Source organism: Phyllobates terribilis, unplaced genomic scaffold (genome assembly GCF_046119375.1).
Source record: "Phyllobates terribilis strain yellow unplaced genomic scaffold, ASM4611937v1 Scaffold_1__5_contigs__length_1240528914, whole genome shotgun sequence".
NCBI classification, from domain to species: domain Eukaryota; kingdom Metazoa; phylum Chordata; class Amphibia; order Anura; family Dendrobatidae; genus Phyllobates; species Phyllobates terribilis.
Window position 1 is genome coordinate 1,094,382,633 of NW_027362761.1, and position 144,179 is coordinate 1,094,526,811.

A 144,179-nucleotide genomic window follows, 5' to 3' on the forward strand; every position below is an offset into this window, starting at 1 on the left:
TGCGGTGATTGGTGAGGAACCAATATAGGGATGGTAGGGGTACACAGGGTGATTGTAGATCAGCCTAGGAGGTCTCCACTTCCCCCTTTCCCTAGTGTCTGGACACCCTTCCCCTCATCCCTTCGTGTCGCACTTTGTCTTTCCTACATTGTGCGTGACATCTGGCCCTCGAACTAAAAAAGGTTGTGCAATCCTGCTCTATAGGAAAGAGCTTATGAGTGCTGCACTCCTTTCCTAAGAGCCTGTCTACCGCTGATAGAAGTGCAGAGGTAGCTGGTATCTTAGGCAATGAGCAGTAAACCATAAAATTAAAAATCGTTCCATTCTTGAGAACAGAGAGAGTTTTTAAAAAATACATTGCAAAAGTTGTACTTATGTTTTTACAAGCACATTGAAATTTAAGAAGATGAAACAACGCCTTTAAGTATTACGGCAGGCTGATTGTCTCACGCTTTTTTTAATTGAGAAGCTGCACGTTACCCTAAGATCTATATGTACAAGCGTCAACTGAAGTAACATAAAGCAAGGTATTGTACTTGAAATTCTGGACTCATGAATCCATGATGATCTAGATGTGGATATCAATACCTGTTTTGCCTCTTGTTTTAAAAGTCACTGTAACAAGCAGAAATCACAAACACTTAATGTTTTCTGTTTTAAAATGCAAAGAAGTAGATTTTTTTTCCCTGCTGAGATGACTCACAAATCTGCTCCCCACAGGTGTAGACCTTTTGCCTGAGTCCTTCATTGTGCGTGGGGCTCTGTTTTCAGTAGATAAGGTAAGACGATCTGAAAGCGAAGGAGATCCCAAAAGCAGAAGGGAGAATATACCATTTTGTAAGGTGTTAATTTAATATAAACATTTGGGAGGATGTGATGCTTTCATACCTAATTTCTGGTTAATCTTCCATTGTGACTCATATGTTCTAGACGTCAGTAATTCCCCAAAGTTGAAACCGAAGGAGCAATATCGAGTAATAGAGAAAACCAGCATGTTATTTCTGTAGAGTACAGTGCCGACTCTAAGCACGTCCTTTACCAAGAGTTGTTCATGTTTCTTTCCTAATAAGCCAGCCTTCTGAGCTGTTCTACAGAGATATCACTGTAATCTATTTATTACAGATAATTGGATAGTTTGTTCATTTTTTTGTTTTTTTTATAGTGCAATTGCTTTCTGTGTTTCTTTTTTAGGATTATGTCTGAACTGTATCACTCCTGTGCTCGTGCCATCATTCTTGGCACAATATGGCTATAAGTGCATGCTGCGTCTGAGCATTTAGCTTGAAGCATACAGTTGAAACCAGAAGTTTACATACACTAAATAAAAAGATACGTATGCATGTTTTTCTCAATATCTGACATGAAATCAGAATAAACCTTTCCTGTTTTAGGTCAATTAGGATTACCATAATTTTTAATATTTGCCAAATGCCAGAATAATGATAGAGAGAGAGAATGTTTTAAGGCATGTTATTACTTACTGCAAAGTCAAAAGTTTACATACACTAAGATTACTATTTCTTTAAACAATTCTGGACTGCCCATATGATGATGCCATGTGTTTGGAAGCTTCTGATAGGTTTTTTTGGCAACATCTGAATTAATTAGAGACACACCTGTGGATGTATTTTAATGCACACCTGAAACACACTGCTTCTTTGTGTATCATCATGGGAAAGTCTAAAGAAAGTCAGCCAAGATTTCAGGAAGTGAATTGTGGACTTGCATTAGTCTGGTTCATCCTTGGGTACAATTTCAAGATACCTGAAGGTGCCTTGTTCATCTATACAAACAATTATATGCAAGTACAAACAAGGTGGGAATGTGCAGCCATCATACCGCTCAGGAAGGAGATAGGTTTTGTGTCCCAGAGGTGAACTTGCTTTGGTCTGACATGTGCATATCAACCCAAGGACAAAAGCAAAAGACCTTGTGAAGATGATAGCAGAAGCTGGTAAGTTTGTGTCAACATCCACAGTGAAACGAGTACTTTATCAACATGGGCTGAAAGGCCACTCTGGCAGGAAGAAACTATTACTCCAAAAGAAACATAAAAAAGCCAGATTAACAAAGATCTTAATTTTGGAGACATGTCCTGTGGTCTGGTGAAATTAAAATTGAACTTTTTGGGCATGATGACCATCGTTACGTTTGGAGGAAAAAGGGAGAAGCTTGGAAGCCTAAGAACACCATCCCAACTGTGAAACACTGGGGTGGCAGTGTGGCACCCCAGGGGTCTGGTTGCCACAGTGATAGAAATATTACTTCTGAGAGCAAGTGGAAGGTTTCCTGGTCAGGAGCCCTTAAACATGCAACATCTCCTGCCCAGTCCTGGGAGGGGAGGAATCTGCCCTTATAAACTGGGTCTGGGGCGGGGTTAGAGGAGAACAAGCTGACACAGGGAAAGTAACAGCAAGGAGCTCTGTAGGAGCAGGAGCTGAAGACCAGGGGCTGGAGCTGAGCAGAGCTCGCCCTGGCAGAAGAATCTAAGTACCAGACACCGGAGTCTGAGGCTGTAAGGATCTCTAAATCCAACAGCAGAACCCAGCCGGCAGGGGATTCCAGGTCCTCTGGCCATAGAAGCCCGGAGGCTCAGTCACAAGCAAGGGACCAGCACCGCCATCGAGTAGCGGAGGCTAACAGAAGGCCCCAAGTCACCAGCCATACGGGTGAGCACTACACGGTACACTCAGGGATGTGGGCTACTATCACCCGCTTATAGCAAGGTAGCCAGGAAGAGTGCAGACAGACGGGGAGGCCTACAACTCCACCTGGCCACGGGAGCTCCCGCTTGCTCACAGACTGACCAGGCCTCTTTTGCTAGCCAGTACTCCCGGGAGGGTCTGCCTTATTATCATCAGTAAAGACCCTGAACTGCACTGCAAAGACTCTGAGTCGTTCCTGTTGCACTCGTGCACCATCACTCCCATCATCCACACTCATTGCCCTGAGGCTATACTCCTCCCATGGGGAGTCATCCCATTCTCTGCTGCGCATACAACACCAGCCACAGCGGTCTGCCTCGCAGCGGCGGTACACCCTGACCGCAATCTACGGGTGGCGTAGTCGGACAATTAACCTAAAACCTTACAAATAGACTGCCACTGGTTTGACCACCCTGAGCCACGGGACCGGGTCGCCGCCACGGTGACTACAACCCCCAGCGTCCCACGAAAGGCCCACTGCAAAACTTGATGCCCTGGAGCAGAGATGGATGGCCCGCCTGTCCAACTATGAATTCACCATCAAATACCGGGTGGGACGCTCAAACGCCAACGCGGATGCCCTGTCCAGAATGCCAAACTTACCGGACGTAGGGGAAGATCCAGAAGAACTGGAAGAAGTCGAACTCCCTGCGTTCCACCGTCATGGGATTACCCTGTATTCCCACCGTGTAAGGGACAGGCGCTCTGCTACGTTCAATTCCTTACCCCACTACAGCTGGGCGGAGACACAAGACAGTGATCCCGCAGTCCGTCTGGTGAAGGAAATGCTGACACAGGCTGATGCCCGTCTTGACCCAGACGCTCCGAAGGAGACCAAGCAACTGTGGAAGGAGAAAAGTAAACTGTTTCTTTACAAGGAGAAGCTGTGCCGGAGAATGGTCAACTCTCGAACACATGAGCTGACCTGGCAGGTAGTGGTCCCAAGACGAGACGCGGCTATGGTTCTGGAGGCATACCACGACGGAGCAGGACACTTCGGATGGAAGAAGCTGGAGTTCCTGTTGCGGGGACGGTTCTACTGGGTAGGCATGAGAGGAGCCATCGAGAGGTGGTGCAGAGACTGTGGCCCGTGCAGCCTAAGAAGAAGAGACCGTACCAGCCAGAAGACTCCCCTGCAGCCCATCATCACCAGGCAGCCACTGGAACTGGTAGCCCTGGACCATGTGAAACTGGCTCCAAGCAAATCTGGGTACGTCTACGCCCTCACCATCGTAGATCACTACTCCCGGTTCCTGGTGGTGGTCCCTGTCAAGGACTTAACGGCTCAAACAGCAGCTAGGGCCTTCCAGCAGCACTTCTGCCATCCACACGGGTATCCGGAGCAAGTGTTGACTGACCAAGGGCCAGCCTTCGAAGCGGAGGTCTTCCAAGAATTCTGCAATCTGTATGGCTGCAGGAAGATAAGAACAACGCCCTATCACCCTCAGACCAACGGACTATGTGAGAAAATGAACCAGGTGGTGATAGACTTGCTAAAAACATTTCCCCTGGAAGAACGCAGTCTGTGGCCTGAAAAACTGCCTGATCTGGTGGACTTGTATAATCACATCCCCGTAGGTTCCACCAACTGTACCCCGGCTTACCTAATGAGAGCAAGACCTGGTAAGCTGCCTATTGACCTGGATATGGGAGTCCTGACACCTGAGGACACCTCGCCAGAGGCAGACTGGGATACAGAACGGCAGCAGCAGTATCGGAAAAAACAGGAGAGCGTCGAGGGAAGTCTGTCTCAAGCAAGAGAAAGGCAAGAGAAGACTTATAACCAGCATGCTCCCGCTGTTCCCCTGGTACCTGGAGAGCAGGTCTTGAAGAGAAAGAGGCGGCTCCACAAGTTGGACGACCAGTGGGAGAAGGACCCGTACACAGTACTGCCTTCAAGTCATGATAATCCAAAAGTCTGTGTAATCAGTAAGGATGGAGGAGAGACCACAGCCATTTTCTCCAGAGACCACCTGAAAAAGTGTCCCGAGCAGCTGCAAAGCGCTGACGAAGATCAAGAGAATCCTCAACCCGCAGAGGAAAGGGAAGAAATGATCAGTACAGTACTCGGAGACTTTCCCCAGTCCTGGACACAAATCAACAACGCTATCGTGGTACCCGTCCTCACCTTTCTCCAGCCAGCCCCTCAAGGGCCTACAGAAGAACAGCCGGAAGAGCAGCCGGCCCAAGAGGCAGAAGAATCCATACCAGCAGCCCAGGAGAATCAACCCTCTGCTAGTAGTGAGCCTGCCGTGCCCCTAGTAAGCCAAAGAGTACGCAGAAAGCTGCCAGGCCTACCCGCAACACCTCCTACACCCTGTAGTGCAGAACCAGATAGTGGGTTACGTAGGTCCACCAGGAGCACTAGAGGACAGATGCCCGCTCGCTGGAGAATTTAAACTGTAATGTGAATTTGCCTGTAAACTGCAAATGTTGAAAATGGTTTATGCTTGCTGCCTGTTTATTAATTATGTTTCTCTAGTTACCCTTCAGGTTTATTTGGACTGACAGGTTATGGACGCTGAATAACCGGAACTACATTGTAGATAGTTACACTTGGTGCTTCTTGCAAAAACGGCCACGGAAGAAAAACCTGTCTGGCGTGGCCCGTGTGGTCCAAAGTAGTTAGCTTCGCCTTGCAGCCACGCCCAGGGACAACGTTTGGGGTTTGCTTTGGACAGGTCCCCTACTCTGATCTAAAAACTTCACCTTGGGTGATATGGACACCCGGTTACGGAAATGCCGTGACCTTAAAGACAAAATGTACTTTTTCCTGTTGTTGTTTATACCCTGTTATATTATGTTTTAAAAATGTGTTTAGTCCCGGAGTACTAAAATTTACTAGGGGGGAATGTGGCACCCCAGGGGTCTGGTTGCCACAGTGATAGAAATATTACGTCTGAGAGCAAGTGGAAGGTTTCCTGGTCAGGAGCCCTTAAACATGCAACACCTCCTGCCCAGTCCTGGGAGGGGAGGAATCTGCCCTTATAAACTGGGTCTGGGGCGGGGTTAGAGGAGAACAAGCTGACACAGGGAAAGTAACAGCAAGAAGCTCTGTAGGAGCAGGAGCTGAAGACCAGGGGCTGGAGCTGAGCAGAGCTTGCCCTGGCAGAAGAATCTAAGTACCGGACACCGGAGTCTGAGGCTGTAAGGATCTCTAAATCCAACAGCAGAACCCAGCCGGCAGGGGATTCCAGGTCCTCTGGCCATAGAAGCCCGGAGGCTCAGTCACAAGCAAGGGACCAGCACCGCCATCGAGGAGCGGAGACTAACAGAAGGCCCCAATTCACCAGTCATACGGGTGAGCACTACACGGTACACTCAGGGACGTGGGCTACTATCACCCGCTTATAGCAAGGTAGCCAGGAAGAGTGCAGACAGACGGGGAGGCCTACAACTCCACCTGGCCACAGGAGCTCCCGCTTGCTCACAGACTGACCAGGCCTCTTATGCTAGCCAGTACTCCCGGGAGGGTCTGCCTTATTATCATCAGTAAAGACCCTGAACTGCACTGCAAAGACTCTGAGTCGTTCCTGTTGCGCTCGTGCACCATCACTCCCATCATCCACACTCATTGCCCTGAGGCTATACTCCTCCCATGGGGAGTCATAGCATTCTCTGCTGCACATACAACACCAGCCTCAGCGGTCTGCCCCGCAGCGGCGGTACACCCTGACCGCAATCCACGGGTGGCGTAGTCGGACAATTAGCCTAAAACCTTACAAATAGACTGCCACTGGTTTGACCACCCTGAGCCACGGGACCGGGTCGCCGCCACGGTGACTACAACCCCCAGCGTCCCACGAAAGGCCCAGCTCTGGGTTCCCCACACGGCCCAGGGGGCGCGTCAGCAGCATCATGTTGTGGAGTTGTTTTGCTGCAGGAGGGACTGGTGCACTTCACAAAATAGATGGCATCATGATAAAAGAAGATTATGTGGCAATACTGAAGCAACATCTCAAGACATCACCTAGGAAGTTAAAGCTTGGTGGGAAATGGGTCTTTCAAATGGACAATGACCCGAAGCATACTGCGAAAATGGTAACAAAGTGGCTTAAGGATAACAAAGTCAATGTTTTGGAGTGGCCATCACAAAGCCCTGATCTCAATCCTATTGAAAATTTATGGGCAAAGCTGAAAAGGCAGGTGCGAACAAGGTGACCTACAAACCTGGATCAGTTACACCAGTTTTGTCAGGAGGAATGGGCCCAAATTCCGATCAACTATTGTGAGAAGCTTGTGGAAGAATATCCCAAACGTTTGACCCAAGTCATTCACTTTAAGGGCAATGGTACCAAATACTAATGAAATGTATGTAAACTTTTGACTTTGCAGTAAGTAATAAAAATGCCTTAAAATATTCTCTCTCTCTCATTATTCTGGCATTTGGCAAATATTTAAAAATTATGGTAATCCTAATTGACCTAAAAGGGGAAAGGTTTATTCTGATTTCATATCAGATATTGAGAAAAACATGCATATGTGTCTGTTTATATAGTGTATGTAAACTTCTGGTTTCATCTGGTTTTTCATATATTATTGTTGGTTTATCCATCCAGCCACTGGGCATCACCATCCACCAGAACTGCCAACCATAACCTTTCTACTTGTTGTTTTAAGGGCCAAACTACTAGTATATTGGCTCCTCTATGTACCTGATGACTCCTTCTCAAGATCTTGTGCCCCCAACTATTAGGCCATCTTTTCTAGACACCATCTGTTCTTGCTCTCTAGTCAATAGTTCACACTTCAAATTTTCTGTAAGTATTTTCACTTCAAATTGGAGCCAGTCCATCAGTCACATTGGAAAATATCCATATGACTCAGTGCTTAATTAGTTTTTTAGAAAATTTCTTTAAAGGGATTATCCACTACTCTTGCAGCCCCTTCTCAATTATTATATTCCCCTGTATAAAATAAAAACAGCCTATACTCACCTCCCCTCCGAGGCTGGTGCCATTCTGATGGCACTGGGTCTCCCAGGGCTTGCGTGACGTTCTTATGCCACATGAGCTCTGCAGACAATCAGTGGATGCTTCATTGTCACTTCCTTCCTCTGTAACTGACATTCAGAGGTGGTCAGAGAGCAGCAGCATGTTCTCACTTCTCCCAGATGTCCGTTTCGTCTCAAGGAAGTTAGAGCTAAGAGGCTGCTGATTGGCTGCAGGTCCCAAGTGGAAAACAACGTTATGTGATCCCTGGAATAGGCGACCCGTGAAGATGAGAATATGCTGTTTTTATTTTATACAGGAGAATAAAGCAACTGAGAAAGGGTTGCCTTATTAGTGGACAACCCCTTTAACTAAATGAAACAAAATACCAATGTCACTTAAAAAGAAAAACACACAATTACCCAATTTCAGATAGCATTTATCAGAAGATAAAGTGTTAATATGTGCCAAGTGTACATTTTAAAATTAGCAGCAAAAAGGCAGCAAATATACTTTGCTAGGATTTCAGTAATGTAAGAAAGTGAATTCCTGCCAAAGAATCGTTTTATCAGCAAGTTAAAAGGTTTCTCTAGCTTTTCTAAGGCCACTCCTTGAATGGATATTCCCAATGGGGGAAATCTAACCACGGGGTTGTGATATTACATCTAAATACAAGCATAATTATCAAGTAATACACGCAAGCAATTACTATCAATGGGAGGAAACAACGACCAGCCACAAAAAGGTCACAAACTATAATTTACAGGAAACCAAGTAGACATTAACCATTTATAAGCTGTGTATGCTTTTCTCTTCACTGTTAGGCTTTTATTGTCACAAATATGTTGTTTATAATTTGAATGCGTTCTTATGGCCTTGGGTCTTTGTAGATGTTTTAGACATACATTGTACACATAGAAGAAAAGATAGGTATAAAATATACAGTAAATATATACTTAGTACTGTGCAAAGGCAAAAGTTTAGGCAGGTGTGGAAAAAATTGTGCAAAGATCTGTGCTTATGTTTGGAGCAGCTTCCATTTCGAGTGCCTTTGAAAACTCTGTGCAAGTATACCTAGAAAAATTTGCTCTGCTTTTGTGGCAAAGGGTGGTCACTAGTGATGAGCGAGTATGTTCTGTTAACCCTTTCGGTAAGCATGCTCGGGTGCTCACCGAGTATCTTCAGCGTGCTCGGGTGTTATGTTTTAGTCACTCCGTACTCATGATTTGCAACTGTGAGGAATGCCTAAGAAACATGCATTCCTCACATGTATTACAGCTGTCAAACTGTCGCAAATCATGAGCACGGAGTGACTTCAACATAACACCCGAGCATGCTGAAGATACTCGGAAAACACCCAAGCATGCTCGTAAATCTCTAGTAACGAGCATATCCGCTCATCACTAGTGGTCACCCCAAATATTGATCTGATTTAGATTTTTCTTTTGTTCATTCACTTTGTATTTTGTTAATTGATAAAAATAAACTATTAACACTTCTATTTTTGAAAGCATTCTTACTTTGCACATTTTTCAAAATAAGATTTTTTATGCCCTTAAATCAGAGAGATATGTCACACAAAATAGTTAATAAGTTGACATTTTCATTGGTACCATTTTCAGGCAAATTACATTTTTTGATTGCTTTCTATTCCGATTTTTGGGAGGCAGAATAAACAAAAACCAACAATTCAGGAATTATTTTTTTCTTTTTATGCCTTTCTGCGTGTGGTAAAATTGATAAGGCAGCTTTATTCTTCAGGTCAGTACATTTACAGCGATACCACATTTATATCTTTTTTTATGTTTTGGTGCTTCTACACAATAAAAACTATTTTATACAAAAAATATTTTTTTTGTATCGCTTTCTTCTGAGAGCTATAACTTTTTTTATTTTTTGGCTGATGGCGCTGTTATGGTGGCTTATTTTTTGCGGGACAAGATGACATTTTCAGTGGTACAATTTTAATTTACATTGGTCTTTTTTATCGCATTTTAATCCATTTTATGTTTGGCGCCATGATGATAAAGTATCGTTTTTTTCTTCGTTTTTTTTTTTTTTTTTTTTACTGTGTTCACTAAAGGGGTTAATTAGTGGGACAGTTTTATAGGTCAGGTCGTTGTGGAAGCGGCGATACCAAATATGTGGACTTTTATTGCTTTTTTTCATAATAATATTTATTTATGGGTACAGTATATATATATTTTTTTTATATTTTTTCATTTTTTTTAAAATATTTTTACAATTTATTTTTTTTCCAATTTTCTCCACTGTTTTTTACTTTTACACTTGGTCCCACTGATTGCTTGTATAGCATAGAGATGCAGCAGTAGCCTTGTGCTATGCAGGCTGTCAGCCCCTGCAGGCACAAGTTAGATAGATCATGCACTGAGCCCCATCTACCTAACTTGCTGATGCCTGGTGACCCGGATGTCGTCATGATGACATCAGATCACCATGGCAACGATCGGGACCCAGCGTAAACAGCTCGGGACCCCCGATACAAGTTAAGAGGGGCTCTCTTACCGCTGCCTGGCCCAGAAATGCTGCGATCGACTTTGATCGCAGTATTTGTGGGGTTAATGTGCTGGGAGCGGTGCGGGACCACTTCTGGCACTTCTGTTTAACCAATGTGATTTCCTATATCCCTACTCCTAACACCGTATTTCCTCTCTTTTAGTAGTGCAACTCAATGAATAAGGCCTGGATAAGGCCGAAACGTCTGTCGCCAATCACTGTCGCAAATCACGTTTGATCGGTTTGATATTATGCCAAATGTTAATAAATGAACACTGCATCAGAATTCATGAGTGTGTGATGATATAATTTAACATAGTACCGGTTGTCATCTGTGAGAATCTGCTGACACCCGGCGGCGATCGCCCCGCACAGCTTCTGTGCAGGCGTGATCGAATTGTGCATAATAATACGTATCTGGTCCAATAGGCCCAGAGCACAGGGACGTACTATTACTGACAATGTCAGAAAGGGGTTAATATGTAAATCAGCTGTTAAGATTTATGGGGCAAACACTGATTTCCCTGAGAATCTGCCTCCAGAGCTTATTGTAAATGAAAACAGGCGTTACCAGTGTGAGACATGTAATGTCTGACAGTCCACTCTCCTGATCTACATATCTCACGCTGGTAACACCCTCTATCTTTTAAAATAAGCTCCAGAGGCAGATTGTCAGGGAGATCAGTGTCTGCCCGATAGATCTTAACAACTGATTTACATATAACAATAATATAGATTTCTCTGGACTAAGACATCGGATTGCTGATATCAAGGTCACATTTAATTCAGCTTTCTATGACCTACATGCGAATATAGATGTCTTAGGAGGGTTGATCCTACTGATAAATCCCCTTTAAATGTGTTTGTATACGTATAATACATTTTAATGTATTGAAAGTGATTGTATATCAAAGGTTAGATTTCTATTACTCTTAAAAGTTAATTTACAAGTTTTCTCCAAAAACAAGATGGACTTTTACTGCGTGATACTGTAGAAATATTACATTCTCTATGCAAAATACAAGTGAGAATTTACCTAACAGTCTCGCTGTTGTTCTCAGCAATTCTTTCTGTTTCTGTGGTTGTGTAGGTCTTTGTTATGGAAAGGCATAAGTTAATATATAAAGTATCCCACCTACCTGGAATTTTATATATCACCTCCAAATAAGGGAAACCCTCCTCCACATGAGTCAAAAGAGCAATGCTACAGATTCATATTGTGCCAAAACAAATGAGAAAGCAATATGTCTCTGTACATCTAGACGTTCACAGTGTGAGGTGTATTGTGCATTGCAAACAAATATACAGTGTCCCCCTAATATACTGAATATCCATTGTACCACTGTACAACAAGCCAGCTCCGTGCTTGTGCCGCACCTGTTAGAAAATGCAATGAAAAGCTACAGGGTATGTATCAATAATTCATTGAAGAGCACCTTAATGTAAATGTCTACATTGCACATTTTATCTAATGAAACAGAATCCAATCAAAATGAACCAAATCATTGTCATCCACCATTGTTAAAGGGGATATCCATAAATATATATGTGGGGGAGTGGTTAGATCTAAGTATACGGAGAGTTAATTGAAGGGGGGGGTTGCAACCATTTCTTGACTGGTCTTAAACGGAAAAAGCAAGTTGGATATTAATGAGATTGAGCCATCAGAACATGACCTATTGCTTAAAGCGAACCTGTCAGCAGGATTGTGCTAAGTAAACTACAGGTAGTGTCAGGTTGGGTCCGTTACATTTATTAAAATGATACCTGGGCTGATGAAATCCGTCCTGTGGTTCTTGTTTAATCTTTGATTGCAGTTTGGAGATAATGATATGCTCGTTCTCCGGGGCGGCCTGTTGTTGGGGCTTTTGTTGGTGTTCTGTTCTCATATTCATCATTGTGGCTTAAATGACAAGTCACTGAACCTTCAGTGACCTGCCTTCTATTTTAAATACTGCTCTTGCGCAGTTTATATTGTTGGCTTTGAAAAAAAAAACTGTAGCAAAATGGCGCCAGCGCCCATGCATTGTTTGCCGACAGATGCTACTGCGCAGCCATTTTGCTGAAGCCAATGCCTTGACGTTTATTGATGTTTTTATTGATTATTGGACCATCCCCAACCTACAAATATCAGTCTGCAGCCGCCCCAGAAGTGGCGCATCATAATTGATGGGCCAATTCTGGCTCTTAGCCTCAGCTCTTCCCGATTGCCCTTGTGTGGTGGAAATCAGGGTAATTGTTTTTGGGGTTAATAATGGACAGGTGTCAGTCAGACACCCCCATTACTAACCCAGTAGTAAAAATAAATAAACACACACACAGAAAAGAAGAAAATTTGAATAAAGACTCCCCTACACGAACCCTCATTCAGCTATTTATTATAAAATGATCCCACAAAGTAATCCACCTTCATCTTCTTTGTCTCTGGCGCGTGTGGATAGCAGTACAGCTACCACTATGCACAGGCACCGGCTGACAACTACTCTCATCAGCGTCACCTGCACTCGCTGCTATCAGCGAGAGCAGGAGATGCTGATGACAGTAGTATTCATCAGTGGACACCTGACCAGCGGTAACCTTGTCACCGCCGGTCATAGCCGCTGGCTCACACACGGTCCTCTACGTGACAACATGGGAACCACAATACCCAGCGGCTGTCACCGGCGATGACTCAGTAAGGTTACCGCCGGTCAGAGCCTCTGTTTTCCACACTAACACACAGTGGACAGCATGGGAATCGCTGGATATTCGGGCCCCCCATTGAATTATATGGGGTTTGGGATCAAGTTCGGGTACCTTTCTGGTACCCGAACTTTTTTAAAATTTCGTCCGAACCCGAAGAACACGAACATCGTTGGTCCATACATCCCTACATGAGAACCAAAATTGTTGAAAAATATCAACAATCTCAAGGTTACAAGTCCATCTTCAGAGATCTTGATGTTCCTTTGTCCGCAGTACGCAACATAATCAGGAAGTTTTTAACCCATGGCACTGTAGCTAATCTCTCTGGATATGGACAGCAGAGAAAAATTGTTGAAAGGTTGCAACGCAGTATAGTCCAGATGGTGGATAAACAGCCCCAATCAAGTTCCTAAGAAATTCAAGCTGTCCTGCAGGCTCGGGGTACATTAGTGTACATTTGAATGAAATGAAACGCTATTGCAGGAGCCCCAGGAGGATCCCACTGCTGACACAGAGACATAAAAAAGCTAGACTGCAGTTTGCCAAAATGTACAGGAGTAAGCCAAAATCCTTCTGGGAAAGCGTTTTGTGGACAGATGATGCCAAGATAGAGCTTTTTGGTAAAGCACATCATTATACTGTTTACCGAAAATGGAATGATGCCTACAAAGAAAAGAACACAGTACCTATAGTCAAATATGGTGGAGGTTCAAAGATGTTTTGGGGTTGTTTTGCTGCCTCATCATAACATCTAAAGATTAACAACAGATTTTGAGTCGCAATTAGTGTTGAGCCACCCCCGTAGTGTTCGAGTTCGGTTCGGTTCGTCGAACACCCGTGTGTTCGCCGAACTGTTCGTCGAACTGTTCGTCGAACACCGTTAAAACCAATGGCAGGCAAACAAAAACACATAGAAACACATAGAAAACACCTTCAAAGGTGTCCAAAAGCTGACAAACTGCTCAGAAGACACAACTAACACATGGAAAAGTGACAAGTACATATAGTCATGCGAAAATAAAAGAGGTGGAGGAGTAAAAGGAGGGGGAGACACAGATATAGGCATGTCATGCCCTTCTAAAATCCAAAAAGTGAGAAGCCGACACGGCCAGTCCGCTCCTGCCCGTGCCACCTCCGTGTCGCCGGGTTTGTGCCAGAGCCGCGGTGAACCCTGATGGCCAGCCCCCCTCTCCCAATACTGGTGCCTGTCCGCTGGTGGGTCGAGCGAGCCCCCCTGTGGTGGAGGCAGCTCTAAGCTTTTTAATTTAAATTGTCTCTCTAATTTGAATGAATACACTTTAAATCCATTTACAAGGATCTATTGGAGGGCAAGTCTCATGCCAGCAGCCGCGTAATTCCAGCTCCAGTAGCGTCCACTAAAGCTGCTGCAGTTAAAAAGCTTTTATAAGGATCGAGCTCGGCTGTCCACCGCAAGGCATCCTACTGCCAGTCCCAGCCCCTATGCCTTGGGGTGCCTCCTGATGCTCTTCACTGAGTATCCCATGGTCCCGAAGCATTTCCTTTGAAAAAATTAAGTGTCTAAACTACAGGTGGTGTAGCTTGCTTAACAGCCGGGATAATCCGCTGACTAGCAGACACTGCTACTAGGCACAAAGTATTTCCTGGGCTAGATGCAGTTAAAAATTTGTAATTAGATACTCTCGTTGGATGCTGAGAAAGCATTCCATAGAGTCTCCTGGCACGCCATATATGATTCTCTTAAAAAGCTTGGGGTAGGGGTCTAGGGGACCCTTTTATAGCCAAAATCACGGCCCTGTATCGCAATACGTCACCTAGGCTGAAGATAAATGGAACTGTAGCACCCTGAGGGCTCGATTGCTACAGACGTATTGCACCTCACCCAGAGGTGTGATATCTCACTCTCAGGTAAGGATGGAGTGTGGATCAGGACCCGACACCTGCATGCATTACACCACAGTGCCGTGGGGCAGGGCGACCAATATGCCCCTGAGATGGGCACGACAGTCCCTGTCCCTGGCTGGAGTGGGGGGAGGGAACACTGAGGAAGGGGAACCCTGTAGTGCAGGAGCAGGGAGGAAGCAGTTCCTGGGTGCATTGAGAAGGGAGTATAAAAGGTGGGCACCATTTTAGTTCAGTGCAGAGAAGTCTGAGCAGAAGTGGCAAGGAGCAGGGGCTCTGCATGAGCTCTGCTCCGGAGGCGGGCCTAGTAACAGAGGCCCAGGCCTGGAAGAGGGAGAAGGAAGGAAGAGGAGCGGAGAAGGCTCCAGGAACGAGGAATGAAGGGATCCCAGGGGTGCGGACGGGCGAGTCGCCACCGCACGCCCGAATCCACCTGCGTGGAGGGGTCAGGCCAAAGGGGGAGACCGGTCCCCGAACTAGTGGAGGCAGGAAACGACCCTCAGCTAGAAACCGGAGGCTCTGACATTTTATGTGGCGCAGCCCCTCGCTACACCCGCTAGGAAGGCACCACATAGGGTCAGGGAAACTGGCGCCAAGTTTACCAAGAGGAGGCCCGAGGCAGCCGGACAGAAGTGTTAGTAAGAAAGGCCAGACAAAGGACACACAAAGGGGGTCCTGTGAAGTGCTCCAAAGTTATCTGGGAGTTGTCTGAGCCCCTCACCTGGTGAGCACAGTACGACGTGGGCAGCCGTTACCTGCAGACGTGGTCTGGATAATAAGAACTGTGAGTAAAGGCCCTGGACTGCATCACTGACTCCGTGTCGTTACTGCTGCTGCCCTGCACCATCACCCCCATCCTCCGCATACACTGCCCTGAGGCTATACTCCTCCCGTGGGGAGTTATGCTACGCTCTGCTGCACCCACAACACCAGCCTCAGCGGTCTGCCCTGTAGCGGCGGTTCACTCTGACCGCAATCCACGGGTGGCGTAGTCGGACATTTAAACATCAAAACCACATAAATAGTTCCGCCACTGGTTTGACCGCCCTGAGCCACGGAACCGGGTCGCCGCCACGAAGACTACAACCACCAGCATCCACCAAAAAGGGTCCGGCTCCGGGTGTCCCAAGGCCCAGGGGGTGCGTCAGAACATTTTCATCACCTTTCACAATCACCAATGGGACAAGGCAGGGATGTCCTCTGTCACCTCTCTTATACATCCTAGTGACGGAGCACCTGCTCTCATCAATTCGCCATAACCCCAATATTAGGTGGATTGAGGTGGGAGGCACCGAGTACAAGTGCTCTCTATTTGCTGATGATGTCCTAGTATATATCACTCAATCACATATATCCATCCATGCTGTTATGGCTGAAATAGATCACTTTGTTACATGGTAAAATTTTAAAATCAATGCAGCGAAGTCTGAGGCCCTCGATGTCTCCCTCCCCAAATCCATATAGGATTCCATCCAGTCCAACTTTCCCTTTGCCTGGCCCTCACAGGGTATCAAATACTTAGGAATTCCTATTCATAGAGACCTCTCCCATCTATGTTATCTTAATTTTGGGCCCTTTATTGAACAATTCCATACAGACCATGGTTGGCAAGTTAGAACTGTAAGATTCACTACGTGAACCGCTGGTGTTTTGTGGAAAAGCACATGTACACCGCGTTCCAAATTATTATGCAAAAAGTGTTTAGGAGTGATAAGGGAAGAATTTGTTTGTTTGTCAGTTAAACTCATTGATGGTGATGTGTGTCAGGGCTCTTTATATCACTGTAAGCAATTGCAGACACCTGTGCTAATTAGTTTGGCAGGTGTGTCCAATGAAAGGCAAGACTACTTAAGAAGGCTCTCTCACATTATTAAGCAGCCTACATTTTCTGCCAAAATGGGAAAGAAAAAGGATGTGTCGGCTGCTGAGAAGCAACAAATTGTGGACTGTTTAGGTCAAGGCATGACTACAATCAACATTGTGCGATGATCAGGATGAAGTGTCTTGGCAATCAAGAAGTATGTAGCTGATTCACAGTACACACGTGTGCGTGCTGATAAGGGCAAATTGAGGACTCTTTCCTACAGGCAATTACGTCAGGTTGAAAGAGCAGCGGCAAAAAAGCCTTGTCATAGCAGCAGACAAGTTTTTGAAGCTGCTTGTGCCTCCAACGTCCCCCGAACAACAAGATGCAGGGTCCTTCAGAGGTTTGCAGCTGTGCATACGCCATCCTGTCGACCTCCTCTATCCACTTCACACAAGCAGAAACGGCTCCAGTGGGCCAAACATTACATGAAGACTGATTTCAAAACTGTTTTGTTCACGGATGAGTGCCGTGCAGCGCTCGATGGTCCAGATGGATGGAGTGGAGGATGGCTGGTTGATGGACACCCCACGCAAACACGGCTACAGCGCCAACAAGGAGGAGGTGGAGTAATGTTTTGGGCTGGAATCATGGGGAGAGAGATTGTCGGCCCCTTTAGGATCCCTGAAGACGCTAAAGATGAACTCCATAATGTATGTGGATTTTCTCAAACAGCACTGCCTGCCATGGTTCAAGAAGAAGAACCGTGTATTTCACAGCAAGATCATTTTTCTGCATGATAATGCACCATCTCATGCTGCACATAAAACATCTGCATCTCTGGCTGATATGGGCATAAAAGGTGACAAACTTATGGTGTGACCCCCATGCTCCCCTGACCTCTACCCCATTCAGAACCTTTGGAGCATCATTAAAAGGAGTGTCTATGATGGCGGGAGGCAGTTCACATCTAAGCAACAGCTCTGGGAGGGTATTCTGTCCTCATGCAAAACAATTGAAGCAGAAACCATCCAAAACCTGACAAATTCAATGGACGAGAGAGTTCAGAAGCTCCTTTCGAACAAGGGGTCCTATGTGAAAATGTAACATCACCTAGAATAAAGTTTTGAGTTGAAAACTGTTTGATTTCAGTTTCTAACAACCTGCTAATGCTTATAATTTCAAAAATGACCATTTTTTTGGTCTTTATTAAAATGAAAAGGTTGATCGAAAAGTTTGGGGGATCTAAGAGTGTGGCAACCCAGTAGTCATGATTACTTCGAATTCTGACAATATGAGGGTCATGCTGCAGGTAGTGCAGCAAGAAGGCACTTATGTGTCTTGCGCATCTCGGAGCCCCAAAATTATTTTCCGGGCTAGATGCAGCTAAAAATTATTTTTAATTTTAAATCTGGTGGAGCTTATTATAGATGGCCTAATAGGATCAGTGCTGCACACTGCTACAAAGCCCAAATTATTTTCCAGTCAAGATACAGATAAACATGATTAGTAATTTGAAAGCTTAAAACGTTTGGTAGGGTGATTTTAACCAATCATCAAGCTTTTACTCTCCCCAGGATGACACAGGGGTAGAAAAGTCGTTTCGGATCCATGATTTGTTCATCTTTATGAACGTGAGTCTGTCTACATTATCAGTGGAGAGCCGCGTGCGCTTATCTGTCAGCACACCACCAGCAGCGCTGAACACACGTTCAGACAGAACGCTGGCTGCGGGGCATGACAAGATCTCCAAGGCGTAAGTGGCTAGCTCCGGCCATTTATCCAGATTGGAAGCCCAAAAAGAGCAAGGGTCCAGTGACACAGTCATGGCTTCAATGTTTACTTGGAGATACTCCTGTACCATCGTCTCTAGGCGTTGACTATGTGTCAGACTTCTTGTCTCCTGTGGCCTTGCAAAGGATGGGCTAAAAAAGTGGTGAAATGATTCCACAAAATTGATGTTACCAGCAGATACTGTGGTTCTGTTACGGTTTGAGTGCTGAACACTTGACGGTCCCACGGTTGGCAAGTTGGAACTGTGAGATTCACTACGTGCACCACTGGTATTTTGTGGAAAAGCACATGTAAGATTCTGCAACAGTCTCTGCTGATACTCCTGCATGCGTGCATCCCTTTCTATGGCAGGAATAATTTCTGCAAATTTACTTTTGTACCGGGGATCTAACAGTGTGGCAACCCAGTAGTCAGGATTATTTCTAATTCTCACAATTCGAGGGTCATGTTGCAGGTAGTGCAGCAAGAAGGCACTCATGTGTGTTGCGCATCCAGGAGCACCAAGTCCCTGTTGTGTTGGTGGCGAGGTAACAATCATGCTTCCTTCCTCTGTCCTCTCCCCCCAACCTCGCACAACAGAAATGTGATCAAGGTCTCCCTCATCTGATGAGTCTTCCATCAGTTCGTCCTCCACTTCTTCCTGGGCTCCTGCACCTTCCTCACTAGTTTGGCTGCTACCATGCGCCCTGGTAAAACCATCTCCCCCACCCTCACATGCCTGCCGCCTTGGTGCTGCTGACCTTCTGGACCTTGCAGATGTTAGCCCTTCCGCATACAACTCCTCCTCCTCTACTTCCTCCACCTCCTCTTGTGCCACCACCTGACTCCGAATTCTGTTTAACATGTGCTCCAGCATGTAAATCACCGGAATATTCATGCTGATAATGGCATCGTCAGCACTAAACATCTTCGTCGCCATTTCAAAACTGTGCAGAAGGGTGCATAGGTCCCTGATCTGAGACCACTCCTCCAGCGTGATTTGCCCCACCTCTGAATCTCGTTGGCCCAGGCTATACGTCAGAACGTATTGCACCAGGGCTTGTCGGTGCTGCCACAGTCGCTGCAACATGTGCAGAGTTGAATTCCACCGGGTAGGCACATCGCATTTTAGCCGGTGAAGTGGCAGGCCCAACGACTTCTGTAGAGATGTAAGTCGCTGAGCTGCGGGATGCGAACGGCGGAAGTGAGCACACAGCGACCGTGCCCTCTGCAGAAGGCCATCTAGTCTGGGATAGTGGGCTAAAAATTGCTGGACAACCAGGTTCAACACGTGAGCCATACAAGGCACGTGTGTGACATTGCCCCAGCGAAGGGCCGCACCCAGGTTTGCAGCATTGTCGCACACGGCCTTCCCTGGTTTCAGGTCCAGTGGAGACAACCATTCATGAAATTGGTTCTCCAGAGCTGACCACAACTCCTCAGCTGTGTGACTCACATTTCCCAGACATTTCAATGTAAAAACCGCCTGATGACGTTGAGCCCTACTGCCAGCATAGTAAGAAGGTGTGCAGGATCCCTTCTGCGCAGTTAGAAAGCTTGTGGCATGACCAGACAGGCTTTGGGTGCAGGTGGAAGACCGAGAGGAGGTTGAGGAGGCAGAAGCAGTGGAGGAACTTTGACATAAAGAGGATTGACGCACAACTCGTGGGGACGGCAAGACTTGGACAGCAGCCCCTTGTCCTGCTGTCACCATAGTTACCCAGTGCCCAGTCAGCGACATGTAACGCCCCTGTCCATGCCTACTCGTCCAAGTGTCTGTGGTGAAATGCACCCTGTCACACACAGAGTTTCTCAAAGAAGCGGTGATGTTGTGTGCGACATGCTGGTGGAGCGCAGGCACACCTTTCTTTGAGAAGTAGTGCCGACTGGGCATCTGGTACTGGGGCACTGCGACGGACATAAGGTCTCGAAAATCCTCTGTGTCCACCAGGCGGAAAGGCAGCATTTCTGTAGCCAAGAGCTTGCAGATGGTGAAATTCAACCTCTTAGCTTTCTCATGGCTAGGAGGAAATGGTCTTTTACTTGTCCACATCTGAGGGACCGAGGGCTGGCTATTGTGCTTAGACGGGGTTGATAAGGGTGTCCCCGGCAAACTGCCGGTCTGTGAGGAAGATGCAGGCGGACATGTTAGGTTGCCTTCATCCAAAGGTGGTGCTATCAATGTCGGACAGCGCTCAACACCAGCTGGTGTTACCACCTCCAAAGAAAATGATGACCTGCCAATCACGCTGGCTGTTGCGGGTAAAGAGGTGGCAGGTCTGCGCCCCAAAACAGGTGTGACTGCTGTCCCCCCAGTCACAGAGGATGAAGAGGCCGCGGATGCACAAGATATGGCAGACGGTGGTTGGCCCGGCCGGCTAGGCCGCATTGTAGCACACTGAGCTTCCCACTGCAACTTATGCTTCATGTCCATGTGCCGGTTCATGCATGAAGTACTCAAACTATGTATTTTTTGGCCTCTACTTAGCTTTTGCTGACAAATGTTACAGATAGCACGAGTTGGGTCATCTTTATCGATCTGAAAAAATGCCCAGGCTATGCAAGGCTTAGCACCCATGCGACCTGAAGAGCCACCACGACTTGTGGTGAGAGGCAGAGTTGTGTTTGAGGATGCAGTTGTTGACGTGCTTCCAGTACTACGTCTCTGTCCAGGAAGGCGCAACCTGACCTCGTCGTCACTAGCATCTTCCTCCACCTCCTCTGCTGACCTCATCTCTTGGCTGACTGTGGGTTGACAGTAAGTGGGATCTCCGACCTCATCATCATCACCCTGTGCGTTATCACACCCGTCGTCCTCAGAGCCAACCTGTTCCTGCCCTGACAAAAAACTAAAGTTGTCGCTCCAATCAGGTATTTGAGTCTTATCATCGTCTTCCTCATTGTCTCCACCAACAGGAGTTACAGTTTGGGAATGAGGGTCTACATTATGGTCAGAACCTTCTGCGTCTGGTCCTGGATCCGACTCATAAAGATTCTGGGCATCAGTGCAGATCATTTCCTCGTCTGGATTCACAGAAGCGCTGGAGTCGACCTCTGATTCCCAGGCTATAGTATGAGTAAACAGCTCTGCAGACTCAACCATCTGTTCTACCTCATACTCAGACGGGCAGCTGGAGATTTGGGAGCTGTGAGGAAGCAAGTGCGATTTGGGTGACACCTTTGAGGACTGGAGTATTTGTGATGTTGAAGTTGATGTGGAGGAGAGCCCACTTAAAGGAGCACTTGATATCCGTTGAAGCACCTGCTGTTTTTGTGCCTCATCTGGAATTTGTAGCGATTGGCGTGGCCGTAAGAAAGGGATCTTATCACATTGTCCGCTAAAAGAAGTAGACATTTTAGTTTGGCTGGAAGATGGTCTTTCTTCTGCAGATGTTACTGTTGCTTTAACACCTACCCCACGGACACAACCTTTTTTCCCCTTCCCAACACGCCTATTCCCCTTTCCACCAGCAGCAGGCCTTTTTCCACTCATTTTGGTGGTTAACTAATTCACAACTCTGGAGTTGTTTGCACAAAAAAACAATGGATGGTAACCGAGCAGAGCTGAGTGGCCAAACTGTGGTATTAGGCCAAAACTATTGGCTGGGTTAGATGCAGAAAAAAAGTATTTTGAATTTGCAACCTGATGGAGGTCAGTATAGATGGACTAATAGAGAAAGTCCGACACACTACTAGAAGGCCAAATATTTTTTCAGAGGTAGATGCAGAAAAAAATATATTCAGTTTGCAACCTGATGGAGGTCAGTATAGATGGATTAATAGAACAAGACCCACAAACAGCTAGAAGCCCAATATTTTTTCAGAGGTAGATGCAGAAAAAAATATATTCAGTTTGCAACCTGATGGAGGTCAGTATAGATGGATTAATAGAACAAGACCCACACACAGCTAGAAGCCCAATATTTTTTCAGAGGTAGATGCAGAAAAAAATATATTCAGTTTGCAACCTGATGGAGGTCAGTATAGATGGACTAATAGAACAAGTCCCACACACTGCTAGAAGCCCAAATATTTTTTCAGAGGTACTGTAGATGCAGATAAAAATTATTTTTAATTTGCAACCTGATGGAGGTCAGTATAGATGAACTAATAGAGAAAGTCCGACACACTACTAGAAGGCCAAATATTTTTTCAGAGCTAGATGCAGAAAAAAATTATATTCAGTTTGCAACCTGATGGAGGTCAGTATAGATGGACTAATAGAGAAAGTCCGACACACTACTAGAAGGCCAAATATTTTTTCAGAGGTAGATGCAGAAAAAATTATATTCAGTTTGCAACCTGATGGAGGTCAGTATAGATGGATTAATAGAACAAGACCCACAAACAGCTAGAAGCCCAATATTTTTTCAGAGGTAGATGCAGAAAAAAATATATTCAGTTTGCAACCTGATGGAGGTCAGTATAGATGGACTAATAGAGAAAGTCCGACACACTACTAGAAGGCCAAATATTTTTTCAGAGGTAGATGCAGAAAAAAATATATTCAGTTTGCAACCTGATGGAGGTCAGTATAGATGGATTAATAGAACAAGACCCACAAACAGCTAGAAGCCCAATATTTTTTCAGAGGTAGATGCAGAAAAAAATATATTCAGTTTGCAACCTGATGGAGGTCAGTATAGATGGATTAATAGAACAAGACCCACACACAGCTAGAAGCCCAATATTTTTTCAGAGGTAGATGCAGAAAAAAATATATTCAGTTTGCAACCTGATGGAGGTCAGTATAGATGGACTAATAGAACAAGTCCCACACACTGCTAGAAGCCCAAATATTTTTTCAGAGGTACTGTAGATGCAGATAAAAATTATTTTTAATTTGCAACCTGATGGAGGTCAGTATAGATGGACTAATAGAGAAAGTCCGACACACTACTAGAAGGCCAAATATTTTTTCAGAGCTAGATGCAGAAAAAAATTATATTCAGTTTGCAACCTGATGGAGGTCAGTATAGATGGACTAATAGAGAAAGTCCGACACACTACTAGAAGGCCAAATATTTTTTCAGAGGTAGATGCAGAAAAAAATATATTCAGTTTGCAACCTGATGGAGGTCAGTATAGATGGACTAATAGAACAAGTCCCACACACTGCTAGAAGCCCAAATATTTTTTCAGAGGTACTGTAGATGCAGATAAAAATTAGTTTTAATTTGCAACCTGATGGAGGTCAGTATAGATGGACTAATAGAGAAAGTCCGACACACTACTAGAAGGCCAAATATTTTTTCAGAGCTAGATGCAGAAAAAAATTATATTCAGTTTGCAACCTGATGGAGGTCAGTATAGATGGACTAATAGAGAAAGTCCGACACACTACTAGAAGGCCAAATATTTTTTCAGAGGTAGATGCAGAAAAAAATATATTCAGTTTGCAACCTGATGGAGGTCAGTATAGATGGATTAATAGAACAAGACCCACACACAGCTAGAAGCCCAATATTTTTTCAGAGGTAGATGCAGAAAAAAATATATTCAGTTTGCAACCTGATGGAGGTCAGTATACATGGACTAATAGAGAAAGTCCGACACACTACTAGAAGGCCAAATATTTTTTCAGAGGTAGATGCAGAAAAAAATATATTCAGTTTGCAACCTGATGGAGGTCAGTATAGATGGATTAATAGAACAAGACCCACACACAGCTAGAAGCCCAATATTTTTTCAGAGGTAGATGCAGAAAAAAATATATTCAGTTTGCAACCTGATGGAGGTCAGTATAGATGGACTAATAGAACAAGTCCCACACACTGCTAGAAGCCCAAATATTTTTTCAGAGGTACTGTAGATGCAGATAAAAATTAGTTTTAATTTGCAACCTGATGGAGGTCAGTATAGATGGACTAATAGAGAAAGTCCGACACACTACTAGAAGGCCAAATATTTTTTCAGAGCTAGATGCAGAAAATAATTATATTCAGTTTGCAACCTGATGGAGGTCAGTATAGATGGACTAATAGAGAAAGTCCGACACACTACTAGAAGGCCAAATATTTTTTCAGAGGTAGATGCAGAAAAAAATATATTCAGTTTGCAACCTGATGGAGGTCAGTATAGATGGACTAATACAACAAGTCCCGCACACAGCTAGAAGCCCAAATATTTTTTCAGAGGTACTGTAGATGCAGATAAAAATTATTTTTAATTTGCAACCTGATGGAGGTCAGTATAGATGGACTAATAGAGAAAGTCCGACACACTACTAGAAGGCCAAATATTTTTTGAGAGCTAGATGCAGAAAAAATTATATTCAGTTTGCAACCTGATGGAGGTCAGTATAGATGGATTAATAGAACAAGACCCACACACAGCTAGAAGCCCAATATTTTTTCAGAGGTAGATGCAGAAAAAAATATATTCAGTTTGCAACCTGATGGAGGTCAGTATAGATGGACTAATAGAACAAGTCCCACACACTGCTAGAAGCCCAAATATTTTTTCAGAGGTACTGTAGATGCAGATAAAAATTAGTTTTAATTTGCAACCTGATGGAGGTCAGTATAGATGGACTAATAGAGAAAGTCCGACACACTACTAGAAGGCCAAATATTTTTTCAGAGCTAGATGCAGAAAAAAATTATATTCAGTTTGCAACCTGATGGAGGTCAGTATAGATGGACTAATAGAGAAAGTCCGACACACTACTAGAAGGCCAAATATTTTTTCAGAGGTAGATGCAGAAAAAAATATATTCAGTTTGCAACCTGATGGAGGTCAGTATAGATGGACTAATACAACAAGTCCCGCACACAGCTAGAAGCCCAAATATTTTTTCAGAGGTACTGTAGATGCAGATAAAAATTATTTTTAATTTGCAACCTGATGGAGGTCAGTATAGATGGACTAATAGAGAAAGTCCGACACACTACTAGAAGGCCAAATATTTTTTGAGAGCTAGATGCAGAAAAAAATTATATTCAGTTTGCAACCTGATGGAGGTCAGTATAGATGGATTAATAGAACAAGACCCACACACAGCTATAAGCCCAATATTTTTTCAGAGGTAGATGCAGAAAAAAATATATTCAGTTTGCAACCTGATGGAGGTCAGTATAGATGGACTAATAGAACAAGTCCCACACACTGCTAGAAGCCCAAATATTTTTTCAGAGGTACTGTAGATGCAGATAAAAATTAGTTTTAATTTGCAACCTGATGGAGGTCAGTATAGATGGACTAATAGAATGATGCTATGCCCAAAAGATTTTACTTCACTAGGTGCATTAAAAAAATTGGTATTCTATACACAGGTGGTATATCTTGCAACACAGATAGGCTACTCCACTGACTAACACACTCTGCAATAGGCCAAAAAGGATTAGCTTTGCTAGATTCAGCCAAATGCTGTGAAAAAAACTTGCACAGCACTGGCACAGACCTGCCTGGCAAAAACTGATAGGAACTCATGTAACCTAGTCCTGAAAAGGACTCCAATTACAATTAGTCTTTACTCCCACAACCTATCTATTTAAGAGCACAGACCTCCCTGATAAAAGTCGTAGGAAATGCTGTAACCTAGTCCTTAAAAGGACTGCAATCACAACTATTCCCTACTCCCAAGCTATCTGTATATTTGTGCGAAAATTGGCTTGAAATTAACAAGGTATAGCGCACACAGCAACAGCGGTGCCGTCTAACACGCAGCTGCAGCAGTGAGAAAATGGTGGCGACGTGGAAAATGGCTTGGTCTTATAGGGCAAGGGCATGTGACATACACTGCCAATGACACATGCCCTTGCTTGTGTGAAAAAAAGCACTTCGCTCCGTGTGTGCGCTGCTGATAGGCTGACAGATTGAACCTCCCCACTGTAAATGCGGGAAAGAGAAAAAAAAATGGAGATCTTCATTGTTCCTGCAGAGATCCATCCCCTGCCCCTCCCCCCACCCCGCTGTACACTCAAACTGCGTATTAACATTAATTTTCATCATTACTGAGAAAAAATCCAGTTATGATTTTGGTGCACGAACAGTTATCGAACATAACCTCGAACAGCCGAATTTTTCTCAAATTGTTCGCGTTCGCCGAACGGCTCGAACACCGCCCAAAACAGCTCGAATTTGAGATTGGCGAACAGTTCGAGTAGAACAACGCTCATCTCTAGTCGCAATGTAGTGCCCAGTGACAGAAAGCTGGGTTTATGTCATAGGTCAAGGACAATGATCCCAAACATACTTCAAGAAACACCCAGAAATGGATGGAAACAAAGCACTTCAGAGTTCTGAAGTGGCCAGCAATGAGTCCGGATCTAAATTCCATTGAACACCTGTGGAAAGATCTTAAAATTGCTGTTGGGAGAAGGCACCTTTCAAATATTAAGTTGGGGGGCCGAACAATTTTGTCCTGCCCATTTGTGGGGTTTTGTGTGAAATTATGTCCAATTTGCATTTTTTCTCTGTATTTCTTGTGTTGTTGTTGTTCCAATACAAACAAAGGAATTAAATGTGTATAACAAAACATGTGTACTCATAGGCAGATTATAATGAGGGCAATCTGGGCTACCACCCAGGGCCCTAGGCTCCGGGGGGCCCATCGCAAGATTGCCCTCATTATAATCTTTTGTGGACTGCCATCTGCGGCTCACTCACACATCCCTGCAAGCTGTCTAGAGAGGGCGTGATGTCACCGGAAGGGGCGGGGCCTCCTTCAGGCTGATGACGACCTGATACAGGAAGCAGTATGGAGGAGCTGGAGCTGGGGCTGCTGGAGTGGAGAGGATTGAGAAGAGGAGAGGACGGAGCTCTACACCATGGAGCCGTGTGAAGTTGGCAGCGAGGACACAGGACTCAGTGTGAGTGCTCTGAGGATGGATTTATATATAATGTGGGGGCTCTGAGGATGTATTTTGGGGGAAAAGAAGTATGGATGATGGTACTATATGGGGGCTGCATGTTGGAGGATGTACAGGGAAATGGTCGCCGCAACATGTATGGGGTTGCTTATTGGGGGGCTTTCACAGGAAAAGGGTTTATGTTACTTGAGTAGGGCTGCATGGGGAAGGTGATAATAATGAGGGGCATTGTGGAGAAGGGGGATGATGATGATGAGGGTCATTGTAGAGAAGGGGAGGATGATGATAAGGTGCATTGTAGAGAAGGGGGATGATGATGATGAGGGGCATTGTGGAGAAGGGGGATGATGATGATGAGGGGAATTGTGGAGAAGGGGGATGATGATTATGAGAAGCATTGTGGAGAAGCGGGATAAAGATGATGAGGGCCATTGTGGAGAAGGAGGATGAAGATGATGAGAGGCATTGTGGAGAAGGAGGATGAAAATGATGAGGGGCATTGTGGAGAAGGGTGATGATGATGATGAGGGGCATTGTGGAGAAGGGGGATGATGATAATGAGGAGGGGCATTGTGGAGAAGGGGATAATGATGATGATGAGGGGCTGTGTGGAGAAGGGGGATGATGATGATGATGTTGGGCTGTGTGGAGAAGGGGGATGATGATGATGATGATGATGATGATGAAGGGCTGTGTAGAGAAGAGGGAATGATTATGAAGGGCTGAGTAGAGAAGGGGGAATTATGATGAAGGGCTGTGTAGAAAAGGGGGAATGATGATGATGAAGGGCTGTGTAGAGATGGAGGAATGATGATGAGGAGCTGTGTAGAGAAGGGGGGATGATGAGAGGTAGTGTGGTGAAAGGGGGATGAAGATGATGAGTGGCTGTGTGTAGAAGGGGGATGCTAATGAACAGCTGTGTGGAGAAGAGGGGATGATGATGAGGTGCTGTGTGGAAAAGAGGGGATGATGATGAGGGGCTGTGTGGAGAAGAGGGGATGATGATAAGGGGCTGTGTGGAGAATAGGGATGTGGAGGAGGAGTGATGTGGGGCTGTGCGGGGAAGGGGGGTAGATGCTGGATGGCTGCAAGGGGAAATGGGTAATGTCACTCTCTTGAGGCTGCATGCAAGGTGGCTGCATGGGGCTGCGGGATGTGTGGTGAAGGGAGTGATGCTACTCACATGAGGCTGTATAGGGAAGGGGGTAATGTCACTCATGTAGGGCTGCATGCTGAGTACCTGTGCAGAGAAGGGGATGATGTTACTCACGTGGGGATGCATGCTGGGGGGCTGTGCAGGGAGCTATGTAGGGCTTATACTGTATATAGGTAGTTATGTGAGTTCTCATACTGTATCTAGGTAGCTATGTGGGGGCTCATACTGTATGTTGGGGGCTGTGTGGGGACTCATACTATATGTATGGGGCTGTGTGGGGGCTCATATTGTATGTAGGGGCTATGTGGGGGCATATTGCCTGGGCCTGTGAGCTGTTATCCTCATTGCAGTATGGCTTATGGTCTCCTTTTCTTGTCCTGATTGAAGGAATTCCCTCATGAACCCCTGAATGACCAAAAGCGGGAGGAAAAGAGCGTGTCGGAAGAAGATGCCATTAAAGTAAGTACACAAGTGTTCAGGCCATATAGGATATATATATGTATATATATATATATATATATATATATATATATATATATATAGATATAGATATATATCTATATTATATACTGTATATATAGATAGATAGATATATTAGTCCATGTCATATATATAGAGAGAGAGAGAGAGAGAGAGAGAGAGATTTATATATATATATATATATATATATATATATATATATATATATATATATATATATTAGTCCATGTCTGTAGAAGCTTGACTGTGAGATATGTGGATTATTTGTGATTTAATTGCATAGCCATTTAACTGGCCATTTATGATCTGAAGGGTTACTAGTATCTATATTTTATAAATGTTCATTAAAGGGAATCTGTCTGCACTTTGGAGTTATCAGACCTCTACTATGGGCCATACAGGGTATAGAAAAGTAAATCTATACATACCTGTATGGCCCATAGAAGAGGTTTGCAGGAAAAGCGCATTAATCAATTCTATTTTGTACAGGCTTGGCATCCGGGGGACGCCAAGCAATCCCCGCCTATGTGCTTATTATTCCCCCAAATCCCCGCCTATATGCTTAATTATCATATCCCCCCTCCCCTGCACGTCACAGGGCCCTGCTTACTGACTTCCCGGGCATGTTCAAAGCGCCGCTCACATAGATCTCACATAGAGCGCGCTTTGCTTCATTCTGGCCCCGTCTGTCTGTACTCTGCGCTGCAGGTTTCTACTGTGCAGGCGCCGTGAAGTGACAGTGACTCTCCGACACATGCGCAATAGAACCCATACCGCGTAAATTTAGGGTGCCAACCTCCGCTGTCAGGAAGGACATTGTAAAGGGCAAAACTAGTCCCCAACTCCCCTCATTTCTGCTCTTTTTCATATCACTGTTTTTCTGTGCGGTGTGTGTGTATTTATATCTTTATGTATTGGGGTTTTTAAACTAACTAAAAAGAGAATTTTTCAAGGTTTTTTTGTTATGGTTTACATGTATAAGGGCCCCATAGGTTGATCGTTTTGGTTGTTGATTGAGGGGGCTATGTGGGGGATCATATTGTATATAGGGAGATGTCAGCATACTTAATTCTGCTCAATTTTAAGTCATACAATTATTAATAATAATTATTTTTTATACTATGGTAATATTGAGCAGAATTAATTTCAGCCTATTGGTTCGGCCTCCACAACAGTCACGGTCTCTCACTCCTGCTCTATTATGTATAGCGCTGTTATGTATGGCACTGTACATAAGGGAAAAATTTGTGCAGCGCGCTGAGCTATCTGTCATTTTTCACGTATGGATGTGCACCAAAGCATCTGTGTGTTACTGACATGACCTATCACATGATCTATCAAACAGGATCATGTGACATGTCACATGATACATCCGGTACTTTGGGGGGCCCACGCCTTCTAAACTGCCCGGGGTCCTGGCTACTCTTAATCCGCCCCTGTGTGTAATTGCAATAATTTTCTGGGAGAAATACTTCTAGAACAATTTCGGCCATGACTGTGTGTGTTCTATCAATGTTTTTCATGGGTAGAACTTGTACCATTTATAGTATATGTTGCTGCTCACATGTCCATGTTTTTTTTCACACTGAGTGGTCTGCAAAAATAAACAGAAATATGTTCATTTATGATCCGTGATATGTGAACATTGATGAAAATCTGATACAAAACCCTTTTTTGCTTCTGAGAAAAATAACTGACATCTTAATAGCTCATTCAGACATCAGTTTTTCACGTGCGAGTTATATCCTTGGTTTTCACAGATACAACTTGTACCCATTATAGTCTATGAGACTGTTCACATGTCCTTGATTTTTTTGCAAACCTAGTGGTTCATAAGAAATCATGGTGACATGTCCAATTTTGACCCAAGTTTTGGTTCAATGTCGCCATTACAAGTCTATGGGTCCAAGAAAATATTAGACAGCATTTGGATACAATCCATATGTTGTTCATTTTTCATGGACTGTTGATAGGAGAAACTGCCAACATTTTTTTTTCATGCAAGAAAAAATTATGAAACTCTGAAATTGACACACTGTTTAAACACAGACAATAAACTGATCAAAAACACTGATGAAACTCAGACTTTTTTTCTGTTCAAGAAAAATATTAACCTCCCTCTGATGATAATGAGTCTACTGAAAACACTTCCTGAAAAGGCAAGGTTTATTCGTTTAAAAAAGTCTAATCAGCTACTGTGAAAATTGTAGGATGATTAATTTTGTTTTTTTTAATAAAGTGAAAAAATAAACACTGACAACATTTAAAAAATAAAAATAAATGTAACACAGAAACCTAATTTAAACAAGTAATTTTTGATGATACACAGCCTTTAACCCCTTCCTGACATGGCTACTTTCTGTTTTTGTGTTTTTGTTTTTTCCTCTCCTTCTTCCAAGAGCCATACCTTTTTTATTTTTCCATCCACATAGCCGTATGAGAGCATGTGTTTTGCAGGACGATTTGCACTTTTGAGAGGCACCATTCATTTTATCATGTGATGTAGTGGAAAGTGGGAAAAAAAGTGCAGCAAATATGGTTAAAAATGCACAATTCCACAATGTTTTGGAGTTTTTTTATTTACAGTGTTCAATATACAGTACAGACCAAAAGTTTGGACACACCTTCTCATTTAAAAATTTTTCTGTATTTTCATGACTATGAAAATTGTACATTCAGACTGAAGGCATCAAAACTATGAATTAACACATGTGGAATTATATACTTAACAAAAAAGTGTGAAACAACTGAAAATATGTCTTATATTCTAGGTTCTTCAAAGTAGCCACCTTTTGCTTTCATGACTGCTTTGCACACTCTTGGCATTCTCTTGATGAGCTTCAAGAGGTAGTCACCGGAAATGGTTTTCACTTCACAGGTGTGCCCTGTCAGGTTTAATAAGTGGGATTTCTTGCCTTATAAATGGCGTTGGGACCATCAGTTGTGTTGTGCAGAAGTCTGTTGGATACACAGCTGATAGTCCTACTGAATAGACTGTTAGAATTTGTATTATGGCAAGAAAAAAGCAGCTAAGTAAAGAAAAACGAATGGCCATCATTACTTTAAGAAATGAAGGTCAGTCAGTGCGAAAAATTGGGAAAATACAGAAAAATCTTTAAATGAGAAGGTGTGTCCAAACTTTTGGTCTGTACTGTACGGTAAAGATTATTCTCTAGGTCAATATGAATATGGCGATACCAAACATGCATAGTTTTGAGGGTTTTTAGTAGTGAACAAAAAAATTCTGAAATCTGTAAAAAAAATTAATTTAGCTTATGTTGCCATTTTCCAAGTTCTGTAACTTTTTCAACTTTCGGTCAATGTAGCTGTGTGTGGCTTATTTTTTGTGCCCTGAGACATAGTTTTTATTGATACCATTTTGGGACATACACGTTGTTTTAATCGCCTCTTATTCCATTTTTTGCAGTGTTGCAGTGGCCAAGAAAACGTAATTCTGGCATTAGATTCTTTTTCGCATTACGTTGTTTACCGGTCGGGTTAATTCATTTTAAATTTTGTCAGATCGGACAAAGATTGGTAACATCATTTAACAGGTTAACAGCCAAGAACAGACCAGAGGCTGTTAGAGGCAGATGATGGCGAAATGTCACAGTCATCATCTGCCTGGAAAGATTGCAAACCTACATCAAAGTCAAGGAGCCGGCATATGACGTAACTGTATGTCATGTGTCGGTAAGGGGTTAAATATGATGGGTGTTTTCCTCATAAATGTCTACCTCTTCATTGAAATAACCATGCATGGTCAGCCAAGTCGAGTTAAGGTTCTTTTACAAATAGTGATAATCAGTCAAACAAGTGTTTGCATGATTGTTGTTCCCAAACATTGGCCAATGTATACAAAGCAGCTCCAATAAAAGACCTTTAATACGTCAAGGGTTAACCCATTAGGGAAGCATCCCATTTTCATTTTTGAGATTTGTTTTTTTTCTTCCTTTCTTTCAAGAGCCAGAACTTATTTTGTTTGTTTTTTAATTGACTTAGCAACATAAGTGCTTTTTATTGTGTTATGAGTTGTAGTTTTCAATTCCAGCATCCATTTTACATTATAATGTACAGAAAAACAGGGAGAAATAAACCTACAGTGAAATAGTATAAAATAAAAAAGAACACAATTACGCCATTATTTTTTGAATTTAGTTTTTATTACATTCATTGTGCGATAAAAATTACGTCACAATTAGTGCTGAGCGCAAGTGCTCGTTACTTGAGTTTGCCTAGGGTGCTCGGGTATGGACATCGTGGGTGCTCAAGTGACATGTTCGAGTCCCCACAGCTGTCAGATGCCACAAAACATAAAGGAATGCCTATGTTTGTCACGCGATGTTCGGTGCATATCCGAGAACCCTCTGCAAACTCGAGTAACGAGCACTTGCGTTCATCACTAGTCACGACATGATTTTCCAGATCAGTGTAATTACAAACTTGTATTTTTTTTTACTATTTTACTGGCCTAAAAAATTCTGAACTTATTTGTAATTTTCGAAGTCAAATATTTTTATTTTTCGTCTTCATTTTTTGTCTTTCCAACATTTAGGCTAAGTGCCCACGATGCAGAAATGCAGCAGATTTTTTCCGCATCTCCCTGACAGGAAAAATGCATGCGGATTTTACATGCGCTTTTCCTGCCAGGTAGAAGCGTTTGTCAAGCGTTTTTGCATGTGACGCGCCCCCTGGGCCAGTGCTGTTAGGGATACCCGGAGCCGGATCAGATGGGGGTTGTAGTCTCCGAGTGGCTGTGACCCGGTCCGTGCCCAGGGTGTCAAACTCAGTGTGTGGCAGTCCTTATAGATGTTACTAGATGTTCTTTTGTGTCGACTACGCCACCCGTTGATTTGCGGTCAATACGGCCGCCGCTGCAGCAGGGTCCACTGAGGCTGATGATGTGAGTGCAGCTTAGGTAGTATAACCCCCAACGGGAGGGGTATAGCCTCAGGGGGTCAGTTGCAGAGGATGGGGGTTGTGGTGGTGCAGCGAGGATGGAAATGAGACTCAGAGTCGGGCTGTGCAGTTCAGGGTTTGTTTACTTACTGCAGTTGTTCTGGTCACTCCGGCCTTAAGTGACCACCCGAGCCGTGCTGCGTCCACCAGGTCCTGGACTCGGCCAACCCCCAGGTGATTCTGGAGCGTGGTCCTGAGCTCCCTTTCTGTCCTGTCCTCTTCTCTGGCCTTCCCCACCAGGGATCCACCTATGTCCGGCTCCCTCGGGCCTCTTGGTGGTAAACCCTTGTCTCTGGGTTCCCTGACCCTATTCCTGGTCTGCCTTCCGGGTGGATTTAGTGGGTGATCGTGGCAGATCCTGCCCACGACCTCCGGTTTCTGGCTAAGGTGTGCTGTAGCCTCTGCCAGCTTGGGATCCGGTACCCTGTTGCCAACTCTTCACCCTCTGGTCTAATTTGGGCTCTTGGAGTTCCTTCTGTCTCCCCCTCTGGATCTTTCTTTCTCCTCTCTCTCTCTCTTGGCCTTGGAGCTGCTCTTCTCCTCTGCTCTAACAGACTGACCTCACTCTGCAAAAGACCCTGTCCTAAGATGGTGCCCACCTTATATACTCCCTCTATGTGTGAGCTCAGGTGACCAGCACCCAATGAGCTCCTAGCACTACCCAGACTGCTCCCCCTATCTGCCCCTACACTACTGGGATGTTCCACCCCCCTCCCACTCCAGCCAGGAACAGACACTGTCGTACCTGCACATTTCTCTAGTGGGAGTACCGTCGGTCTGTTCCTCGGAAATGGGATGTGTGTAGTGCATGCAGCCTACTGAGCTCAGTTCCACACTCCATCCTTACCCGGGAGTGGAATACCACACCTCTGGGTTGAGGTGCAATACCCCTGTAGCAGCCGAATCCTCAGGGTGCTACATTCCCCCCTGGTAAATCACAGCACGTCCTCGGGCTGTAAGATATAAACATCCACAAACATACATTTTTTTTTCATAAAACATAAACATATAAAACATCATATATTATCAGCATAAACTTTTCATATAAAACTTATCATAAATAACACTCTTGTTCCTCCGGCCACGGTGCAACTTGTGACCGGGTAAAGTGCGACAGTCTCTTGAAGAAACACGGTTTCCTATAAAACCGATAGGGGGCGCTTTAGGAAGCGCAACTATATACAAGGGGATATGGCCGCTCTCAGTCCTCGGCCAGGTATTAGGAACTAGGGACACACGGGCATCAGTTCAATTGGCTGGTCCCAACGGGGACTATATTTTAACTAGAACAGTTCTTATACCCTGACGGGCAACTTTATACAGTCTCTCTCTACCGTACTTCAACGACGGCGTCCTCCTGCTCTTTCTTGTTGGTTGGTTTCAGTTTCAGACCCGTCCGGGTCCTCTTGCTCCTCCTCACACCGCAGCTCCTCCTCCGTCAGGCGATGCACATGGAGGGCGTAGGGTCCTTTGGCACACTTGTGCCGGGTGAAGGTGACCTCGTCCCCTAAATACAGGTCACGACCTCTGTGTCCCTCCGGTAGGTGGGACTCAACGTCTCTCCTGGTCACGAAGACGTCGCCTGGGGTGCGGTGATCCCTGATGAAACCCCACCCATGCTGCAGATTGAACTTTATCACAGTCCCGATGGTACGGGGACCATGCGCTGCACGGGGGTTTCTCCTGGTCCGGCTCTTCTGCTCCGCGCTCCTTATTTGGGCTTGTTGTTCCCGGACCCGCCTCTCTCTCCGCTCCCTCTCAAAGACCTCGAGCTGCTGGCGGCAGCACTCTGCACGCTCCGCTGCGGCTGCCCGAGTCTCCTGAGTGAACCCCATGAGGTCTTCTCCGGTGGGATCCCACTCAAACTGGGTCTCTTCTAGCGGGGGCGAGATCCTCTTCATGGGCTTTGGAGCCGGGATCAGGGGTTCGCACATGGCCCTTGCTTTTTGCAGCTCCAGCTGGATGTATTCCTGGGGCCATACGAAGGGCTGCCCATCCGGGCACGTATGCTGGGCGAACAGGTCCTCACCCAGGTGCGGTACTTTAGGTGTTATGGGCGCCGTGGTGGTAGCGGCGCCCGGGTTAACCAGGCCTTGCGACCAGGCCTGGGGCACCTTGAAAGTAAAGGGCACCGTAAGAACGGCGGCGCCCTGTGTTACTTGGCCCTGCGACCAGGCCGGGGGCTCCGCGGAGGTAGGGGGCGCTGTTGGTATTGCGTTGCCCGGGGGTACTAGGCCTTGCGACCAGGCCGATGGTACTTCCTGCTTGGCCACGCTCGGGGTCGAGGCGTGTGACGTCACAGGGGTCGCGGCTTCCGTTTGAGGCCTAGTCTGCGGCGGTGACGTTGCAGCGACGGGCACGGCAGGGGGTACTTCGGGCTCTGCGACGGGGAGCTGGGGCAGGCACGCGATTTCCCGGCTCGGGGTAGTGACGTCCCCTTTACCTGCCTCCGTCTGTTCGGCTCCCTTCTCGGCGCCGTCTCCTGCCTTCATTCCTCCTGCGCCATCCTCAGAGGCGGTCTGTCTCCTCGTCTCGGGCGGCGTGCTCCGCTGACGGGTTCCGGTCTGCTGGGCCATCTCTCGGCTCCACTCCGCCAACGTCTCTCGCTGTACCCGGGCCATCCTCCGTGCGAGGCTCTCCAGCGCGGTCTGTGCACACTCCCGGTCTCGGGGGAGCTGTGTTAGGATCTCCAGCAGGCCTTCTGGAGTGGCGACCTGCAACAGGCTCCTGACCACTGGGTCGGTGCTGCCTGGAGTGGCGGCCCGCATCAGGCTCCTGACCACTGGGTCGGTGCTGCCTGGCTCTCCCTCCATCTCCGGGTGTGCTTTCTCTGGACTCTCTTCCAGACGTCTTGTCTCCGGGTGCGCTCTCTCCAGACTGCTCCAGGCGACACCCATCTTTGTTCTCTTCTTCTGTCTCCGCCCACATCGAGGGTGGTCCCGGGGCGACTTCAGTTCCAGGGGCAGTTCTCTCACGCTGATGGACACTTCCAGCATCACAGTCTCTGTTGGTGGGCGCGGTTTCCGCTTTTGGCGCCATTCTTCGACCTGGCCCACGATGGGAGGTGGCCTCTTGCCACCCTCTGGCACGCCCATAATGGCGTCCGCTCTTCCAAGGCGGGAAATCTTTGGAAATGGCGGGAATCGTCTCCCAGTGGCGGGAAACTCCATGGATGGCGGGAAAAAGCTGCAAATGGCGGACAACCGGCGGGAAACGACCTGTGATGGGGTCCGATGGCGGGGACCCTCCGGAACCGGCAGGAGACTTCTTTTTGAGGTAACGGTGTACTTTTCTTCAGGCACGCAGTACCCGGTTGTTGCGGGCACGTTATCCTGCCGACTACGCCAAAGTTGACGCGCCCCCTGGGCCAGTGCTGTTAGGGATACCCGGAGCCGGATCAGATGGGGGTTGTAGTCTCCGAGTGGCTGTGACCCGGTCCGTGCCCAGGGTGTCAAACTCAGTGTGTGGCAGTCCTTATAGATGTTACTAGATGTTCTTTTGTGTCGACTACGCCACCCGTTGATTTGCGGTCAATACGGCCGCCGCTGCAGCAGGGTCCACTGAGGCTGATGATGTGAGTGCAGCTTAGGTAGTATAACCCCCAACGGGAGGGGTATAGCCTCAGGGGGTCAGTTGCAGAGGATGGGGGTTGTGGTGGTGCAGCGAGGATGGAAATGAGACTCAGAGTCGGGCTGTGCAGTTCAGGGTTTGTTTACTTACTGCAGTTGTTCTGGTCACTCCGGCCTTAAGTGACCACCCGAGCCGTGCTGCGTCCACCAGGTCCTGGACTCGGCCAACCCCCAGGTGATTCTGGAGCGTGGTCCTGAGCTCCCTTTCTGTCCTGTCCTCTTCTCTGGCCTTCCCCACCAGGGATCCACCTATGTCCGGCTCCCTCGGGCCTCTTGGTGGTAAACCCTTGTCTCTGGGTTCCCTGACCCTATTCCTGGTCTGCCTTCCGGGTGGATTTAGTGGGTGATCGTGGCAGATCCTGCCCACGACCTCCGGTTTCTGGCTAAGGTGTGCTGTAGCCTCTGCCAGCTTGGGATCCGGTACCCTGTTGCCAACTCTTCACCCTCTGGTCTAATTTGGGCTCTTGGAGTTCCTTCTGTCTCCCCCTCTGGATCTTTCTTTCTCCTCTCTCTCTCTCTTGGCCTTGGAGCTGCTCTTCTCCTCTGCTCTAACAGACTGACCTCACTCTGCAAAAGACCCTGTCCTAAGATGGTGCCCACCTTATATACTCCCTCTATGTGTGAGCTCAGGTGACCAGCACCCAATGAGCTCCTAGCACTACCCAGACTGCTCCCCCTATCTGCCCCTACACTACTGGGATGTTCCACCCCCCTCCCACTCCAGCCAGGAACAGACACTGTCGTACCTGCACATTTCTCTAGTGGGAGTACCGTCGGTCTGTTCCTCGGAAATGGGATGTGTGTAGTGCATGCAGCCTACTGAGCTCAGTTCCACACTCCATCCTTACCCGGGAGTGGAATACCACACCTCTGGGTTGAGGTGCAATACCCCTGTAGCAGCCGAATCCTCAGGGTGCTACACATGCATTTCTGCATGCGGGTTATCAAGCGCTTTTCCAAGTGATTTTGGCATCACTTGGAAAAGTGCTTGACAACTTGGTCACACTATATAAATCCATGCAACCGGCATGAATTTATATAGTGTGGCCAAGTTAATAGTTAAAAAAAGAATAAAAATGGTAAAAAATAAAAAATAAAGATTATACTTACCTTCTGATGGCCCCCGGTCTTTTCTCCGCTGCGTCCGGTCTCTTGTACGGCTCGCGATGGTCTAAAAGGACCTTCTATTACGTCATTTAATCATGTGACAGATCACGCAACCACCAACGTCAGCGGTCGCGTGACCAATCATATGACTAAATGACGTCATGAAAGGTCCTTTCATACCACCGCGAGCCGTACAAGAGACCGGACGCAGTGGAGAAAAGACCGGGTGCCATCAGAAGGTAAGTATAATCTTTATTTTTTATTTTAAATTCTTTTTTTAACAGCTACTATGGCTACCTGGGTCTGGATGAGAGTCTGCTCTTCTCCAGACCCGGGTACCATCCGCACATTGAATCGCTTCATATCCGCATGTGTACATGTAGTGATGCAGATATTAAGCGATTCAATGCAAATCAATGGCAGCAATTACGCTGCGTGTCCGCAAAATTAATGGACATGCTGCGTATTTTTCCGCAATGATAATCCGCAGCGGAAATTTCCACAGCATGTGCACAGCACATGCAGATTATCATTGGGGACCATGGGGCACGTATTACCCAGCGTTTTTTAAGCGTTTCCTCTGCGGAAATTCCGCGGCAAAAACACTTGAAAAACGCATAGTGGGCATGCAGCCTGACCTTATGACTTAAAATAATTTTTTACTTTGCTAAAATTGGGCGTTTACGGTTGCAGCAACACTGAATATGTTTATTTTTTCCTACTTTTAAATTTCTTTATCCTTCAATTGGCCAAAAAGGAAAGTGATGTTTTTTTTGGTGCCAATAGGGGACTTGAGGTTATGATCATTTGATCGCTTATGGTTTATTCTGTAATATTTTATTATTTGCAGTACAGAGTGAAAATCATGGTCTCCTATGAAGATCAGTCGCTGCTTTAGGTGCAGGTGCTGGCTCTATGTCACAGCCATCACCTCTCCTGTTTGGAGCAGACTCAGCTCCTGAGCCTGCTCCATGCACCCACTCCCTCTCCATGAACATAATAGTACATCATGGAGCGGGAAAGGTCTAAACAAGTGCCGATCAAGTTGTTCTTTCAAGTACTTGGCTTTTATTTGGTTTTAGTGTGAAGTTATAATATTCCTGGGATATACTTTTTAATTATTTCACTACACTATTCACTACACATTCCAATATCAATCAGGACACAGATATTTCACACCAACTGTGACTCACAAGTGCAAAATAAACCTTATATAATAGCACACATGAGTAGTGGGAGGCCATGCTGGGGATTACCTTACATGAGAATTGTGATAAAAGTCTGATTTAGTCATCAGTCAGCAGATCAGTGATACTCGGGCATTTTACAAGAATTTCCTCTTGATAATGATGCAATGATTTTTCTTTTAATTTGTGTACTAATTTCCTTCATTTCTTTATAAACTGTTCATATATTTTGCAAATGCTTTACTTTTCCATTTTTAGATATTTACTTGAATTTTTTTAAAATGACCTACAGGATCTTTAGGAAATTAGTGGGTGGCAGTCCGTCACTTGCAATACAAGGTTAGTTGACAGTCTTACTACCTTGGTTGTATGTTCGTTACAAGCCTTGGACATGGGAATATACAATCTGAAAGGGATCAGAAGAATAAAAGAAAACAACAAACATGAGAATTGATTAAAGAAAGAGTAGAAAGGAAGAGGAAGAAGCAGAGCAGCTGCAAAGAGGAACGGCTGTAACATTGTAGAGACTGGAGTGTGAGAAAGCTTTGTTACATGAAGAAGTACACGAGTCGGCAAAAGTTTCTTGAAGTGGTTTATATCTTTTTATCTCCATTTGATACCATTACTGTAAACAAGATATTGTTTTTTATCCTAAATAACAAATTTGTAGCTGCAAAAAAAAGTGTTTTATCTTGTGTAGCAGAGTTTTAGTTAGGTTAATTCGGTTATTTGGGGTGTTTTTTTGTGTTTTTGATAGCTTTTTATTACATGCTTTTATGGTGTTTTTTCAGCTGTGGTTTTTGTCTCTTTTTGACATGTAATTTTTATATAAAACTTCTTCATTTTCGATAATTCATATTACTTAGCTTTGAAAAAACTTTATTAAGAAAGCCATGTGGGGATTATATGCATTTTTTTACCTAGCAGATTTTCTTCATGTCATTCATGAGGAAAAATCAACAAATAAAATGCATATTTACTGCAAGAGAAATTAACACACTGCGGATTTAAAAAAAGCCCTGCAAGTCAGGTTACGCTGCGTAAAAAAAAAAAAATCCCATACACTTTGCTGGAACTGTAAGACTCTGCGTTTTTTTGAGCAGCGAAAATATGTAGTGTCAGAAATGCTTTTCTTGGGAAACAAGTTTTAAACACCACTGCCAGACACTTATTTCCAAGGGGCAGGAGATTGGGATACATTTGATGATTCTTTTTGTGAACTGATGAGACAAAAGTTGAACTTTTTGGAAGGTGTATGTCCCATTATATCTGGCGTAGAAGTAACACAGCTTTTCAGAAAAAGGAACATCATACCAACAGTAAAATATGGTGGTGGTAGTGTGATGGTCTGGGGCTGTTTTGCTGCTTCAGGACCTGGAAGACTTGCTGTGGTAAATTGAACCATGAATTCTGCTGTCTACCAAAAGATCCTGAAGGAGAATGTCTGGCCATCTGTTTGTGACCTCAAGCCGAAGCACACTTTGGTTATGCAGCAGGACAATGATCCAAAACACACCAGAAAGTCCACCTCTAAATGACTTAAGAAAAAAAAAATTAAGACTTTGTGAGGTGGCCTAATCAAAAGGCCCCGTCACACTTAGCGACGCTGCAACGATCCCGACAACGATATGACCTGTCAGGGATCGTTGCTGCGTCGCTATGTGGTCGCTGGTGAGCTGTCAAACAGGCAGACTCACCAACGATCAGGGGAGCAACGACATCGTGGAAAGAATCTTTCCACGATGTCCTGCTCCTGGCTACCAGCCTGCTGCTGAAGCAGGAGCAGGCTGGTAACTATGGTAAACATCGGGTTACTAGGGGCACACGCGCACTTAGTAACTCATTGTTTATCATGGTTACCACTCTTCTACAGTGAGCGGGAGGTTACCGCTCACTTTAGCAGGCTGGTAACCATGGTAAACATCGGGTTACTAGGGGCACACGCGCACCAAGTACCCCATTGTTTATCATGGTTACCACTCTGCTACAGTGAGCGGGAGGTTACCGCTCACTTTAGCAGGCTCGTAACCATGATAAACAACGGGTTACTAGGTGCGCGTGTGCCCCTAGTAACCTGATGTTTATCATGGTTACCAGCCTGATCGCTGCTCCCGCTGGTCACACACAGCGATGTGTGCTGACCAGCGAGAGGGCAACAACCAAAAAATGGTCCAGGACACTTTGCAGCGATCAGCGACCTCACAGCAGGGGCCTGATCGCTGCAAAGTGTCACACATAGCGACATCGCTGGTGAGGTCGCTGTTGCGTCACCAAAACCGTGACACAGCAGCGATCTCGCTATGTGAGACCGGGGCTAAAGTCCTGAGCTTAATCAGATTGAGATACTGTGGCATGACCTTAAAAATGCAGTTCATGTTCGGAAACCCTCCAATGTAGCTGAATTACAACAATTTTGCAAAGATGAGTGCGCCAAAATTCCTCCAGAGTGTTGTAAAAGACTCATTCTCAGTTATCGCAAATGCTTGATTGCAGTTGTTGCTGCTAAGGGTGGCCCAACCAGTTATCAGGTTTAGGGGCAATTACTTTTTCACACAGGGCCCTGTAAGTTTGGATTTATTTTTCCTTTAATAATAAAGACCTTCATTTAAAAACTGCATTTTGTGTTTACTTGTGTTATCTTCGTCTAATTTAAATTTGTTTTGTGATCTGAAACATTTAAGTGTGACAAACATGCAAAAGAGTAAAAAATCAGGAAGGGGGCAAACACTTTTTCACACCACTGTAAACTGTGCAAAGTGCTAGTTAATAGGGATCAGTATTAGAAAACCTCTAAGATATTATAATTTTGAGCCCTGAGTGATACAGACTATAGTTACATTCGTATACATTTGTAAAAAAATAATTATATGGTGCATGTATGTATTACCTTGTAGTGTCCGACGCTCGTTTCGCCGTTGTTTCTTCCAGGGGCAACCTTATCCGGATTTAGGCAACATATTTTATATGGTTCATATACTTTCAGACATATTTGATAGATAATTAGAAAATCTGCAAATCACTTTATTTAATAACTAGTCCACTGCCTTTAATCCCTCTCTAGCAGGACAGAAACCAAGACAGATTCAAATGAGCTGCATACAGGCATCACAGAGTTGGGCATTTAATTTAGCCACTCACCAAATACTCAACATGTGCACGTGGCCTAAGGGAAATTTTCCCTTTCTCGTTCCCTTCCCCCTCAAGAATGGAGGAAGCTCATAACTAAAAGATCACTTTTGCACTAGCAGCCAAACGGCAAAATATTTTTCATGCCATTTGCACTAATAGTACAGCAGTACTGCCCCTTTAACAGGCCTTCATAACAGACCTGCTTCAACAGTCAGGCTATGTTCACACAGAGATTTTTGAGGCGTTAAAAAACAATTTTTCAAATGGAAACAGCTCCAGGAAACACTTCTTGCTTGGGCAGTTTTGGAAGAGGTTTTTTTTCCCCCTTGGGCTATGTGCACACGACGTCTTTAAAACACAGCACAGCCATAAGGCTTTACATGGCGAAGCCATTTCAGGAAGGAGCCAGCAAACTTTTGCCTGAAACTTCGCTGGCTGTTTTGCTGCCATCTTTGCAGCAGCTCAGTTGCCAGCAGATTTTTCTTTTTAATTTTTCTATCATTTTTGACTATGAATAGAACAGTGAATAGACTGTAAGCTTGCGAGCAGGGCCCTCACTCCTTTCGATATGAGAGATGCATATTCTGTATTGTCTGTATAAGTCCCCCTTAAAATTTGTAAAGTGCTGCGGAATATGTTGGTGCTATAAAAATAAAAATTATTATTATTATTATAATATACTACTTCATTTAATCACTTCAGGGTCTCCAAGCCATTAAGGGGTTAAAAGAAGAAACAAAATGACCTGGCAAAATGACTTTCCACACCAGAGCGATTGCAGCGATACCAAATTGAATGAGTTTTTTAATTATTTTAGTGGTAAAAAAAAATGGGAAAAAAAATTTTTGAAAAAAATATATTCATTTTTTTTATATCTATTTTAAATAGGGAAAAGTGAGATGATTTGAACTTCTATGGGTTTTTTTTACATTATCTACTGTATCTGTAAGTTCCCTTAGGGGACTTGAAGCTGCGATCATCTGTTCCCTTGTGCTATATACATGTATAGTAATACCTCAGTATTGCTGTATATAGCAAGAAACATGGCACCACCACAGGGTTGTGTTTCAGTGGAGCACCGTGATGACGGGCGTAGAGATCTTCAACAGATCCCGCACTGTCGCAGGGCAGCCAATGGGCACATAGAATAATGCGCCCCCATGCCGTCATGCTGTTAATGCAGCTGTCACAGTTGGAGTGGCATTTAACAGGTTAACAATTCTGAGCGGAGCTCTGATCTACCCGCGGCTGTTAGATGCAGGTTCTGGCTGTTCGTCACAGTCATTATCTGCCAGGTATTGGGCGAGCTGACCCCGTGAACCATACACCCACCCCCAACTTGCGTCATACATATCCGGCAAATGATGGTAAGGGGTCAGTGATAGCTATGATGTTTTGATCACTTCCTATTATATTTTTTTGCTGTCAAAAACTGCAGTACTGCAGTTTAGATTTTCTTTTTCACTTTATGGCATTTACCAATCAGGTGAATTCATTTTATATTTTGATGGATTGGGCTTTTACAGACACAATGATACCACATACTGTATATGTAATTTTTTTTTATTTCTTATTTTAATGGGCTAAATGGGGATTTACATTTGTATATTTTTATTGTTTTCATATTTTTAAAAGCATTTCTTTTGAGTGTATTTGAATCCCCTTGGGTGTATTGCAGTATATACAGTAGCAAAAATCACGTTCTCCTATGAACACTAGCCATAGGATGACCTTCATTGGAGTATGGCAGGCACGGAGTCTTCAGCAGGTGTTGCCGATGGGCTCGTGGAATGGCTTGGGGCTGTGGGCAGAGCTCAGCCGCACTTGCTGCTGTTAGAGGCGGATGTTGGCTGAATAACAGTCAGCTCTTGAGCCCACATTAAAGACAGGGACCTGACACTGGACATACTGAAGTGTTTTTCCAACATAAGCATAAAATTGGCCTATAAGTAAGAGATTGAGTATATGATAAATATTGAAGAGGCTGCAGTGCTCCAATGTGCACCACAACCCCCTTAAACAGCTGATCAGTGGGGGTGCAGAGAATCAGAACCACACATCTGATAATGATGATCAATCCTAAGAGTGGACCATGAGCATTCTGATCCCGGAAACCTCTAACCATCGGCACTGCAGCAGCCCCTGAAGCCTTGACTGGAGGACAGCGTGACATCTCCGAACTTATTGAAAATGTAGTGGTCAGTACAGTAGATTGTGAGACCTCAGAACCACATTAAGAGCTTAAGGCCACGTTCAGTATTTGATCAGTATTTGTAAGTCAGAAGTGGGTGATAAATGCAGAAGTGGTGACTAGTGTTGAGCGAGTATGTTCTGTTAACCCTTTCGCCGAGTATGCTCGGGCGAGCACCGAGTATTTACAGCTGCTCGGTGATATGGTTAAATCGCTCCCATGTGCATGATTTGCGACTGTTTGACAGCTTTATTACATGTGAGGAATGTCTATTTCTTACACATTCCTCACCTGTATTAAAGTAGGCAAACAGTTGCAAATCATGCACACGGGAGCGATTCAAACATATCACCGAGCAGCTGTAACTACTCGGTGCTCGCCCAAGCATACTCGGCGTAAGGGTTAACAGAACATACTCGCTCTTCACTAGGGGTGACGACGTGTTTCTATTCTACTTTTCCTCTGATTGTTCCACTCCTGGTTTTGGCTTACAAATACTGATGTAAAATACTGACCAAATACTGAACATGTGCACGTGGCCTTATTCTGTATAATTGAATGTGTTTGGCAAAAGTGATACCAAAGTTTTATGGATCAGATGATCCATTAATTGACAGAAACTTAGTGGAGAGACACAAAGCAATTTGGTAACGGAGTTTCATAAAGATGTTGGTTATGTCTCTGACAACCGCAGGCCCCACTTCCTTCCCCATCATTTCAAGAGTGCTCAGTCCCACTACAGGAACAAGTGTGATCTACTTCTTATAATGAGTTATTGAGTTAAGAATTCTGTTTAATACACAGATACAGAATATATCAGGGTGAAACAATGCCTAAATCATGGAACTTTCTAACTTGGAAAATGAAGAATTATTTGACCTCGACTGGGCAATATTTTGTTTTTTACATTTTAGTTTTTTTTCCTCCCCTTCTTCTAAGAGTCATAACTTTTTATTTGTTGATTTACCTTTTTTTGTTGGGTGGAATAAAAAAACAAACAAACAGCAATTCTGCTGTAGTTTTTGGGGTTTTCTTTTAACGATGTTCACTCTGTAGTAAAAATGACCTGGTAACTTTGTTCTATGAGTCCCTAAGGTTATTGTGATACCAAAATTATATAGATTGTTTCTTTTTACTATTTGAAAGAGAACATGTCAGCTGGTCAAAAGTGGCCCAGTTTTGCTCTTATTTTATTTCCGCTGCTCCCCTGAGTATTAATTTTGCATTTCTCGTTTGTTTCTTTTTTTTTTTTTTTTTAATCTGCTAGAAATGAGGGCCTTTTTATTGTTTTTACCAAGGATAATAATGCAAAACAGCATAAAGACACAAATCCTGAAAGCCACACCCCCTTGGTAACAATTATGAAAAATAGCAGCAATAAAATGGCCCATATTAATGGAACCATATGGATTTTTTTTATGTCATACTCAGGGGAGCAGCAGGAATAAAACCGGAGCAAAAACTGACGACTTTTGACCTGGTGATAGGTATTTAAAAATAAAAAAAAAACTTGAGAGTCATATTTTTTCTATATTTTGGTCAATAAAGTTGTATGAGGACTTGTTTTTTTTTTGCAAGGCAAGCTGTACTTTTTATCAGCACCAATTTTGGGCCCATAAGGCTTTTTGAACTCTTTTTATTATTTATATTATTTTTTGCAGTAGCTCTGCCGTTTTGATTTTTTTTTTCTTTTCAGTTTGGTATTCAAAGCATGGGATAATCATTTTATGGTTTAATATTGCAGATAATTAGGCATTCAGGAATACCTGATATCTTATTTGTTTTATTTTTTTTTTAGCTTTCTAACCATTTGAATTATGGTATTATTTTTACTCTTATTATTTTTTGCATTTTTTCTTAATCCCATAGATTGGAACCATGTGTGTGTGTGTATATATATATGTATATGTTTATGTATATATATATATATATATATATATATATATATATATATATATATATATATACATACACACATATGTATGTCAATATATATATATATATATATATATATACACACATATGTATGTCAATATATATATATATATATATATATATATATATATATACACACATATGTATGTCAATATATATATATATATATATATATATATATATATATATATATATATATATATACGTGTATATATATACATATATATACACATACATTACTCACAAAAAAGGTAGAACAGCACCATTTAATTGCTCACAACGGGTTCCAAGCCTTCAGCCAAATGTTCAACTTGTTCCATATATAGATTCAAAAACGAAGACAGCATACCAACAAGAAAAGATTTTTTTGAAGGAAAAAATGGACTTTATTCAGCCCCAATGGCAACGTTTCGGGTCACAGAACCTTTCTCAAGAGTGTTTATCTAGCTCTTTTTATGCAGCTGTAAATGAAAAATCAAACTATTCCAGTTCTTTTAGGGATTTTTAAGGATTTTTTACATCACACGAGAAAACATTTACTTTTGCTTAATGGGCTATTGATGTCCAATGTATGCATCTAATATTGTAATTCAGCCAAAAACAAGCTTTGTAAGAAAAAACCCACACGTGGTGACCTTTTTGCATAACCTATCTTTCTACAAACTTTTGGTAATACTGACACAAAATTGCCATATATTCCCCATGTATTACATGCTGATTTTTCTGCCTATTGTCTGTTGGATGAAGGAGTGAAATCTACGTGGAAATCAATATAATATAATCTATAATATAACCAGGGATGTGTCCTTCTGTCCGAAGCCTCAACAGACTGAGCCTGCGCAATGTGCCTGCGCAGTCTGGCCCCAGCCAGAAAAACACACCCACATCCCAGACAGGGATGAGGAGTGTGGCGCCAGAGATCGCGGTATGCGTAGGCACTGAACACATACTGCGATATTCGGAGCCATAAGCACATAACTGCCGGGGAGGAGTGTGGTGCATTTTTCGGGCCAGAGGCCGGGGGAGGAGTGTGGCGTCGGAATCCACGCCTGCGCATAGCGCATTATTTCACGCCATTTTAGTGAAGTGTGTCTTCACAAAATTGCGCCCGACATCGCGGTAGGTGTATACTTGTACTCCTGCGCCATTTTTTTGAAGACACTCAGCACATTTGTCTTCAATAAAATGGCGCCGTATATCACGCTATGCAGGCACTGATTCCGGCACTATTTTAGTAAAATAACCCAGGCGACATGTTGCAGGGGAGCAATGAAAAAGTGAGTAGGAGTGTTTTTTTTAAATTAATTTATGGATGGGGAAGCATATACCTGGATGGGGAGCATATACCAGGATGGGGGCACAAATACCAGGATGTGGAGCATATACCAGGATGGGGGCGCAAATACCTGGATGGGGCAGCATATACCAGGTTGGGAGACCAGGATGGGGGAGCATATAACAGGATGGGGGACCATATACCAGGATGGGGACCAGGATGAGAGAGCATATACCAGTATGGAGGACCAGGATGGGAGATAATATACCAGGATGGGGGACCAGGATGGGAGATAATATATCAGGATGGGGGACCAGGATAGGGAAGCATATACCAGGATGGGGGACCAGAATTGGGGAGCATATACCAGGATGGGGGAGCATATACCAGGGTGGGGGACCAGAATGGGGGCCCAAATACCAGGATGGGAGACCAGGATGGGTGAGCATATACCAAGATGTGGGACCAGAATGAGGGAGCATATACCAGGATGGGGGACCAGGATGGGGAAGCAAATACCAGGATAGGGGAGCATATACCAGGATGGGGGAGCATGGACCAGAATGAGGGAGTATGGACCAGCATGGGGTAGCATATACCAGGATGGGGGACCAGGATGGGGGGAGCATGGAAAAGGATGAGGGGAGCATGGTCCAGGATTGGGGAGCATAAACCAGAATAAGGGACCATATACCAATAAAAATGCTCGCCACTTGGACATAGAACGGGTTCAGTAGCTAGTTCTTGTGAAAATGAAAAAAAATTGGGGCTAAAACAACATTTTTGTGGGAAATTTTTTTTTTTTTTCATTTTTATAGATCCACGTTATAAAATTCTGTACAGCACCTATGGGTTCAAAGTGTTCACCACACATCTAAATAAATTCCTTGAGGGGGCTAGTTTCCAAAATGGGGTAATTTGTGAGGGTTTTCCACTGTTTAGGCACATCAGGGGCTCTCCAAACGCGATATGACACCTGCAGACCATTCTATCAAAGTCTGCATTCCAAAATGTCACTCCTTCCTTTCGGAGCCCTGCCGTGTGCCAAAACAATAGTTTTCCCCAACATATGGGTATCTGCATGCTCAGGAGAAATTGCATAACAAATGTTGGGGTCTATTTTCTCCTGTTATTCCTTTGAAAATAAAAAATTTGGGGCTAAAAACATTTTGGTGTGAAAAATGGGATTTTTTAATTTTCATGGTTCCACGTTCTAAACTTTTGTGAAGCACTTGGGGGTTCAAAGTGCTCACTGCTAGGGTTGAGCGAATTTGTTTGGCATTTCAAATTCGTGTTTGGGGTTCCAGCTTGGTCGCGCCCAAAAATATAACATCTGCATGACAGCGTGGCAAATCAGGGATGTTCGTGGGCGGAGCCGATTTTTTGGCGTGAACAAGCTGGAACCTCGAACACGAACACGAATTTGAAATGCTGAACAAATTCGCTCAACACTACTCACTACACATCTAGATAAGTTCCCTGAGGGGTCTAGTTTCCATAATGGTGTCAGTTGTGGGGGGTTTCCACTGTTTAGGCACATCAGGGGCTCTCCAAACGCAACATGGCGTCCCCTTATTACTCCAGAAAATTTTACATTCAAAAAATCAAATGGCGCTCCTTCCCTTTCGAGCCATGCCGTGCGCCAAAACAGTGGTTTTCCCCCACATTTAAGTCTAAATTAAAAATTTGGTGAAAAAAAGTTAAATGTTTATTGTTTTCTTCCACATTCCAAAAATTCCTGTAAAGCACCTGAAGGGTTAATAAACTTCTTGAATGTGGTTTTGAGCATCTTGAGGGGCACAGTTTTTCAAAATGGTGTCACTTTGGGTAATTTCTGTCATAAAGGCCCCTCAAAGTCACTTCAAATGTGATGTGGTCCCTAAAAAAATGGTTTTGTAAATTTTGTTGGAAAAATTAGAAATTGCTAGTCAACTTTTAACCCTTGTAACTTCCTACCAAAAAAAAAATGTTGGTTCCAAAATTGTGCTAATGTAAAGTAGACATGTGGGAAATGTTATTTATGAACTATTTTGTGTGATATATCTTTCTGATTTAAGGACATGAAAATTCAAAGTTTGAAAATTGCGACATTTTCAAAATTTTCCCCAAATTTCCGCTTTTTTCACAAATGAATGTCAGTCATAGCAAATAAATTTTACCACTATCATGAAGTACAATATGCCATGAAAAAAAACAATCTCAGAATCAGGGGGATCCGTTGAAGCACTCCAGAGTTATTACCTCATAAAGTGACAGTGGTCCGAATTGTAAAAATTGGCCTGGTCATTAACGTGCAAAAAGCCTTTGGGGAAAAAAGGGGTTAAAAGGCTGAATTTTAGTTAAACACTCTGATTTCAGTGACATGACACTTACTGTATATTATGATGTAGTTTATTTTAAATCACAAGGATGTGATATATACTTTTATTAATCTGGATCACGTGTTAACTCTATGCAGGGAAAGTAAGAAGGGTCTATACAGTCAGCTGTCAGATATGGAAGGAGTCTTGGCATAACAGTTTACTGTCATCACCAAGGTGGACACATTGAAATAAAAGAAGAATATTATATCTTTATATGATAGAAGCACAGTAAATTAGATGTTATTAGATGTTATGAATACCATGGATGGCAAGAAGAACAAACATATCAATTTTGGAACAAATCAAGCTGGACATGTCACTCACACCAAGGATCACCAAGCTATGACTTGCCTACTTTGGACACATCATACGAAGAAAGCAATCACTGGAGAATGACATCATGGTCAGAAGAATAGAAGGAACAAGGCGAAGAGGAAGACCAGCAACCCGATGGCTTGATACAATCAAAATAACCGCGTAGAAGACCCTGGTGACCTATCTTGGCATGCAAAAGATCAACCTTTTTAAAGAGTGTTCATCCATCAAGTTGCCATGGCTCGAGATTGAGCTGAAGGGCGTTAGATAATAAAATAATTGACACTATTTTTGGACTTTTGCTATGAAATTGATTGTTTAATTCTTCATTTACGTAAAGCAGTCACGCTTTGTATCAAAAGTGCACAGCTATGTCAACAATAAATATATTTTATGAAATTAATCAGATTTAAGAATGGACCTTCACATTTAATTTCAGACTGAATATAAAAATAGTGATTTATGAGATGTCTGGGTATTGGTCTGGGCAGGTAGAAGTTGAGCACCAGATGCTTTTGTGGCACTGATTCATTCTAGCAAGAACGTAAAAACAGCACATCAATGCAGATCACATAGTTTTCATGTGGTTCCTTTGCCTGAACTACTTAGAACTGATCTCTCCTACTTCCTGCAGCGAGGGGCTCGTGTGTGACATTAGCTCACTTTTCTATATTACATTGTTGAGCTAACATTGCTTCTAAAAGTTAAATAAATATGTAAGTTGTGTTTTGCAGACCAAAAAAAAAACAGTTTCTTCAAACTTCGTCATGATACTGGCTTCGCCCAGTCTCCATATTGCAAGAAAAATGCATTAATATAACTAAACAGAAAAAAAGTTAACCTAAAGGGACATCATAAATTTAGCTAAAATTTGCTAAAAATGCCTCTGACTCGAGAACATTGAAATGCAGTGCAAATCAAGTATTTTTTCATTGTCACTGATGAGTAGACGTATCACAGAAGAAGACTCAGTTCAAATAATTTTGCACTCATTGACAGAGAAACGCTTCCGTCTCGCTCTTTTCTTGGCTTGGTTGATTGCAGTCCTTACGGCACATTCAAATACCTGCTGGACTCCCCGATTATGCAGAGCTGAACACTCCAAGTATCCTTTGGCTCGGACATCTTGTGCCAGCTGTTTACCATCTGCAGCGCTGATGCATGGCACCCGTGACTGGTTCTGCTCTCTCTGATCAGTCTGTGTGGCGATAACAAGCATCGGCACATGAGGCAGATTGTGTTTGACCTCAGTAATCCACTTATTTCTGACACTTAGGAATGAAGCATGATTGGATACGGAGAAGCAGAGTAAGACTATGTCCGCATGCTGGAATGAAATGGGTCGGATACTCTTAAATGCATCATTGCCCGCAGTGTCCCAAAGTCCGAGGCTTATCTGGACCCCATCCATGAAGACATCGACTCCAGTATTTTCATAGACTGTTGGTTTATAGGTGTCTGGAAAAGTCTCAGATGTGAAACGGACAAGAAGGGAAGTCTTCCCAACAGCAGCATCCCCAACCAAGACACATTTAATGGCGTTCATCTTCCTGTAATGTTGAGAGTTATGTGCAGCCGGCTAATAAGAGATGAGCCTCTCCTGGATTTCCATCAATTTATAGAAATTCAGCTTTTTTGATAAGTAGCCTCTTAGATATTCCTATATGAAGACATTGCCACTTCTTCTATTCCTTCACAGTGCAGTCTCAGGGTGAGTTCTCTGTGGGAGAAAGAAAAAAAAACGATCCTTTAATATGATTTTATCTTGCTAATTATGTAAACCATATTCCATATGAGGAGTCTGTCAGCAAAAAATGACTGTGCAAACCAAGCACAGGCGCTCATTGCTCCCTTTGGCGTGGCAGAGAAGTTTAGTGCACTTTTCCATCTACATGTTCTCCATCAATCTCTGCCCTCCTCTGACTAATGTGAACTCAGAGCAGTCAATCAAGGAAGAGGAGGGATACATGAAAATAAGTAGATGGAAAGATGCACTAAACTGCTCAGCCATGCCAAGGGTACTTATTTTGTACAGTCATTTTGCCCTGACAGACATCCTTTAACATTAAAATCCTTATGAACTGCAAATAAACTGAAGTTAATATGGTTATGAATCCAAGGAGTCTCCACAATCAAGTATGTGCACCCCTTTCCAGACTAACTGATCATGAATTCAGACACACTTAATCAAGCATTTGTACAATAAATTGGTGGCAAAAAATACTCAAAAGGAGGGAAAAGTCAATACTCAAAAGGAGGGAAGAGTCAATACTCAAAAGGAGGGAAGAGTCAATACTCAAAAGGAGGGAAGAGTCAAAAATCACATATTTCAATATGACTTTATAAAATAAAATAAAAAACAAATTTTTACTGGCTTGTATAAAATAACATTACAAAAGATATAAAAGTGCAATCAGTGAATATATATTCTAAAAATTGCTATAAAAACTATTACAATGTTCCAGTTGCTGTAAATTTGTTGAATTTACATTTAAGGTCAGAGTATTTAAGCAATTAACAACCTAAACACAGAGAAAAAAACTGATTTAGAAACATGCAGCCACATCATTCCAGAACAAAATATATAAAATGTACACATATACTCCAAAAGCCACGCATTCATTTTCGGGTACACGTATGATTGACTTCTGAGAGGCAAGACAATGTCCGCATCCTGTAATGAATTGTGATGGATACTTTTGAATGGATCATTACCTGCAGTGTCCCAAACACAGAGGCTTATTTGAACCAAGATTGTCATTGGACTATTTATATAAATAATGAAGATGTACACAAATATATATATATATATACTGTATATATATATATTTACTTTTGGGCTACAAGGTGTTTTTAGCCCAGAAGAAGACATGTTTGTCTGTTTAGTTGTAGGCTTGTAGCCCAAAAGTGGCATGTTAGGCAGAGTAGTTACCCATCAGAGGGAGGTCACCTTGCCGCGGTTGATGGGCACACATGAATTGGCCAATTTATGCGCTAAAAACCTTCGTTTTTTGTAAGTACTTGTTGCTGAGCAAAAACTGTTTAGATCCAATATTTTTGTTGTTAAGACGTATCTTGGCCATATGGAGTGCTGCTGCATTATTCTGTTTATATTTTATAGTTACAGCAGTTGGCACCAGTTCACACTAGGAGGTGCTGGTCAGGTTTTTCTGGTATATATATATATATATATATATATAGATATATATATATATATATATATATAAAAATATACACACTTCAGTAAACACATATAATATATATATCTTTATTTATATAGTTCATTGCGCCCTGCTTCAGTTGATAATATAATTTGTATAATAAGTACCGGTGTATTGTTTAGTGATCTAGTGATCTCAGTACTTAGCACCGCAGACATGATGGTGTAGCTTTAGTGTCTATTATATTTCAAATGCTTGATCACTAGGAATACTACAAAACATTTTTTTTCACAATTTTAAGATTTTGATATAATGTAGATATCAAAATATTTCAGACTTAAAAATGTAAAAAAGAGGCCAAAAATGTGCAAATTGGAAATCACAAAAATTCCAGTATCACACACTGTAAATATTTGCTGGTTATAGACACAGTACAATAAAAATTAGGAATAATTTGTATGTGAATATATCTATTAAAACAACCACATAAAACACTGACTATACCAGCAGAAAACAACATCTCTCTTTATGGCTTTCCTCTGCAAAGTGTATTTATGAATAATTATTATGAGAAATCATATATTTGGATACAAATAATATTAAATGTCTTCATTTATAAAAATCCCAATTTCAATAGCGCCATAATACATACATAAAAATGATATGAACCAGCAGTGTCATATGCTCATGCATGTGTATGTATTTATACAATAGCATAAAGTATCAGTTGAAAAATAAATATCACAAATATTTACTTAAAGATAAAGCACAAAAGATAACGACATAATCAACATCTATGTGAAGTCTAAATGGAACACTCTGCATTATGATAATAATACACCTCTACTTGAAGAACGAGATCTATATATAGAAATATATAATCATCATCAATACGACAGGCTAATATTGCTGGTATGTATATATATACATATATATATGCACACACTCAAAGGTATTATGGATGTATTTTGTGAAAGTTTCACACTTTGCAATCACAGAAGCATGTAAGCCTTTTGGAATATATTAATAATTATATACGAAGAAGTGGATTTTATAGTATGTAAGAATTTTTTACTTACACATAGAAAAATCTTAAAGGTTGACAGTCCCCAGTGGTTGATACCTTATAATGGCTAACTGAATTGATGGTGGTAAGGAATAGCAAGCTTTCGAGACTACTTAAGGTAGGCAGCGCTGTAGTGTGGGGTTCTCTAGTTGTATGTGGTTAGTTATGTAAGTCCCACACACTAAACTTGTCTTAGCCAGAATGTTCCCTTTCCTCTCTGAGTAATGTAACATCTCTGCAGATACTATAAGACAAGACTCTCCAGAACATTATAATAACTGAAACAATCCTGCATAAGGAGACCTGATATGGATAGATAGATGATAGATGGATAGATAGATATGATTTAATGATAATACATACTACTGTAACTATATCCATATTTTAGCATCGGCATTAAGATGCAATTCCTAGATTTGTTCAAAACTTACAGACTCCCAGGAATATATGATGTTGTAAGTTCAGGTTATGAACAGCCTAGAAATTGAGGCTGCAAGAAAAACAAATGCTAAAATGTAGCCACGTTGTAGGCATATCAATTAGCCTACAATGTCTATTAACTTAGGCAAAAATGTTACGGACACAAACATACTGCATATTCTGCCATTTTTCATTGCAAGATCCCACATAATTTTATTCCATGCACAATTCATCTGATTTCACATTTTAATATCTTGGTATATTTTTGTGAACTTTGTTTGTAAAATAATTGTTTCAGTTTGTAGCTACTAATAAACTGTAGCAATTAATTTTACATGTGAAGGTACCAAACCAAATAACACTGATGTAACCAATAGCAGCCAGTCACATTACCTGCCATACAAACAGAGATGTGATTCTACTCATATCCATCAATAACACCCAGATGATTTTACCCACTCTTGAATCCCGAGAATTAGAACAAGATCAAAGATGACTTTTGTTTTAATTTGTCATTCTCTATAAACTATTTACTGTTAATACTGTAGAATTGTCTTTTGTATTGATTGATAATGTATCTATGGCTAGTCATTAAAGTACAAAAAAGTAATCCAGTAATGTCGCTAATTGTTTGTGGCAAACAGTGGAAATAATAATATAATCAATTGTAACAAAATATGTTCCACTGGGAAGAAAAAGTTTTGTACGTTATTCACAAGTTAGTATTCTAAATATTGTATCATAGTGAAATAATTCTATAGATATATAAACATATGTGTGTGTAGTATCTATTTATCTATATATCTATAGTACGTGTCTGTAATATTTATCTATATCTATTTGCAATATCTATCTATGTAAGCTACGTATCTACAGTATCTATTTGTATCTATCCAAAAAATGGAGGCAGCATACCAATTTAGCAATAAAAAAATATTTAATGGCCCACAATGCAACTCTTTGGTCGATATAAGGATCTTTCTCAAGCTTGAGAAAGGTCATCATATGGACAGAAATGTCGCCACTGTGGGCAATTAAATATTTTTCTATTTGATACATTGGTATGCTGCCTCCATTTTTTTGATATATTGGAGGAATGGTCTTACCTGGGAAGCTTTGAACCCTATTATTATTTTGTTGCTGGTGCTGAACCTGTATTTTTAATTTACCATCTATCTATCTATAAGTTAAAAAAAGGCAGGCAGCATTCCAAAAAATTGTGAAAAAAGTGGACTTTATTTGCCCATATGGTATGGAAACATTTCGGTTGTGACCAACCTTTCTCGAGCCACAACCGAAACGTTGCCACACCATATGGGCTAATAAAGTTCGCTTTTTACACAATTTTTTGGAGTGCTGCCTGCCTTTTTTTATTTATAGTACAAACAGATATTTGTTTGCGGGGCCTTGCACCCACAGCTGTTACATACGGTGCTGTTCCAATTTCTCGCTATCTATCTTTTTTCTAGCAGGTGAATACATTTCCACATGTTATATCATAGTGAGTTCTTGGAAGTGAACTGCTGTGTGTTTAATAATGAAACATTTTAGGTTTTCAGATTAAGGGTAACCCAGTTATTTTAGTATATCCATAAGGAAGGGTTCAGACGACCGTGTTTTCTGTCCGTGTACTCAACGGACAGCACACTTATCCAATAATAGCCAGTGTGCCTTGACATTCCAATGATTTTTCCAACAAACCGATGGCTTGTAAAAAAAATTGCAGCATGCGCAAGTGTGAACTGATTTATGGACCAGTCTAGTATATATCAATAACAGACGGCTATGCGGATGAGCACCCGGAGCCTGTTATGTCCTCAATTTGCGAATGTGATTGGTTCTAGTTTAAGTATAAATGTCTGAATCCAGTAAGGGACTTGTGCATTTAGATTTTGAGTAAGGGAAAAGGTTAATTCATAAATTAAATTAATTCATGGCTTTCACCCCCAACCTAAAGGTGGGTTGACATGAACCAATTTGTAGCATTAAACCACCATTGACAGGTAAACATTTATCAATCAGCAGTCGCTTAATAGCCTGTTTACACCTAAAAACTGCAGTTAATGATGTGCACTGAGCGATCTGTAATAAATCATTTCCTGCCCATACGCTGCCATTGTTCTCGGCAGTGCGACTCCTGTTTTTACAGGACAATGCACTGCCGAGGATTATGATCTTTTGCGCAGCACAAAAGATCATTTTACCTGATAAATAAGCGTTTTGCTCGTTTGTCGGGTGATCGTCAGCCTGTTTAGACTGCACGATTATCGGGAAACGAGCGCTTCTAGTAGCGCTGATGCACAATAATCTTTCAGTGTATGGCATTTTTATTGTACTTTTAAATCAATTTCAACAAGTTTAAAGTACATAAAAAAGGAAATAAATTGAAAACCTATTGAGTTTTTGCAGCGATATGCATTTTTGTGAAACAATTTTTGCAGGTGAAACACATTCCAGAAATGGAAAAACTGGATAAGCCATGCCACTAAAATCCACATTGCAAATTATAGAAAATGGCATTTACTTTTTTAAAATGTGTTTTATTTCATTAAAGAGCACACAAAAATAGATTGTGATAAAAACCTACTATGAACACCCAGCCTAACGATTTCTGAAAGGGAAATTTTGCAGTATTTTGCAGTAAACACCGTAGAGCGCATGCAGCTATACAGAACAAGTACATATCTTCTAATTGCATCATAAACACTGCGGACCCCACAAACCCAGTCGTTCCTAAAGTAAATGTTCATCTCAGGGCAAGCCCCCCGGATGGCCATCCTATCCTCTGGTGGTCCAGCCCTATTCCCTCATCAGTAACAAACCAATGTAATTCTGAATGACTGGTGTTTTCTCTGCTGCATATGTGTATTCAAACATTACATTTTCGTAAAAAGTAGGGAGCATATGTCTTTACAAATTATGTTAATTATTATGTGAACTCTCCTGGACTGTACAACGCTGTAGCTTTAATAAAGCTTTCAAGCCCGAAATAACTTTCTCGGCCATCTTTTGCCAGAATTTCCGCATGATCACAACCTTCACATTTACAATTATATGGCTAAACAAATGATCTAGTCATGACATCAGATTGCCAGACACAGAGATTGTGCGTGCTGTTCTTGTGTCTGTGGTAACAAAGTCATCTTCAAAAGCCCTCACTTACCCGGGGCCCCATGATCTTGTGGGTTCTATCGATCTTCCGTCTGCCTTTGAGCGCTTGCACACAGTGGTGTCATGAACCTCCTGGTTATCTTTTTAGATTAGTCCTCAAGTAGCATTTATATAGAGGGCGGGGAGGATTGTGGCCCCTCACCATGTGGTACAGAGCTTGTCATGATTGGATTGAGAAGCCTTAACTGAGCGTCACACTACAATACCAGTAAGAAGGGGTTGTCCGGATTAATAATCCATTAACATTCTGTTTGGTAATTTCGAGTTAGCAAATGGAAGTCCCTTATTTAAGACCTTAATCTTGTAGCTCTCAATATGGAGGACATTATAGGTATATTAACAGCAAAATTATTGAGCACCATGTAATGCTTACTTTCCCCTAAGGTAAAACTAGCTGCCTGGTTGCCTAATATATTACAGCTGATGGCTTGCAGACACAGCAGCAGGACAACTTTATTTTTAAGAAGGAAAAAAAAAAAAAACATTTATGGTAGTGTTTTTTTTTTTTTTTTTTATGTTTCTATATGGGACATTTTTTTCTGCTTCAGTTGTCCAATTTGGAGCTGATGGTTGTTATGGCGACCGAAAGCCTAATAATGGCCCCAATTCGACCACAGATCAAAAAGTAATATATCACGCCAGAAGCACAATGTATTAGGCTGCCTGATAGTATCAGGGCTCGTTCACATGACCGTATATTGGGTCCGAGTGCTGATCATGAAAAAAAACAGACAGTACTCGGACCAATGTTATTCAATGGGGCAGTGCAGATGACTTATTTTTTTCACGGACAGAATTAGCGTGTGAAAAAAATCGCAGCATGCACTAGTTTCTTCCGTAAATCGGATGAGACTCACCCATTCAAGTATATGGGTGCGTGAAAAAAAATTGGATGCCATATGGAGTCATAATATAGCATTTGATTTTTACAGATACATTGCAATTCTGTAACATGGGAAACTGTAAATGATCTTGTAAATTATTAATAGCTGCTGAGCAAAAAAAAACTATTGTACACAGACTACACACAAGTGAGAAAAAAATCATCCCACTTTTCTGGATAAAACTCTGACTGATTTTTATACACTTGTGTGAAATTACCCTAACTGTTTACTATAAGATCAAAGATTTCATTTTTTTTTTTTAAATACCTTTGTGGGACTAATAAAAATTGTTAAAAATTAAACAGAAATAAATAAAAAATATTTGATGAATGAAAAACTAATGTAAAAGAAGGAAACATTGGGTACCGGGCTCACGTGTCATAACAACTGCACGGGAGTCCTGGGAGAGCAAGTGCCTACACCGCTGTTATATCGCCGACACAGGAGGTGAGTAGAAGTGTATTTATTTGATCAGGGCCAAACATGGGGAATGAGAAGGGGCTGTTCTAGTAGTGGACAACCTCTTAAGGCCAAATTAGACCTGGTCCTTAGTGAGTTCAGCAATAAGATGAAACTGAAAAAAACCTGGCCATTGTGAAAACATGCAAAACAAAGACAGTAGGATACGATATAAATGTGGTCACTCTCTTGTGCTGTCAATCAATAGAAGAAAAAAAGTCGCAGATGAATAGAAAAAAAAAGTCAACTCTACTTTTTACCAATCTGCCTTACTTTTTGCTATTGTCAATTACATTTAAGTATTTTGGATGTTTGGACAAGAACAATGTGTTAATGAAAGTATTGGTGGATTTTAGAGAACTCTTATCTCAAAACAGGAGAGTGTTTCCAATGTCAGTAAGTGACCTAGACATTGAGTGAAGGGGGCTGGCTGACTGCAAATTGCACACCATTCCAGTAATGTGCCCCCCAGGAAACACAGTCCAGTATCGAGCGCAGGTTGAAAGAAGGCAGGCACTTGCGGTACAGTGGCTACAAGCAAATCAGGGGATCTGGGCTAAAACAACTATATGAATAAGCTATAATACTTAATATTTACAGCTGTCTTAATGCTATATTTATCCACTGGAAAACCCCTGTAATTACTGAAACTAGTTTACAATAAATAACAATGAAAAAAATAACATAATGGAGAAGTGAAACTTTTCTATTTTTGTTTCAGCTTTGCAAACAAATTAGTTAATTTTAGGGCCCCTAAATCTTACAAAAGCATGGCGTATAAAAACTGTCCATAGACAGGAAGATGATAAAACACTGCACCCTGTATACCTAAAAGAGAATTCATGTCAGTGTGGACAGCCTGTCTCTTGGAGATATCGGGGTAAACTTGGATAGAAGAGATTGGATCTAAAGCACCACTCCAGCGGATTTTTTTTATTTAAGCGCTGAAATGGTGCCACTAATGTAAGTTCCCTGACCCTAGTATTATAGATACCAGCCGCTGTCTTCAGCTCTTCCCGGCGCCGCTGCAGTTCCAATCTCCATCTTGTGACAGCAACTTCTGCCTGACCAAAAGTCAGAGGTAATGGTCACTAGCTCTCAGTATAAGTCTATGAAAGCCTAGTTCTGGACTCGTTCTCTCTCTCATAGACTTACATTGAGTAGTGACCTCCTGCTCGCCCAGAAAACCTTGGAGTGATTCGGCAGATCACAACCTGCAGAAGACAACTGGAGCGGTGCCTGGAAGAACTGGAGATGGCGGCTGGTGAGTATATTACTAGGGTCAGGGAACTTACATTAGCAGCACCACTCCAGCAGTAAAACAAAAAAAAAAACACCAGAGTGGTGCTCTATGCATATCAAATAATACTTCATTTCCCAGAGACGTCTAGTAGCGGCTCTTCTACTCCTCCATTGAAACAATGGCTTTAATTCATCTAAACCGGCAATGCTTCTATGCACATTATCCCACATCTTACTCCAGACTGGAGTGCAATAAGGTATGCCAGAGCTTGTGATAAATTAGCTGACTGACATAGCCATACCCCATGCCATCTCTGTCTCTCCCCAGTCCTGCCCATTTTGACATAGTTGGCAAAAACTGGTGTGAAAATGCCAACCTCGCATTGTGCAAAAATTTTGCAACTTTTTAAAGTGTTTTATGCCAAAGTTTTGGCATAAACATTTTGATGAATCTGGGCCAATATGTCAAGCTGGCCAAGTCTAATAGGCATATTAATTAGAGAATAAAAAAAAAAAGCTTTTGGCCAAAAGATCGTTCAGATAACTTTCTTAGTCTATGGTTGTTGCACACATTTTCCACTATCAGAGCTGCTGCTGCTGCTGGATATATCCTAAACAAACTCAGAAGAAAGTTGTTGACAAGAGAAACCCTTCTACTGTTATTATGGCCATAAACGTTATATTGGCTAAGAAAATCTATACTAGGGCGGGTTTACACTAGCCGACTCACGACATTAAATGACCGTTGATAGGTTATATCTTTAATAGCTTGTTTAAACAGACCGACCACACTTCTGATGTGCACAGAGCTTAAATAGAGAAGAGGTCATGCATGTGCACTACTGCTCCATTCATGGTCTATGAATGATGGAGCACTGCACTGATTGCCAATATCTTTGAGGGTCCCCAGCTGTGGATGAGATGAAAGTGTTGTTCATGATTCAACCCTTTAAGAAAAGACTGAAAAGCTAATGATGTTCTGAATTCTTTGGGTTCCTCCCATGGCTTCCGAATCTACAGTATTGCAGTAATAGAAAAGAATATCACAACTGCAGTGCCGATCTATATAAAGAATAGGCTATACATATGGGCATGTGCAGGCTCAGACTGCCCACAGGGAAACAGGTGAATCCTCCGGTGGGTCCCTGTGCAGGAGTGGGCTCTCCACCACCCTGTATGGGCAGTAGTTGGCACAATACACTTAATTAATTCACTATGCACAAAGGCCACATCTCATCATTTATTTAACAAACTGCCAAGTTTATTATTATAGAAAAATTTGTGAATGATGGAAAGTAATATTTGCTTGTAACTGAACAATGGACCCCTAGAGTCTATGTTACTGGTGGACCCTTGGCACCCCAGTGCGACACTGAGCACCTGCATTAAAAATGTCAAATACTCAATTGGTCAATAATAAATGGCACCATTGACCAAAATTTAAAATACAAGTGCAATATATATATATCACAAATAGAGTACAGCAAAACAGATTTGCATGACCCTCGTCCAGCAGCCACATTGGTAGTCCATGGCCACCAGACCAAAGCCTTGCGAACCTCCTGTTACTTGCCTGCATTCGTGGCTCCTCTTTTGATTAGGAGGCCCAGCGCAACGCTATCATTGCAGTGCAATGCCCACATGGGGTTGGTACTATAATCAGAAGAGGCATTGGAGATGCCAAATGGTAGGAGGACTACTAACTTGGCCACTGGACCAGGAACCTTTTTTAACTCAATTTACAATCATAAATGTTACAAATAATACTAGGTAATTGTTTTTACTCAAAAATATTAACGTTTTCTTCTATGATATAAAAAATAGACAAGGAAATGTAAATGCAAAAAAAAAACAGGAAAGTTTAATCTAACTGAGAAACCATCTGCACAGTCCTTCCTCAGTGACTTAAAAAGTACCATGCAAATGATTGTTTATTTTTGTACTTTCCAAGTTAATACTTCTACTACAAACACCACAGTCATTAATTAAACTGAAAGAAGTGCTAAAGGCTAAACTCAAGATCTTCCTGAAATCATCTGAAATAAATCTACATTACGAGTGTGCACGGTTACCATCTGTTCCCGCACCTGCACAGTTGCAGCTCTTTATATATAATCAGGGAAAGTTTACTTTGGCATTAAAAAGACAGTTATTTTCAGTAAACACAAAGCCCAGATGCTTGTCATGACATATCAGGAGTTTGCATACAGAAAAGGTAACAGTTAAGAAAATATGGATGCCACATGGAAAATCAAATTCAGCAAACTGACGAAAAACGGTCTACTTGTCATCGTTTGCAAAAAAAAAAGGAATGCTTGAATGAAGCCTTTACTTGCAGAACCATATGAGTAGAAAGCCGCCATATTTTTATAATCTTGCACATTCCCTTTAAGAAGTTCAAACATCAAAGCTATTGGCGTAAATATAGAAATTAAAGGAAATGTGCATGATTACTTTCAGAACCGCAATTGTAAACTTCATTTTTCATTTCAATGCTGTAATGCTATACACAGCAAGAAAGATAGACGAAACAGAAAAGCTCCAAGAAAAGGACTTTTAATGTTTTAGGATGGTTGATTTCTTCATGGCGATGAACAAAGCCACATTTTACAAGGTTTATTTATACTAAAAGTCACATGCCAAATATTGCACATAAAATTCAGGAATATACGGTATACATATACAGTGTGTGTATATATATATATATATATATATATATATATATATATATATATATATATATGTACATAAACAGAGTATAATAATAAACTACAATATAAACAAAATATTTCCTTGTTTAAACTGAAAACAAGAATCGAAATTTCCACACAAGGAACTCAACAGATCTTCATTAACATGAAAGGTAAATATTCTGTAAGCGATAGGCTCTCTAGTCTCTTGTCTCTACCCTATATGGAAATTGTGACTCAATCTGAAGTTCAGACAAGAAAACACTGCGCCTCTGCCATTTATAACCAGGATTATTATATGTTAACCCCTTTACCCACGAGGGTGGTTAATGACCGGGCCAATTTTTACAATTCTGACCAGTGTCACTTTATGAGGATAACTCTGGAACGCTTCAACGGATCCCACTGATTCTGAGATTGTTTTTTCGTGTATTGTACTTCATGATAGTGGTAAAATTTCTTCAATATGACCTGCATTTATTTGTGAAAAAAATGGAAATTTGGCGAAAATTTCACAATTTTCAAACTTTGAATTTTCACGCCCTTAAATCAGAGAGATATGTCACACAAAATAGTTAATAAATAACATTTCCTACATGTCTACTTTACATCAGCACAATTTTGGAACCCAAATTTTTTCTTTTAGGAAGTTATAAGGATTAAAAGTTGACCAGCGATTTCTCATTTTTCCAACAAAATTTACAAAACCACTTTTTTAGGGACCACATCGCATTTGAAATGACTTTGACCCTTTATAACAGAAAATACCCCAAAGTGAAACCATTCTAAAAACTGCACCCCTCAAGGTGCTCAAAACCACATTCAAGAAGTTTATTAACCCTTCAGGTGCTTCACATGAATTTTTGGAATGTGGAAGAAAAAAATGAACATTTAACTTTTTTCACAAAATGTTATTTAGACCCCAATTTTTTTTATTTTCGCAAGGGTAACAGGAAAAAATGGACCCCAAAATTTGTTGTGCAATTTCTCCTGAGCATGCCGATACCCAATATGTGGGGGAAAACCACTGTTTGGGCGCACGGCAGGGTTCGGAAGGGAAGGAGTGCTATTTGACTTTTTGAATGTAAAATTTGCTTGAATAATTAGGGGACATCATGTTGCATTTGTAGAGCCCCTGATGTGCCTAAACAGTGGAAACCTCCCACAAGTGACACCATTTTGGAAACTAGATCCCTCATGGAACTTATCTAGATGTGTGGTGAGCACCTTGAACCGCCAGGTGCTTCACAGAAGTTTATAACATTGAGCCGTAAAAATAAAATGTTCACATTTTTCCCATAAAAATGTTTTTCAGCCTCCAACTTTGCATTTTCATAAGGGTAACAGGAGAAATTGCACCATACCATTTGTTGTGCATTTTCGTCTGAGTAAGCTGATACCCCATATGTGGGAGAAAACCACTGTTTGGGCGCACGGCAGGGTTCGGAAGGGAAGGAGCGCCATTTGATGTTTTGAATGTAAAATTTGCTTGAATAATTAGCGGGCGCCATGTTGCGTTTGGAGAGCCCCTGATGTGCCTAAACAGTGGAAGCCCCCTACAAGTGACACCATTTTGGAAACAATACCCCTCAGGGAACTTATCTAGATGTGTGGTGAACACCCTGAACCCCCAGGTACTTCACAAAAGTTTATAACATGGAGCCGTAAAATTAAAAAAATCAAACTTTTTCCACAAAAATGATGTTTTAGCCCCAATTTTTTTATTTTCACAATGGTAAGAGGAGAAAATGGACACCAAAAACTTTTGTGCAATTTCTCCTGAGTACGCTGATATCCCATATGTGATGAAAATACACTGATTGAGCGCACGGCAGGGTTCAGAAGGGAAGGAGCACTGTGTGACTTTTTGAACGAAAACTTGGCTGAAATTGAGAGTGGACGCCATGTCACATTTGGAGAGCCCCTGATGCGCCTAAATAGTGGAAACCCCCCACTAGTGACCCCACTTTAGAAACTAGACCCCTCAAAGATTTTATCAAGGGGTATAGTGAACATTTTGAACCCAGAGGTACGACACAGAAATTGATAACATTAGGTCATCATATTAAATAAGTTGTCATTAGTCTTGAGCGCAAGTGCTCGCTACTTGAGTTTTCATCGGGTACTTGGGCATGCACCATGCATCGCAGGTGCTCGAGTGACATGCTCAAGTCCCTGCCCCGCATGTTTCATGGTTGTTAGACACCCAAAAAAAACATGCGGGGATCGCTAGTGCTTGGCAAGCAATCCATGCAACTTTTTTTGGCCACGAAGCATATGGGGCGGAGACTCGAGCACAGTGTCGGACTGGGGTGTCTGGGGCCCCCAGGAGGAACTGATCCTTGGGGCCCACCCTACAGCTATATGCAAATACCTGATAGCCGTTATCCCTGTTATAGTGGAGCGTCGACTGTAAGACACAGGCAGCTCCTGCACATCTACTGTGCACATAATATAACTGGGATGTACAATTACGGTAGTGTGCATTAAAGGGTTCTTTGGTTAAAACAAGTTATCACCGATCCATGGGCTCCACAGTATAGGTGATCACTTATTGATCGTTTTGGTCCGAATATTGGAAAACGTACCTATCGGAAGAATGGGAAAGTTTTATCCCTGTGAGGACACTTATCTCCATTTTAAAATGCAGCGGCAGGTGGGACGTCTGATCGCAGCCTCATTCATTCTCTTTGGGGCTTGCAGAAAAAAACAAGAACCGCCACTGAGGGAATGAATGGATCAGTGGCCAAGTCGCACATGAGCTCCAGTCTAATGGGGATAAAAAACTCCACAATCTACCAATCGGTGCAGGTCCCAGCATTCAGACCCACACTAATCAATAACTTATCACTTATCCTGTGGAGAGGTGATTACTTGTTTTCCCCGGAGAACCCCTGTAAGTGCATCTTGTTTCAAGTATTTAATCACTAATGGAAATAAAGAATCTTCTCCTAATTAATATCAGAGCAAATGCCCGCCATACACAACACAGTCCACTATACCAACACCAATAGTACCACATGCAAGGGAGAAATACTGCCACACCATGACTGGACTACATATTACCACCACATAGTGACCGAATAATACTACATATAAGGGAGAAATACCACCACACCATGACCAGACAACATATTACCACCACATAGTGACTGAATAATACCACATACAAGGGAGAAATACCACCACACCATGACCAGACCAGATATTAACAGCATATAGCATCCAAATAATTTCCCATCATTGCTCTCCCCCATCTTCTCCATTATTGTCTTATCTCCCCCCACCTCCTCCATCACCATTGCCATATCTCCCCCCACCTCCTCCATCACCATTGCCATATTTCCCCCCACCTCCTCTATCACCATTGTCATATCTCCCCCCACGTCCTCCATCACCATTGCTCTCCCTCATCTCCCCCCACCTCCTCCATCACCATTGCTCTCTCTCTTCTCCCCCCACCTCCTCCATCACCATTGCTCTCCCTCTTCTCCCCTCACCTCCTCCATCACCATTGCTCTCCCTCTTCTCCCCCCAACTCCTCCATCACCATTGCTCTCCCTCTTCTCCCCTCACCTCCTCCATCACCATTGCTGTCTCTCTTCTCCCCCCACCTCCTCCATCACCATTGTTCTCCCTCTTCTCCCCCCACCTCCTCCATCACCATTGCTCTCCCTCTTCTCCCCCCACCTCCTCCAGCACCATTGCTCTCCCTCTTCTCCCTCCACCTCCTCCAGCACCATTGCTCTCCCTCTTCTCCCTCCACCTCCTCCAGCACCATTGCTCTTCCTCTTCTCCCCCCCACCTCCTCGAGCACCATCGCTCTAGTTAAAAAAAAAAAGAAAAAACACTTACCCTCTCTGCTCATTCCCCCACAGCATCGTCCTCTGCTTCCTGCACGGCATCTTCCTCCATGACACAGGCACGTGCTGCATGATGATGACTCGCCCCCTGGGCCTAGTGTGGACGTGTGTGGGCTACCCGGAGCCGGGTCTCTGGGGGTTGTAGAATCCGTGGCGGTGACCCGGTCCCGTGGCTCAGGGTGGTCAGGCCGATGGCGGTATTTTGTGGGGGTTTTAGGTTAATTGTCCGACTACGCCACCCGTGGATTGCGGTCAGCGCGGACCGCCGCTGCAAGGCAGACCGCTGGGGCTGATGGTGTGTGCAGCTGAGGTAGTGTGACTCCCCACGGGAAGAGTGCAGCCCCAGGGCAGTGTAGCTGATGGTGGGAGTGATTGTGCGAGCGTCCCAGCACTAGTAGTGCTGGCGTGGCGATGAAGCACAGAGACGTGGGGTTGCAGTTCAAATTCTTTACTCACAGTTCTTTATATACTTAGTCATTCCGCCGGCAATGACTGCCCAAGCCGTGCTGCGTCCACCAGATGCAGGGCTCGGTCAACCCCCAGGCAATTCCAGAGTGTGACACAGGACTCCCTTCTATTCCTTTCTCTGGCCGTGCCCCACCAGTGACACTACGTCTGTCCAGCTCCCGCGGGCCTTCTCTTGGGAGGGCTTCGTGCTCACCTCCCTGACTCTATGTGGTGTGCCTTTCTAGTAGGTGTAGTGAGGGGTCGCACCAAGATGTGATCACGACCGCCGGTCCCTGGCTGAGGATTAGTCGCCTCCACCTACTTGGGATCCGGTACCCTGTTCTGCCAACCCGTCACCCGCAATCTCCTGGGCCTTTGGGGTTCCTTCTGCCCTCGTGTGTCTGGGCCTCTCTGGGTGTTCTTTTCCTTTCTTCCTTTCCTTTCTGTTCCTTTCTGTATCTGTCCTCTCTGCTGGTTCTGGCCTCCACTCCAGACCTGCCTCGTGGAGCTGGGCCCAGACTGAGCCACAACTCCCTGTCAGCCCTCTCTGGCTGAACTCCTTCTCTCTCTCCAACTCTCTGCACTCAGAACTAAGATGGTGCCCACCTTATATACCTCCCTCTAGTGTATGAGCCCAGGTGACTTGCAACCAATGGGCTCCTACCTATGCCCAGAGACCGTCACCTCCTGCTCCTACATCACTGTGTTTTCCTCCCCCCTCCCCACTCCAGCCAGGGACAGATTCTGTCGTGCCTGCATTACTGTCTTAATGGGAGCACCGTTGAGCTGTCCCCCGGAAATGGGGTGTGTGTGATGCATGCAGCTAAACGAGCCCTGGTCCACACTCCATCATTACCCGGGAGTGGAATATCACACCTCTGGCAGAGGTGCAATACCCCTGTAGCGGCCAAACCCTCGGGGCGCTACAATGACATCATCAAGCTGACACCCAGCGGCAATCACCCCGCACCGCTGGTGTGCGGGCGCGATCGTAGCGTGTGTAATAGTACGTAGCTGGTCCATAAGGCCCAGGGCGCAACTACGTACTATTACTGACCACGTCGTAAAGGGGTTAATTACAAGGACTACTGTATGACATATTTTTATATCCAGATCTCCTACATGTTTTATAACCACAATTATTACATGTTTTATAAAGTGAACTACAACTGCAATTTCCAAAAAGTTAGGGAAAAATGTAAAGAAAACTACAATGAAATGATTTGTAAATATCTTACAGCCATATTATATTCACAACAGAACACAGATCAGAGGTTGAATGTTAGACATTTTCCATTGCATTTGAAAAAAATAACTAGAGGTGAGCGGACCCGTGGATGTTCAGATTCGTTGGGTTCGAGCGAACTTTAGCCCAAAGTTCAGTTCAGGTACCAGAACTCTACCTGAACTTGAACCCAAACCCCATAGAAGTCAATGTGGACCCAAACTTTGGTGCTGAAAAATGGTTGAAGAAAGAGCTAGGGGCTGCAAAAGTCTCTCATCTCAAAAATGTTGGAACAGGGTTAGCAAAAGGATGGAAAAGTAAATGGTACTAATGAAAAATAGCTGTTGGGTCAAGTTTCAATTAACATGATTGTGTATTAAAAGAGCATGTTAGAGAGGCAGAGTCTCTCTGAAGTAAAGATGGTCAGTTTCATCAATCTGTGAACACTTGCATCTAAAAATTGTGAAACAATTTCAGACAAAATGCTCCTCAACATAAAATTGCAAAGACATTGAATATCCCACAAATCTACAGTACATAATATTATCAAAAGATTCAGAGATTCTGGAGAAATCCATGTGCACAAAGAACAAGACTGACGGTCAAAATTGGATGCTCGTTATCTACGGGCCCTCAGATGGCACTGCATTAAAAACAGACGTGATTCAGTCATGTAAATTGCTGCATAGGCTCAGGAATACTTCCAGAAATCATTGTCTATTATCACAGTTTGCTGTACAGTCCACAAATCCAAGTTAAAGCTCTTTCATGCAAAGAAGAAGCCATATACAGTATCAACCCAATCCAAAAACGCTGCCTTCTTCTCTGGGCCAAAGTTTATTTATAATGGACTGAAGCAAAAAGGTAAACTGGTCTGTGATGAGATTAATCAAAATATGAAATTCTTTATAGAAACCAAGGATGCTGTATCCTGCAGACTCAAGAGGAGAGGGACCATCCAGCTTGTTTCCACAAAGAAGACCCTGGACTGTTGAGCAGCGAGAATCCTAAATCAGTCAAAAAATGGGACAACATTCCTCTCCCAAAACTCCAACATTTGTCTCCTCTTCACTTCTCAGATGTTTACAGTCTGTTGTAAAAAGTAGAGGGGATGCTATACAATGGTAGACATGGCCCTGTCCCAACTTTTTTTAGCTCATTTTTTTCAAAGTAAATGTGTTTACCATTCTCCTTCTGATCTGTGTTCTATGTTCTGCTATTGATTTCTTTACATTTTATACAACATCCCAACTTTTTTGGAATTGCGGTTTTATGACATGTTCTATAACCAGGATTCTTACATGTTTCAATGCAAGGACCCTGACAAAGCTGTTTCACAGTGATATGCGTGGGGTTTCTGGCAGCTAGCCGACCTTATAGAGCCACTACGCCCCCACAATCCCTGTTTATCTCATGTGAGATATATGCTATTGTTTTGTATCCTTTATGATGACAATTAGCTATATTATGTTTTAAAGATATTTATTGCTAATTGTTGTCACGATTCCACCTCTCAGTATGTCTGGGATGCAGTTATTAATGGCTCAGCAGTCCAATCTGGTACAGGGGCGTGCTGAAGCAGTCAGTACTTTGACAGCTCAGTGTCCAGTCTAGTGACTGGGCGTGCTGTGCAGTCAGTGTCTTGATTGACATCTTGGCTGTTCAATCTGAGACTGGGAGGTGCTGGTCTGTCTCCAGGTGTTCATTATCCCAGGTGATTGCCCGACTACACTACTTAGCTGGGCTGTTAGTCCCAGACCTCTGCCAGACGTAGCTTCAGTTAAGTGTGGTTGGTTTTCTCTGTGCCTAGTGTTTTGCTTGATGACCTTTTGTTGCCTGACCTTGGACCTTTGTGTTGACCATCCGTCTGTTTAACCCCTTTGTTTTGATCCGCTATCCTCCTGTTATTTTGACCTCGGACCGTTACCCGACTACACCTTTGTCTTTTACCTCTATTTATGATGTACCCTCCTGGCTTTTGACCTTGGACTGTTATGATCTGCAACAAGTACTAAGGAAAGATTGGGGAAAGCTGTCCCTACAGTAAGACTAAGCTGAATCCCTACGATGTAGCGGGCTGCCTGTTCCTAGTGAACAGACCCGCCTTAGTCCTCGGCTAGTCTGAATGAAGACCTATAGAATTAAGGGAGGGGTCCCTAACAGAACTAAGGACTGGGGGAAAAAAATAGGACACCTCCTAAACAGAAGTTTTTGCAGAAGACAAAAAGACAAACTGCCAAAAAGTACTAGAGGTCCCAGAGGACCATGCGAACTTAACAGAGAAAGGCACAGAAGCACCAGGCTATAGAAACAGTCAAACACTGAAGTCCAGCACAGCCAGAAGGGCGGAGCTGGAATATAAAGGCAGATGGTCAAGTGATCGCAAACCACAAGACAGAAAAAACAAACAGGAGGGTTCTAACAGTACCCCCTCTTTTATGAGGATCCTCTGGATCTTCCAGGCCCAGGCCTAACAGGAAACCTCCTGTGGAAAGCTTTAACAAGCCTAGGAGCAGAGACATCATCCGTCCTTACCCAGGAGTTGTCTTCAGGACCGAAACCCTGCCAGGAGGCAAGATACTGTAATCTCCCTCTATGCCATCTAGAATTCAAGATACGAGAAATTTCATATTCGCTGTCTTCCACCAGAGGAGGAACTGTGACAGTGGCATCTCTATCAGATACGTCAGCCTTTTTCAACAAAGAAACATGAAACACAGGATTAATCTTCCAGGAAGTAGGGACATCCAACCTAACAGCAGACGGGTTAACAACCTGAAGCACTTTAAATGGACCCACAAACTTAGGACCCAGTTTTTTAGAGGGAATCCTCAACCGCAGGTTCTTCTAGGACAACCAAACCATGTCACCCACAGAAAACAAAACCTCTTTACGTTTTCTGTCAAAATACTTCTTTGACTTCTTTTTAGCCTCTTGAAGGTTACAACGTACATTAGTCCAAACTCTCTCCAAATCACCGGAAAAATTCTCCTCCTCCGGCACCGCCGACCCCAATTTGGAGAATGAACCAAAAGACGAATGTCTCCCAGTACAACAAAAAAAAAGGAGAACACCCAGCAGAGGTGGATGTATGATTGTTAAGAGCAAATTCTGCGAGAGGCAGAAACTCAGACACACCTCTTGATTGTCCGCCACAAAACAACGCAAAAACTGTTCAACATCCTGGTTCTTTCTTTCAGTCTGTCCATTAGACTCTGGATGATATCCAGACGAAAATGACAAATGGACTCCCAACCTGTCACAAAAAGTATGCCAAAAGCGAGCCACAAACTGAGGTCCTCTATCAGAAACAATATCCGTGGGAACGCCATGGAGCTTGACAATCTCCTTAACAAACGCCTTAGCGAGTGTCTTGGCGCAGGGCAACTTAATGAATGGAACCAAATGACACATCTTACTAAAACGGTCCATGACCACCCAGATGACAGTAAAACCCTCGGACACAGGAAGATCAGTAATAAAATCCATAGTGACATGCATCCAAGGCGCACTAGGAACCTCCAGAGGGCAAAGCAACCCTGCAGCAGGAGTATGTGAAGCCTTTGACCTAGCACACACAAAACACTGACGCACCCACTTGATGACTTCCTTCTGCCATCCAGGCCACCAAAAACTGCGACTGATAAGTCTCTTACTCTCCGAAATTCCTGGATGTCCTGCCAACCGAGACTCATGACACTCCACAAACAAATCTCTCCTAAAGGCTCTAGGCACGAACAACCTCCCATGGGGAGTGTTAGATGGAGCATCATCTTGAGCTTTCAGAATCCTATTCTCCAAAACGGAGTCCAAAGCCGCCACCACAACTCCTTTCTGTAAAATACTCTCCTCCTCCTCGGCACCGACCGTAGGAGAGAAGCTGCGAGATAAAGCATCGGCTTTAACATTCTTAGTACCAGGGATATAGGTAACAGAAAAATGAAACCGAGAAAAAAAAAGTGCCCACCTAGCTTGACGGGCATTCAGGCGCTTGGCAGCATCCAGATAGATCAATTTCTTATGATCTGTGAAAATCTGAATAGGAAATCTAGCGCCTTCCAAAAAATGACACCAATGTTCAAACGCAAGTTTAATAGCCAGCAACTCCCAATTTCCAACATCATAATTCAGTTCGGTTTCCGAAATTTTTTTCTAAAAGAAGGCACAAGGATATACTCCACCCTCGTTCTCCTGAGACAAAACTGCTCCGACCCCCACCGATGAAGCATCGACCTCAAACAAAAAAGGCTTGGTCTCATCAGGCTGCATAAGGATAGGGGCAGAACTGAACCTCTCTTTGAGATACTCAAACGCTTCAATGGCCTCAGTAGTCCACTGGGCCGTATTCGCACCTTTCCTGGTGAGATCGGTTAGAGGTTTAACAATTACAGAAAAATTCTTAATGAATTTCCTGTAATAATTGGCAAAACCCAAAAATCTCTGTATAGATTTCAAACCAATAGGCCTAGGCCATTCCTGCACAGCCTGAACCTTCACAGGGTCCATCTCAAAGCCCTCGCTGGAGACAATGTAGCCCAAAAAACTAATTTTCTGCACAACGAACTCACATTTCTCCAGCTTAGCAAAGAGTGAATTATCACTCAATAACTGCAAAACTTCACGTACACTCTGCCAATGAGACTCTAGATCTAGTGAATAAATCAAAATGTCATCCAAATACACAACCACATTCTTACCAATCAAAGGCCTCAGGATGTCATTAATAAGGTTCTGAAAAAAATGCAGGTGCATTGGTAAGACCAAAAGGCATCAACAGATTCTCAAAATGACCTACCGGAGTGTTAAAAGCAGTTTTCCATTCATCACCCTCCTTCACATGCATAGGCGGATTATAATGAGGGCAATCCGAACCTCCAGGGGGCCCAGGGCTCCGGGTGTCTATGGCCAGATTGCCCTCATTATATGTGCGGCGCCGCGGCACATACTGGCAGACAGTGGCGGGGGGGCCCCCGGACCGCTCCCCCAGCAGCAGCGCACGGCGTTTCTGCATCTCTCTGGCAGAAAAAACGCATGCGGATTGTACATGCAGATTGTACATGCGTTTTTCCTGCCAGGGACTTGCGGATGTGAAGCTTTCTTCACATGCATTTCTGTATGCGGGTTGACAAGCGCTTTCCAAAAGATTTTAGCATCACTTGGAAAGTGCTTGACAACTTGGTCACACTATATAAATCCATGCAACCGGCATGGATTTATATAGTGTGACCGTAAAAGAATGGTAAAAAATAAATATATAATTACCTTCTGATGGCCTGCCGACGTCAGCGGTCGCGTGACCAGTCACATGACTAAATGACGTCACGGCAGGTCCTTTTCAGACCATCGCGCGCTGCCGGCAAGCCAGGACGCATCGGATAAAGACACCGGGGGCCATCAGAAGGTAAGTATAATATTTATTTTTTATTTATTTTATTTTTTTACAGGTTCTATGGTACCCGAGTCCGGAGGAGTCTCCTCTTCTCCAAACCTGGGTACCATCCGCACATTGAAACACATGGATTCTGCATGTACAGATGCAGTGATGCGGAATCCATGCATTCCAATGCAAGTCAATGGTGGCGAAAGCGCCGCGCTTCCGCAAAATAATTGGTAGTGCTGCGGATTTTTCCGCAATGATAATCCGCAGCGGAAATTTCCGCAGCATGTGTACAGCACATGCGGATTATCACTGGGGAACATGGCAGACATTCTACCAAGCGTTTTTTAAGCGTTTCTGCAGCGGAATTGCCGCTGCAGAAACGCTTAAAAAATGCATAGTGGTCACACAACCGAAAAAAAATATATTATAATTAATATTGTGCCAAATTAATTTCATGTGAACTATCACATGATCTATCACAGGGGATCATGTAACATGTCACGTGATACATCAGGTGTGTGTGTGGGGGGGGGCCCGCGCCTTCTAAACTGCCAAGGGCCCTTGCTACTCTTAATCCACCCCTGTTCACACGTAACAAATTGTATGCCCCCCGGAGATCAATTTTGGAGAACCACTTGGCTCCCACTAACTGGTTAACAAGTCAGGAATTAACGGCAATGGGTAGGAATTGCGTACGGCAATCTTATTAATTTCACAAAAATCCAGACATGGACGTAAACTGCCGTCCTTTTTTTAACAAAGAAGAATCCAACTGCCACAAACGACTAAGAAGGTCTAATGTGACCAGCAGCCAGGCAAGTCTCTATGTACTCCTCCAAGGCCTTTTTTTCTGGGATAGTCAGATTAAACAAGCGACTTTTGGGAAGAGTAGCACCCGGAACAAACTCAATGGCGCAATCATAATTCCTATGAGGAGGTAAAACTTGCGACTCCTCCTCTGTAAAAACCCTCCAAAAATCTTGAATAGGTACCGGTAATTCCCCTTTTTCCACAGCCGCAATGCGACCATTACAACATTTATCATAGCACTTCGGACTCCAAGACTTAATCACATTAGTAGACCAGTCCAATAAAGGATTGTGCAGTCTTAACCAAGGCAATCCTAGAACAACTGGAGAGGGCAAATTATCCAAAACAACCAAGTCCAAAATTTCTTGGTGAACTCCATTGATAGTGAGGGGAAATGCAGCAGTCTTGTGAGTAATACATTTCAAAGGAGTGTTATCAATTGCAACCACAGAAATAGGTGATGACAAAGGTTTGGATTTCAATTTAAGGTTTTCCAAAAACCCTTTGTCAATCACATTAAGTGTTGAACCACAATCCACAAATACCTGAAATCTCCCTGCAGAGTAGTACTCCCAGAAAGAAATACTCCTGCAGAGCGTAAACAAGCTATACGGGCGTAACTGACCTTTATTTTTTCTTTACTTAAACAACGCTCACAATACTTAATCAAATGGTCAGCTTTACCACAATAAAGAAACAATCCCTTGGCGAACCTCCAGTCTCTTTCCTGAGAGCGGAGTGACATCCCCCCAACCTCCATCGGTTCCCCGCCGTCAGAGCAGATTTTCTGGGGACTAGGACCTGATATTACAGGAGTCTTTACCTCATTGAGCCTGCACCTCAGTCTCCTGTCTATACGAACATCTAACTGCATAGCATCCTACAGAGTCTCAGGTGCAGGGAATGCAATTAGCAAATCCTTAACCCTTTCACTCAGACCAGCAAGAAATAAACATCTCAGCGCCGGATCATTCCACTTAACTTCTGAAGCCCATCTCCTGAAGTGTGTGCAATAATTTTCAACATCATCTGACCCCTGATTCAAATGTCTAAGTTCTGATTCAGCAGATGAGATTCGATCAGGATCGTCATATAATAGCCCCATAGCAGAAAAAAATTCTTCAACAGACCTTAAACACGGATCATTAGGCTGGAGAGAAAAGGCCCACCCCTGTGGTTCATTGCGCAAAAGTGACATAATAAAACCAATGCGCTGTGATTCATTCCCGGAGGATCTTGGTCTCAAACGAAAATATAGCAAACAAGCATTTTTAAAGGAAAAAGAATCTTGCTGTTTACCATAAAAAACATCAGGCAGTCCTACCTTGGGTTCCATAAAATGCGCTCCACGACAGCTACTCACGTGTTGCTGAAGCTCTGCCACCTCCAAAGACAATCCCTGCAGGCGTTGAGCCAAATCCTGGACGGAAATCATACTGATCCCCGAATTTCTTTCCTTTTAGTTTTTTGGGCTGGACTTACTGTTATGATCTGCAACAAGTACTAAGGAAAGATAGGGGAAAGCTGTCCCTACAGTAAGACTAAGTTGAATCCCTACGATGTAGCAGGCTGCCTGTTCCTAGTGAACAGACCCGCCTTAGTCCTCGGCTAGTCTGAACGAAGACCTATAGAATTAAGGGAGGGGTCCCTAAAAGAACTAAGGACTGGGAAAAAAAATGTGACACCTCCTAAACAGAAGTTGTTGCAGAACACAAAAAGACAAACTGACAAAAAGTACTAGGGGTCCCAGAGGACCAAGCGAACTTGACAGAGAAAGGCACAGATGCACCAGGCTAGAGAAACAGTCAAACACTGAAGTCCAGCACAGCCAGAAGGGCGGAGCTGGAATATAAAGGCAGATGGTCACATGACCGCAAACCACAAGATAGAAAAAAACAAACAGGAGGGTTCTAACATGGACTCCTTGACTATCCCGCCTCAAGCCTTGTCCGTGAGACGTTACTCAGTGTCACAATTATGGACAGATTGCTTTGTTTGTAGAAAAATAGTTGTGTGGTCCAATGCTCGGTTTTAAGGTTGTCTGAGCTAGCTAAAAGCGTCTATATAAATTATTTGGGGCTTTTTGGATTTTATGTTTTTAAATGTTTCTTTGCGTTTTGGTAGTGCTTACATAATGAAGTACATTTAACATATTTTTTTCTTGAATGTGTACAATCTTTGTAATGTCTTTGATTTGTTTCTTAAAACCAGGACTATCTCACATGTTTTATAGTCAAGACTGTTACATATTCTATAACAGAACTATTAAGTTTTATAACAAAAAGATTTGCATAGTTTATGGCTAGGACTATTACATATTTTATATCAAAGACTGATACAGGTTTTAAAATATGAACTATCATATGTTTTATAACCGGAATTATTAGATGCTTTATAACTTATAATATTATGTTTTCTATTCAGGACTATAAAATAAATGTGCCTGTCTACTTGAAAATAAAATTAAAGGGGTTGTCTGGTTTAAATTGCAGTCACTCTGTTTCACTGCAGACTTATGAATCCACCCAGCGCACGCACTGTGCGCTGTGAGGATTCGCCGGTTTCTGAGCCGTGAACGGCAGTGATGTATGACTTATACATACTCCTGGGCAGAACCCGTCTAGTGGGCACGGCCTCACTCCATACACTTGGCTCTGGCTGGGAGTATGCATAACCCATACGTACCCGCCAGTCCTGGCTCAAAAACTGGCGAATCCTCGCAGCGCACAGTGCATGCGCTGGCTGGATTCTTAAGTCTGCAGTCACACAGAGTGACTGCAGACTTTACATTTTAGGCCAGACAACCCCTTTAAACCTTTACAATAACCTTTGTACAGATTAGAGCATGAGCAGAAAATACAAATCTGAATGTACAAGTCTATAGAATCATAATCAGTCTATGGCTGCTTATGTCCATGTGGCTGCTGATAAGAACAAGAAGTGGGAGTTTAACCCCATCACAACTGGGAGATTTTCCATATTCGTTTTTTCCTCCCCTCATTCCAAGAGCCATACGTTTTTCATTTTTCTGTCCACATAGCCGTGTGAGGGCCTGTTTTTTGTGTGATGAGTTGTACTTTTGAATGACACCGTTCATTTTATCATGTGATGCACTGGAAAGCAGGGAAAAAAATTCCAAGTGCGTTGAAATTGCAAAAAAAATGCAATTTCATAATTGTTTTTGAGGTTTTTAATTTACCATGTTCACTATATGGCAAAACTGACATGGTAGTATGATTATACAGGTTAGTATGATTACACAGATACCAAATGCTTTTTTAATTTAAGTGGTGAAAAAAAAATTGTAAATTTATTAAAAAAATATATATTTTGCTCTTGTCGCTATTTTCCAAGACCCGTAATGTTTTCAATTTTTGGGATATGAGGCGGTGTGAGGGCTTGTTTTTTTGCATCCTGAGCTGATGTTTTTATTGATACCATTTTGGAGTTGATACAATGTTTTCATCTCCTCTCATTGCATTTTATTGCAATGTGGCAGCAGCCAAAAAAGTAATCCTTGCGGTTACATTTTTTTCTTGTTACGCCACTTACCAGTCAGATTAATTTATTTTGGATTTTGATAGATCTGACTTTTACGAATGCAGCGATACCAAATATGAGTGTTTTTAATTTTTTTATGATTTTTTAATGATTTTATTTTTAATGGGGCAAAAGGAGGGTGATTTGAACTTGTTTAGGGGACTTGGAGCTGCGATCGTGTGATCGCTTGTGCTACACATAGCAGTGCATAAGCACTGCTATGAATAGAGAAAATCACAAACCTCCTATGAACGTCAGCTAAATGCTGTCTTTCATAGGAGGATTGTCATGACAGGCAGGGTGGTCATCAGCAGACGCGCCTCCCTCCACTCAGCCCGCGGCTGTTTAAGGCACAAGATGGCTGATTAAACCAGCCATCATATGCCAGGAGAGAGCGGTCTTGGAATAAGAGCCTGCATCAAAGTCAGGAACCTCAAAGATCTTCAAGGAGTTAATACTAGGCCTGGTAGCTGGTGTAAAAAAATTGAAGATTTCTCTTGTTTTCTAAAATGGCTATATGGAAAATCATCAAAAATATTTGAAAAAAATTCATAGCACAATCGGAATATCCAAAATTATTTATAATTTTTTGATCACACATTCCTTTTAAGTGATTTTCTGTTCATGGTGAGTAAATAACTATATAATTATTTATTCATTATTTTTATGTACATTTACATATTTTTTTAAATTAAAGAAAGGGCTAGTTAGACCTGCAGCTCTACCTACTGACAAGTGATCACATGAATGCCAAATCTAAAAGTGCATTCTTGAGTAGAGAATAGTGAGTGAATCTAACGAGCTCTGAATTCGCCAAAACACGTGCATTTGATCAGGAAATTCAATTTGCACCAAAGTTATTCTTCATTAATTGAATGTTCCCTGTTATCCTCTGTGGTCTCTCCAGATCCCATAGCATGATAAACGTAACATGTAAGAAATTTAAAAAAAGAATACTACACACCTCACCTGTCCCGGCAGCCCCACCACCACCAATTTCCGCTGCCCGCCCGTTCGATATTCATGGCCTCTTCATTCTTCCGTCATGTGCCAGTGTATTCACTATAGAATAGGAGGACTTCTGGCTAAAACCAGGGGTTGTGGTGCATTGTAACGATGTGGAGTCACAATACATTAACATTAGTGTTGAGCCACCCCCGTAGTGTTCGAGTTCGGTTCGGTTCGTCGAACACCCGTGTGTTCGCCGAACTGTTCGTCGAACTGTTCGTCGAACACCTTCGAACACCGTTAAAACCAATGGCAGGCAAACAAAAACACATAGAAACACATAGAAAACACCTTCAAAGGTGTCCAAAAGCTGACAAACTGCTCAGAAGACACAACTAACACATGGAAAAGTGACAAGTACATATAGTCATGCGAAAAGAAAAGAGGTGGAGGAGTAAAAGGAGGGGGAGACACAGATATAGGCATGTCATGCCCTTCTAAAATCCAAAAAGTGAGAAGCCGACACGTTCAGTCCGCTCCTGCCCGTGCCACCTCCGCGTCGCCGGGTTTGTGCCAGAGCCGCGGTGAACCCTGACGGCCAGCCCCCCTCTCCCAATAAATTGTCTCTCTAATTTGAATGAATACACTTTAAATCCATTTACAAGGATCTATTGGAGGGCAAGTCTCATGCCAGCAGCCGCGTAATTCCAGCTCCAGTAGCGTCCACTAAAGCTGCTGCAGTTAAAAAGCTTTTATAAGGATCGAGCTCGGCTGTCCACCGCAAGGCATCCTACTGCCAGTCCCAGCCCCTATGCCTTGGGGTGCCTCCTGATGCTCTTCACTGAGTATCCCGTGGTCCCGAAGCATTTCCTTTGAAAAAATTAAGTGTCCAAACTACAGGTGGTGTAGCTTGCTTAACAGCCGGGATAATCCGCTGACTAGCAGACACTGCTACTAGGCACAAAGTATTTCCTGGGCTAGATGCAGTTAAAAATTTGTAATTAGATACTCTCGTTGGATGCTGAGAAAGCATTCCATAGAGTCTCCTGGCACGCCATATATGATTCTCTTAAAAAGCTTCGGGTAGGGGTCTAGGGGACCCTTTTATAGCCAAAATCACGGCCCTGTATCGCAATACGTCACCTAGGCTGAAGATAAATGGAACTGTAGCACCCTGAGGGCTCGGTTGCTACAGAGGTATTGCACCTCACCCAGAGGTGTGATATCTCACTCTCAGGTAAGGATGTAGTGTGGATCAGGACCCGACACCTGCATGTATTACACCACATTGCCGTGGGGCAGGGCGACCAATATGCCCCTGAGATGGGCACGACAGTCCCTGTCCCTGGCTGGAGTGGGGGGAGGGAACACTGAGGAAGGGGAACCCTGTAGTGCAGGAGCAGGGAGGAAGCAGTTCCTGGGTGCATTGAGAAGGGAGTATAAAAGGTGGGCACCATCTTAGTTCAGTGCAGAGAAGTCTGAGCAGAAGTGGCAGGGAGCAGGGGCTCTGCATGAGCTCTGCTCCGGAGGCGGGCCTAGTAACAGAGGCCCAGGCCTGGAAGAGGGAGAAGGAAGGAAGAGGAGCGGAGAAGGCTCCAGGAATGAGGAACGAAGGGATCCCAGGGGTGCGGACGGGCGAGTCGCCACCGCACGCCCGAATCCACCTGCGTGGAGGGGTCAGGCCAAAGGGGGAGACCGGTCCCCGAAACTAGTGGAGGCAGGAAACGACCCTCAGCTAGAAACAGGAGGCCGTGACATTTTATGGGGTGCAGCCCCTCGCTACACCCGCTAGGAAGGCACCACATAGGGTCAGGGAAACTGGCGCCAAGTTTACCAAGAGGAGGCCCGAGGCAGCCGGACAGAAGGGTTGGTAAGAAAGGCCAGACAAAGGACACACAAAGGGGGTCCTGTGAAGCGCTCCAAAGTTATCTGGGAGTTGTCTGAGCCCCTCACCTGGTGAGCACAGTACGACGTGGGCAGCCGTTACCTGCAGACGTGGTCTGGATAATAAGAACTGTGAGTAAAGGCCCTGGACTGCATCACTGACTCCGTGTCGTTACTGCTGCTGCCCTGCACCATCACCCCCATCCTCCGCATACACTGCCCTGAGGCTATACTCCTCCCGTGGGGAGTTATGCTACGCTCTGCTGCACCCACAACACCAGCCTCAGCGGTCTGCCCTGGAGCGGCGGTTCACTCTGACCGCAATCCACGGGTGGCGTAGTCGGACATTTAAACATCAAAACCACATAAATAGTTCCGCCACTGGTTTGACCGCCCTGAGCCACGGAACCGGGTCGCCGCCACGGAGACTACAACCACCAGCATCCACCAAAAAGGGTCCGGCTCCGGGTGTCCCAAGGCCCAGGAGGTGCGTCAGAACATTTTCATCACCTTTCACAATCACCAATGGGACAAGGCAGGGATGTTCTCTGTCCCCTCTCTTATACATCCTAGTGACAGAGCACCTGCTCTCATCAATTCGCCATAACCCCAATATTAGGTGGATTGAGGTGGGAGGCACCGAGTACAAGTGCTCTCTATTTGCTGATGATGTCCTAGTATATATCACTCAATCACATATATCCATCCATGCTGTTATGGCTGAAATAGATCACTTTGTTACATGGTCAAATTTTAAAATCAATGCAGCGAAGTCTGAGGCCCTCGATGTCTCCCTCCCCAAATCCATATAGGATTCCATCCAGTCCAACTTTCCCTTTGCCTGGCCCTCACAGGGTATCAAATACTTAGGAATTCCTATTCATAGAGACCTCTCCCATCTATGTTATCTTAATTTTGGGCCCTTTATTGAACAACTCCATACAGACCACGGTTGGCAAGTTAGAACTGTAAGATTCACTACGTGAACCACTGGTGTTTTGTGGAAAAGAACATGTACACTGTGTTCCAAATTATTATGCAAAAAGTGTTTAGGAGTGATAAGGGAAGAATTTGTTTGTTTGTCAGTTAAACTCATTGATGGTGATGTGTGTCAGGGCTCTTTATATCACTGTAAGCAATTGCAGACACCTGTGCTAATTAGTTTGGCAGGTGTGTCCAATGAAAGGCAAGACTACTTAAGAAGGCTGTCTCACATTATTAAGCAGCCTACATTTTCTGCCAAAATGGGAAAGAAAAAGGATGTGTCGGCTGCTGAGAAGCAACAAATTGTGGAGTGTTTAGGTCAAGGCATGACTACAATCAACATTGTGCGATGATCAGGATGAAGTGTCTTGGCAATCAAGAAGTATGTAGCTGATTCACAGTACACACGTGTGCGTGCTGATAAGGGCAAATTGAGGACTCTTTCCTACAGGCAATTACGTCAGGTTGAAAGAGCAGCGGCAAAAAAGCCTTGTCATAGCAGCAGACAAGTTTTTGAAGCTGCTGGTGCCTCCATCGTCCCCCGAACAACAAGATGCAGGGTCCTTCAGAGGTTTGCAGCTGTGCATACGCCATCCTGTCGACCTCCTCTATCCACTTCACACAAACAGAAACGGCTCCAGTGGGCCAAACATTACATGAAGACTGATTTCAAAACTGTTTTGTTCACGGATGAGTGCCGTGCAGCGCTCGATGGTCCAGATGGATGGAGTGGAGGATGGCTGGTTGATGGACACCCCACGCAAACACGGCTACAGCGCCAACAAGGAGGAGGTGGAGTAATGTTTTAGGCTGGAATCATGGGGAGAGAGATTGTCGGCCCCTTTAGGATCCCTGAAGGCACTAAAGATGAACTCCATAATGTATGTGGATTTTCTCAAACAGCACTTCCTGCCATGGTTCAAGAAGAAGAACCGTGTATTTCACAGCAAGATCATTTTTTTGCATAATAATGCACCATCTCATGCTGCACATAAAACATCTGCATCTCTGGCTGATATGGGCATAAAAGGGGACAAACTTATGGTGTGACCCCCATGCTCCCCTGACCTCTACCCCATTCAGAACCTTTGGAGCATCATTTAAAGGAGTGTCTATGATGGCGGGAGGCAGTTCACATCTAAGCAACAGCTCTGGGAGGGTATTCTGTCCTCATGCAAAACAATTGAAGCAGAAACCATCCAAAACCTGACAAATTCAATGGACGAGAGAGTTCAGAAGCTCCTTTCGAACAAGGGGTCCTATGTGAAAATGTAACATCACCTAGAATAAAGTTTTGAGTTGAAAACGGTTTGATTTCAGTTTCTAACAACCTGCTAATGCTTATAATTTCAAAAATGACCATTTTTTTGGTCTTTATTAAAATGAAAAGGTTGATCGAAAAGTTTGGGGGATCTAAGAGTGTGGCAACCCAGTAGTCATGATTACTTCGAATTCTGACAATATGAGGGTCATGCTGCAGGTAGTGCAGCAAGAAGGCACTTATGTGTCTTGCGCATCTCGGAGCCCCAAAATTATTTTCCGGGCTAGATGCAGCTAAAAATTATTATTAATTTTAAATCTGGTGAAGCTTTAGTATAGATGGCCTAATAGGATCAGTGCTGCACACTGCTACAAAGCCCAAATTATTTTCCAGTCAAGATACAGATAAACATGATTAGTCATTTTAAATCTGGTGGAGCTTATTATAGATGGCCTAATAGAATCAGTGCTGCACACTGCTACAAAGCCCAAATTATTTTCCAGCCAAGATACAGATAAACATGATTAGTAATTTGAAAGCTTAAAACGGTTGGTAGGGTGATTTTAACCAATCATCAAGCTTTTACTCTCCCCAGGATGACACAGGGGTAGAAAAGTCGTTTCGGATCCATGATTTGTTCATCTTTATGAACGTGAGTCTGTCTACATTATCAGTGGAGAGCCGCGTGCGCTTATCTGTCAGCACACCACCAGCAGCGCTGAACACACGTTCAGACAGAACGCTGGCTGCGGGGCATGACAAGATCTCCAAGGCGTAAGTGGCTAGCTCCGGCCATTTATCCAGATTGGAAGCCCAAAAAGAGCAAGGGTCCAGTGACACAGTCATGGCTTCAATGTTTACTTGGAGATACTCCTGTACCATCGTCTCTAGGCGTTGACTATGTGTCAGACTTCTTGTCTCCTGTGGCCTTGCAAAGGATGGGCTAAAAAAGTGGTGAAATGATTCCGCAAAATTGATGTTACCAGCAGATACTGTGGTTCTGTTACGGTTTGAGTGCTGAACACTTGACAGTCCCACGGTTGGCAAGTTGGAACTGTGAGATTCACTACGTGCACCACTGGTATTTTGTGGAAAAGCACATGTAAGATTCTGCAACAGTCTCTGCTGATACTCCTGCATGCGTGCATCCCTTTCTATGGCAGGAATAATTTCTGCAAATTTACTTTTGTACCGGGGATCTAACAGTGTGGCAACCCAGTAGTCAGGATTATTTCTAATTCTCACAATTCGAGGGTCATGTTGCAGGTAGTGCAGCAAGAAGGCACTCATGTGTGTTGCGCATCCAGGAGCACCAAGTCCCTGTTGTGTTGGTGGTGAGGTAACAATCATGCTTCCTTCCTCTGTCCTCTCCCCCCAACCTCGCACAACAGAAATGTGATCAAGGTCTCCCTCATCTGATGAGTCTTCCATCAGTTCGTCCTCCACTTCTTCCTGGGCTCCTGCACCTTCCTCACTAGTTTGGCTGCTACCATGCGCCCTGGTAAAACCATCTCCCCCACACTCACATGCCTGCCGCCTTGGTGCTGCCGACCGTCTGGACCTTGCAGATGTTAGCCCTTCCGCATACAACTCCTCCTCCTCTACTTCCTCCACCTCCTCTTGTGCCACCACCTGACTCCGAATTCTGTTTAACATGTGCTCCAGCATGTAAATCACCAGAATAGTCATGCTGATAATGGCATCGTCAGCACTAAACATCTTCGTCGCCATTTCAAAACTGTGCAGAAGGGTGCATAGGTCCCTGATCTGAGACCACTCCTCCAGCGTGATTTGCCCCACCTCTGGATCTTGTTGGCCCAGGCTATACGTCAGAACGTATTGCACCAGGGCTTGTCGGTGCTGCCACAGTCGCTGCAACATGTGCAGAGTTGAATTCCACCGGGCAGGCACATCGCATTTTAGCCGGTGAAGTGGCAGGCCCAACGACTTCTGTAGAGATGTAAGTCGCTGAGCTGCGGGATGCGAACAGCGGAAGTGAGCACACAGCGACCGTGCCCTCTGCAGAAGGCCATCTAGTCTGGGATAGTGGGCTAAAAATTGCTGGACAACCAGGTTCAACACGTGAGCCATACAAGGCACGTGTGTGACATTGCCCCGGCGAAGGGCCGCACCCAGGTTTGCAGCATTGTCGCACACGGCCTTCCCTGGTTTCAGGTCCAGTGGAGACAACCATTCATGAAATTGGTTCTCCAGAGCTGACCACAACTCCTCAGCTGTGTGACTCACATTTCCCAGACATTTCAAAGTAAAAACCGCCTGATGACGTTGAGCCCTACTGCCAGCATAGTAAGGAGGTGTGCAGGATCCCTTCTGCGCAGTTAGAAAGCTTGTGGCATGACCAGACAGGCTTTGGGTGCAGGTGGAAGACCGAGAGGAAGTTGAGGAGGCAGAAGCAGTGGAGGAACTTTGACATAAAGAGGATTGACGCACAACTCGTGGGGACGGCAAGACTTGGACAGCAGCCCCTTGTCCTGCTGTCACCATAGTTACCCAGTGCCCAGTCAGCGACATGTAACGCCCCTGTCCATGCCTACTCGTCCAAGTGTCTGTGGTGAAATGCACCCTGTCACACACAGAGTTTCTCAAAGAAGCGGTGATGTTGTGTGCGACATGCTGGTGGAGCGCAGGCACACCTTTCTTTGAGAAGTAGTGCCGACTGGGCATCTGGTACTGGGGCACTGCGACGGACATAAGGTCTCGAAAATCCTCTGTGTCCACCAGGCGGAAAGGCAGCATTTCTGTAGCCAAGAGCTTGCAGATGGTGAAATTCAACCTCTTAGCTTTCTCATGGCTAGGAGGAAATGATCTTTTACTTGTCCACATCTGAGGGACCGAGGGCTGGCTATTGTGCTTAGACGGGGTTGATAAGGGTGTCCCCGGCAAACTGCCGGTCTGTGAGGAAGATGCAGGCGGACATGTTAGGTTGCCTTGATCCAAAGGTGGTGCTATCGATGTCGGACAGCGCTCAACACCAGCTAGTGTTACCACCTCCAAAGAAAATGATGACCTGCCAATCACGCTGGCTGTTGCGGGTAAAGAGGTGGCAGGTCTGCGCCCCAAAACAGGTGTGACTGCTGTCCCCCCAGTCACAGAGGATGAAGAGGCCGCGGATGCACAAGATATGGCAGACGGTGGTTGGCCCGGCCGGCTAGGCCGCATTGTAGCACACTGAGCTTCCCACTGCAACTTATGCTTCATGTCCATGTGCCGGTTCATGCATGAAGTACTCAAACTATGTATTTTTTGGCCTCTACTTAGCTTTTGCTGACAAATGTTACAGATAACACGAGTTGGGTCATCTTTATCGATCTGAAAAAATGCCCAGGCTATGCAAGGCTTAGCACCCATGCGACCTGAAGAGCCACCACGACTTGTGGTGAGAGGCAGAGTTGTGTTTGAGGATGCAGTTGTTGACGTGCTTCCAGTACTACGTCTCTGTCCAGGAAGGCGCAACCTGACCTCGTCGTCACTAGCATCTTCCTCCACCTCCTCTGCTGACCTCATCTCTTGGCTGACTGTGGGTTGACAGTAAGTGGGATCTCCAACCTCATCATCATCACCCTGTGCGTTATCACACCCGTCGTCCTCAGAGCCAACCTGTTCCTGCCCTGACAAAAAACTAAAGTTGTCGCTCCAATCAGGTATTTGAGTCTCATCATCGTCTTCCTCATTGTCTCCACCAACAGGAGTTACAGTTTGGGAATGAGGGTCTACATTATGGTCAGAACCTTCTGCGTCTGGTCCTGGATCCGACTCATAAAGATTCTGGGCATCAGTGCAGATCATTTCCTCGTCTGGATTCACAGAAGCGCTGGAGTCGACCTCTGATTCCCAGGCTATAGTATGAGTAAACAGCTCTGCAGACTCAACCATCTGTTCTACCTCATACTCAGACGGGCAGCTGGAGATTTGGGAGCTGTGAGGAAGCAAGTGTGATTGGGGTGACACCTTTGAGGACTGGAGTATTTGTGATGTTGAAGTTGATGTGGAGGAGAGCCCACTTAAAGGAGCACTTGATATCCGTTGAAGCACCTGCTGTTTTTGTGCCTCATCTGAAATTTGTAGCGATTGGCGTGGCCGTAAGAAAGGGATCTTATCACATTGTCCGCTAAAAGAAGTAGACATTTTAGTTTGGCTGGAAGATGGTCTTTCTTCTGCAGATGTTACTGTTGCTTTAACACCTACCCCACGGACACAACCTTTTTTCCCCTTCCCAACACGCCTATTCCCCTTTCCACCAGCAGCAGGCCTTTTTCCACTCATTTTGGTGGTTAACTAATTCACAACTCTGGAGTTGTTTGCACAAAAAAACAATGGATGGGAACCGAGCAGAGCTGAGTGGCCAAACTGTGGTATTAGGCCAAAACTATTGGCTGGGTTAGATGCAGAAAAAAATTATATTCAATTTGCAACCTGATGGAGGTCAGTATAGATGGACTAATAGAACAAGTCCCACACACAGCTAGAAGCCCAAATATTTTTTCAGAGGTAGATGCAGAAACAAATTTTATTCAGTTTGCAACCTGATGGAGGTCTGTATAGATGGATTAATAGAACAAGTCCCACACACAGCTACAAGCCCAATATTTTTTCAGAGGTAGATGCAGAAAAAAAATATATTCAGTTTGCAACCTGATGGAGGTCAGTATAGATGGACTAATAGAGAAAGTCCCACACACTGCTAGAAGGCCAAATATTTTTTCAGAGCTAGATGCAGGCAAAAAATTATTTTGAATTTGCAACCTGATGGAGGTCAGTATAGGTGGACTAATAGAACAAGTCCCACACACTGCTAGAAGGCCAAATATTTTTTCAGAGCTAGATGCAGATAAAAATTATATTCAATTTGCAACCTGATGGAGGTCAGTATAGATGGACTAATAGAACAAGTCCCACACACAGCTAGAAGCCCAAATATTTTTTCAGAGGTACTGTAGATGCAGATAAAAATTATTTTTAATTTGCAACCTGATGGAGGTCAGTATAGATGGACTAATACAACAAGTCCCACACACAGCTAGAAGCCCAATATTTTTTCAGAGGTAGATGCAGAAAAAAATATATTCAGTTTGCAACCTGATGGAGGTCAGTATAGATGGAGTAATAGAACAAGTCACACACACAGCTAGAAGCCCAAATATTTTTTCAGAGGTAGATGCAGACAAAAATTTTTTTTAATTTGCAACCTGATGGAGGTCAGTATAGATGGACTAATAGAGAAAGTCCCACACACTGCTAGAAGGCCAAATATTTTTTCAGAGCTAGATGCAGATAAAAATTATATTCAATTTGCAACCTGATGGAGGTCAGTATAGATGGACTAATAGAGAAAGTCCCACACACTGCTAGAAGGCCAAATATTTTTTCAGAGCTAGATGCAGATAAAAATTATATTCAATTTGCAACCTGATGGAGGTCAGTATAGATGGACTAATAGAACAAGTCCCACACACAGCTAGAAGCCCAAATATTTTTTCAGAGGTACTGTAGATGCAGATAAAAATTATTTTTAATTTGCAACCTGATGGAGGTCAGTATAGATGGACTAATAGAGAAAGTCCCACACACTGCTAGAAGGCCAAATATTTTTTCAGAGCTAGATGCAGAAAAAATTATATTCAGTTTGCAACCTGATGGAGGTCAGTATAGATGGACTAATAGAGAAAGTCCCACACACTGCTAGAAGGCCACATATTTTTTCAGAGGTAGATGCAGAAAAAAATATATTCAGTTTGCAACCTGATGGAGGTCTGTATAGATGGATTAATAGAACAAGTCCCACACACAGCTAGAAGCCCAATATTTTTTCAGAGGTAGATGCAGAAAAAAATATATTCAGTTTGCAACCTGATGGAGGTCAGTATAGATGGACTAATACAACAAGTCCCACACACAGCTAGAAGCCCAATATTTTTTCAGAGGTAGATGCAGAAAAAAATATATTCAGTTTGCAACCTGATGGAGGTCTGTATAGATGGATTAATAGAACAAGTCCCACACAGCTAGAAGCCCAATATTTTTTCAGAGGTAGATGCAGAAAAAAATATATTCAGTTTGCAACCTGATGGAGGTCAGTATAGATGGACTAATACAACAAGTCCCACACACAGCTAGAAGCCCAATATTTTTTCAGAGGTAGATGCAGAAAAAAATATATTCAGTTTCCAACCTGATGGAGGTCTGTATAGATGGATTAATAGAACAAGTCCCACACACAGCTAGAAGCCCAATATTTTTTCAGAGGTAGATGCAGAAAAAAATATATTCAGTTTGCAACCTGATGGAGGTCAGTATAGATGGAGTAATAGAACAAGTCCCACACACAGCTAGAAGCCCAAATATTTTTTCAGAGGTAGATGCAGATAAAAATTATTTTTAATTTGCAACCTGATGGAGGTCAGTATACATGGACTAATAGAGAAAGTCCCACACACTGCTAGAAGGCCAAATATTTTTTCAGAGCTAGATGCAGATAAAAATTATATTCAATTTGCAACCTGATGGAGGTCAGTATAGATGGACTAATAGAGAAAGTCCCACACACTGCTAGAAGGCCAAATATTTTTTCAGAGCTAGATGCAGATAAAAATTATATTCAATTTGCAACCTGATGGAGGTCAGTATAGATGGACTAATAGAACAAGTCCCACACACAGCTAGAAGCCCAAATATTTTTTCAGAGGTACTGTAGATGCAGATAAAAATTATTTTTAATTTGCAACCTGATGGAGGTCAGTATAGATGGACTAATAGAGAAAGTCCCACACACTGCTAGAAGGCCAAATATTTTTTCAGAGCTAGATGCAGAAAAAAATTATATTCAGTTTGCAACCTGATGGAGGTCAGTATAGATGGACTAATAGAGAAAGTCCCACACACTGCTAGAAGGCCAATATTTTTTCAGAGGTAGATGCAGAAAAAAATATATTCAGTTTGCAACCTGATGGAGGTCAGTATAGATGGACTAATACAAGTCCCACACACAGCTAGAAGCCCAATATTTTTTCAGAGGTAGATGCAGAAAAAAATATATTCAGTTTGCAACCTGATGGAGGTCTGTATAAATGGATTAATAGAACAAGTCCCACACAGCTAGAAGCCCAATATTTTTTCAGAGGTAGATGCAGAAAAAAATATATTCAGTTTCCAACCTGATGGAGGTCTGTATAGATGGATTAATAGAACAAGTCCCACACACAGCTAGAAGCCCAATATTTTTTCAGAGGTAGATGCAGAAAAAAATATATTCAGTTTGCAACCTGATGGAGGTCAGTATAGATGGACTAATACAACAAGTCCCACACACAGCTAGAAGCCCAATATTTTTTCAGAGCTAGATGCAGAAAAAAATGATATTCAATTTGCAACCTGATGGAGGTCAGTATAGATGGACTAATAGAATGATGCTATGCCCAAAAGATTTTACTTCACTAGGTGCAGTAAAAAAATTGGTATTCTATACACAGGTGGTATATCTTGCAACACAGATAGGCTACTCCACTGACTAACACACTCTGCAATAGGCCAAAAAGGATTAGCTTTGCTAGATTCAGCCAAATGCTGTGAAAAAAACTTGCACAGCACTGGCACAGACCTGCCTGGCAAAAACTGATAGGAACTGATGTAACCTAGTCCTGAAAAGGGCTCCAATTACAATTAGTCTTTACTCCCACAATCTATCTATTTAAGAGCACAGACCTGCAGCAGTGAGAAAATGGTGGCGACGGGGAAAATGGCTTGGTCTTATAGGGCAAGGACATGTGACATACACTGCCAATGACACATGCCCTTGCTTGTGTGAAAAAAAGCACTTCGCTCCGTGTGTGCGCTGCTGATAGGCTGACAGATTGCACCTCCCCACTGTAAATGCGGGAAAGAGAAAAAAAAATGGAGATCTTCATTATTCCTGCAGAGATCCATCCCCTGCCCCTCCCCCCGCCCCGCTGTACACTCAAACTGCGTATTAACATTAATTATCATCATTACTGAGAAAAAATCCAGTTATGATTTTGGTGCACGAACAGTTATCGAACATAACCTCGAACAGCCGAATTTTTCTCAAATTGTTCGTGTTCGCCGAACGGCTCGAACACCGCCCAAAACAGCTCGAATTTGAGATTGGCGAACAGTTCGAGTAGAACAACGCTCATCTCTAATTAACATATCCTACTAGGTTATCTGTCATTCAAGGAAATTGCTCTAATGTCTGAGATAGAAAAATATATTGTGGAAGGTGGAAAGGGACTAATGTAACATATCACTGTGTGTACAGCACTGCAGAATATGTTGGCACTATATAAGCAATGATAAACAGATAAGTTGCAGAAATATATATGTCTACATGGGTTATTTGCGAGTCCACAAGAAAATGTCACATGATTCAAAATCTATTCAAAATGAATGAAGTATTTCCAAAAAGTTGTTTAAATCAATATTAAATTTGGACAGGGACCAGTCTGACAAGTTACAAGAGTTCTGTATTTGGGACAATGTAATATTTATAGCTGGTGAATAGGGATGAGCGGACCCATGTAAGTTCAGGCTCTGATATACAACCCGAACTTTAGTCCACAGTTTGGTTCGGGTACCAGGACTCTGCCCGAACTTGAACCCGATTGAAAACAATGGAGACCCAAACTTTGGATCAAGAAAAAAATTCTCTCCTTGTCTCCCTCTCTCTCTTTCCCCAGAACTCTGAACTTTATAATAATAATAATGATAATTTTTATTTCTATAGCGCCAACATATTCCGCAGCACTTTACAATTTTAGAGGGGACTTGAACAAACAATAAAGACATTACAGAATAAACATAACTCAGATATCAACGGACTTTGCAACGGACTTCCGGGAGGAGTCAGTACTCTGCGTTTAGCACCGGCGGACACTAACTGTCCGGTACGAACCCCGAACTTTCATGTTCGGGTTAGCTCATCTGTACTGGTGAATAGACGCCCTCAATCTCGGTGGAAATTCCCTTAGGTACAATACTAAAAGAAATAAAAACCTCTTACACACGTATGGATTGTTTTTGTAATATATTGAGGTTAATATTTATACTAATGGCCAATTTTACCTAATGTTATATTCTACACATAGAAATAGCATTATCATATATATATTGTGATACATTTATCTTAATTTGGTGCCGGTCAACTATTACCTTGATAAAGTCATTAAAGTGATGAATTCTGATATTAATAGATAATTGCTCATACAATGTCACTTACTGAGCAAAAATGTATATATTTTGGTAGTTAATATTGCATTTGCCTTTGAATCTTTCAGCAAAAAGTTTGTGCCAGTCAAAAGTCTGACGATTGGGCATGATCGTTCATTCTCTTAATAGCAGCAGATCAATGGGGTAGTTGTGTGTCCGACCCCCATCAATCCAATATTAATGATTTATGTGACTAGAAAGGTTTAGACAGGTATGTTGGCCAAGACTGGGCATTATTTGGGATAGGGTATGGGAACTTTATTAATGATTCTCTATCATGTTCCTCCAGTTTACAATGAATATTGTAGATGCGTTTCTTGATTTTTAACCACACTAAAGCAGCAATGATAGTGATAATTACATTTCACCTAATATATTAATAGCCTCTGAAATTCTCTAGAAACTTTCCGACAAGATGTATGTGACATTTGTAGCTACTATTAAAAAACATTATGGTTTATTTCACTCCCTGTTCTGCCTATGCACGTGTCACAAAGTATGCCCACAATACTTCTAGCTATGCACGTCACAACGTATGCCCACAATACTTCTGCCTATGCACATGTCATAATGTATGCCTACAATACTTCTAGCTATGCACAGGGCGCAACGTATGCCCACAATACTTCTGCCTATGCACATCATAATATATGCCTACAATACTTCTAGCTATGCACAGGGCGCAATGTATGCCCATAATACTTCTAGCTATGCACAGGGCGCAATGTATGCCTACAATACTTCTGCCTATGCACATGTCACAATGTATGCCCACAAAACCCTGCCATAGAAATCAACAGGTTTATCTGACCACGGTTTTTGTATGTCCACATTCAAGTTTTTTATGCTGAAGAAACAGCTTAGAATAGATTTTTGAGAAAATCACTATAATTTTTATAAAATTCTATTATGGCAAAAATAAGACAATCATGTCACAATGTTTATTTATGACCCCTGAATGATCATAAAGTATGTAGAGGTTGATGCATTGGTGACAATATCAGATTCTTGTATATTAATTTGTTTTTGTATTTAGTAAAGTTTATATGTGTGTATTTCGTTTACAGATTTTATATATCATTATTTAATTTTCAGGGTTTTTTAAATGTATATATATCAATGTATTTTATTTTTAATGTGTCTGTATCAATATCTCAGTATATTAGCCTGTGCATTAATAGTACACAGGCAGTTATTAAGACATACTCAGAAGTCCGTGAATTACGTACATGCTCTAACCCTGGTTTTCACTGATAAAGTCTATGATGAAAATAACATGTCCGTGCTTTTTTTTAGGACTGAAAAAAAATCTTAGAGACATGCCCATTTTTGATTGGAGTCACAAATCAATATCACCCATGCAAGTCTATGGGTCTGTGAAAATCACGTACAGCCCATGGATGGCATCAAGGAGCAACTTGTGTGCTGTCCGTGATTAAGGCCGGTTTCACATGTCCAGATATTTCCGGTACCGGAAAAACCCAAAAAAACCCATACCGGAGATATCCGTGCCCGTGTGCACCTGTGAAGCAACAATGTTCCGCCAGTGTGCCACATCAGGAGCACAAGTACCGGTGTGGAGCCCATGTCTATAGCGCCAAAAAATGCCTGAATGTGTAATATAATTATCTGTATTGCCAGCAATTGTGAAGGCTAAATTCTCTGCTGTTATCATTGCATACACATATTGTTACCCGATCCCTTACTGAAGGACTGTGCACTTTTGCCTAAACCAGGAAGTTGTGCACAATCCCTCAGAGAGTGGAGAAGGTGTTTCAGTAGTTGTAGTTGTAGTGTGAGGAAGAAAGCAGCATCATGGTGTTCTCTGTGCAAGGGAGAGAAGTGTACTCTCTGCATGTACAAGCTGCACAAGTCCCTAGAGCACAGAGAAGTCCAGAGTCTGTGTTAAACTGTGAGTCTGCTTGGTCTTCATGTAACGAGCAATGAAGTGTTTTCCCGGGAGTGGGTCACAGACACTTCCACCAGAGAAAGTGAGTGTTCTGACCGGATTCATGTTGCCTGCTCGCTGGAAGGGACCACAGAACCAGTAACTGTTCACCTTGGACCCCTGGAGAGCCAAGAATTTGTCTACCAGAGGTATAATTAGCAGCAGGAAGGCTACACAAACTCACAGCAGAGAATCTGAACCCTCACCTCACCATGCAGGTCTGTCCATAAACCCTGTGTGAATTACCTAGAAGCTTCTGGAACTGTTTGCAGAATTCCAGTAAAACTGGTTATTACCCTGTCTAAAGCTAATTATTTCCTACTGTGTCATTCCTGCTCCAATTCCCCTGGGAGCCAGTCCTGGCTGCGAAGGGTTAATGCACTGCTCATCACCAACTAACTCCCAGGGGCCCTTATCAGTGCCCGGCCATACCAGGCCGAATATCCCAACTGGCGTCACAAACCTTTTTATTGTTCTATTATTAATCCCCACAATTGATAAAGACTGGGGCGTGCCCCCGGTCAGACCATACAAGCACTCGGATCACTGTGCACCAGTACCGTAACCACAGTGGCCCGCACAGACTTTTTCCTGGCGTCACGAACAGGATCCTGTGCGCCTAAGGACCCTAACTCTTCTAAAGGAACCGCTGTTTTGTTTCAAGTCCCTGCAGCAGCAAGAGAGTTCTGGTGATCGGCTGATCCATGCAGTGGCGGGACCCGCGATGGGTGGAGCACTGCTAGCTCACACCGCTCAAGGTCCGGCTACCCAGGATCACACCAGAAAATGCATCAGCGGAGTAAAGACCCGCAGCAACAGGAGCGTAAGGCCCAGCTGCGCATAATATCACTGCAAAACCCTGATATGGACTTTGCTCAGTTCAAGGAACAGGTCAATCCGTATATTACGAGAATCCACTTATGTCTGCAGTGAGCAAGCTAAACACCCAGCAGTTATGTACCACCAGGGGGCGGTGTCCTCCTCCCAAGTGCCTGAGGCACAGTACACCCAGACCCAAGTTGATGATCCTTCTGCAGATTTACGGCTACAAGTACAGGAACTAAGAGTGTGGCTGCTTTATGTAAAACTGTGCAGACTCTCCAGGCATGTTTCCCCGCAGAGAGGATCCAATTAGCCTCCAGCCTGGTTGATCTTCCATGGCTACAGCAAAAGAGGATCCCACCATGGCAGCGATGGCTGACCCGCACTGGCAGGAGATCTACTGATCAATTTGACTACACAGGGACAGACCCCTCCTCGCTATAGGAATGATTCATAGAGCAAGGAAAACCAATAAGTAGATTTGATTTGTATTTATGTTGAACTATGCTTTATGTAACGTTAATGAAAATGTTGAAAAAGAAGATATGGCCACATGGACTAATGTGAGATTTCAGCAATCATTATACTTTCTTCCATTACAACTCTAGTGAGGACTTACTAACTGGTACATTGTGCCTTTGTCAAGGAGCCATCCAAAACAGCCAGTGCAGTGAATTCTATATTATGGTCTGGGGGCCCCACAGCTGCACTCGGGGACGATCAGGAGTGGTTTTTGGCTGTAATCCACAACTAGATTAATATGTCTGTTTATATATGTTCAGGTTAATGATATTTTGTTTTATTATGGACTGCCTACCAGCTAAGTAGCCCAAGGACGTGCTACTCTTCATTAGGGGGGAATGTGGCGCCCGTGACCAGGGGCGTACATAGGAATCATGGGGCCCCATAGCAGAAGTTCTAATTGGGCCCCCCCCCCCCTCCCAAAAAAAGTGTAAATAATTTTCGGGGTCACAGAAGATCAGATCTCACAACTTTCCAGCCATTACATAGTATTTTTCCTCCTGCTGAAGTCCTAGATTCATTTTTCATTGCCCCATAAAGTGTGATGCCAACAAAAGTGCCCCCAAACACAGTATGATACCCCCATGGTGAATTCCTCCACATGCACAGTATGATGACCCTACTGTACCCCACCTCAACTCCCAGGGCAAAGTATGTTGACCCCAACACAGTATGATCCCCCAACTGTGACCCCCACACAGCCCTCCATGCAGTATAATGGGCCTATATGCAGTATAGTGGCCCCACACCTCTCCACACTCCACAGAATATAATGCACTCGCCATGGTCCTCCATACAGTATAATGCACTCGCCATGGTCCTCCACACAGTATAATGCACTCGCCATGATCCTCCACACAGTATAATGCTTTCTCCATGGTCCTCCACACAGTATAATGCACTCGCCATGGTCCTCCACACAGTATAATGCACTCGCCATGGTCCTCCACACAGTATCATGCACTCGCCATGGTCCTCCACTCAGTATAATGCACTCGCCATGGTCCTCCACTCAGTATAATGCACTTACCATGGTCCTCCACTCAGTATAATGCACTTACCATGGTCCTCCACTCAGCATAATGCACTCGCCATGGTCCTCCACACAGTATCATGCACTCGCCATGGTCCTCCACTCAGTATAATGCACTCACCATGGTCCTCCACTCAGTATAATGCACTCGCCATGGTCCTCCACTCAGTATAATGCACTCGCCATGGTCCTCCACACAGTATAAGACACTCGCCATGGTCCTCCACACAGTATAAGACACTCGGCATGGTCCTCAACACACTATAAGACACTCGCCATGCTCCTTCACACAGTATATTGCACTCCCCATGGTCCTCCACGCAGTATAATGCACTCCCCATGGTCCTCAACACAGTATAATGCACCCCATGGTCTGTACGCAGTATAATGCAGCCCCCCATAGGGTAAAATGCAGCTCCTCCCCACCATAGGGTAACATGCAGCCCCCAGTCCTCCAGTATTATCAGTACTCACTGATTTACAAATAAATAAATACATACTTACCGCTCCTCGTTCCCCGCTGCTTCAGCCACTGCAGCGCGTCTCTCTCATCACCCCAGCAGCTGCCAGCTCCACTGTCTGACACAGCGTGGAGCGTCATAACGCCACTACGTCAGACGCAGAGGAGGAATGATGGGAGAGAGAGTGTCACATGACGTTCTCTCCTCCATCATTGCTATCAACCAGGGTCGACTCCAGGTTTTCGTGGGCCCCGGGCGAAAGAGTCTCAGTGGGCCCCTTTAACACATACCGCGATTCATGATGCACAGATACGGTGGAGAAATATAGGTACACAACACAGGGCAAAGGCTGCCCCCTCATCCTTCACATATGCAGACACGCGCACACACGGTACGAAGACACGCGCACACACACCGTACGCAGACGCGCGCGCGCACACGGTACGCAGACACGCGCACGCACACTGTACGCTGACACGCGCGCACATACGGTACGCAGACACTAGCGCACACAAACAGCTACACAAATAAGTACACATACAGACATACAGTTATATGAAAAAGTTTGGGCACCCCTATTAATCTTAAGCTTAATGTTTTATAAAAATTGGTGTTTTTGCAACAGCTATTTCAGTTTGATATATGTAATAACTGTTGGACACAGTAATGTTTCTGCCTTAAAATGAGGTTTATTGTACTAACAGAAAATGTGCAATCTGCATTCAAACAAAATTTGACAGGTGCATAAGTATGGGCACCTCACCAGAAAAGTGACAAATATTTAGTAGATCCTCCTTTTGCAAAATTAACAGCCTCTAGTCGCTTCCTGTAGCTTTTAATGATTTCCTGGATCCTGGATGAAGGTATTTTTGACCATTCCTCTTTACAAAACAATTCCAGTTCAGTTAAGTTTGATGGTCGCCGAGCATGGACAGCCCTCTTCAAATGATCCTACAGATGTTCAATGATATTCATGTCTGGGGACTGGGATGGCCATTCCAGAACATTGTAATTGTTCCTCTGCATGAATGCCTGAGTAGATTTGGAGCGGTGTTTTGGATCATTGTCTTGCTGAAAGATCCATCCCCTTCGTAACTTCAACTTTGTCACTGATTCTTGAACATTATTGTCAAGAATCTGCTGATACTGAGTGGAATCCATGCATCCCTCATCTTTAACAAGATTCCCGGTGCCGGCATTGGCCACACAGCCCCAAAGCATGATGGAACCTCCACCAAATTTTACTGTGGGTAGCAAGTGTTTTTCTTGGAATGCTGTGTTTTTTTGCCGCCATGCATAACGCCTTTTTGTATGACCAAACAACTCAATCTTGGTTTCATCAGTCCACAGGACCTTCTTCCAAAAAGAAATTGGCTTCTCCAAATGTGCTTTTGCATACCTCAGCCGACTCTGTTTGTGGCGTGCTTGCAGAAACGGCTTCTTTTGCATCACTCTCCCATACAGCTTCTCCTTGTGCAAAGTGCGTTGTATAGTTGACCGATGCACAGTGATACCATCTGCAGCAAGTTGATGCTGCAGCTCTCTGGAGGTGGTCTGAGGATTGTCCTTGACTGATCTCACCATTCTTCTTCTCTGCCTTTCTGATGTTTTTCTTGGCCTGCCACTTCTGGCCTTAACAAGAACTGTCCCTGTGTTCTTCCATTTCCTTACTATGTTCCTCACAGTGGAAACTGACAGGTTAAATCTCTGAGACAGCTTTTTGTATCCTTCCCCTGAACAACTATGTTGAATAATCTTTGTTTTCAGATCATTTGACAGTTGTTTTGAGGAGCCCATGATGCCACTCTTCAGAGGAGATCTAAACAGGAGAACAACTTGCAAGTGGCAACTTTAAGTAGCTTTTCTCATGATTGCATACACCTGGCTATGAAGTTCAAAGCTCAATGAGGTTACAAAACCAAAAAAAGTGCTTTAGTAAGTCAGTAAAAAGAAGGTAGGAGTATTTAAAACAAGAAAATGATAAGGGTGCCCATACTTATGCACCTGTCAAATTTTGTTTGAATGCAGACTGCACATTTTCTGTTAGTACAATAAACCTCATTTCAAGGCAGAAACATTACTGTGTCCAACAGTTATTACATATATCAAACTGAAATAGCTGTTGCAAAAACACCAATTTTTATAAAACATTAAGCTTAAGATTAATAGGGGTGCCCAAACTTTTTCATATAACTGTACGTACATATTTGAACACATTCTTAAAAACACATAAAACAGACAAATATATATATATACACAGTCATACACACTGACATAAACACAAGACACATTAGAAATATATTTAATATGGGGATTGGGGAATCTGGCGACAAGCCTCACTCACCTGCCCCTTGGCCTGTGTCCGGTCCAACTGTGCAGCGTCGCTGGCTTGTCTGATGGCCATCACAGGCCCTGGACCATCAGAAGGGCCCACTCGCCGTCAGGGCCCACACCACTTCCCCAGCATCTCCGCAGCGAGGACCTCCGGCGGTGTTTGATTGCCGACACTTCATCGGGGCCCCCCTCCTGCACCCCCTGCTCCACCGGCGCTGCTTAATTGCCGGCACTTCATCAGGGCCCCCCTCGGGGCCTCCCTTCATTAGGGTCCCCTTCAGGGCCTCCCTTCATCAGGACCCCCCTCGGGGCATCCCTTCATCAGGGCCCCCCTCAGGGCATCCCTTCATCAGGGCCCCCCTCGGGGCCTGCCTTCATCAGGACCCCTCCTTCATCGGGGCCCCCCTCCTGCAACCCCCCGCTCCGCAGCTTGATTGCCGCCGCCGGCACTGTCTTCAGGCTTGGCTGAGCGCAGTGCGCTGTGAGGCTGTGCCTGCTAGTAATGATGGCAGGGGTGACACAAGCACAATTAAAGGCGCAGTGACACCCCTGCCGTGTCATTACTATAACACACAGCCACACAGCGCACTGCGCGCGGCCATGCCGGAAGACAGTGCCTGTGGGCGGCGGCGGCAATCATGCAGTTGAGTGGGGAGTTCAGGAGGGGGGGCGACTGCTATGGGGCCCCCCCAGCTCACGGCCCCATAGCAGTCAAGTGGTCTGCGTACGCCACTGCCCATAACTATAGTGCCACAAAATGCCTGCATGTGTAATATAATTATTTGTATTGCCAGCAATGGTGAGGGCTAAATTCCCTTAACCCCCACAATTGATAAAGACTGGCGAGCGTCCCCGGTCGGACCATACCAGCACTCGGACCGCCGTGCACCAGCACCATGACCGCAGCGGCCCGGCCGGGGCAGCATACCAGCGTTTGGGAATCAGCGGTACAGTTAGCTAAACGCTGCCCTCATCATAGTCCCCTGCCGGCGCTGCGATCAGCACCAACCCAGCACTTGGGAACAGCGCTAACTGTACCGCTGAATCCCAAGCGCTGGTACGTGTCACACGAATAGCATCCGTGTGCAGTACGTGTTTACACAGACCCATTGACTTGAATAGGTCCGTGGATCACACGGTCCATGGAAACACAATGACATGTGTGCAGACCCATTCATTTGATTGGGTCTGCATGTGTTAGTGTCTCCAGTACGTGTGGAAACTGTCACCACACGTACCGGAAATACTGACGTGTGAGAGAGCCTTAACAATGTAATATACAGGAGAAGCTTTGTAAAAAAAATTTCATACATGAAAATCACTGATTAAACACTGATGGTAAAACCTGACACAGGGTCCAAACACTGATGAGACTCGGATCCAAAACACTGATTTACACACACACCGTTTTTGTGTATGTAAAAAATCACGGGAATCTCAATGAGGCTTTAAGGCATAACTATGTCCTAACAAAAGGAATTCTATATAGTCAGACAACTCTGGGATTCTTCAGTGGATCCTGAACTGCCTGCCGACACTAGGTCTGGGTCTACTTCACATCATTGGTACTCCTTGTAACAAGACTGAGGGCAATCTGCCTTCAAATGCCATAATCAGTACCGACTATAGGTTATGTAGCTGAGGCCAAGGGCTCCTGGGCCCTCCTCTGTAGCCTCTTCTGGGTCCTCCTCTGTAGAGTCTCCTGAGGACTCTTCTGGGCCCTCCTCTGAGTCCTCCTCTGGGCCCTCCTCTGTTGCCTCTTCTGGGCCCACCTTTGGGCCCTTCCTTGGTACATTGTGGCTGTGGCTGAGTTTTGCAGTTGTTTCCCAGTTTCTGAAGGCAGAGGAAAACTTGCAGTACGGGAAAAAAACTTTTTTTCTAATCCTGAACAACCGAGCTGGTTGCATCGAGTTGTCATTACCCATCGTGTTAAATGACACTTTATACACAGCTCAATCCACCAAATGCGCTAGATTATTTTTTTATATGATAAGACAGATAATGGCACCTCTCAGCATAAGTTTACATTCACATGGTACACTTAGGCTATGTTCACACGTTGCCTTTTTGAAGTATTTTTTCTTCCTGCATCTGAAGCCCCCACTCTTGGCAGTAAAAATGCTGCGTTTTTGCTACGTTTCTTTTCCTACATTTTTCAGTCAGATTACATGTGTGATTTGTCTACTGTATATGTTAAAAAGTTAGTTTTAGGCCACGTGCACCAAACCAAAACCAGGAGTGGGTGATAAATACAGAACTGGTGGCGTGTTTTTATTATACTTTTCCTCTGATTGCTCCATTCCTGGTTTTGGCTTACAAATAGTGATGAGCGGACTAGTGGAAGTTCGGGTTCTGGTACAGGACCGAACTGTAATCCAAAGTTCAGTTTGGGTATCAGAACTGTACCCAAACTTGAACCCGAACCCCATTGAAGTCAATGGGGATCCGATATTGGAGTTGGAAAATCTCTCTCTACTTACAAATACTGAGGTAAAAAACTCATCAAATACTCAACGTGTGCACGTGGCCTTATTCACCAAAAGGTCTCCAAAAACAGCAAAACGCAGCACAAACATTATGCTGCATTTTTCAGAGCTTTTTTACACTTTCTTATTGCTTTCTATGGGTAAAAAAAACATTGTAAAAATGCAGAAAGTATCAACATTCTGCAGATTTTCAAAGACAGTGCTCAAATTTAGTCAGGAAAAAGAGTTTGCATGAGAGTTTTGAATTATCATAGCTTTTGCTCGTACTGTAAAAAGCAACAGAGAAAAATGCAGAAAAAAAGGCTGCAAAAAGCCACAGGTGAATATAGACCAGTTATGTCTGCAAATTATAGACGTGACTGGCTCCATGTGCCATATAGGGTCTGTGTGCTGTCCGTTTTCCATATGGACAGTACGCAGACTAAAAACTCGTTGGTCTGAACATGCCTAACCAGTGTGATACAAGAGATGTCGAAAGAGCAAAGTCTTCATATAAGAAACAGTACAAATGCATCGTAGTCTAATAATGTGAAGACAGCATTTAGGGAATTTCAGTCGCACTTTGATGGTGATTTACTGAGATTTTTGCACTGTCCAAGTGGCTGGTCTGCAATGTGCGCCATTTACCAATGTCATTAGTTTGCAAAACCTTTCTAATGGGAAAAGTGGTTGAAGAGCCCGGTAAATCTGTGGTACAGAGTATGAATGTGAAGATCTGCCATTATTTTCAGACAAAAAAAAAGTCACACATACAATATCAGAAAAAGGGGAGCAACGCGTCATGCAACACACAATATTTAGCAATTCATTAACTCCAGGAAATCTGTCCCATTGTATATAACAAAAAAGTGGTTTCCTGCCTTAGAAAACCTGTATTCAAATCTTGTATTATGGAATTCTAGGTTATTTAATAGATATGGTGGTGGCTGTCATCAATAAGCAGCAGCAAAAGCAGCTGACAAGAGCCTCTCTCTAAATCTGGAGGACCAGATAAGTCCGTACGTGGAAAGCCCATTGATTTCCAATAAAACGGTAGATTGCATCATTTCTCCTTTGATGGCTATTCATGGAGATTCAGTTATGGTTGCCAAGTTCCTCACATAGATTACAGTTGATCACTATGGATCCCAGCAGCCCGACACCAAAACTGTCTAAAAAATCATTGATCCTAAGGCCACGGCCCTACTTTCAGTGTTCGGTCAGTATTTTTTCTCAGTAGTGGGAGCCAAAACCAGGAGTGGGTGATAAATACAGAGTTGGTGACTTGTTTCTATTATACCTTTTCTCTGATTGTTCCTCACCTATGTCACTTACCCCATGTGCAGGGCATTGCAGTAACTTAGATAACCTATCTAGATAGGTTACTTGTTAGCAGTTTTTATATGTCTTGTTTAATTTTATGTCTAGGTCGAGGTGAACTCATGCTAGCTGCATGAGTGAAAAAAAATTACATTTAATCTTCCTTGTACTGTGATTACAAGTGTCCAGTGGACGTTCCCTGACTATATAGAGTCCCAGACTCTCTGCGCTGAAGAGAACCCAGCACCTCCCCTCAGCACTTGAGTGACGGTTGTAGTATTCATCCAGGAGAGCACTGGAATTGTCCCGTTAGAGGGGAGGGTCTGAGTACTGCTCAATGTAGAGAATCTAGGACTCTGTACAGACAGGGCACACCCCCGGGACACTTCCAATTGCAACTTGAAAATTATTAGCATCAGCCTACATATGTTTAAACTGCTTTACCCTTTACCTATCTAATGCTGTTAGAGTCACTTTAATGCCTATTTAGATTAACACAACTTATCCTACATGGTAAAAGATCATGCAAGTTAATGAGATCCTTAGATCTGTTTCATACTGCTCGAACCACTGGTTATGGTTGTGGTATTTCAGAAACATTGCAGGCACCATTAACATAGCATGGCAATATAACAGACTCCAGTATAACCAAACCAAAGAAATGAGCCGGAGCCTAAGTTGGTATACATGCAACATATAAGAGCATGTTCACACTGTGGCCATTTAACAAACAAAACCTAAGATAAAAACAAAGTGATCAAATACCCTGCAGTAAGTAAATAGCAACAGTACATATGAATAAAATTGGGTACCTAGTAAACACTTTTTGATCAAAAAAGCATAAAAGCCATCCCACCATGACAAGGTGTACCCAATCAGGACGGTCCTATCCTCTAGTATTAAAACCTCAACTAGTGTCACATGATCTCAATGTAGATGGGGGCAGAGCAGGACCGGGGTCTGACTATTCAGACGTCTGGCCATAAATGTACATAAAATGCCTAGCTCAAAGGGGGAGCAACACCACTTTTTGTACAAAGCACAAAAAACTACATTAAAACCAAAGAAATGAGCCGGAGTATACGTTGGTATACGTGCAATGTGTAAGTATATGGATATAATACTAGAGGATAAGACCGTCCCGATTGGGTACACCTTGTTGCGGTGGGATGGCTTTTATGCCTGAAATCTATAACTTACTGTAAAATGAAGACATAAAAAAAAGCATGTAGCTCTTTTCTATACGCTGTTTTATTCTGACAAGAACATTTCATGTGATCCCATTAGGGCATGATCACACACTGTGGTCTCATTGCATTTTTTCGCAGAGACTTCAGCAAAATTGCAGCAAAATGGAATCAATTGCCCTAATTTCAATACACCCTTAGAAATTCATCCTGGAATAATTGTGCTACTGGTGTCAGTTTTCTAATGTCAACTGCTAAATTACCAATAATGACAACTTTAGGGCACTTTTTGATGTGGAGGATTTTTTGAAAAAATTTTTATGCATATTCGGCACCTACAATTTGCAACCTGCTGCATTACTATACATGTGCAACAACTGTAGCGGATTTTGCCCATTGTTGTTAGTGAAAAACACCATTATCATATTAACATTTTTTGGACAACGCAAATTTACTGCAGATTCTTATGCAGCAAACCCGAACAAATGTAGACTTCTTCTAAATCTTACATTAATTTCTATCCATTGTATGACATCCCTAAAACATTTAAAGCGATTTAAAGGGATTATAAATTCAAGCAATCCCTTTTTATTGGAATGTCTTTCAAAAACCAGACCCCCCCGTTAGTAATTGATATGTTTCAGTTTCATTTAATACTGGTGGGTTTTCCTCCTAATTCTGGGAAGTACTGGGTTAGACAGAAAAAAGAATTGAAATGTTGCACGGAATACGGATGAATAAACTACACATTGCCAGTGGAGTGCTGCAGCCCGGCTGTATTTGTTGCAAATAGATCGCTAGATAAGATAGATAGATAGATAGATAGATGGATAGATAGATACTTCCTAAAACTTTTATGGCCTTCACATAAAAAAATAATTACAGATTATCTATATAATGCTGCTGCCTTCTCTTCCAGGATTCTTACTTACTGCTTAAAAGCTGAAAAAAATTGAAATTATTTTTTATAGATCGAGATACAGATTTGTTTTACTTCTTCTACTTCTCTACTTTTCAGCCTTTTTTTTTTACTAAAAGTTTTTTTTATCTATTGCCCATTATTCTTTTGTAACACCCCTAAGTTTTATCCGTTTTTTCCATTCTTTTTTGTATATATCAGATAATTGTTTGTTTCTTGCATTCTTGCATTATTAGCTGATGCTTCCATACAGGTTAGCGACATAATGCTCAGCACCATTGTATTTTGCTTATATATTAATAGCACACACAGTGTGCAGGTGCAGTGTCAATAGTGTGCAGTGTGTCAAGAGCTTCTGGTCCAAACTCTGATGTGTGTAATGTGTTTCCAATTATTTTCCTAACACACTCGACACCTAAATCACGACGTAGTTTAAGAAAATGTTCATAAAGAACTTTCAAACTTGTTTTTCCTGTAAAATATATTTTACAGCAAAATATAATTTTTTCTATCAGTCTAAAATATAATTGTGAACTGAAATAAATAGTTATCATCTGGCTGATGCCTAATTAAAATACAGAAGTAAAATTGTAGTAATGTGTCGAGAGCATTAAAGTTAAAGAAATAAGTTGTGGTTATATGACTATTTATTTAAAAAAAAAAAAAACATACCGTAAGTTTGGTTTTTGCCACCGGAAGTGAACAAACACACTATTTCCGTTGCACAGTTCTAGGTGTTTGATGTCCAAAAGTGGTCAAACTGCTAGACACACAGACACAGACACACACATACAACAAGTACAAGAAACCCAAAGCCATGTTTATTCATCCATGCACGGGTGAATAAACTTTGCATTTGCTCACTTACACTTGTTGGTGTGCAGTCTTTTTCTTGCCGAAACCCAATGTTCAGAATCTTATTATGTGCCTTAAGGCTCACTCACACCACTGTTTTTTATTGGATAGCACTCGGACCTATGTAATTCAATGAGGCAGTGCTGATGACCGATTTTTTTCACTGACAAAACCGATCTGTGAAAAAAATTGCAGCACGCTGTGATTTCACTTCAAAATCTGATGGGTGCCAGAAAAAATCAGATGCCATATGGAGCCACATCCGATTTTTATGGATACAGTACAATTCTGTAATAATGGAAGCTGTAAATGGTCCTGTAAATGATTAATAGCTGCTGAGTACAAAAATGGATTGCATATGGACGACAAGTGAGAAAAAAAAATCATCCTCTTTTTCTTGATGAATAGCGGACCGATTTGTAATACGCTGGTGTGATCCAGCCTTATAGTTGTGCTCCTATTGATATAGTTAAATAAATCTAAAGTTCATCAAGTCAGACCAAAGGAGGTAAATGTGGCATATAGGAAAGAAAAAAAAATTACAAAAAGGGAATCGTATTGTTAATTCTCACATAAACTCATATATAACATAAGTCAAAGAAAATAAATGTTTCCTGATTTACTTGGAAATTAGACTGGATCCGTATCCAATATCAGATGTCTCTTATGAATTGATTATTTATCTGCTAAGGTTAAGAAGCCTTTTTACGTCTCAACTTTTTTCCCTCCAGCAGGACAGAGTGTGGCCTTGATTTTTATGGTGATCTTACAGCAATAAGGTGTTAACAGATCATATAAATATTTTTACAAGTTGATTTTATCCTCCTGTAGACAACTTTTCTCAAGACTAAATAAAGAGGTGTTTTTTTTATTTTTCCCATAGCTCCATGCCCCTTATCAGTTTTGTGATTCTTCCTTTCACCTTTGCCAATTTCAGGGCATTTTTTGTATGCCATGGTACCTAAAACGGACCTGCACAATCACAATCATCCCGCTCTAATGCATTGTACAGTGCTAATATTATGTTTATTATTCAGTTTGTGTCTGGGCATACACAACAATTTATGATGCTTTAGAAGAAGTACGGTATATAGGCATTGGCAGTTATTGTGCACTCACATATCGCTGTTCTCCATTTTACACCCCTGTCCCTAGGACAGACCTTCCATGTACATTATTAGAGCCAACATGTATGAATTCACTTTGATCCACACTGAATCCTATGGACCAAGTGGATTCTTAGACACATATTTCCATTAAACATAGAAAAAACAATTATGTGGTATGATCTCAATAAAACCTTATATTTGGATGAAAGGCTTCAATGAACACAATATCAGCAATCAAACCTTTCTAATTGCAGCCACATAAAAGTCAACGGTTGGCCTAACCAGCTATCGTCTCAAATGTCAGCCCAACCCTTCCTAGGCATTTACGTTTCAACATACTGACATGGTGCAAACATATAGTGTAAGTTGCTATGGATAAATTGCAATATTTCCTCCAATCCGGGGTGTTTCGCCCTTTAGTCATTGTTACATAAGCCAAGTTTTTGGGTTTCGCTTCCGGTCATTTTTTGACTATTAAACGGTTTCACATAATTGTATTTTTCTTAGATAAGATTTTAACATGTTTTACAATTTTTTTAATTTGGGTTGAAAAAATTAGTCCTTAAAATGATTTATTTTATTCTATTAACATTAAGGCAGAACTGATATTTTTGCATCAAAAAACTTCCTAGTTAATATAATATATTCTCTGCAGTATTAAATTTATTGGCGAAGCTATTGAAATCATCTTTAGGGTCACTAGCAACTTGACAACCATCCTTTGGCGAAACCATGCTCTATAAATGATCGGCTATATTAAAATCGAATGAGCAAGACTGGAATAATGTTCATTGCAGTTTTATAAAAGTGGATGGAGAAGAGGAGAGAAACAACTCTCACTAAATGCAAAAGTGTTCAATTCAATCAAAATAGAATCTTTAAAAAAAATAACTTCCCCAAAATAGTTTTATACTATTTCTATGCCCACATTATACAGAGAAATCAGTATAACGTATGACACGTTTTCTTCTGGATCAGTCTTTGAGCAAGATGCTAATGACCAATTCATTTACTTATTAAAATGCATAAAATTATTAAAATTAATATTTTTTTAATCAAAATGGAAAGCTCTATTGATAATGTTTTTACGGATGAACTGTAACTGTATAAAATCACTTGTCCTTGTGCCTATATACGGTAAGATGAAGAAACAATTCTAATATCCTTATATCTCTGCCCGTGTTTTTCTATCACATATTTATCCCACCAAAAACTTCACTCATGCCACATATTGCAGATGAAATCATGTAGTATAATTTCCAAATCGGCCATTTTTAAAGCGTAGTTAAAAAAAAAACAGTCTAAAGGGAGACCTGACAATAAGACATTACTGTACCTCCTTCTCCTGCCATTTCTGAAGTGCTGGTGAAATTCTGCCTGCGCTGTGATTCTGTGGGTGTAGAAAGAGACATAACTCGGAGATGGGAGGTAGAAACTTGCTTGCAGACCCTCGTATCGCTCGCTATAGGAACAATAGATGTGGCCTTGGCCTGCTGTAAACCGTGTAAGGGGCTGCTTCGGTGTAGAGGAGGGGGAAGTAGGAAGAACTCAGCCAGATGTGTCATATGTGATGTATGATAAAAGTACATGTAGATATCCGCTTCCTGTCACACACAGGCAGCAAGGTAACAACTAACAACACCAAGCCGAGGGGATGCCAAAAAACTCCAAAATGAAATACAAGCCTGTATTATCCAAGTGTTTAATTTACAAAAATACGTTTCTGTATAAGAATGAGACAAACAGCACCAAAGTATATAAAGTATATGGTATTCTTTTACACATTCCATTACAAACATAAGTAATTTTCTACAATTTCTATAAAAAATGCACAATGCAACATGACAAAGCAGCCAGCCATAAGTCAGTCACAGTGGGAGGGGAAGGCGGAAGGGGCATTCACCTAATTAATAAAGGGGATTCTTCACTGTTTTGATCTTTATTTTCTGCCTATTAGTCTAATAGGGGAACAGACCTGCTTCTTTAATAGGTGCATCTAGGGGAGCATATTTGGGGGTAAATCAAAACAAACATAAGGTATGGTATCTGATTTATGGGAATGTGCCTTTTTTAGGCAAAGAATGACAGGTGTGTGAAGATAATATAAAGAAAACTTTTGAACTCATTCACACTCAAGGGATAGAACTGTAAAGTCAAATTTTCTCTATCAAACAATTTCCCAAAGGTCCTGAGAAAGTTAAAGTGTTTGTCAGGGACTTTTACACTAATCGCCGATATTTAGGGCTCGCTCACACCAATGTATTTTCCGTCCAAGTGCGATCCGACAAAACATCAGATCACACTCTGACCAATGTTATTCTTTGGGGCCACGCAACATATCTGAGTTTGATCCAATATTCGGATCGCACTTGGCCATGCAAGTCAATGAGTGTGTGGAAATCCTCGGACTGCACTCGGATGACTTCTTAGTACAGTCCGATTTCTGCACACTGACATAATGGAGAGGATGGAGAGATTTTGTATTCCATGAGAATCGGATCGCACTATGCCGACACTCGGATCAAACTCTGATCACAGTTTAATCAGTGTGTCACTTGCATAATTTGCCCGATTCTCTCGATTGAGAGAATCTACGGTCATGTGCCCCTGCTCATAGGATAGGTCATCAATATCTGATCGGTGGGGGTGTGACACCCAGCACTGCCACCAATCAGCACTTCCCAGTGCCAGTTATGGAGCTGCACAGCACAGGTCTGTCAACTGCTTAGTGCCCGCTCCTTATTGATGTAAATAGGGGATGGATGTGCAGTACCCAGTTGCAGCCACTGTGCAGTTGACAGAACTATGAACGGCTGATTGGTGGGGATACCAGTTGTCGAACCCACACCGATCAGATATTGATGACCTATCCCAAGAGCGCAATCAGACGGCTGTATAAATTGGAGCAAGATCAGAACACAATACTCAGATTGGCTGTAGCTCTCCCGACCAGAGCATGACAACTTCGTATATTTTTATGCAACTGTCACGCTCGAATCGAGAGAGCCGCCGGCCAGTCCGAGCAATGCTTTCCGATCTAGCTCCGATTTATATGGCTGCCTGACTGCGCCCACACTTTAAATGGTCTCTGACATTTCATCAAACTTTGAATGAATCAATAGTATAAGCAAATAAAAGAAAATGTGTGATATGTCTTACAGTTATAGTCTTCTTTCTCCATTTATTAGCCACTTTTTCCCTTCACTGAGCTTATCAATTGAAAAACAGCTCAAATCCATCTTAGTCAAAGCAGGACAGACTGCCGGCATAGTGAGCTGTCAGGATAAACAGCATATTAAGGTATTTGGGAAGGGAAAAATGGTGAGTGGAGAAAGAAGCACACAGCACAGTGAGAGAATAGGAAGATGAAAGCAGATTGTGCTGCAGCTTTCAGCAAATGTATTTCATTTAAGTGGAGTATACACAGGCCAGTACTGCTGTGTAATGCCAGCAGTACTGTCAGTGTCCTATTGAGAAAGAAGAGCAGAATCCCTCTCTGTGTTTATGAAACATCATGGCAGATAGTTACCACTCAATGGCTTAGAGGGAACTAAAAATTAGAAGTAGAGCCTGCAGAGGGTGAAAAATGAAGGATACAAGTCATGTAATGGCCATAAATAGTATTATTCCTCATGTACAAACACGGGACCTCTTATTCTAAAAAGCTACCTGAAACTACATGTACACTTTCAATATTTTTTAAATCAAGGTATTTTTCTAAACATATTTTTCAAAAATTCTGTTCTTTTTTTTCCTTAATTTTGACTTGAATTAACAGAACATAAAATCTCAGAAAGAAAAATATCAGTGTGAACAGAATATATATTTTTTTATCAAATAAGAACCTGATAAGATTTGTATAACTCAGATACAAGTAAACAATTATTGCTTGTTATTGATTATACAGTAAATGTTATATACTATATGCCAGCAATCAACATGATGGTGTCAGAGCCAGCCACAGATATTACTCTGAGGGCATTGCTGTTGGTTAATTTGGTTGGTTCTTGATCCCTCAAGAAATGGCGGCACTGGCACTGTAATGTTAAATACATCAGGAACTGTGGTACGAGGCTGGTATTTTTTTGCCCTTTCAGTTCCTCTGAGAACTAATTTAAAAAGAAATAAGCTTTAACCTCATCAGCTCATCTTGTTCTTACACCTTCGCTTTTCTACTCCCCTTCTTCCAAGAGTCATAACTTTTCAATTTTTTCGTGGATTTAGTCATATGAGGTGTTCAGGATGGAAGGCATACAAGTGGAGCAGGAACAACAGAAGACTTTCAGTAATCAAACAGTTAATGGCAGAGTTGAATGCTATCAGAAGACGATGATTAATGGTAAAGACATAGGCAATCAGCAAACAAATAAGTTAACCGCAGGCAGTAGTAATGAACAGGTAAACTGGATACTTGCAGCTGCATAATAATGTAAGCACAAGTATTAGCAGAGAAGAATTTGTTATGCTTACAGCAGATGAATGGTTAACATATGTCTATGGCGGGGTAAATGCAGGCAGATAATATTCACCAGGAGCTCTCTTAAGAGATGATTAGCTATTTGGAGAAATGAATGGTAAATAAAACTCCTGATGTACACGTGGTTACTTATAGGGGACAAGTCAGTCGATTCATGCTGTCCAAACTACAAGCAGAATTAATTAGAGTCTGGCACAATTGCAACCAGAAGTGTTTTTTTCTTTGAAATGCTCTAACATAGTTTGAAGATCCTGCAACGCTCTTGATGGGCAGGTCTCTCTAATGTGTGTCAATAGGGTGAGACCTGTCAATCAACTAGAAAGGTATTTAAATCTTCCAACTATGTTTTCTCCAAAACTCCAGAGCGTTTTAGTGAAAAACATTCCTGGCTCCAATCATACAGCCAGACTCGGATTCATGCATCCCATGGTTTGACCAGCATGAATCAAATGAAAGGTTTCCTTTAATGTAAAGCTACTGAATACTCAGACAGCATCCAGCTGTCCGAGTTGGCCTTAAAAGGCTTTGTGTCATAATGTCAGAGGAGTTTGCTCGGTTATGGGAAAAATCCAGTGTGGACAAAAGTAAAGAAAGTGTAAGAGACATCAGCCATGTCAATCAAGGCATGAGGAGTGGCAGTTGTAGGGAAAGAAGAGGCGACCGAGACCAGTGACACCCATTGGGCTGGGCCGTGCTCATTAGCATGTGGCATGGGAGGATAATAGAAGGTATTTTCTTAGATATGTGGGAGCTGGACACTTATGAACAGGTTGCTTGAGGGCTGTTCGAGATTACTTAAAAGTGGTGGATTAAGTTTAGACAGGGAAAACCTGGTGACAAGTTCCCTTTAAATACATGAAGGGGACTGGTTCACTGGATCAGTTCAATAGCTAAGCTTACCCTCTTCTCTATCATGGCTGATGCAGAGACAGAGGAGGAGACAGGCTTAGTTATTGCACCCAGCCAGCCCCTTTCAAGTGTTTCACTTATCATATATCAACTAACAGGGAAGAGAAAAGCTCCTTTCTTTGTCTGAACAAACCGGATTTCAAATCAGTACTTAGGAGTAGCTATCATATTGAGAGGATAGTATTAGTTTTATATGATAAACACATTTAAACAACCTTTTGTATATAACTATCTTCGCTGTGACAACAGTTTGTGCATTATCCCTGAGAAGAGAAAGAGCAATATGGAGTAAATAGCAGGATGTGTGGTTATATAGTTGTACGTATCCTCCGTGACAGCTGACAAAAATGGTAGCAACTTCCTGTCACCAGGTACAGTACAAAAAAAAGCTCTGGAGCACAAACTGCTGCTCAAACAAACCACTTAGGTACTGTACAGAGAAGCAAAACATTCATGAAAATGAGAATCACTTAATGTTGTACCTTACTTTATAATCTATGTAACCTCAACATACAGTCGAAGCCAAAAGTTTGAATGTTTTAAGATTTTTTAGTCAGATGTTTCTATGGTTTCACAAGTTTTTATACTGTTATTAACAAATACGTAAGGTTTATGGAAAGATTGAGATAATGAGATTGAGATTTGAGGAGTTTCCTGGCCATGGACTCAAAATTTCCATGTTTAGCTCACTGAGCCACTTAGTTATGTCAGTGTTCTTAAGCAAAATTGTGCAAATGACTTGGGCATACTAATAGATCACAGACTGCACATAAGTCAACAGTGTGACGCAGCAGCAAAAAAGGCAAACACAGTTCTGGGATGTATTAAGAGAAATAAAGAGTCTAGATCATGTGAAGTAATTATCCCCCTCTACTCCTAGGGGCAGCATGGTGGCTCAGTGGTTAGCACTGCAGCCTTGCAGCTCTGGGGTCCTGGTTCAAATCCCACCAAGGACAACATCTGCAAGGAGTTTGTATGTTCTCCCCATGTTTGCGTGGGTTTCCTCCAGGTTCTCCGGTTTCCTCCCACATTTCAAAGACATACAGATAGGGAATGTAGATTGTGAGCCCCAATGGGGACAGTGCCCATAATGTCTGTAAAGCACTGTGGAATTAATGGCGCTATATAAGTGAGTAAAATAAATAAATAAATACCCCTCCTTGGTCAGACCTCATCTGGAATACTGTGTCCAGTTCTGGTCACCACATTTTAAAAAACACATGAAGAAACTAGAGCAAGTTCAGAGAAGAGCGACCAGGATGGTGAGCAGACTGCAAACTATGTCCCACGAGGAATGGTTATAGGATCTTTGAATGTTTAGCTTGCAAAAAAGAAGGCTAAGAGGAGACTCAAAGGGGTATTCCCATCTTCAAGGTCCTATCCCAATATGTAGTAGGTGTAATAATAATAATATTAGCAAATACCTCCAATTAGAAATGAAGTATAGTTTTTCTGATTCCCTATGCCACTTACCCAATGTAGGGAATTGCAGGAGCTTAGGTATCCATGGTTACATCCACTGATATAGTGACAGCTAGTTGCTAGTGATCGTAACCATGGATATCTAAGGTCCTGCAATGCCTGCACATGAGGAAAGAGACAGAGCGAATAAAAATAAATGATACTACATTTCTAATTGGAGGTATTTGCTAATATTATTACTATTACACCACCTACATATTGGGATATGATCTTGGAGATGGGAAAACCCCTTTAATAGCTGTCTACAAATATCTGAAGGGCTGTCACAGTGTAGAGGGATCATCCTTATTCTGATTTGCACATAGAAACATGAGAAGCAATGGAATGAAAATGAAAGGGAGAAGATACAGATTAGATATTAGAAAAAAACTTTTGACAGTGAGGGTGGTCAATGAGTGGAACTGGCAGCCACGAGATGTGGCAACTTCTCCTTCAATGGAAGTCTTCACACAGAGGCTGGACAGATATCTGTCTGAGATGATTTAGTGAATCCTGCATTGAGCAGGGGGTTGGACCAGATGACCCTGGAGGTCCCCTCCAACTCTAACATTCTATGATTCTATGCTCAAAGAGCGGGTAGGCAAACTCCAAGCATTGATTAGGCAAGAATGGGTTACCCACGTCTGTGGTCCCTTATATCATCTGGGTTCACACCCACCATGCACTTTATAGCCCTCTGTGTCCGTACATATACTGGCTGGTGACCGGTTCATGCAACATTATGCGAACACCCTATTCAGGGCTGCCAGCAGGGCTTACTGCCCTTATTGCTGTATGGGACCCGGTGAAGAGCAGTAAAGAGCACTGGGTGCTGGCGTATATTACAGCACATGGAGCTTCTGCTTTGGAGCTCTCTTTGGCCGTGCAGCTCCAAGGTAGTCTCTCCGCATCTTCTGTGAAGCGCTGCAGTTGGCGCGTACGTGCCGGCATCGAGAGCCAGGATGCCAGTCCGGAAGTGGAGCTGCAGGGATCGTATGAGAGGTAAGAAAACTTAATATCTTTTATAATAGAATTAAATGGTCTTGGGGGGTGGGGGGAGCATATGATGAACTGGGGACTGGGAAGTGGGCAGAGCATATGATGAACTGGGACTGGGGAGTGGGCAGAGCATATGATGAATGGGGAGTGGGCAGAGCATATGATGAATTGGGACTGGGGAGTGGGCAAAGCATATGATGAACTGGGACTGGGCAGAGCATATGATGAACTGGGACTGGGCAGAGCATATGATGAACTGGGACTGGGCAGAGCATATGATGAACTGGGACTGGGGAGTTGGCAGAGCATATGATGAAGTGGGCAGAGCATATAATGAACTGGGACTGGTGAGTGGGAAGAGCATATGATGAACTGAGCAGAGCATATGATGAACTGGGACTGGGCAGAGCATATGATGAACTGAGCAGAGCATATGATGAATTGGGACTGGGGAGTGGGCAGAGCATATGATGAACTGAGCAGAGCATATGATGAACTGAGACTGGGGAGTGGGTAGAGCATATGATGAACTGAGCAGAGCATATGATGAACTGGGACTGGGGACTAGGCAGAGCATATGATGAACTGGGCAGAGCATATGATGAACTGGGACTGGGGAGTGGGCAGAGCATATGATGAACTGGGCAGAGCATATGATGAACTGGGACTGGGGAGTGGGTAGAGCATATGATGAACTGAGCAGAGCATATGATGAACTGGGACTGGGGTGTGGGCAGAGCATATTTTGAACTGGGACTGGGCTGTGGACAGAGCATATGATGAACTGGGAGTGGAGGGTGGGGAGAGCGCATGATGAACTGTGAGTGTGGGGTGGTGAGAGCATATGATGAAGTGAGGGTTAGGATAGCACATGATGAACTGGGACTAGGGGGTGAGGAGAGCACATGATGAACTGGGACTGGGGGGTGGGGAGAGTACATGATTGAACTGGAACTGGGGGGTGGGGAGAGTACATGATGAACTGGGAGTGGGGGTGGGGAGAGAAAATGATGGACTGGGAGTAGGGGGTGGGGAGAGCATATGATGAACTGGGACTGGGGGGTGAGGAAAGCACATGATGAACTGGGAGTAGGGATGGGGAGAGCATATGATGAAGTAGGGAACGGGAGAGCACATGGTGAAATGGGAGTGGGGGGTTTTAGGAGAGCAAATGAGGAATGGGTGTGGGGAGAGAAAATGATGAATTGGGAGTGGAGGATGGGGAGAGCAAATTAAATGGGAGTGGGGATGGGGAGAGCAAATAATGAATTGAGGGTGAAGTAGCGCAAATAATGATGAATGATCTGGCACACCCCAATAAGTTTGAAAAGTTGGCAGATGAGGGGGGGGTGTCAGTACAGGGGTAGCACTGCTGCAGCATGGCATGTCCTCTGAAAGCCGGAGGAGTGTCAGCTCCAGTAAGGAGGTAAATAGGAGAGCGGGGCAGGCCAGGCAGGTGCTGATAGTGGGAGACTCAATTATTAGGGGAACAGATAGGGCAATCTGTCACAAAGACAAGGATCGTCGAACAGTGTGCTGTCTACCTGGCGCTCGAGTCCAGCACATCGCTGATTGGGTTGACAGATTACTGGGAGGGATGGTGAGGACCCAGCGGTCATGGTGCACATTGGTACAAATGACAAAGTTAGAGGTAGGTGGAAGGTTCTTAAAGATGATATCAGGGAATTAGGCTGCAAGCTTAAAGCAAGGACCTCCAATGTGGTATTCTCTGAAATACTGCCTGTACCACGTGCCACGCCAGAGAGGCAACGGGAGATTAGGTTTGGGTTCCTGGAGAACTGGGCCGACTTCTCAGTTGGCTACAGGTTCTACGCTAGGGACGGGCTGCACCTCAATGGGGTGCAGCTGTGCTGGGGGAGAAAATGGCTATAAGGTTGGAGGAGTGTTGAAACTAGGGATTGGGGGGAGGGTATTCATTTTATAGGTGGGTGAAGATAGTGCAGATAGTGACCTGGGCACAAATAAAGAAATTGGGGGTAGGGTTAGAACAGTCAATATAGTAAGAAGGTTTAGAGGTACAGAGAGATACATAAAATTAATGTACACTAATGCCAGAAGCCTCACCAATAAAATGGAGGAATTAGAATTAATTTTGTTGGAAAATAATTATGACATGGTGGGGATATGGGGATATCTGAGACATGGCTGGACGAGAGCCATGACTGGGCAGTTAATTTACAGGGCTATAGTCTGTTCAGAAATGACCATACAAACAAGGGGGGGGTTTATGTGTAAAATCATCCTTAAAACCCATCTTGCGTGAGAATTTATGTCCATCTAATGAGAATGTAGAGTCCCTGTGGGTAGAGGGAGAAAAATAATAAATTACTGATAGGGGTTTGTTATAATTCTCCAAAAATAATGGAAGCAGCGGAAAATATCCTCATAAAGCAAATAGGTGAAGCAGCGACTCAAGGAGAAGTCATTATTATTTGGAACTTCAATTGCCCTGAAATACATTGGGGAACAGAAACCTGTAGTTCAAGCAAAGGTAATAGGTTTTTGACAACTATGAGAGACAATTACCTTTCACAACTGGTTCAGGACCCAACAAGAAGGGGGCACTACTAAACCTAATATTAACCAACAGGCCAGACCGCATATCAAATATAGGAGTTGGAGGTCACTTGGGTAATAGTGATCACAAAATAATAAGCTTTCATGTATCCTTTAATAAGATGTGTAGTAGAGGGGTTACAAGGACACTAAACTTCCGGAAGGCCAATTTCCAACCGTTGAGAGATGATCTTAGTGCAATAAATTGGGACGATATCCTGAGACATAAAACTACACAAAGCAAATGGGAGACATTTATTAGCATCCTGAATAGGACCTGTGCACAATATATACCCTATGGGAATAAACATGCTAGAAATAGGAGGAAAGCACTGTGGCTAAATAGAGCTGTAAGGGGCGCAATAAGTGACAAAAAGAAAGCATTTAGAGAACTAAAGCAAGTAGGTAGTGATGAGGCATTAAAAAAATACAGAAAATGAAATAAATTCTGTAAAAGCCAAATCAAGGCAGCAAAGATTGAGACAGAGAGACTCATTGCCAGAGAAAGTAAAAATAATCCCAAAATATTCTTTAACTACATAAATAGTAAGAAACTAAAAAATGATAGTGTTGGCCCCCTTAAAAATAGTCTGGGTGAAATGGTGGATGAGGATGAGGAAAAAGCCGATATGCTAAATGATTTTTCTTCAACAGTATTTACACAAGAAAATCGCATGACAGAAAACTTGATCAGTGATAACAAAAATTCTCCATTAAATGTCACTTGCTTAACCCAGCAGGAAGTACGGTGGTGACTAAAAATCACTAAAGTTGACAAGTCCCCGGGCCCGGATGGGATACACTCGCGAGTACTGCAGGAATTAAGTAACGTCATAGATAGACCATTATTTTTAATCTTTAAAGATTCCATAATAACAGGGTCTGTACCACAGGACTTGCGTATAGCAAATGTGGTAACAATATTCAAAAAGGGGACAAAAACCGAACTTGTTAATTATAGGCCAGTAAGCTTAACCTCTATTGTGGGTAAAATCCTGGAGGGTTTCCTAAGTGATGCTATACTAGAGTATCTAAAGAAGAATAACCTCATGACCCAATATCAACATGGGTTTATGAGGGACCGTTCCTGTCAAACTAATCTGATCAGCTTTTATGAAGATGTAAGTTCCGGACTGGACCAAGGAAATGCAGTGGATGTTGTGTATATGGACTTTTCAAAAGCTTTTGATACGGTTCCACACAAAAGGTTGATACATAAAATGAGAACAGTGGAGATAGGGGAAAATATATGTAAGTGGATTAAGAACTGGCTCAGTGATAGGAAACAAAGGGTGGTTATTAATGGAACACACTCAGACTGATGGTAATATGTGGTCTAGTAATGGTGTGGCGGTATTTGTTCTTTGTATGTAGTATTATTCGGTCACTATGTGGTGGTAATATGTGGTTCGGCTGTGGTGTGACTGTATTTGTCCCTTGTATGTGGTATTATTGGTCATTTTAAAAAATGTATGTGACACATTCCCTTAAATGAAATTAAAAATATACCTAAAAAGAGTACTGGATATTTTAAGAAATGTCTAATAGGTTAGAGTAGAGCTCGGCCAAAAGAGTCTACCTTGTCGTGGTGGCAGCTTAAAAAATCTTTAGGCCAACATAAAAGCTGCTGGCTATGTATGTGATATGGTTAGATGGGAACTGTTAATGTGTGATTAGTTCAGGACGTGGTGCAGAAGTGGAGTTTTTCCAAGAGTGGGCGGTGGGACTGTGGAAGGTTCGAGGGATGGAGAAGGAGCTGGGGTGGAGGCAGAGTCTCCAGGGGCCCGAAAATTTTGCCAGTATGGGGCCCTGAAATTCCTGGTGGCAGCCCTGACTCTATTTATTATATTGATGGCTTGACCATCCTTGAGAAAGGTTTCGCTGAAACATGCGTCTGGGTTGGAGCACCGATGTCTATCTCTACACAGCGGTCCCTACACTATTCAGGTAATTTATCTATGCCTGGTATGGGTAGGCATTAGGATACATATGCATAGATTCTTATGACCGCTAGCTGTATTTTCTGATAGTTGGTATATACGAGGACTCTAGACAGGAACAAGTCCCTATTATAATTACTACTTGGTTTCCTATATATGCCGTTGTACACAATATTGTGCGGTGTACATAATACTTTGGCCGTGTGCTCCAGGGATGTCCAGTTGTGTATCCCCTTGTATTTTATTCATTCACCTTACTTGTATGTCTTTTTAATAATAATAAAAAAAAAATTATATTCATAATCATGTTGTCTTGATTCATCTGTTGGGGGCTGTTTGCCTCCCCTCCCCCTTTGTTATCAATTTTATTAGATGACCCAGCTCATTATATAGTCACAGATGGGCAGTACCTAATATGGATGATTTCAGTCAACCACTTATACGGTATGTACTGCTTCTCTCCATATGTTTCTTCCCAACCATACAATATAAGCATTTTTTACCATTTACCTTTCATGTCTCCCCTATTTCCTCATAGATTGTAAGCTGGCGAGCAGGAACCTCACTCTTCTTGGTATCTGTTGAATTATGTGTTACTCTGTAATGTCTGATATTGTCTGTACAAGTCCACTCTGAAATGTAAAGTGTTGTGGAATATGTTGGCGCTATAAAATTAAAATGATCATTATAATTATTATTATTATTATCAAAGGTGCATGTTAAGGAATATTAGCACTTCTGCAGTTGGTGATTCCTACTTTAAATACAGTTATTTTCATTGCATATCAAAGATTACAAAGATGTCCACCATCAAGCAGATTGCATAAGAGCCAGCATGAAAATGACGAATGGAAATTTCAGAGTAAAAGAAAAGATGACCGAGTAGGAAATGCATAAAGAAAGAGAAAGCAAAAGAAAGCATGCAAATAATGATGAGATCATGGAAATAAAAGGCACTAAAATGTAAATGTCACAGAGCATAGTAGACCACACATTATACTGTAAGGCGGCTCTTCCTGATTTTTCACTTAAAGCAAACCTGTCACCAGGTTTGACTGACATGAGATACGGCCAGCACCTTACAGCCCTTATATAGAGGATTCTATAATGTTGTATATAAATAAGTCCCTGATCCGACCTGCAAGACAAGAAAAATAGCTTTTATTATACTCACTTAGGGGGTTGTCCAGTCTGAGGGGTGTCGCTCTTCGGAACGAGGGGTGTTGGTCCAGTGCCTCCTTTCTTCTTGTGATGCCGTCCACCTTCTTGCTTCATGTAGATGACGTATCCTGTACGTCTTCCACACAGTCTCTCCGGCATCAAGCTCATTCACAAGTGTACTTCTCTGTCCTAATGAGAGCATAGCAAAGTACTGCAGTGCGCATGCGCCAGGAAAGGTTAGAGCCCCTGCGCATGCGCACTCCAGTACTTTGCTCTGCCCTGTAAAGTACAGTGTGGATGACATAGGGATGATTTTTTTTGCAAATACAAGGTCAGCAAGAAAACAAGGACATCTGAACAGCACCATAGACTTTATAGGTTACATGATCTGTCCGTGATATGATCTACAACAAAGAAAGGGAAGAACACAAAGGAGAAATATGGACGCCTGAAAGAGGTCTTAACAGCAGGTTTAGACTGCATTACTTATGTTACCACATACCGGTACGTTATATGTAGTTTATCACCACTCAACAATGGGAGCCATGATTCCTGAAGTACGCATATGACTGCAGTGGTCACTGATTGGGTGCAGCAGTCACATGCTGCCCATATGTAACGTGGTGCAGGGAGGTAGCCGCAGGCGAAGTACTAGTCCCTTTCGACCTGGCACATTACATGAAGGTGGGGGTCCTAGCTGTGTGTGTGGGCTTGTGCTATAGGGGTGCTACGCCCTTGAAGGCCTCATGCTACCAATGACTTGGGTTGCCTAGGACCAGATGTTGAACTGTTCAATGACGGAGACCACCAGTCAAAAATAAACTTTTTACTGAATGATAACTTGTTGGGGATTATGTACAACAGGTAGCGGGTACACAGCTTCATGAACATTTCCTTCACAATGCGGAGCATTTTCTCAGTCTCAGTTCCTTTCTCTTTACTGTATTGTTCTCTATCTTCACTGTTTCAGCTTCCTTCATCACAGCCCAGCCCAGCACTACAGTCCAGTTAGCGAGAGTCCTATTCTCAACCCACGGCTCCACGTCTTCTTTCCCCTCAAGTGAACTAGTTTGCCAATATGGCTAGTACTTAGCTTTTCTGCTACTGACACCTTGGAACTCCCATCTGAGGCACTTTCCTCATTTCACGCACTCTGCCCCATCCTGGTCCATTACCACTCTGAGTAATAAATTCCAGGCCATATTACTAGGCATCCTCTCCCAGGACCAGTGTCCAGTTAACCACTCTGTCCTTCGGTCAGTTCTCCACCCCCTTTGCCCTGGTTCACGCTAACCACTGTCTTGGTCTCTTCTCACTTCGGGACCCCTATGTCATGTGGCACTGCTTACTGTCCAGACCTTACATCTGCTTCAAGATGCACACTGGGCCCTATCTGACATCCTGACAGGAAACCTTCTCCGCCGCTTCACCTTATCCCCTCCCACTCAGGGCTACTCCCAAACATTAACTCTAACTCTCCCTACTGTCGGGAAAAACATAACACTAATACCAATAACATTCGTCACGTTACACATTTAAACACTGCGACAATAAACGCATCTTCAAGGGCGAACGTGGGCAGTATGTCCATCTTCTTACACGTATTTAGTCAAAGACAGGAAGGGCTGCAGGATGGTCATTGCTGGATCACTGTATGGAAAGTAGTGATGATTTTTTATTTAACTGTATTGGCAGCTGGATCTACACACGTTTAATAAGTAATAACACAACATATAATCCTTTTAAATACTGAGCAACACTGTATATATAGGGTGACCTTGTAATGGGTATGAAGGATACGCTAGAATTTACACATGCAATAACAAGTCTGTATAAAGAAAGAGTATGAGGAGGTGAAGAAAGCATGTAAAGTGAAAGAATGGGACAGATACTGACATAAGGAAGGTATTAAACGGGTTTTCTCATGCTCATTGATCAGGAGAACAGGACCAGCCTTCTATTTTCTTGCCTCCCAAGAGGCAAAAGATTCTGATGATTGACAGTTCGGGCCAGCGGGATAGTTGAGCTGTGGGTCAAAACTGCATGTTGCAAGCAGAGGAAGCTCTGTTTCTGCAGCCTTAGAGGAGCACAGTGGCACTGAAGCTGGAAGGATCCAGCAAGCTTCAGACTGCACTTTCAAGCTGTATTAGAAATAGCTTGTAAGCGCTGCGCTTCTTGCCTAGGAGATTGGACATCGCTGACAGTCTGCAGAAGTTTCACTGACAACTCATTGACTTTTTGTTATAGATAGAACTATAAAGAGAGTTGTCAGGTGATGTGACGCCAATTCAAAAGCAACCAAAAATACAGTCGCAGTTGTTTCTTTTACAAAGATGGCCACTACAACGGAGTAGAAAAATACCAACATCTCTGCAAATAAGAGAAACATAATTAAAGGAGTAGTCCAGGATTTAAAAAAAAATGCCTAAAAGCAGAGGAATGCAGACATGATATGTGCACACATGCAGGCTACCACGGAGGACAGAGAATTACTGCAGTTTTTACAGCAGAACAAGTAACAAAGACCAATGGGAGCACCAGAGCCGTGAATTTACTGGGTGAGTAGCAGCTACTTTATTGTATCTCATTCCCCACACTTAGTTAGTTTTTGTTTTTTTTTTATTAATCATGGATACCAAAAATAACCAATTCTGGTGCTCACTCTAACGCATTTTGCTCTCACGCAGTCATTTTAATCTTGAGTGTATATCCATTCTGGAGTTGTTGTAGATCTACTGCCAATTTATAAGATCCCTAACCAAACACCAAAAATGTTCTTGTGTAACCCAAATAAGGCTGGTCTGTAGTGTCAAGTAACATGCTGGATAATTGTAGAATGTGTTATAAATGTCATAAACTTAGGAGATGTACAAAGAATGGGAAGTACACTTTAGGCCTGTTACTCCTTCCTAATAATAGTAAACAAGGCATATCTTCTGGCATTTCAACTAAAAAAATAAATGTATCACAAACAATGCCCTCCTTATGTGAGCAAAAAGATTATTAAGACACATTCAGCATTTGGCCAGTAATTTATATCAGTATTTGTAAGCCAAAACCAGGAGTGGGTGATAAATACAGAAGTGGTGACGTGTTTCTATTATACTTTTCCACTGATTGTTCCAATCCTGATTTTGGCTTACACATACTGATGTAAAATACTGACCAAATACTGAACGTGTGAATGTGGCCTTAAAGTTTTAAGACCTGACATTTATCTATAACAGCACTGCACTAACAGAATATTGACTTCCTCATAAAGCCTGTAAAAGGCAAAGATGTGGAACATTTGCGTAGCGTGGGTTGCTAGTGTCCGGGGCCAAGGCGAGCACGGTATTTTGCAGACCCCTGGCCCTTGGATATAAAGTTTTAAAAATAAGGTCATACATAAAGTCATACATTGTTATATTTTCTTCTTTTTATGTAACTTTTCTATTACCCTCACCCTAAACCTAACAAAAATGTTAGCACTATCCCAAACCCTAGTACTAGGCCACCGCTGTCTAGAATTCTATTATTGCACGTAAGGAACTGCTTTAATGCATTTTATAGGTCACAATTACTGGTTTATTGGTAAAAAGATATAGGAGGTGATATATAATGAGTTTTTGGACAGCCAGGATGCCCTTTACTGTCTTTATCAAAACCTGCTTTGAATTGTTAGATTGATACCTATGTAATTCACAATACTTTGCAGTCTCTAAAGTGTCCCCTTGGACTATAAAAGATATATCCTCCTGAGGTTAGCTGAACTCATTAAATACAGTGAGGAAATATTTTCTCTATCAACTTAGAGCACAGCGCCTGGTAAAAAACTATACTTCCATAAATCAAATTATCAGAGAAGGGGAAGTTCAGCTCTGAAGCATATAATATTGTAAATATGGCTCTGGACTATGCTACAAGCATAAATCGTGCTCAGTACAAAGATAAGTGATGCAAAATATTTACAATGTCACAAGACTTTAAATACTTTTTATTAAGCAGTGTGGTAGATCGGCTCATTCAGCTGCACATAGAGGTAGACACAGGAACACTGTCTCTTTAAATCTTCCTCTGGTTTTATTAAAAGTGCTGCATAAAACCAGGGCAATGTTAGCAAAACAAACATGGCCTTCCCAGCCTAACAGGAAAACAAAACATAATGTATCGCACAGTCCTTGCTACGGGAATCCACCCGCTCCAGGAACAATCAACACAACGTCCAGCTTTCCTTAACATGAACACCACAGCTCCAGAGTTTGCACCTCCAGACCCATACACACTGCTCTAGAAAGCTGGGTATTTATCCTCTAGACTCCGGTCACTCTACAGCTGTTCAATCATCCTAGCCCTAAACATGGTTGATTAACCCCTCTTGCCACTTAGTGTGCTGGATGACTTTTCCAGGTTTATATTACTGAAGCAACAACCTCAGTACTACATATCTCTCCTCTAGTACTTTGCCAGTGACTTTGTCACACCATGTCTATATATGATTTTTTATACATACGCCTCAACATTGAAATTGCAAGACCAAGACGGAAAAATTGTGGTCTTATAAAAATTACAGGATGGATAGACATGTTATTGGTATGTAAATTTTCAAAACATTTTGATTTATTCAGTATGAGTGCCACACGCAGAAATCCCCTCCGTTACAGCCTAGGCTGCTATCAATGAACATATTGATGGTTGTCTTAGGAATGTTCTTCTATGCTTAATGCACCTGGGAAAATCATCAAGATCCGCTGCTGGCAGCTCTCTTTGCAATTGCCTACCAATGATATCACAGATTTGCTCACTGGTAGGCTAGTTCCGGAGATACTACCGGCAATTGTAGCACATTCACAGTAACAAGCTGCTGTGACATAGCATAGTAACGCAGCAACAAGCAGCCAGGCATGCTCGTGTTGAAAAATGGCTCCTGAGACAATTTTGAGAAATGACCATACCACTGGTTTCACAACTGAATCAATATAACGCCAAGCTCTTAGTGTACCTGGAATGAAGACTAGGAGAGTCTGGCAACTGAACATTCCATTGTGAAGGCCTTTTCATGGAGTTGCCAACATGGTATTGTCAGATTCAAATAAGGGCAAATGGCGCAGAGTGATCTATTCTATACTGCAAGTGAAATGAGACGACACATACCAAGCCTAAGTCGTCAATATCTACATAGACCATCAGAAGGAGGTGTTCCTTCACTTCCCGCCACCGATCTAAAAGGTCCTTGGTGCTGAACAGGATGGCAATTTTTGTTGGAATAAAGGTTTAATCGCTTCAGTGATGAATCTCGCTTTTGTCTTGAATGCAATAATAGCCAGAGATTGATCTGGAGACCATTTGGGCAATGCTATGAAGAAGCCTTCATAAGGGAACATGAAACTATCCCAGGAGCTATTTTTCAAAGTGAAAACCGTAGGCTGCTTGTTGCTCATGCTACTGTAAGCAGCCTTTGTGACCTAAACATACTACCATGGCCTGCAGTGTCTCCAGACTTGTCTCCCAATCGGGCACATCTCGGATGTTATTGGTTTGTCAATTACAAGAGCTGCCAGAAGTGGATCTTGATGATTAATATGCCCAAGTGCATTCAATGTGGCAGACCATTCCTCAGATAACCATTAATAACCTCATTGGTAGGAGCCAAGGCTGTAAGTGAATCTATTTGTGCACGAGTCTCAATATGAACACCCATTTTTTATTGATTTGCGTATCATTACCATGTCTATCCATCCTGTGATTTTAATAACACCATGACTTTTCCTTCTTGATGCTGCAGTTTCACTGTTGATGAATATATACACTTGTAAACTGTGTATAAGGACAAGATGAGATTTCCAGCAGCTGCATACTACACTGCTCAAAAAAATAAAGGGAACACTTAAACAACAGAATATAACTCCAAGTAAATCAAACTTCTGTGAAATCAAACTGTCCACTTAGGAAGCGACACTGATTGACAATCATTTTCACATGCTGTTGTGCAAATGGAATAGACAATAGATGGAAATTATTGGCAATTATCAAGACACCCTCAATAAAGGAGTGGTTCTGCAGGTGGGGACCACAGACCACATCTCAGTACCAATGCTTTCTCGCTGATGTTTTGGTCAATTTTGAATGTTGGTTGTGCTTTCACACTCGTGGTACCATGAGACGGACTCTACAACCCACAGAAATTTCTCAGGCAGTGCAGCTCATCCAGGATGGCACATCAATGCGAGATGTGGCAAGAAGGTTCGCTGTGTCTGCCAGCGTAGTGTCCTGAGGCTGGAGGCGCTACCAGGAGACAGGCCAGTACACCAGGAGAGGTGGAGAGAGCCGTAGGAGGGCAACAACTCAGAAGCAGGACAGCTACCTCCGCCTTTGTGCAAGGGGGAACAGGAGGAGCACTGCCAGAGCCCTGCAAAATGACCTCCAGCAGGCCACAAATGTGCATGTGTCTCCACAAACGGTTAGAAACCGACTCCATGAGGGTGGTATAAGGTCCCGACGTCCACAGATGGGGGTTGTGCTCACAGCTCAACACCGTGCAGGACGCTTGGCATTTGCCACAGAACACCAGGAATGGCAAAGTCGCCACTGGCGCCCAGTGCTCTTCACAGATGAAAGCAGGTTCACACTGAGCACATGTGACAGACGTGATAGAGTCGGGAGACGCCGTAGAGAGCGATCTGCTGCCTGCAACATCCTTCAGCATGACCGATTTGGCAGTGGGTCAGTAATGGTGTGGGGTGGCATTTCTTTGGAGGGCCGCACAGCCCTCCATGTGTTTGCCAGAGGTAGCCTGACTGATCCTCAGACCCCTTGTGAGACCATATGCTGGTGCGGTTGGCCCTGGGTTCCTCCTAATGCAGGACAATGCCAGACCTCATGTGGCTGGAGTGTGTCAACAGTTCCTGCAAGATGAAGGCATTGAAGCTATGGACTGGCCCGCCCGTTCCCCAGAGCTGAATCCGATTGAGCACATCTGGGACATCATGTCTCGCTCCATCCACCAACGTCACGTTGCACCACCGACTGTCCAGGAGTTTGCGGATGCTTTAGTCCAGGTCTGGGAGGAGATTTCACAGGAGACCATCCGCAACCTCATCAGGAGCATGGCCAGGCGTTGTAGGGAGGTCATACAGGCAAGTGGAGGCCACCCACAATACTGAGCCTCATTTTGACTTGTTTTAAGGACATTACATCAAAGTTGGATCAGCCTGTAGTGTGTTTTTCCACTTTAATTTTGGGGGTGACTCCAAATCCAGGCCTCCATTGGTTAATAAATTTGATTTCCATTGATGATTTTTGTGTGATTTTGTTGTCAGCACATTCAACTTTGTACAGAACAAAGAATTCAATGTGAATATTTCATTCATTCATTCATTCAGATCTAGGATGTGTTATTTGAGTGTTCCCTTTATTTTTTTGAGCAGTGTATATACTGAGGCACCGGTAAAACAGTTGGCATCTGTTTATTTGTGAAAGTCTGTTTTTACAAATGCAGCTGTGGTATAAGGAAAAGCAGAAATAATAGTGACTAACGGATCACAGACCTTTCAGCAGACGTGTTGTTTTGCCATTGAGCATGATCAATGTTTTGAGTATTTTTGCTAATTTCTTTATTCCTATGACATGGCATTGAGTGTAATATGTTAGATAAAATGTAGGTAAGCCACTGGGATAAGATTGAAGGAAGATAAAACTTGTGGTTACCTGATTCTGACATAACAGATTTCTATGCAGTATGGCTACATTTACAATAAAACAATGTTGCTGGGTTTAACATTCCCATAAAACAACATAAAAAAAACAAACTGTTTGCCTCTGATTTAAAAAAAAGGAAAATTAAGCATATTGAGTTTTTTTCTGTCAAATGAACAAGACATGAAAAAGTAAAATGTTGCAGACTCTACTGGATATTTTACTAGTCATATTCAACCCCAATAATAAGTTTCAACAGTACATGCCCCATAGAAGTCTATGGGTGCTTTATTACTGCCCTCTATAGGGAAATTTGTGTATATGGGGCCTGACTTGCACTTTCTCCCATGTGACAATATTCTTGACATATAATGTAGAGCTAATGGGAATGTCCCATCAGAACAAATGGAAGGTGGTATCAGGGCCGGCCTTAGGCTAAATGGTATCCTGTGCAAAATTGCCTTGGAAGCCCCCTACGCCAATGTTTTTTTACTCAGTATGCCTAAGACACCTGTGTGTTTTATAGCCTAGGAAAACTGATTGAAGCTTTCTTCTCATATAGGCAGAGCCGGCGTTATGGTAGGGCAGACTAGGCATCTGTCTAGGGCCCCCACTCCCTTGGGGCCCCCAGCAGCTCTAGCAGGAGCTTCACTGATAATATCATTATCAGTGAAGCTTCCGATGTAGAGATTGGTTGAGGACCTGTAGTGACATCACGATCATATGACCATGATGTCACTACAGGCCTTGCAGTCTGAAGAGCTTCAGGACGTTTGGTGAAGGTGTTGCATTGAAAGATGATGGTGCAGTGAAGGACAAGGGCACTGGCCACTGAACCTCCCCCATCAGAGTGATACAAGCGCTGGTTGGTCAGTGCTCCTGTCCTTCACTGCACAGAGCATGAGGGGGAAGGGAAGCCAGAGATCCGGCCCCTACCAAGCTGGGCTGCCAGATAAGTCCTTATGTGTCCTCTTGTGTGCTGTGCTGCTCCTGTCAGCAGTCCCAGCAGAGGAGAGGGCAGGTGTGTGCAGTGTGTGTATGTGCATGTGCAGCGTGTGCAGTGTGTGTATGTGCAGTGTGTGCTGTCTGTGAGAGATTTGTATGTGTTTATATGAATGTTTGTTGTCCTGCATACATGTGCGGTGTGTAATGTGTGTATCTACTGAGCATTTGTTGTGCCGGATACAAGTGTGTGATGTGTGTGCCTACAAGTGTGTATGTTTATATATTTTATTTCAGTATTATAACTTATATATATGTAAATTGTCAGGTGTAGACACTGGCAGTATTGTAACACAGTGTGAGAGTGTGAGAGTGTGAGAGTGTGTGTGTGTGTGTGTGTGTGTGTGTGTGTGTGTGTGTGTGTGTGTGTGTGTTCCACATTTATAAATCCCGGGAGTAAACATGGTGGCAATCATCCAATTAACGAGCACAATGCTGCCTATTCATCGAGTGATTGGATTATTTATAGCTGAACAAAATCCTTGTTCTCAGCAGCACATCGCCGGTGTAGACTGCAGATGTGCTGCGATAACATGATACTGTATGGGGACAGATTGATTTACTAGTGATTGTTCTGTCCCCATCATTCTTCCTCAGCCGGTGTAAAGAGGCCGGGAAACAAGCACCGAACGACTTCAATATTGTCCATCACGCTTTTTGAACGGCCTGAACTCAGTGCATGTAAATGCAACCGAAATGTTTGAGCGTGATGGTGCAATATGTGAGCATTTAGGGCCACACATTAAACTTTTGCCTAAGGACCCACTTTTCCTAAAACCGGCCCTGCATATAGGCCCCAATTTATTGAGACTGGCATTTTGTATACCAATCTTGAGTCTTGTCAACTACTAGGACAGCCCCTTCTCCTTCTGAATGTTCTCCCCCTTTAAAATAAAAACACTTATACTAACCTCCGTGCCTGCTCCATTCCAGCGGTGTTGGCACTCGCTTTCCAGAAGCTCACGTGAGGTTGTTACGTCAAGCGAGACCTGCACCCAATCATCGCCAGCTTCACTGTCCCTGCCTTCGAACCTATTGAACAGGAAATCACAGCTGTGGCTGCTCTCTGACTTCCTGTTGATATGGGGCCTGGTGAACAGCAGTAAATGGGCTCCTTCCTTTTGTGCTTCTGCTCAACAGGCCCCAGGGTATCGCATACCACTGGCGGCGTACTTGCCCTTTGCGCAGGGAGCCTTGGAGCTCTCACGGCCATCAAATCTGAATGGCCGTGCAGCTCCAAGAGAGTCCCATCTCCCCTTCAATGACACGATGGAGACGGCGCGTATGCGATGACGTCATCGAATACTGGACGGCATTCAGCGCAAGGATGCTGCCAGTCCAGAAGTGGAGCTGCAGGCTATCATATGAGAGGTAAGTATGAATTATTATTTTTTTATAGAATTAATTAAATTGTCTTGGGGGAGAGCACATGATGACCTGGGAGTGGGAAGAGCACATGATGAATGGGGGGTGGGGAGAGCACATGATGAACTAGGAGTGGGGAGAGCACATGATGAACGGGGGTGGGGAGAGGCATGATGAACTGGGGGTGGGGAGAGAACATGATGAATTGGGAGTGGGGGGAGCAAATGATGAACTGGGAGTGGGGGGTGGAGAGAGCACATGATGAATTGGGAGTGGGGGGTTGAGAGAGCACATGATGAATTGGGAGTGGGGAGAGAAAATGATGAACTGGGGTGGGAAGAGCACATGATGAATTGAGAGTGGGGAGAGCAAATACTGAATTTAGGGTGGGGGTGCACAAATAATGATGAATTGAAGGTGGGGGTGGGGAGAGCAAATAATGACTTGAGGGTGGATGGGGAGAGCAAATGATAATGAATTGAGGGTGGGGAACAACAAATAATGATGAATTGGGGGTGGGGAGAGTAAATGCTGATGAAGTGGGGGTGGGAGAGAGAGAGGACATAACAAAATGAATTGGGGCGGAGGGGGCATGTAAATATAATGAATCAGGAGAGTGGGGAGCGTTGAGGATGATGGAATGTGACTGGTAATGAATTGGGGAAAAGAGTACAGATTCTAGTTCATTTATATATTTATTGGCTGGGGAGTGTGGCTATTTACAGTTAGTGGGGGCGCAGTGGTGGATTACAATTTATATTTGGAATGGTGGGTTGCATAATAACTAATTATATATTAATGGTGGGTGCACGTCTGTATTCAACTGAGTAATGTAGAAGTTGGGGAATGTGCTCTAGATAACTGTTTTATTTTATGCAGAGATGAGTCCTGGATGGAAGAAGTGATGGCAGTCTGCGCTGGATGAAGGAGAAAAGCGAAGATGAGGACTTCAACTAGAGATGTCACTGGTGAGTCTGTTATCTGTACACTGACACTATACACTATATACTATGTACATAGTTCCTGTGTATAATGTCACTGGTGATCACTATTACCTGTACACTGACACTATATACAGAGCTCCTGTTTATAATGTCATTGGTGATCCCTGTATTACCTGTACACTGACACTATACACTGTGTACCATGTACAGAGTTCCTGTGTATAATGTCACCGGTGATCCCTATATTCTGACACTATATACAGAGCTCTCCTGTTTATAATGTCATTGGTGATCTATGTATTACCTGTACACTGACACTATACACTGTGTACCATGTACAGAGTTCCTGTGTATAATGACACTTATGGTAATATTCGTATTGTGGTTTGTTTTTTTTTACTGATGATCAGTATTGTAGTATTCGGTCACTATGTGGTAGTAATATCTGGTCCGGCCATGGTGTGACAGTATTTGTCCCTTGTATGTGGTATTATTGGTCATTTTAAAAAATGTATGTGACATATTCCCTTAAAGAAAAATAAATAAAAATATACCTAAAAAGAGTATTGAATAAAAAAGAAAATAGTGGTGCAGCACAGACAAGCTACAAATGTCAGTGGGTGCAGAGCCCTACAGGCATAACCAAACCTCAATAATAGTCCATGAAGAGAAATGCAGCACTCGAATCTTCAAATAAGCTGTAGTTTATTGACACAGTCATAGTGGCAGTGGCAACGTTTTAATCCTATTGAGGCTTGGCTTGAGAAAGTTCCTCAATAGGAACGAAACTTTGCCACTGCAACTATGACTATGTGTCAATAAACTACAGCTTATTTGAAGATTCGAGTGCTGCCTTTCTCTTCATGGACTAAAGAGTATTGGATATTTTATGAAATGTTAAATAGGTTACAGTAGAGTAGGGCCCGGCCAGAAGAGTCTACCTTGTCTTGGTGGCGGCTTAAAAAATCTTTTGGCCGAAACAAAAGCTGATGGCTATGTATGTGATAGTATTCGATGGGAACTGTTAATGTGTGATTGGTGCAGAAGTGGAGTTTTTCCAAGAGTGGGTGGCGGGACTGTGGAAGGTTTGAGGGGTGGAGGTGGAGCCTGGGCGGAGTCTCAAGAGGGTCCAAAAATGTTGCCAGTTATTGTCCAAATTATTTTTTCTAATATCTAATCTGTATGTTCTCCCTTTCAGTTTCATTCCATTGCTTCTTGTGTTTCCATGAGCAAATGAAAATAAGGATGATCCCTCTATACTGTGACATCCCTTCAGATATTTGTAGACAGCTATTAAGTCTTCTCTTAGCCTTCTTTTTTATAAGCTAAACATTTCCAGCTCTTAACGGTTCCTCGTAGGACATAGTTTGCAGTTTGCTCACCATCCTGGTAGCTCTTCTCTGAACTTGCTCTAGTTTCTTCATGTGTTTTTTAAAATGTGGTGACCAGAACTGGACACAGTATCCAGATGAGGTCTGATCAAGGAGGAGTAGAGGGGGATAATTACTTCACATGATCTAGACTCTAAGCTTCTCATAATATATCTCAGAACTGTGTTTGCCTTTTTTGCTGCTGTATCACACTGTTGACTCATGTGCAGTCTGTGATCTATTAGTATACCCAAGTCTTTTTCACACGTGCTGTTGCTTAGTTCTACTCCTCCCATTCTGTAGATGCAATGTTTGTTTTTCTTGTTTAGATGTAGAATCTTGCATTTTTCCCTGTTAAATACAATTATACTAGTTGCTGCCCATTGTTCAAGCTTATTCAGATCCTTCTGAATACTTTCTCTGTCTTCTCTAATGTTAACTATGCCGCCTAGCTTTGCATCATCTGCAAATTTGCTTAGTATACCTTCAGTTCCCTTATCAAGATCATTTATAAAATGTTGAACAACACTGGGGCCAGGACAGAGCCTTGTGGTACCCCACTTGAAACATTCTTCCAATTGGATGTGTAACTATTTATTACTACTCTTTGAGGACAATCACTGAGCCAGTTATGAATCCACCTAAGCGTAGCCTTGTCAATCCCATACTTGGTCATTTTTTCAATAAGGATAGTATGAGATACTTTATCAAATGCTTTGCTGATGTCGAGATATACTTTATCTAAAGCATTTCCCTGATCCACCCAGTCATTGATTCCATCATAGAAGGAAATTAGATTAGAAATAGATCTGGCATGACTTGTTTCCTACAATCCCATGCTGGCTCTGGTTAATTATTGTATTCTTATCCAAGTACTTACATACATGCTGTTTAATAATTTGTTCAAAAATCTTTCCTGGTATAGAAGTAAGGTTCACTGGCCTGTAATTTCCTGGCTCCATCTTCTTTCCTGTTTTGAAGATAGGGACAACATTTGCCCTTCTCCAATCTTCTGGGACGACTTCTGTTCTCCATGAGTTTTGGTGGGCAGCCCTGTCTTTGCAGATTTGTTGTGTTACCATGTTATTTCCATTTAATAATAATGGATTTGATGGTTCCCCGGGGGATCATAAAATATTGGGATATTTTTTTAGAACCCAACTCTGACTTGTACTTCTCAACAATTTTGTTCTTGACTTGTTTGGAGATCTTGGTCTTCATGGTATTGTTTGGTTAGTGGTGCCTCTTGCTTAATGGTGTTGTAGCCTCTGTGGCCTTTCAGAAAAGGTGTGTATATACTGACAGACCATGTGACACTTAGATTGCACACAGGTGGACTTCCTTTCGCTAAGCATGTGACTTATGAAGGTAATTGTTTGCATCAGAAATGTTTAGGGTCTTCATCACAAAAGGGGTGAATATATCTGCACATGCCAATTTTTACATATTTGATCCCATAAATTTAATTTATGCCTATATTTTTCTCACTTCACTTCACCAACTTAGACTATTTAGTGCTGATGCATCACAAATTGGATTATAAAAATATTTAAACACAGGTTGTAATGTAGTAACAAGCTATCGGGGTAACCACCAGATCAGTCAAATCATAAGCAAGGTAGTTAAAATATAACGTTTATTAGATATACATTAAAATTTCTTTATATAAAAACAAACAACCAACCAAAGAGCCATATAATGAACCCTGGGTCTTCTGAATTACCATCAACAGCTTATAGCTGTATATACATGCAAACCACACCTCAAAATGCCAAGTACCAAGTATATAGGGTTTAGAAGAGTCAGCCTCAGTTCATCCAGAACATAGAGGATCATATAATTAAATATTACCCTTACTAGTGTTGGTTGACATTTTTAGTAACAAAACATAGAGATACCATGCATGTGCTCAAAAAATTGTATAATAGGTCAAGATAATATTCACCAACCTAGCACATATATAAATCCTGCGACTCATCTCACAGAAGTGTGCAATACATTATCAATAACCTTAGTTATACAATGAAATCCCACATGCCCTTTAACAAAAAGGTACCATGGACTATACAGTGAAATCCCACATGCCTTTTATACAAAAAAGGTACCGTGGACCATGTCAGGGAAAATCAACAAAGCCTCACTAAAAAAATCCTTCGGGTTATTGTTGTACAAAGCATAATGAAACAATCTCACCCAATCCTATAGTGCATCATGGCTTGATTCATCCTGGTATAATGTCATCCTATTATTCAAGACCAAGGAGTATTGGAGGTATCCTGCTCCCAACGCGTTTCCTCCCAAATAGATTTGTGACGCCCAGCTGCGCTTGGTATCACAGATCCTAGAAGGGTGTATTGATGGATTCCTCCACAAGAGGCCCCCATAACCATTCACACATCTCCACCTTCCACCTCAGACCACCAGAGGGAGCCCGTTAGGGATAGATAAATAGGGAAGGTGGAGCCAGGCAGCAGTGAGTCGAGTCTAGACTGGAGACGACAGAGAGCAAACCTGTTGAGAGAGTTCCTGCAGAGTGAGACACAGAAAGAGGTCAGTCTGCAGTGGAGCACAGTCCAGACTCAGTTGTAGCTCAGAGAAGTGAGCTTCAGGTGTGCCGGCGCCATAAGATCGGTGAAGTGCGGCAAGCTGCCGTTAGTGTGAGTAGCCTAGTGAGGGCCCGAGTAGGCCGAAGGCGAGTGGAGAGTTAGTACATAGGGGGCAGAGGAGCTTAACTAGCTCACCCCGAAGAATTTACCGGACACCGGGTCCGAAGCTTACCGGCATCTCTATGACCCAGTAAGATATAACCGGAATCCCTGGAGAACTACAAGTCCCAGGATCGCTAAAGTGCTGATACGTAATAGAGCCAGGAGACACATAGGCCCCGTAAGTCGGAAGCGTGCAGGACAGAGACAAAGTTAGGCCTAGCTCCAGGCAGGTCAGAAACTTACTACGCAGAAGCCAGTAACAGGAGGCCCAAAACCCGCTCATTGGGGAGGATCCTGACATGCACCCTTCACCCTACAGTGCTTCGGGACGTGCCTGAATTTCCATCAGTAAAAGGTACTGAAGTGACTATCGTGTCTGTCCCTGTTCTTGCTCTAACCCGGCTCGGTATCGCCTGTCCTGCATTCCCCATCATACACTGCCCTGGGGCCTAGCTCCACCTGTGGGGATCTATACCATCAAGCTGCCTTATCATTGGCCTCAGTGGACTGCGTAGCGCTGGTGATCCTCACCAGAAGCCACAGGTGGCGTCACGAACTCTTAAATAAAATAAACAACCATAAACGCTTTTAAGGAGCAACCCCCGGGGTACGGGCCCGGGAGCCGACCACCGCGACATCCCTAAAAAGGCCAGGCTAAAGGCCCGGGTACCGAGTCATCCCCATTCCCCTGGGCAAGTCAGATTCATCAGGGGAGACTGAAAACAGGGCTGAGGGTCTCCACCATTACAATCAGCCCTTATCCTCCTCTCAGAAGACCCAGGGTTCCACCTCTCACTTCCTACACGATGTCTCCTTTAAACGGCCGCGTTAACACGCCGTTACGTCACATCCGGTCACGTGGACTGATATATCCGGTATTTGGAACGCATCCACCATCCAGGTGGAAAGCATCTCACTGACATCACATCCGGTGACGTCCTCCATATTTCCGGTTACTGGAACGCATGTATGCATTAATGAAGAGCATCCTGAACACTACACTGGCGCCTCATAGAAACCAAAACCGCCGATCCTAATCTGGATCTTACAGAGTGGTAGTTGGGGAGGGAGGAGGAAAAAATCAATCCACTACCAAAGTAAAAAAACTGGGGGATATAGTACACCTCCTCACCTCCATTCAGATATATTCACCACTCTTATCACGCAGCAAAATATCAAATAATGGGACCAACTTATTTATAGCAAATCGACTTTTAAGAAAAAGGAAGCATCCGTCGTTCCACCCCTTAAGGGTTAAGCATGGCCTCCCACCATAGGGCTACCTTCACCAGACAGCTAAGCAGGCATAAATAGAAGGCTAAAACCCACATATATTTGCCCACAACGAACAATTTGGAACATTACCCAAAAGGCTAAACCAAAGGTCAGCATCTGAAGTACGGGGTAGAGAAAAAGAACACACACAATAGGGCAGGCAAATAAATGGTATATTTCTAAAAAATTAAGGAAACCCTGGCGAAGTGGAAACCCTATATAATGAGACCAAAAGGATAAAGAATGGCACACCAGATCTTTTCTACACTGACCCTAGGTACGGGCCCGGGAGCCGACCACCGCGACATCCCTAAAAAGGCCAGGCTAAAGGCCCGGGTACCGAGTCATCCCCATTCCCCTGGGCGAGTCATCTCCAACTGGCGTCACGAACAGGATCACGTGCCCGCTGCAACGACGCCGTGTTTTGCCCGTTGCCACTAGGTACTGTGCGCCTTTATTCTGAACTGTGTACGTAAGGTTGTGGTGAAGGTTGCCGCCATTGTTGGGCTGCTGAGCGAGAATAAGGGCATAACCGCGGGAAAATTGGGGGCGTACCTGCAAAAGAGCGCGAAGCTTCGGACACGCCCCACGTCTCGACGTCAAACCAAGAAGCGCCTGGTCCTGTAAGGAACGTCGCTGAACGTGCTGACGTAGGATGCAAGCGACGCAAGGTCCTGAAGACAACCGTCACCTGCGGACCTGCGACCTACCGGAAGAAAAACCAGAAGGTGGGCCACGGTTAACGAGGGGGGCGCCAAGATGTCCGACGAACAGCAGAACGCCGACATGCCGGCCAACGTCCCTGAGGTTCAGCCCGCGCCCGATGATGAGCAGGCCAAAGCCGCCGCTCCACCAGCAGCGCCTGTAACACCTGTCATTCCTATGACTTTACCGTACATTCCTGTAGCAAAGTGGCTCCCCCAGTACAACGGCAAACCAGATACCCTGTCTGGATTCAAATGGAAGATATGTGGTATCTTGGACATGTACTCTATGACCGGCAAACAAAGAGCTGCCGTTGTATTAGGACAACTGACCGGTGCTGCGGAACGGGAAGTAGAAACATGGTCGGCCATAGACCAGGAGTCAGTGTCCGCAATCTTTCAAAAACTACAGACTGTCTTTGAGGACCTTACTGAGGCGGACCTCCGGGTGAGGTTCTACAGCTGTTCCCAACAACTGGAGGACAATGTTCGGGACTACGCCTGGCGTCTTCAAGGGGCCCTCCGGGCTTTGAACCAGGTTAGTCCAACCAGCGTTGAGAATGAGAACAAAATGCTGAAGGAACAGTTTGTCCGGGGAATGAGGAGAGCAGGACTGTGCATTGGTGGTCCCTGGATCATCCAGATGCCACCTTTGATAAACTGAAGGACATGGCTATAAAAGGACTGCAGCCCCTGGAAACAAATGCCATCCAATGTTACCAGGGTGGGGCAACCCCAGAGCCCGCAACACCCACCTTTTCCCCAGTGGCTGCTGAAGCTAAGGTTCCAGCAACGTCCCCTAAAGAACTGGACAGTCTGAGCTCTGAAGTGCGTCAGTTGAGTAAAACCCTGACCACTGTCCTGAGTGCTCTGCAGCTGAGGACGGAGCCCGAGGAAGGAGGGAAAATCCTGCTAGCCGATAGCCCTGAGGATGTCCCCTGGATGAGGAGGAGGAGGAGGCCAACACCGCCCTCGCCGAGGACCAGTGACCAGCGCCGTCCACAGAAGGACCCTGCCTGCTACCGCTGCCATAAGACCGGACACATCGCCCAGAATTGTCCTTTGAACGAGAAAACCCTGGGTCCGAGGGCCGACACCCAGGAGTAACCTCACCAGGCCCATCAGACTGGTACAACAGGTTCGTCGGAGGAAGACCTTTCCTGTCCATTGTGTTGGATGGGATCCCGACGCATGCTCTGCTGGACACAGGATCTCAGGTAACCATCATGCCTGATGTCCTCTACAAGAGGTTCTGGTCCATGGACGACCTACGTCCGCCAGCTCCAAATTTGTCTGTATATGCCTCAAATGGACTCCCCCTTAACCTACTCGGGGTTAAGAATGTGACTGTAAAGGTGGGGAGAGTGGAGCTGAAGGACCAGGGACTAATTGTAGTAGAGACTAATCCTGATGACACCAACCCGTATATGGTACTTGGCACTAATATTGTTGGTAATTGTTTGGGAGAAGTTGTGTTCTTGCTCCAACAGATAGCTGACACTGCCAGGCTGAGACAGAGGAGGGCACTGCAGAGGGAAATCCGAGTCCTGATGTATCAACAGCAAGTAAGGTTAACAGATGGTGAAATCGTTAACGTGCGGGTAACAGAACCCATACCCATTGTCATCGCCCCAATGAGTGAAATGCTCATCTGGTGTAGAGCTGCTATAGGTCTTAGAGGACAGAGCTACCAGGCGGTAGTAGAACCCCTTTGCTCCGAGCACAGACCCACGCTCTTAACCGCCAGGGGAGTGGTAGATGTACGTAATGGGAGGGTGCCCGTCCGTGTTCTCAACATAGGGGAAGATGAGGTCAGACTGCCACGTTATGCCACTGTTGCCAAATTACATGCTGTCAATAACAACTGCATTCACAAGGCGGAGTCCTTAACCTCACCAGATGAAGAGGAGGATAATGACCCTGCAACCCAGGTGGAGGATTGGTGTCGACAGCTCCATGTTGGGACAGACACCACTCCTGCCCATCAAAAACAGGGTGTACACCGGGTGGTTCAAGAATACACGCAGGTGTTCAGTAAACACCCACTTGACTTCGGGAGGGTTAAGGGGGTTCAACATCATATCCCCACAGGCAACCATTCCCCAATCAAAGAACGTTATAGGCCTATACCCCCAGCTCACTACCAGAAGGCACAAGAAATGCTGCACGACATGAGGAAGGCGGGAGTAATAAGGGATAGTTGTAGTCCCTGGGCGGCTCCCCTAGTGCTGGTTAGGAAAAAGGACGGGAGCATGAGAATGTGTATAGATTACCGTCAAGTAAATCGCATTACACATAAGGATGCATACCCTTTACCACGCATAGAGGAGTCCCTAGCTGCCTTAAAGTCTGCAAATTACTTTTCCACCCTTGACCTCACTAGTGGGTACTGGCAAGTAGCTGTGGCTGAGGAGGATCGGGAGAAGATGGCCTTCACCACCCCGATGGGACTCTGCGAGTTCAACAGTATGCCGTTTGGACTCTGCAATGCCCCCGGAACGTTCCAGAGATTGATGGAGTGCTGCCTGGGACACCGCAACTTCGAGACTGTGTTACTTTACCTGGATGACGTGATAGTGTACTCCAGAATGTACGAGGACCACTTGAAACACCTGGCAGAGGTATTTGAGTCACTGTGGCGGTACGGGATGAAGTTGAAGCCCTCAAAGTGCCACCTGCTCAAGAGAAAGGTACAGTACCTGGGGCACATTGTCAGTCCGGAAGGGGTAGCACCAGACCCGGAGAAAGTCACAGCCATCCAGAAGTGGCCAGAGCCGAAGAACCTCAAGGAGGTGCGTCAGTTCTTGGGACTAGTGGGATACTACCGGAGGTTCGTAAAGGACTACACTAAGAAAGCAGCTCCTCTGCAAGACCTCCTGGTAGGGCAGTCCCCCAAAGGCAAAAACCCCCTATTCCACTGGGGTAAGGAGCAAGCAGAGTCGTTTCAGGAGATGAAGGAGATCCTGACAGGCGATGAGATCCTAGCCTACCCTGACTACAGCCAACCGTTCCTGCTGTACACAGATGCCAGCAACGAAGGGCTGGGCGCTGTTCTAAGTCAGAAGCAGAATGGCCAAGAGAAAGTGATCGCATACACAAGCAGGAAGCTCCGCCCGATTGAGAGAAACCCAGAGAACTATAGCAGTTTTAAGTTGGAGTTCCTGGCCTTGGTCTGGGCCATCACTGAAAGGTTCAAGCACTATCTGGCATCCAGTAAGTTCACTGCCTTTACTGATAACAACCCCTTGACCCATCTTGAAACAGCTAAGTTGGGGGCACTGGAACAACGATGGATGGCTCGGCTGTCAAACTACCAATTTACAATTAAATACCGGGCGGGCCGCAAGAACGCCAACGCCGATGCTCTGTATAGGATGCCTCACCAGTCAGACACAGAAGAAGAAGTGGATGATCTGGAAGAGATAGAGCTACCTGCCTTTCATCGGAGTGGGATGATCCACGAGCAACGAGCCTCCAGGAAGCAGCGTGGAAAGACGTTAAACCCCCTGCCTCACCACAGCTCGAAAGAGACCCAGGACAGTGACCCGGTTGTCAGCCGCATCAAACCGCTGATAACCCAAGAAGGTGCCTCCCTGGAGAAGGAAGCGTCTCTCCAAGCAAAGCAGCTGTGGAACGAGAGAAGCCGGCTGTTTATCTACCGTGAGAAGCTGTGCCGGAGGTACGTTAATCCAAGAACTCATGAGATGGTATGGCAGATAGTGGTCCCGAAGACAGACATCCAGATGGTATTAGAAGCTTACCACGATCAGGCGGGGCACTTTGGCTGGAAAAAGCTGGAGACCCTGCTGAAGTGTCGATTCTACTGGGTAGGAATGCGCAGCTCCATTGAGAGGTGGTGCCGAGACTGTGGACCCTGTGGCCTAAGAAGGAAAGACTTCAGCAGCCAGAAAGCAGCCCTGCAACCCATCAAGACGACTCGACCCCTGGAGATTGTGGCCCTGGTCCATGTCAAGCTGTCCCCCAGCAGGTCAGGGTACTCCTATGCTCTGACCATGGTGGATCACTACTCACGTTTTCTGGTGGTCGCCCCGGTCAAAGACCTGATGGCAGAAACAGCAGCAAAGACGTTCCAAGCGTATTTCTGTAGACCCCATGGTTACCCTGAGCAGGTGCTGACGGACCAAGGCCTTTGAGGCTGAATTGTTCAAGGAGTTCTGCCATTTGTATGGTTGTAAAAAGATAAGAACTACACCTTACCACCGTCAAACAAACGGTCTCTGCGAAAAGATGAACAACATCATCATCGACCTGCTAAAGACCATACCACTTGAGGAGAGAAACCAGTGGCAATACCTACTACCAGACCTAGTGAATCTGTACAATCATATACCAGTCAGTTCCACCAACTGCACTCCGGCATATCTCATGCGGGCAAGGCCAGGAAAGCTGCCCATGGATCTGGAGCTTGGTGTTGTTGAGCCTGAAGCTGATATGACCACTGAAGACTGGGACAAGACCAGACAAGAGCAGTACAGAAGGGTACAAGCTTGTGTCGAGGACAGTCTTACTCGGGTGAGAGAAAAGCAGGAAGTGCAATACAACAAAAACGCACCCGAAGAAGCCTTTACACCTGGTGAAACAGTATTAAAAAGGAAAAGACGTAACCACAAACTTGATGACCAGTGGGAAAAAGAACCCTACACTGTGTTACCTTCAAGGTTTGATAACAGGAAGACATGCATAATCAGTCGAGATGGAGGAAAAACATCTACAACAGTGTCCAGGGACCACCTAAAGTTGTGTCCAGATTTACTGAAACCTCAGGAACAAGTGCCTTTCACAATCCTGGAAGAACCTAAAGAAGCAGTGATCCACACTGACCTAGGAGACTTCCCAGCAGATTGGCCTCAGATAGGAGGAGCAGTAATTATTCCAGTACTCCAATTCTATGAACAGCCAGAAAACCCTCCACCGCAAGTTGAACCTGTAAGTGCTGTAGAGGAGCCAGCTCAAGAAGTATCCCCGGATGAAGGATCCCCGGTAGGAGCAGAGCAAGAGGGCCCAGCCAATGGTAGACTTGCCAGTCCAAGAGAGAGGTTAAGGCAGTTTTACAACATGGTCACACGTAGAGCTGGTAGAGTAACTGAGAATACAGACACTGACACC

General features: G+C 43.3%; 1 protein-coding gene across 2 annotated transcripts; it reads right to left on the bottom strand.

Annotated features, from left to right (window-relative positions):
• Nucleotides 1-49,023: 49,023 nt before the first annotated feature.
• Nucleotides 49,024-110,059, bottom strand: RHOH (ras homolog family member H). Of its 2 annotated transcripts, none has more exons than XM_073657033.1 (2): nt 109,823-110,059; nt 49,024-52,556 (listed from the first exon to the last, which is right to left on the bottom strand). In XM_073657033.1, the coding sequence occupies exon 2, from the start codon at nt 52,380-52,382 to the stop codon at nt 51,810-51,812; it is 573 nt and encodes a 190-aa protein (XP_073513134.1). In that variant the 5' UTR covers nt 52,383-52,556; nt 109,823-110,059; the 3' UTR covers nt 49,024-51,809. The 2 variants fall into 2 exon arrangements, with proteins under 2 accessions (XP_073513134.1, XP_073513144.1); XM_073657043.1 differs by lacking the exon at nt 109,823-110,059 and adding an exon at nt 58,647-58,742.
• Nucleotides 110,060-144,179: the final 34,120 nt, after the last annotated feature.

Excerpts from the sequence above, each read along its gene's own strand:
- RHOH (XM_073657033.1), bottom strand. The coding sequence starts at position 52,382 with ATGAACGCCATTAAATGTGTCTTGGTTGGGGATGCTGCTGTTGGGAAG.